The following is a 144,179-nucleotide window of genomic DNA, read 5'->3' as shown; positions in this document are numbered from 1 at the left end:
GGGAGTGGATTTGGGGAGAGCTGGGAGGGGTGAATATGATCAAGAGGCATTGCACTGCATTCTCAAAAATAAAGAAAAATTAAAACCTACATAAAATTAGCATGGGATACATATGTATACATATGGAACATGGTTTTGCATATGTGTTAAGCAAAAAAAAAAAAAAAAAAAAAAAAAAAATACCTAAAAGACAGTTCTAAGGCCTCAAGGCTTCAGGATGTTGCTGGTGAAATAATTTCCAGATTTCCTAAATTGCTGCCTGGAAATGGTTCAGGGGCTCTTTTTTAAATTTATGAAGATCAGACTGTCTGTGGCCTTGCACTTTTGTGCTGTGATTGGGAGAAAAGGAAAAGAGTGTGAGTAACTAGATTATCCAGTTTTAACTCTCTGTGTCTTAGGAAGGAAACTTTTCAGACAAAAACTTAGAAAATAAAAAACATTTTAGAAGAGATATTTTATTATGACAGATAATGTAGGCAAAATAGTGCAGTGTCTGATACTATGTAAATATGTGATAAACGTTACCTGTATAGTAAGATTTCCAAATACTAGTAAGAGTTACTTAAACTCTTTCTGCTTCAGTTCCATCATGTATAAAATGAGAATTTTACAGTATCAACCACAAGTAGGTGTTGTGAAAGTAGGTGGGCTACAGCCTGGTGCAATGCAGGGTCTGTCCGTCTGCAATCCCAGCTGCTCTGGAGAGTAAAAGCAGGAAGATCCCGCAGGCTCAGGGAATTGAAATCAACCAGTGCAACATAGCCAAATCCTGCTGAAAAAATGAAAATGAAAATGAAAAATCTTAGTCACCACTCCGATAGGGACCACACACCAAGATTTTGAGCATTAAATAGACTACATTTACAGCCGTAGTTCCAGAAGGTTGTACTGATTGTAGCACACGGGCTCCTTATTGTGGAGAAATGGGCTTTGTGGTGGTGGCGCTCCCACAATGACAACACATTTCTCACAACGCACGCTTTAGGTTAAAGGACCCCTAACTGCACAATGAGTTTTACTTCTTAGAAGAGCCATGTTCTTTCCCTTCAACCCATTTCTTGGATTTGTTTATGTTAGTATAGAGATATTTCGCCTTCATGTCACCATGTAGCTTTAACATTTCTCTGTGTGGACATACGGTTCTACCTCTATTTGTCCATTCTCCTGTCTGCGGACGAAGTTTCTTTCAGTTTTGTGCACTTAGGAATTTTTGGCTCCATAGCATAGGAGGAGCAAAGTGACTGCGTTAGGTTCAAACCCATCTGACCCTGGTCCATGTCGCTCTCAGGGGTGGGCAGTGTTGTCCCATTATGTAATTTGCGTAATTTCTCTACTGATAACTAAAGCAAGCATCTTTTTTTTTTTTAAAGATTTATTTATTATTTATACAACATCCCGCCTGCACACTAGAAATAGATGGTTGTGAGCCACCATGTGGTTGCTGGGAATTGAACTCAGGACCTTTGGAAGAACAGTGAGTGTTCTTAACCTCTGAGCCATCTCTCCAGCCCAGCAAGCCTCTTTTAAAACTCTTTCTTAGCTATTATGTTCACTTCTCTGTGGCACCTCTTCAGGTCTTCCACACATTAAAAAACAAAAAAAACTTGGAAAAGTCACATGACATCCTTGCTGTTCCTTTCACAAGAATAAAAGACATTAGTCAGTCTGTGACTCATAGTCGGTCCTGAACAATAGTTTACATGATACGGGAATGCTGTGGGCCCTACAGAGTTATTTCCTTAAGTCTTCCTTGAACTGGCAATAACCATAAAGAGGAAATTAAAAGGAGTGTCTTTGTCAGGTTGGTCCTTTGCACATGTCTTTGCACCCGTTTGGTTTGTGGATTTGGGTTTTTTGTTTGTTTGCTTGCTTGCTTGATTTTCTTTTTTTTTAAGAAACATCAAGTAGTTCCCTTGGGATAAGAGAAAACATCTACTGAGTACCAATGTGCTGAAAATCATTCTAAGCACTTTGCAAACATCATCACAGTCTTTAGATTGATATAAATGGGAGAGATAGATACAATATTTCTATATTTTCTAAATGATGAAATGAGAGCCCTAGACAATGGAATGACTTGTTCAAGTTGGAATCACACAAAACGGCAGAGGTAGGTGTCAAATTGAGGGGTCCTAACTCTCCCACCACACTCTCAACCCCATACCATAATCATAGTAATTAGCCCCTTATTCAGGAACAAAGTGACTGGGGGAAGTGATGGAACTTTTGGGTCTGCCATGTAGGAAGAAACCAAAGGCACCTGAAAGAACGGAGAGAAAAATTAAGATCCTAATTTACTAGGAAGTGGAAAGAGCAGGAAAGGCCCTTACCAAGGTACAATGTTCACATTTCATAGAGTTTTAGGGGACAGAATGTTGGGAGTGAGTTGTGTCACATAGGAATGCAGGCAAAGGGCACAGGGACCTAGGTGTTTGAGAAGCTGTGACTCATGGGTCTGGAAGTTTTCTGAGAAAATGGCCTGAAGTTGGTAGCATTTGTGCATCAGGAGCTGAAGTTCTCTAGATGTAGGAGAGTAACCTAGAAGCCAATAGATGTGTGGCTGTGCTTGGAGGGTAGCACAAAATTCAAAACAGGCAGACTGTTTGTTGGTTATGTGGGTGGGTGGCTGGGCAGGAATTGAAAGAAGCAAGGAGAATGCCAGTCTTGCTTCTCAACCTCTCCCTGAACACTGGAACATATCGGGAGCAAGCAGGCTTTGCTTATCAAGCCTCAAGGATCACTGTGGCCATGGAGGAAGGATAGATTTCAAGCAAGGCAAGAGGTGGTCTGCCTCTCTGAGGCAGTTGAGGATGCTGGTGAGAATACTTGCAATGAAACCTAAGTTGGAAAGGTTTGGGGATGAAAAGGAAAGTTTGACCACCAGTGAAAAGGTCCGGCCTGTCAGTAAGCAAGGAGCATGATACTTTAATCCTAGAACTTGGGAGGTAGAGGCAGCTAGATCTCTATGAGTCCAGGGCCAGCCTGGTCTACACAGTGAGTTCCAGGACAGCCAGGAAGCCAGGGCTATACAGAGAGATGACATCTTAAAAAAAAAAAAAAAAAAAAAAAAGCCAATCTACTGCAATCAGCTACAAGTTTATTTTGACAGTAACCAGAAAAAACCATGATGACTTTTTTAGAGGAGATGTTATGGCCTTGGGATTAATAGGAAATAGCTACAAGTATGAAGCTGACAAGAAGGCTGGCAGACAGAGCTCTCTGTCTTCCATGAAGTAAATTATCCTGGCCAAACTGGGTCATCTCCCTGGGTTCCATTTTCTGTTTCTAAATAAGGCTAACACTTTCCTCCTCCTCCTCCTCTTTAAATGGTGATCGAAATCAAATTAACTTCTGATACATGCCCACAAAATTATAAAGTCATGTTAAAACTGTTAGCTAATTCACACTGCACTTGGATTATGCTGAGTAAGCAAAGGATAAGTATAACCTTGTGCCTGATTTTTTAAAAAAGGAATTGTTTGTTGTTGTCGTTGTTTGAGGACTTGCCTCTTTTTTATTTTTCCTTTTTTTTTTTTTTTGTATTAAGGGGAAAAAAAAAGTAGAATTATCTATCTTGTATTCCAGAAAGAATGAAACAAAAGCTGCTTATCAAGGAAGTAGAAGGAATGGGAAACTGTTGGAAGGAAGAAGGTTTTTCGTTGTTTTATCATAAATGATTTACAGAGCATCTACTTAGCAATAGATCAAGACTGTCCTTGAATCTTTACCAAAGCTCAAGCAGCCACAACTTGGGACTTCGGGCCACCTGCCAATATTTCTTCAAGAACATTACAACTGGCCTAATTATCAAAAATGGAAAATTTCTCTTTTCCTACATACAAGTACTCTGTCCTTCCCTTCTGTTGCCCACTCATACCAACAGATGGGAATGTGTGTGTGTGTGTGTGTGTGTGTGTGTATGAATGCATACACACACAGGCTTAAATATTTCTTATGCAGAGAGAAATGTGCTCATGTTTTTCTTTTACCTGGTTTCTTACATTTATAAGCTAGAGCAGGTCTTCGTGTATATGTTCAGGTAATTTCTTTCCAGAACTTGCTAAAAAGGGATGCTGATACCAAGGTCTCACTCTGGCCTCCCCTCAGCTCTTGGTTCTTGTGATCTCCAGCAAAACCATTTAGATAAGGCACACAGAATGACATGGAAAAGATAAAGTTTATTACAGAAGACCATGAGACATTCCTGAGAGGTGAGTGGACAATATCCAGAGAGAATATTATTTCAGTCTATGTATTTAAACAGAATTTATACTATTCTCAAGTTTCTGGAACAGACAGGTCTTCTGAAGGGCATTCTCCTGTCTGGGTAGTTGTTAGGCCCATTTGGATTTACTCTTGGGGAAGAAGACAACAATTTGTCTTTGTTCATAACCAGAAAGCCTCTTAATGGATAGTAGTCTTCCTAGCAGTACAAAAAGTCTTGTCTCCATCAAGAGCCAAGGATACAGTTAAGATGCCACTATTTTAACATCATGCAACATAATACATGTAAAGAATTAAGAAAAGGAACAGTAAAAATTGAAAAGACAATCGTTTCATCAGGAGGAAATATCCCCCCCCCCATAATAAACCTCAAAAAATGGAGGGGCAAAAGGATAAACCTCTACCTTCTTCCTCTCTGTGGGGAGCTATTGTATCATACAGTAGCTTACATTTGAGCTGGGTGGCAGTAGCACATGCTTTAAATCCCAGCACTCCCAGGCAGGTGGGTCTGTACAAGTTTGAGGCCAGCCTGGTCTACACAATGACAGCCAAGGCTACACAGAGAAACCCTGACTGGAAACAAACAAAATCAAAACAGGAGAAATTGGCATGTTTCCTCCCCCATTTGGAGATTTCAAATTCTCAGCAGGTGAAGCAGACAAATCTTACAGTGGCTGAGTTTGAGAGATCAGCTTATGAACGGAACCAACCACAGAAAGACCAAGAACTTCCCCACCCAATCCTGGCCTCTCACAAATAGAGCTTGCATGGAAAAGCTGGCATTGTGCAAATGCCAAAGCAGGTTGCAACCCTTTGGACAGGAAGCCATTGATATTCTACCCTTCCTCCTAGCCCTGGCCTGCTTCCTCTCTTGGAAGTGTGTTTCTTCTTAACAAATTGTTCCTGCTTCTGCTGCTATCCACATGTCTCTCCCCATTCCCCCCCCCTCCCCCAGGACAGAAGCATCTGAAAATTCCCAATTGTGGCTAGTGCTCACCATTCTCTTCTCTAATATCCAGATAATAGAGGTACAATTCTGATACTTCTCTCTTCCTTAAAATTTTGTTTTGGGGGCAGAGAAGAGGTTCTATTATGAAGGAGGGTCTATCCTTGGTGATTTTCAAGCTGGCAAATTTCTAAGTAGCTACATAGTCATGTCTACCGCAAGTGAAATGTTTCAGGGTTAAGACAAACCCATCAACTCTCTACATCCTACTGGAAACAGAGAAGTGCATCAGACACAGACAAAGCAGCTCATCAGTTCACCTCTACTGGAAATGCCAAGGGATTCACCTGAAAATGCCTCAAACCTTCTGACATCAGTATAGACCGCCTCCAACACTTATGGAATGAGTTTATTTTTGAAAACAGAGAATTATTAAATGAAACAAAGCTTATATGGGAACCTGAAGTGAAAATAAATACCTTGTTAAGATGTTTGTCTTATGACAAAAGCAATTCATTTTTATTGATAAAAATGTTATACAAATTAAAAAAAAAGCACACTCTTCTTAATTTTTCTCTTCAGAGCCCACTGAGTAATGTACCTTCGTGCTTCCTTACTTACTGTCAAGATGGTATCTCACTGAGCTTAGGATCTTGGGTCCTATTGAACATGGGCTTTTAACATAGGACAGTAGGTAAGACCACAGGCTTCTCCAAGTGATTTAGGTTTGGGTTAAGGATATGATAACACTAACTTGTCACACTATTCATGGGAACTTTAAACAGGGAGATGATGGGATTGGAGTTGCAAGATTCTGTGGCCCTCAGATAGGACCAAAAGTCTGTGACAAAGACAAAAGATTAACTGTGAAGGACTCTGACACTTAGATGGGAAATACAAAGAAAACATAGAGAGGGCTTAGGGACAAGAAGAAAACCTCTGTAGGTGTATTAAAGACAGAGGGGGGAAAAACATTCCCAATGCTGCCAATAGGTATCAGGCTTGTCTCACTTCTCTGAAAAAGGAACCAAAAATTAATAATTGAATTTGGCTGCAAGGTGTGGATGGAGCAATAGTTTGGAAGTGGAATGGGCTGAGAACGAGATGGAGGAGTTAGAAATTAGAGAGTAGTAGCAGAGATGCACTTTTTTTTTTTCCAAGATTTCTTGTTGGGGGCTATGGCAATAGATGCAGCTGGTGAGGCACTTGTGGTCTAGGGTCAAGTGTTTGGGTTTGGATTCCCAGTACCTATGTAAATCTGCACACAGGAGTAGGTGCCTATAACCTCAATGGTGGTGGGTGCTGACAAGAAGATCCTTGAGATTTGCTGGCCAGCCAGTCCAGCTACAACAGGGAGCTTCAGACTAACTGAGAGACCTTGTGTCAAGAAAAGAAAAAAGGTAGGCAGTGGTAGAGGAAGACATAGAACTTGGGCCTCCACGTGTGCCTATAGTAGTTGGCTTTTGTACCTCACCACATACCAATTTTAAAACAAAACAAAAGAATAACTTCCTGCAAATACAGAAAGTGCTTGGAATAGGAAATAGTGGTATGGAAAGTAAACTCAGGGAGAAAAAAAAAACTTTCCTTTTTCTTTTCTTTTCTTTTTTTTTAAGTGTGAGAGAAGTTACAGGATGTTAGGAAGTGGTGATGATTCAAGTGAGGGAACGAAACTGAAGATGCGGAACACAATGAGGGAATTTCTTAAGTGATATTATCGAGTGGGCAGGAAGGGACAAGACCTGGCGAGCAAATGGGAAATTAGCTTTGATGTGAACACAGGGTGTGTTTGAAAATAGCCAGGAAGCCGAGGGAGTTTGTTCTCTCCTGACTGCTCCAGTTCTCAGTGTCTCTGCTCAGTTTGTCAGTTACAGAGGAAGTTGGAGAGTCCCAGGCTTCCTCCTTTTAAAGTTCTATACTCTCATAACCTTTCACCTCCCATCCTCACTCCTGAGTTCTTCTATGATGTGATCTGGAATGTAACATCCACTGCATCTCTGTACATGACAGTTGTTTGCCTCACCATTCTGAATACAGTTATAAAATGAAATCTCTCCCAGTTTCATGGTGAAAAAATGTCACTTTAGAATTACTTGACATCTAATAAGGTTAAATATATTTCCCATAAATTTGTTGACTATAGTTTTTACTAATTACATTCATGTTAGTTGCTTAGGGTTTCTTTTAATTTGTTTTGTGTGTGTGTGTATTAATTTTATGGTTTTGTTTGTTTGTTTTGGTATTTTGAGACAGTCATGCAATTCAGCACCAGCTGGTCTTGAAGTCATTTTGTAGCCGAGGCTAGTCTTAAATGCACAGTGATCCTCCTGCCTTAGGCTGTCTGCCTCTTCTACCCACTACCCTTTCCTTCATTTACCTTTCATCTCTAGTTCAGGGTAATCTTCAATTCAAAACTCTCCCTGCTTAGCCTGCAGAAACTAGGGAAATCCACATTAACACCATACCTACTTCCTTTGCAAAAAGTTTTACTGCACGTTCTCAATTTGTTTTAATTATTTTCTAAAACACCTTCCTATATCACAATTATTAATATTATTTCTCATGCATGTTGTAAAATATATTTACCCAAATTGTCATTTGTCTTCCAATGCTCTTTTTGGAATTTATAGATCATTTTTTTTAAAAAATGTTACTTTAAATCAGTAGGTAATTTATTTTATGGAACCAATTTTGAGCACTTAGAGAACACTTAGTTTCTTTCTGAGATTAAGATACCCTCAGAAGCTCGTGAGAAACATGTGTTGTTTATGAATATTTATTATTGATTTATCTTTTAGTTAAAAGGGGGTTATTCCTAAACCAGCTGTATACCCAAATCACCACACAGAGACTAGGATTTATTTAATTAACCCAGAGCACAATGCTGGGCAATAGTTACTCCATCCTAAACCTCCATGCCTGCATAGTTTCCTCCCATTCAGATTTCCTACATTAAACTTGCTTTTAGTGATATCTTAAGTCTGGTTCGTCTCCCCTCACGGTTCCAAGTCCATCCTGCGAATATCTTCTCTCCAACAACTTCCACTCCCCTCCGGATCAGGATGCCCCACCCTATTCTCTCCATTGCACAGCACTGGCTGGTAGTTTTGTTGACAATACAGAGAACAAAGGTAGCATGTTTACACCAAACTTGAGACAGGTGATGCTTAGAATAAACATCACAATGCAATGTCTGGACTGTAACCAGATAGTGGGGTAGATAAATCAGCATTTGAATGAACAAGGGTAAATTGTATACATTCCACAAGAACATTTTACCAACAGAAAAGTTTGGATGTCTCTTGGGCTGGGTCCCTCACACTTGGCAGCCACTTTGGTTCTTGGCAGTTTGACAGGGAGCAGCTTTACTTAGAAGACTGGTATTAATTGATATCCAAAGCAATAACAGAGAAAAAAATTCAACATTTGAAGTCCATTGAGAAAGGTGACCCTACAAAATAAAAAGTTCAGTTTAAAATTAAAGCCAGTTGACATCATCAAGAAAATGCCTATTTTCTAACTGTAAAAAATCTACCCATCTATTCATTCAAGCAATTAGTGTTTTGCTTTACCTACTGTGTACCAGATGCTGGGTGGGATGTTACAGTAAAGAAGGCCACATGCCACATGCAGGGCATTTACATTCTAATGGCAGGAGGCCCAAAGAGCTTGTGGAAAGCATCTGTCGCACAGAGGATACGAGCAGCATATAATCATAGAATACCTTAGCAGCATCTGAGCAGATGAACAACAGCATCTAAACACGGGTTGGAAACGAGAGCAGGTATGCAAGAACTTAAAATGTGGCAAAGATGGAGCAAGGAAACTGGAGAGAAAGGTCTCTAAGTTGTGAGGAATGGAAAGCGCCGATAGAAGAGCACAGGTAACAAGTATTCTAGGCAATAGTCACTTCCTCCAGCCACCCAGCATCTGCGTCTCACCTGTATTTATTACTGTAGTTCGCTCTCTGATATGCTTTACATACTGTCTTTTTGGTTTTTTTCTAAAATTATTTTTTTTGCGGGTCTGTTTATGCTTGCTGCTTTCAATTTCTTTATCACCTCCCTTAAAGCAACTGGAATCTGGCTTTGAGAAGGCTCAACCCTAAACCTGCTTTCTATCATCTTTTCCGGTGACCTCTGCTCCATTTCCAGCCCCATCTTACCTTACTGGCACCTTTAATGTAATTGATGAAACCCCCCTGTTTGAAACACTCTGTTTTGCCGGCGCTTTTCTTCCTGTTTCTCACAGTTCACTGCTAGTGATGTGTCACGTCAATGCTGCATTGACATGGCTACATTGACATGGCTACATTGACATGGCTACATTGACAATGCTACATTGACTGTACAATTGTTTTCCTTTAAAGGTTGCCTTTCCAGTGCGGTGACTATGTGCATTCTGAGGAGGTCAGGGTCGGTTACGTGATGGACATGTGGGTACAACTGGGCATGATGAATTTCTGAGACATCTCTTAGTCCACTTTCAGCTGTGAAAACAATGATCTGAGTTTCTCATAAGCAAAAAGATATTATTTAGTTCAAAAGTCTGGAAGATCAAGAGCCCGGCACCAAGAGCTGGCTGTGTGGTGGTACATGCCTATATTCCCAATACCCAGGAGGCTGAGGTAGGAAGGTTGTCATGACTGACATGCATTTGAGACTAGCCTGACTACAGAGTGAGTTCCAGGCCAGCAAGAGCTATATAGCTAGATCAGGAAAAACAAAAAGGGATGGAAGGAAGGAAGGAAGGAAGGAAGGAAGGAAGGAAGGAAGGAAAAAAAGAAGGAAGGAAGGTAGGAAGGTAGGAAGGAAATAGGAGTCCTCTAGGTGTCCAGGTAGGGAAGTAAACCCACAATGAAATAAGAATGAAAACCCAGTTCGGATTTGTCTACCTGGATCAGACAGACATTAGGGAGTCTAGTGCCAGGTAGTTCATTGTCAGCATATTTAAAACAGTACAATTTGGGAAAAGGTTTCCAGGCAACAATCAGTCCAATCCAGGTGCACAAAAAAAGCTTAAGGTGTGACAACATAGAAATTTCTTTACAAAGTACATGTGACGGTGAGGATGGGTTCTACAGCTAAAATGCCTAGCTTCTAGTATGGTCTCTGAATGAGAAAGCATAGAGGTCAGCCAGCCATAAAGTACATGTGACATCTCCCATAAGGTTGAGTCATGGTCCATGGTGGGAAGAGTCTGGAATGATCATTCTAAGGCATCTGGGTGAGGTCTGCCTCCACAGATATCAGAAAGGTCACCAGGTCCTTAACAAAATCCACTCCCAGCCTTCTGGATGGGAAAACAGGTTATTTATTTCCTTCATTGAGAAGAGGACTATCTGTTTAACATTCACGGCTTTTCTAGTGATCTGTGGGTGCAAGGACCTTTGTGTCCCCACCATCCTGTTTGAGAAGATTTTAAAAAATGCAAAAGGGAGAGCATGGCAGGACTGGCAATAGCAGCATCAGCAGCTGCTTAGCTCTGGGGAGGGCCTCGTAGCCGACAGTATCAAAATAATGGGAATATGTGAGAGTGATCCTATGGAGAAGCATGAAGAGAGATTTAGAGGCTAGGCATGTTCTATTTTGTATGAGTGTGTGAATGAATTTATGTATGTATGTGTGTATGTATCTCAAAGTACTCTCTTTGGTACAAACCAGATCCATAAAGAACTACATCACCACCTTCTGAGAGTAATACCTATCCAGTGACCCAACTGTGTATGGTTAGACGACCCCCCCTTAAAGGTTCCACTACTTCTCAACACTGCTTTTCTGCAGATCAATTCTGTCCCATGATTGTGACATATACAAACTATAGCAGGCCATATATAAACTATAGCAGTGCTTAATTATCATCACCTCGTTCACTATGGTTATTTTTTTCCTTTATATAAACACTGTCCTTGTTATGGTTACCCTTGCTGTGGTGAAACACCATGATCACAGTAACTTGGGGAGGAAATGGTTTATTTGGCTTGTGTTTCATCATTTCTGTTCATCATTGAAGGATGTCAGGACAAGAACTCAAACAGGATCCTGGAGGCAGGAGCTGATGCAGGGGCCATGGTGAAATGCTACTTACTGGCTTGCTCCACACGGCTTGTTCAGCCTACTTTCTTATAGAACCTAGGACCACCTCCCTATAGCGGGCTGGGCCTCCCTCACATCAATCTCTAATTAAGAAAATGTGCTACAGGCCTGCCTACAGCCAGAACTTATGGAGGCATTTTCTCAACTGAGGCTCCTCTGTTAGGATAAAGTGGCAAAAAGGTACCTTGGCTGGCTGGAGCCAAGTAATGCCACAAGCAACAGCTGTAGGGGAATAGTTTATTGAGGGAAGGGTGGGGGAGAGTGAAAGCCCATCTTGGAATGTGGACATGAGAGAGCAATAGAGACAGACAGACAGACAGAGAATGAACAGAGGGAAAAAGAGGGAGAAGCAGTGGAAGGTGATATAAGATTCTGCTGCTGAGTCACTGAAAGGCAGGTTGCTGGAGCACCTAATTTACTAGCCAGCACAAAAAGCATTCCTATATATTAATTCTATATTCATATATATATATATACATATATATATATATCAGAAACAGCTGGCCTGCTATGAATATAAATATGAATAAGGCATTTTTTGTTTCAAGCCAGAGTCTCACTATGTAGCTCTGGCTATCTTGGAACTCACTCTGTAGACCAGGCTGGCCTCTAACTCACACAGATCCACCTGCCTCTGCCTTCTAAGTGTTGGAATTAAAGGTATGTATCACTAAGCCTGATGACAAACCTTTCAGTCTAAGACTTACACATTTTAGAACGGCTTACTATAATAAACAGCCTATACACAGCAGCTCAATTGCTACAGTAACATGCCCAGAAGGGAATGCCTGATCTTCCCTGGCCACTACAAATCTGTTAGTTCCACAGAGTTTTCCATCTTGTTGAATGGCAGCCTCAGCCTTCCAGTTACTAGACCAAAAATCATTATCGTAGTCCTTGACTACTCTAGAGTGACTGCTGGTACATATATTAACAGACACAAAAGACAACTTCTCTAGAGACTGCATTCAATAGAGAAGTAATAAGAATAAATATACATCCCAAGTTACATACATAATTTTTTTTTCAGAGTTGAGGATCAAACCCTACCTTCCCATGCCTAAGAGGCAGCCCAAGTACCTGAGTACATACATGCATAAAGACATATGCTAGTACTACTACTGAGAGACCAAAAGATAAATTAGCAGCTATTATTAAGACCTGAAGTAGGTGGGTGAAGTGCAGTAAAGCCCTGAGGGGAAGGACCACCTTACTGCATTCTTTCCCCACCCACTAGAGATAACAGTTGCTAGGAAACTGGCCCATCCCCCTAGGGAGGGACACCAGGTCATTATGGTCTGGGGACCTTCCTATTGCCAATCAATTCAAAATGTAGCATTTTGACCAATAGATGCTTGCCAGGCAGGAATCGCCCCTGCCTTGGGCATGCTGGGAGGGACCAGAATCTTTAAATCACCCAACTAACCTGGGCACAACCGCTCAGCTCCCATCGCTTCGGCGGTGGGTGTGTGGGCCCAAGCTGCAGCTTGTAATTTACAATAAAAAGACCCTCCTGTGTTTTGCAACGGAGTCGATTCCTGGAGATCTTTTGGGGGCTCGCGAACTGGGTGTAACACTACTACACACATACACGCACACACCACATAAAAGGCAGAGTGATGTGAAAGTGTAAGAACAGACATGGGAAACAATACTGTTTAAATTTGGCAAGGTCTAATTTCTCATTCTGGATCCTGCCTCAGACTTTTGAGGATCTATGAAGATACTATAGTGACGGTCCACCCACATGGCTAACTACAAAGGGAATGAAATGTGTCGTGAATACGCATGTACTTTCCCTAAGTGTTTTGGATTACAACATAATTCACTTAAAATCATTACTGAATTTAAAGTCACACCAAGTAATTGTTATTATTAAATCAACAAGTGCCAATGTCACAACTGTTATAATAAATGATTTCAAGTAGAATTTCTGCATCAAAATAGAAGCATGGTCAGTACAGTAGTGGGTGGCATGAGGCAGGAAGTGTAAGACCTGGGGTCTCACAGCTCAGGAGTTCAATCGTGCCCTTCCCAGAAACTCCCCCAGACCAAGACTCGTTGCAAAAGCAAGAGGTTTATTAACCATTGTACAACGGGGTCACCCTTGCTGGTCAGCAAAGAGTGGCACCGGGAGACAAAGGCCTTTAGGTTTTTAAAAGAAAAATTTCGGGAGATTTGAAGTTTAAGTTTAGGATTGGATGAGGAAGCTATAAAGTAAGATAACTGGTTAGGCTTAGGTGGTCAAGCTTGGCCAGTCCTGCCAAGTGTGGATGCAGCTGCAATTTAAGGTGGGGGTGGTTAGCTCATCCTTGAAGATTAGGGCTGCGGGCTCTTGGTTGGAGGTCAAAAGCTACTCAGAAGAAGTCTAGGTTTGTTGCTAAGAAATGCTATCTCACGGACAAGGGTCTGGTCGTTCTTTTGCTGAGTGAAGGTCATTGCTTGCTTGCCCTTTTTTTTTATATCTGTCCTCACAGATAGGGTCACATTCCTTCACTCTCTGGAAAGGTACTAAGAGGCTTTAGCTTAACCTGGACCTAAAACTCAAAACTATAGGCTTTAGAGGACATATAGGTTACAAAGTTAGCCTAACCCTTTCAGAAGATTCCCAGGCTGTACTAACCAAGCGTACCTTGCAAGAATTCATATCAAAACATACCATTGCATTAAAAAATTCTGTTGATTTTAGAATTAGACATTTATTTGAACTTTGTCATCATTTAGGTGAGTGGTAAGAAAAAAGTCTGAATCTGTTTCTTTCTGTAGAGTTGTAATAAAAAAAATAGCAACCCTGGGTGGCTTCACAATTAGAGAAACATACAGCGCATATTTGGTGCTCAGCAAATTGTGAAAAGCTGCGTTCAATCTAACTTAAGAACTGGTACTTTTTCCTTGGGCATGATTGTTTAAAAGGTTGTTTGTTCTCCCCCTAGCCGCCTTTCCTCCTAAATATCAGGAGAAACAAGAGAAAGTTGTTGCAATGAACCAGATGAGACATACGGAAGAGTCGGCAGGTAATTTCTCGAGTATTTGTCTTTTCTTTGTATATGAATGCTTGTGCCAGGAGAGACCCTTTTTTAAACTTACACTGTGCTATTATCAACAAAAAGTAAACAGATGTCAAGTTCAGTTTGGCCGTTTTTAGTTTCAGATCCTAAAATCACTGTGGCTGAACAAGTACACAGAAAACACGGTAAATCCACTTTGCCAGACAAGGCTCTACATATTTTACTCATCCTTTCAAACCCTTACAAAAAAAAAAAATCAAATGTGTACATTTGATTGTTTTTTCTTTTACAATGGAACCGTAATACAGTGTAGGGAAACACAAAGAACGTCCTTCGCACTTTAGATCAAGGTTACCGGCAACTCCCAAGCCGAGTGTTCTGGTCAAGCAGCACGCAGTGCAAAGCATTTGAGTTGGGGGCTGCCGGGCTGCGTACTACGTCATCACCGGCGCGACGCGCGGGGGCGGGGCCAGCCCTGAGGCGTCCGTGCTCGCCCTCGGAAGGCAGCCGGTTCCCAATCGGCGCAAGGTCGCTGGGCTCCCTCACCAGTAGTCTGCCCCTGCGCGTGCGCCAACTTCCAGTCGCTAGAAGGGCCGAGCAGGTTCGGTGAGGTTCTGACGTCGCCTCTCTGCCGCCATGGCTGAGATGCAGGTGGACTTAGATGGAGAGCCGGGTCCCGACTGTGTGTTAGCCGCCAAGGAAGGACCTGAGGTGTCCTCGTCTGGGACCTCGAAGTCCGAGAACTTTGACAGCAACTGCGTGTTCTGTCGCATCGCGGCGGGCCAGGAGCCCAGCACCGAACTCTTACACTGCGAGGTGGGCGGCGACAGGCCTGGGTGGGTGGGGACCGGCCGCCTGTCCCTTCTCGCAGCACCATTGCCATGTGGGGATCAGCAGGACCCAGAGAGTGGCTGACTTCTCTCTGGGACCCAGAGGTGTCCCAGCGGTGCCTTTGCTGCCACTCAGGGAGAGATGGTAGCGGTAGAGCCAGGCACCCTTTGCATGCATCTAAGACACAACAGCACCCTGTGCCCTTGCTTTTATTATAGAGAGCCTCGCTCTTTCCTAGACATTAATTTTAATGTAGAGAGGAGACAACTAGTAGAAAACAGATCCTGGGCGTGGTAAAGAAGTGTGAGTTTGGCTGAAAATAGGCTGGGGTGTGGTTTCAGGACTAGGTCTGAAGTCGAATTGTTACTTAAGAGCTCATGGCTTGTAAGTGACTACACCACTGAAGAAAATGTCCCTCCCGCCTTCCTCAACGTTGAGGGCCTCATGAACCCTGCCTCCCCTCCCCCCCTTTTCATTACAAGATATCGACAGGTTCAGCCCTGTGCAAATCAAGTGCAGGTAATCTTAGCTGCTGAGAGTTCAAGAGTGCAGCAGCCATGCCATGCCTGGAAATCATTCCACAAAACTCTGCCTTTCCTGTGGCTCTCACATTCTTTATATCCCATCCGGCCTCATAAAGACTTAATCCTTTTAGAGGCACTAATCGTCTCGCATTTAAAATTCTCATTACAAATCTATGTGTTCTAAACACCCGAACTAATTGGGCTTATATAAGGTGTGGCATACATATATAGTTAAGGGCAGAGGAAATTATTTGATTTTGAATAATCAGGGCTACCAGCAATCATGAAGAATTTGTCTGGGAAACCTTTCCAATAAAAGACAGAAAATTCTTCAACTCACAGATCTTTGTAAAGTTCTCATATTTTTAGAATTCATTTAAGCAAAGGATATACCACATATTTTAAGCGAGGGCCTTACCAGTTCCAAGGGCAGTGTCTTATTTGTGTTTGAGGCACAGGAACACATAATACGTAAATGCTATGGCTGGTATTCATAGCTCATGGTATTGATAGGAGTTATCTTTAAGAGTCTCTTAGAAAGAGCCCAGTGGTGGTGGTACACTCCACCCTGTGTCCTTGCTTTTATTATAGGGATCCTTTACATTCATTTTAAGAGCTATTCAGTACTTTACTGTGCAGTTTTACCAACACTGTTAGCTATGGACAATTGGCTTCTTTCTTTTTTTTCCCCCCCTCTGGGAAGTCATACTGTGAAGAACAACTGTAGACTGGTGATGCTGGTGCATGCCTTTAATTTCAGCACCCAGGAGACAGAGAAAGTCAGATCTGTGAGTTCAAGGCCAGCCTGGCCTACAGAGAGAGTTTCAGGACACCTGGGATTACATAGAGAAACCCTGTATAGATAGAAAGAGAGAGAAGGAAAACAAAACAAAACTGTGTGCCTGGAGGTATAGCTCAGCAGCAGAACTTGTCAAGTGTGTAAGCATGTGAGGCCTGGTTTGATCACCAGCACTACAAGAAAGAAAAAAAAATGCACATATGTATACACACATATAATTTCAAATTTTTGGCAACATATTCTTGGAATTGGATTTTTAAAAAAATAATGGTTGGTTCGGTAGTACCAATAGAAGACAGTAATACCACAGAACCAGTTTCAAAATTTTAAAACTTAGTAGAAATGCAGTTAATAGCTAACTGAAATACCAAGTTTCTTTGCCTTTAAACTTAGAAACAGTTTATCCTGTGAGTGGGTGGTATATGTGTACATGTGCATATGTGGAGGCAAGAGATGAGTGCCAGCTGTCCTCCCGTTGCTGTTAACCTGATTGCTGAGGCAGGGGCTCTCACTGAACCTGAAGTGTAGATTTGGCTGGACTCAGTGGCTCAGCAGAGCCCTCCAGCACTGCTGCATCTGCACCTGACTTTCCATGTGGTGCGGGGGATCTGAAGAGGGTTCGCAGTGTTTGCAGCTTGCACTTTACCTGCTAAGCCATTTCCCTAGCCCAGGATTTAGTGGTTTTATCTTAGCCTTTTCCAGATCATTCCATCAGTATCAGTGCTTATATCAGTTCCTTAGAAAGGCTGTTTTAAAATGGATCAAAATGTAGTGTTTGTGTTTGTTATCTTAGATAACTAATACTAATAGCGTGGCATGAGGTTCTCATGATACTGAATTCTGATTCCTGGAATAGATAATTAATGGATAACAGTACATTCAGGGGATTTTGCTGAGAAAAAACTATGTTTTTTTGAATTAACTTTTAATTTTGAGTGAAGAAAGCTTAAAGTAGGGATGGGAAAATGTATAATGAAAATTAAAACAGTTTTTTTGTTTTTGTTTTTGTTTTTGTTTTTTTCTGTGAAGGGTTTCCTTGTATAGCCCTGGCTGTCCTGGAACTCACTCTGTAGACCAGGATTGCCTTTGCCTTCCTAATGCTGGGATTAAAGGTGTGCACCACCACTGTCACCATCATCACCCCCACTAAAATTGAGATTCTGATGAGAAAGTTTTAATGAACCTTAGTCATAATTGTTCCTTGAAATTGACTTAATATCATAAATTGCTCATGACAGAAGCTAAAACTTGTTTTTTCAAATTTAAGTAAGGCACAGTTATGAAATTGCTCATTAGGCTTAAATTGTAATTTAAACACCATTTTCCTTCCATAGATCTATAGTGGTTAAGTCATAGCTGAGCATAATAGTTTTGGGGAAGTTTGGTGTTTTAATTTACTAACTAATATGCCTTTCTCTTTAGAATGAAGACCTAGCTTGTTTCAAAGATATCAAACCAGCGGCGCTGCACCATTATCTTGTGGTGCCAAAGAAGCATGTTAAAAACTGCAAGGATCTAAATAGAGATCAAATAGAATTGGGTAAGATATTCACAGTATTCCTTGTGGCTGCATTACTCTGAGTTGTCTTTAAATACAGCACTGACAATTAAAAAGGTCTAGTCAAATAATCAAAGAGAAAGTAAGACTCCTTGAAACATTCTATTTAAATAAACAATTAAAAAATAACACCACGATTTCCTGTTTGTCACACTAAATTAGTAACTCATGGCCATATTTTTTGGTTATATATATATATATATATTAACCAGCCACAGTGAATTTGAAACCAATTTCAGATATGGTAATATTTAATTTTTTAAAATTTCAAGAGATAATGAATGGTGCTTTATACTATCTTATTTTTAAGACAAGCTCTCAGTATCTTGGTTCGAGGTGGCATCAAACCCACAGAGATCGCTTGCCGCTGCCTCGAGAGTTCTGGATTAAAGTTGGGCATATGCTGCCATGCCTGGCTTTGCTTTGTGCTTTTTTAAATGATGGTTTTCCTGACTTTGAGGTTGATTATATGATGAGAAGTTATAAACAAGTTATGATGTATTACGAGCGTATGCTCCCTGATAGTGTCAGATGCAGGTAAGTCAGCACCATAGTTTAGTTTTGGGTTTGAATTTTTTGCTTCTGAAAGGGAGATTTGAATTTTGTTTCATTCAGTTATTCTGTATTTCCTCCTCAATGCTTTCTTTGACTTTTTTCTGATATCTTTTCCTAAAATATTTTGCAGTTTATTTCAAGTCTGTTTTAGCAGCCTTTCTCACCAGGGTCTTGGATTAGTTTGGCCGTACTGTCTGATAGCCTATAACAAAGCTAAATCAGGCCAGACATTCTGGAGATGAATGAGAAAACTCTTAGATGGAAAATCTTGAGGTAGTATTATAGTTCATGAGCTAGTAGGTGACTTGTTTGTGATTGTAGGTGCTTGTAGGTTACCAGTTTGAAACTTGTTTCTAAATACTATGAAATCTTTTAGTTATCTGGAGTTCATGCACTTTAGAACGTATATGATTTATTATTACAGGGTAACATTTACACGTGTAGATATAATATTTAACCTATACCTGATTGATTATGTATTTATTACTAAATTTTTCTAATTCATTCTTTGGCTATTTCTTGGAGACCATATAACCTCTTAGGAAGTTTTATTTTAACTTCAAGGTAAGGTAACTCTATGGAGATTAGAAGCTACTGTAATAACTACTTAATTATAGCTAGTACATATCAGAATTGTAACTTTTGAAGCTGGCTGCATTTGAAGTTTCATTATATTGTCTCCTCTCTACCTTTATTTGAATATTTTCATATCAAAATCTTTAAAGTTGTTGTACTTAACTTTTATGTAATTTATAAAGTGAGAGAAATAATATGTACCTGGAAAATTATAAACAAATTTATAATTGTCACATCCACCTACTGTTACTGAGACTCACAGATTTCAAGAGCACATGTTCACAAAAGTAGACCATATTCTAAGCATCAAAATAAAGTAGCATTTAATGTGTTTGAAATCATACAAAATATATTATCGGAAGGTGATGGAATTAAATTAGATATTTAGCACAGCAACAAATAGTTTTTTGTTAAACAGACTTCCAAATAGTTCTTAAACAAACATGTCAAAGAAGAAGTTTTAAATGAAATAATGTATCTTAAATAATTCCAAAATAAATCAAAGAAGAAAATGTTGAGTTTATACATAAATAAAACCACAACATGTTAAAATTTGTGGACTATGGCTAGTGTACCTGGAGGAAAATTTGAATGCTAATGTTAGAAAATAAGTTTCAAGGCGCTGGAAAGGTAGCTCAGTGGTTAAGAGTGCTTCTTGCTCTTCCAGAGTTTTTTTTTTCTCCTAACATCCACTATTTTTGCTTGCTCACAATTGCCTATAACTTCAGCTCCAGGGGATCTGACACACTTTTGGCCTTTATGGTCATCTTCACTCATGTGTCTGACACACGTGCGTGTGCGCACACACACGCAGAGGCATACACAGATAAATAAATCTTTTAAAACAGAAGAAAGTGACTTTCAAAATCAGTAACTTCAATGTCTGCTTTATGATACCAACAAAAAGGGGGCTGAAGAGCTAGCTCAGAGGTTAAGAACAGAGGAGCAGAGGACCTCTTCCAGAGGACCTGGGTTTAGTTCCCAGCACCCACATGGCTGCTTATAACTGTCTGTAATTCCAGTTCCATGGGATTTGACACCTATTCTGACCTCTGTGGGCTTTTACATAGTACACAGACATACACTTGGACACATACAAACACAAAAAAAAGTAATTAATTTAAGAAAAATACCAGGAAAAGGTAAGTAAAGACAAAATAAGTATCTAAAAAGAAGTAAAATTTTATTGAGTGTACTGTATATCATAGTATAATATAGTTTCTTTCCTGTCTTACAGTTGAGAGCATGGTAGCTGCTGGAAAAGCTATTCTTGAAAGGAATAATTTCACCGACTTCACAGATGTGAGGTATGTATGTTTTGGGTAAAAACTAACATTAATTACTGGTTTTTCTGCACTTTGCTTTTCAGGAGAAGGGAAGCAGCAGTGGCAGAATTTATGCTTCAGGTGTAGTATTCCTAGGAAGGAGGAACTGAGAGGACAAATTCAAGTATTTCATTAAATTTAATACATTTCATCAAATTTAAGTAATATCATCGATAGTATAAATTTTATACTTTTTTCATGCCTTAGCATCTTCTGAAAAGCTTGTAGTTTGAACAGACAAGTATATGTTGCTAAAATGGTTACAACTCTTCCCTTTTTGTAGTTTTGTATGTTAATTCCTATAAAATTAGGTAAAGTGAATTTACTTACACAGACTTACATAGTTTAGAAATACAACGTTGGGAGTAGGAGATCGTTCTGTAAGAGGGCTTGCAATGTAAGCCTGAGGTCCCAAGTTTGTGTGCCTGCAATTCAGCTCAAAAGCCAGGCATGGCTGCATGCTGACCTGTAGTCCTCACAGGGTTGGGAGCAGGGACAGGAGCATCTGGGCTTGCTGGCTGCCGCTCTAGCTCCAGGTTGAGAGAAAAGTCGTGTCTCAAGACAGATGATATAGATCATGACACCCAGCCACACATGTACACATGTACACACTGTCACTAGGCTTCTAGCATAAATCTAATTTGAACTTATTGCTTGCTGAGCTGAACTCTAAAATTTAACAAAGTTTGAACAAAGTCCATAGAATTAAATTGATTTTAAGAGTTTAAATGCTTTTCTATTTAAAAGAATGATCTTATAAATGTTTTGTAAATTAAGAAATAATGGACAAATATCATGTAAATTGTTTTAGTATTTAACAAGAACCTTATCTGATGACAAAAGGTTTTTTTGTTTGTTGTAGTTTGTTTAATGGTTCCTTGGTCTTAATACAGAAATGTTGGAATTTTTTTAAAAGTGAAAGCCTGCCATCTACTGGCTATGCCTTAAAGAAACCCTCCCTGAATGTCTAGTACATTTCCTTTGAGGTTCATTATAGGAGCCTATCTTTGCAGAGTTAAGCTTATTACGCTAAGTACCGAAGTGACTAGTGATAATGTAACTCACACTTTCTAGAGGTTATATGTAGCATTCTTTGATAAATGGTGTGAATTGTCTATGAACTTCAGCATGAGGGACTTTGGGACTACTTGAGCATAAAGAAAACAATAAAATATCTATGAAACAATAAAAGATCTATGAATGGAAATTTGCTCACCTTGGATAATTTTAATTGTATATGATTTAAATGTAATTTCAAGCTAATTGAGAAGTGACTTGTCAATAATCTGTTCTGTTTCAGAATGGGTTTCCATACGCCACCATTCTGTTCCATTTCTCATCTGCACCTTCATGTTATAGCACCAGTCAAAGAGTTTGGCTTCTTATCCAAATTGATGTATAGGCCAAATTCTTACTGGTTTGTCACAGTAAGTAATAGTGTTATGCCAGCAGCATTCCAGCATATTTAAAGTGTTTGTTCCTTTTGTTTTTGTTTTTCTTTTCTTGATAGCACTAGACAGACACAGAGTTATGTTTGGCTTGACCGCTTATTTTAACAAAATGCTCCCAGAAAATGTATACATTTATTTTTTAATTTATTTGTTTTTGCATTGATGAATATTGAACTAGGGTTTTATTATGCCAGCAGGCGGCATTTTTTTCTATTAATATATCTCAACCCCACCCACACCTCTGAATGAGGTCTTGTTTATCATCTGGACGGGCCTTGAAAATGTGAGTCCTCCTACCATAGTCTCCTGAGGGAGCTGGGATTATAGGCTCATGCTACAATTCCAAGTTCCAAATAATATTTCTAATTTGAGAAGTTTTCTGAGCAATCTGATTCTATAGCATGAGAGGTAGACATATATAGAAAAACAGAGCTTTAAGAATTCAGATCTGGGCTGGGTGGTGATGGCACTTTGCCTTTAGTTCCAATATTTAGGAGGCAGAGGCAGGTGGATCTCTGTGAGTTCAAGAGTAGCCTGGTCTACAGAGCTACTTCCAGGACAGCCAGCTACTTCCAGGAAGCCCAGCTCTAAAAGCAAACAAACAAAAATATCAAAGTAAAACAAGAATAAAAAATGAATTCAGATCTGGATCTCAATTCTGGCTTTTCTTACTTGAAAGTTCATATACAGATTTTTTTTTAAAAGCTCATGTTCTTGCTTTGAAGTACTGGGGGATTGAATGCATTTCCTCTGCTTGAACATACAGCCTTTCTCCTTATCATATCTCTGTGTAGTGGTATACGTATTACAATCAAAAACCAACAGTGACCTTAGCTTCAGGATCCACTATTACTGCTCTGGTTTCTGTAGGTCTTGTCAAATATATGATGTGGGGGCTGGAGAGATGGCCCAGAGATTAAGAGCCCTGGTGCTCTTCCAAAGGTCCTGAGTTCAATTCCCAGCAATAATATGGTGGCTCACAACCATCTATAATGAGATCTGGTGCCCTGTTCTGGCATAAATGGAGACAGAACATTGTATACACAATAAATAAATCTTATTATATATATGTGTGTGTGTGTGTATGTATGTATGTATACACCATTGTAGGTTCACACAGAATAGATTCACTTCCCTAAAAATCCTCTATGCTTTGCTGTCTGTTTTAGTCTCCTTTCTATTCTGTAGCTACCACTGATCTTTTTAATGATTCCAAAATTTTCTCCTTCCTTCCTTCCTTCCTTCCTTCCTTCCTTCCTTCCTTCCTTCCTTCCTTCCTTGTTTGTTTGTTTTGACACTTGGTCTCACTGTGAAGCTCTAGCTCTCATGGAACTTAGATCAGGCTAGCCTTAAACTCACAGAGATCTGCATGCCTCCGACTCTGGAGTGCTAGGATTAAGGCATATGCCACTGCACTGGGCCTTCACATTTTTTAATAATTGGAATCCCACAGGCTACAACCTTTTTAGAATGACTTATTTCATTCAGTGATGTGTCCTTTTTTGTTATATATCTAGTTTAAGAAATCATTAATGTCGCATTTATTTTTCTTTTCTAGTGGAAACTTTAGTATTTAATGTCCCTTTCAATCTTCCTGTTTTTATAGAGTACATTTACTATAGTTTATAAAACTATGTCATTTCTTTTTTGTAAGATATTTTTATGAACAAAATATGTACTTCCTTGCACTTTGGTGTCACAAGGACAGTTATCTAACAGACACAATGATACATAGAATGAACCATGTTTATGTTTATTCTTTTCTTTATTACAGGTTGAATGTTTGCTTGAAAAGCTAAAAAAAATGTAAACCATGGACAAGTTCTTTAACCTGCTTCAGGATGAGCTATTGTCTTGCTCTCTTTGAGGGCTAATTGCTGTCTGAAAGTTTGCTGGGTTATACACAACACTACCACTGAGTAGCCTTACATTTTTCTGAATATCTGTTTTCTTACATCTTCCATATAGCTATGTGAGACCTTACTCACTGACTTCTTTGTTTTAATGCTCATTTGTGTAGGGTTTATGCTTAAGGTACTATAGCTAAAAGTCCATTTAATTCAAATCCTGTTAATCAAGATATATCCTGTATTTTTTTTTTAAATTAAGGCTTCTTTTACTAAGGCTCTTAATAATAATTTATGATGAATAAACTTGGATTAAAAATCAGAACTTTTATTACAGTGAAGGAGAAAAAGAAATTAGCCATTTTATTATAGTTCTGCAGTCTTACACATAAATTTTCAAAATAAAGAATTCCATGCCACCACTGTTCTCTGATCTTGATGATAATAACAATTATATATGTTACACACACACACACACACACACACACACACACACACACAGACTTGTTAGTATCCTCTTAGCCATCAGGAAGATATTCTTTGAGTCTCTCAGTGAGTACCTGAAACCCAGGATAATACTAAACCCTATAATGTATCCTGTGCTTTTTTGTCATATGCATACCTTAGATAGATTATAACAGGCACAAGAAGAGATTAGTAACAATCATAATGAAATAGAACAGTGATAGCAGTGTACATTTAAAATACTGCCAATGTTCATGATTGCGCTTTGTTCCCATATTAAGTTGAATACAGCTACTGTGATGCTATGACAGTTAATCGAATAACTGAGGTGGTTACTTTAAGTGGGTAATGTATACAGACAGTGTGGATGATTCTTGTTCCAGGTGGGATAGATAGAGTAGGATGGTGTGAGATTTCATTTTTATGTACAGAATTGCATGTAATTTAAGAAGTATGAATTACTTATTTCTGGCACTTTCATTTAATATTTTGGGTTAACCGTAGGTAACAAAACTATAAAAGTTAGATCACAGAAGGTGAAGCTTTAGATGAGAGGGAACTACTTTGATGTAATTCTAAATGAGAATTTATAGTAACCAGCAACATGGTTATCTTAACAAAATTTATGTGCAGTTTTACCCATTAAGAGACAAGGAAGAAACACAAATTTATATTATATTATTTTAAAACTGAGAGATACTGTTGTCATATGTATGGTTGGTTTTTTTTTTTTAAATGAGAGGAAAACAAAAGTAAATAGTGGCTAGATCCAGTCTTACTATGAAAAAAGACTTGATTTGAATGTAGAAAGAGATGTAGATAAAAACGTTTGTCATGCTAACACAGTGCTAACACTGTCGGCATATCATTTAGTTAGTGTTTATTGGCAGTTGTCCTTTAGAGGTGTCTACACACGGTAGTGACTGAAGGGAGATGAGGTGTTGAAAGCTAATTCTACATGTGCCAATGTCGAATAGTATTATGTATATAAATGTAAAGACTAATACATTAAAGAAACCTGCTGAGATTTTTAGTTTTCATTTCTTGTTTTGGCATGATATTACGCGATTTTAAGTAACAACACTTATTACAGTTCTTGGTTACAATATCTGTAATCAGGTGTTCTCTACTAGGATTAAAATTCATTAATTCAGCAAATAATTTTTAATATTTAATGAGTACCAAACACTGCTGGGAAGTAAAGAATGATAGCTGTCAGTATACATTCAGTTGCCAATGCTATGGGAGTAAGACAATAATGATTTATTTGATTTTAGTATGTTAAGTGTGGTAATGTCTATAAAAAAGGTAATGAAAGGGAGACCACTGATGGGAATAGGTAATAGGTCACAAAAACAGAAATTGAAGACTCAGTGTTATGCAGATGGTGGGAAAGCTGAGGACCTTGAGTTCTGTTTCCACTGTTAATTTATACAAAGGTCTGACAGCTTATTCACTAGAAGATGGATAAAGGGATTTCCATGTAGGGGCTATGTGCTCTCAGAATTAGATTTATAGGCTTTATAGCACTGCCTTGTATAATAGCTTTCTGATCATTTGTACAGCTAACAATCATGTTTTTTTTTCTATACCAATAAAATTATTAGAAACTTTGAGAAAAGTACAACCTTTGAATGTTTTACTCTAAACTTGCATTGATGTAATTGACCTCATTAATGATAGTACATGAAAGGTGGTTAAGGGGCTTTTTCAAATGCCTTTGGGGACCTTTAAAATATTATTAACCGGTTGATTCTGTTTGTATAGGTTTATATCCTTTCAGAGCGGCTCAGTGGGCAGTGGTGCTTACTGGCTGATAATGAAACCCTGAGGACCTGTGTTGGATCTCTGAACTGCAGTGCTTGTTTTTAAAACTCTACTTTCTTTTGGGAGGGGGAACGCTTATGCCTCTACCTCTCCTCCAACCTCCTAACCCTATGTAGGAGAGAGTTTAGTCGGGAGAGGGGATGCAGACCCCTTTACTTCTCCCAGCTGTTTAGGGTCAATGGTTCTTTTTTTCCCTACTTTTTAATTTTAATTTTATTTTTTATTTATTTTTTATTAATTACAATTTATTCATTTTGTATTCTAGCTGTAGCCTCCTACCTCATCCTCTCCCAATCCCACTCTTCTTCCCTCTTCTCCTCGCATGACCCTCCCTCAGTCCACTGATAGAGGAGGTCCTCCTCCCCTTCCATCTGACCCCAGCCCATCAGGTCTCAGCATTGTCCTGCTGAGACCTTTCTGGCATTGTCTTTCTCTGTGGCCTGGTAAGGCAGCTCCACCCTCAGGGTAAGGTGATAAAAGAGCAGGCCAATCAGTTCATGTCAGAGACAGTCCCTGTTCCCATTAATTGGGCACCCACTTGGACACTGAGTTGCCATGGGCTACATCTGTGCAGGGGTTGTAGGTTATCTCCATGCATGGTCCTTGGTTGGAGTCTCAGTCTCAGAAAAGACCACTGTGTTCTGATTTTTATACCCTCCCCAAGTCCTAGACCACACCCCTTTCTGAGAGAGGCACTAAGTAGGCTGTTACCAGCTGCCAAAAGACAAACTGCACATGAAATAACTATCAGCTGTGGGCAAAATAAAACTCAAACTAAAATCCCATACTTTGGATTAAAACAAAAACATAGTTATATAACAACTGAGTTTATAAAGCAATCAAAGCTTCCATTACCCTGAACCTATGTAAAGACGGCAAAAGAAAAGAAAGGACTCTACAAAGTTGTCTTCTGACCTGCATACATGACCCCCTATACATTATAAATGCACACATACACTGATACCAAAATTAAAAAATGAAAGAGCATTTTTAGTGTACACTTTCTTTACTTACAAAGAAGAATAATCAAATTACAGTTAAAATCCACTTAGCCCTTTTTGGTAGTTTTCAGTTACTTTTTGGTAGTTTACAGATCCACGACATCTGCTCAGAGCAAAACTAATTAGCAATGTGTCCTATTCCCTGGTCTATTGCTGTGAAGAGATACCATGACCAAGGCAACCCTTACAAGAGAAAGGGTTTTTGTGCAGTTTCAGAAGTTTAGTTATTGATGTGGTGGCATGCAGGCAGCTCTAGAGCACTTGCTGAGAGCTGCATCCTGATCCATGGGCAGAAAGGAAAACACCGGGCCTGCTGTGAGCTTTTGAAGCCTCAGAGCTCACTCCCAGTGACACGCTTCCTCCAACAAGGCCACACCTAATCTTTCTAATCCTTCTCAAACAGTTCCTTTCCATTGACTATGCATTCAAATATATGAGCATATTGGAGCCATTTTTGTTCAAACCACTACATAATTTGTTTTTTAAATGTTTAAAATAGGGCAGGTGGTAGTGGTGTCCAACTTTAATTCCAGTACACGGGAGGCAGAGGCAGACAGATCTCCATGAGTACTAGGACAACCATGGCTTTTTTTTTGTTTTGAGAAACAAAACAAAACAGAAAATTAAAATACTAGTAATAACATTACTTATGCATGGTGTGATACTAATGTATAATTGTAAAATTATTATGATAAAGTAATGAAGCAAATAAAAATAAGTAGTATGTGAGATTTTGCTTCTCTGGACTCCCTAAATATTAAAATCCAGAACTCAAATCAAAGGTGCTTAATAACTCAAATTGTATAAAATTTTTACTATTGGAGATGGAGACATACCTTTTCTCTCACATAAAGAATCAAAGATCAAGAATGTTCTAAGTTACTGTTCTATTTATAAAGAGACACGAAGGCACCTCTTATAAAGTGTTTAACTGGGGGCTTGCTTACAGTTTAGAGAGTTAGACTGTGATCATCATGACAGGAAAATGCCTATTTTGGCTTAAATCAACCTAATGAAAATGGCTTTGTCCATTTCTGATTAAGGAGAGCCAGTTCCTCACTGTTTGGTTAGCTACTTAAAACATCACAAATAAAAATGGAGCCTCGTTCATTAATCATGCATTGATTAAAGCAATCCCTAAGCTAGATACCGTTCAAGTAGTATCATACTCAGGATGCTTTCTATATTCAATCCATTCTTCTGTTTTCAATATCTTTGGCATTGACAACCCCAGTCTTTCAGTGCTCAAACCAGAAGTGTGGGACTTAATCCTAGACACTATTACACTTCATATCTAACTGATCTCCAAGTCTGATGACAGCATTTTCATAATTTGGCCATTTCCTATCCATACTGTACTGCTGTGATCATGACCCGTTATCATTTCTCACCTCGATTATAGCAGCAGCTTCCTTCTCATCTCCCTGCCTTTATCCTTGTCCTTCAGAACATACTACACAAATAAGTATAAATGTTTGCAGGAATGTCTTTCCCTCAGATTTGTGCAGGTTTTGGCACCATGTACTGTCATGATGGGACCAGAACTTAAAGTTCTTCCTTGCTTTTAGGGCAACATCTGTTTTTGCTGACACTCATCCTTTCTTCTTTTGAACATTCTAGACTCTCATCCCTGGGTTCTACACCTCTGCTTTCTCTCTTTGAGAACTTTCATCAGAGATTTTGCTAAATCAAGTGGCTAAATTACTAAGTTGGCTTTATGGTATAGTTCAGGGGTAGAGTGCCAGGTTTATGTGTGGTCTTCCATTCAACACATATAGAAACACACACTAAATTAATCATGTAATTTTCTTGGCTCTTTCAAAACTTCAGTCTTTAGCCTCAATATTAGTCATCAGTGTTTGTAGCTTCTCTTTCTGAATTTATATGCCATGTACCAGTCATTTTTACTGCTATAACAAAATCACTCCTTTGGAAATCTTTTACCCCTTGAATTCCAAGTCCACACCTAACTTTGTAAGGTCTTCTCTGGTACCTTTCATTTCCACCTGTAACAGTACACTTTCTGCAGCTCCCATACCCAGAATTTAATTTTCTCAGCATAGGCTTTCTATACATTATAGCCAAAATATGGTGGAGGTGCTTCTTGCCATTGGATTTTGATGTCTTTTTACTTCATCTTTCTATATCTGTTACTGTAGTGTTTTATTTATATGTCTGGTGGCAAGTCCACAATCTCCCTCTGTACCTTGTGATGCTGATAGTTACCATAAAAAACTTAGTAATTACCAAGGACCCTAATATCACTTAGTTACTTGTCTATTGCTGTGATAAAACACCATGGGCAAAGTGTTTATTTTGGGCTTACGATTCTAGGGGTTAAGGGTCAGTCACAGTGACTAACCCAATAGTAAGGCAGCAGGCAGGCACAGTGGCTGGAGCAACAAGCTGAGAGTTTATATTTTAAACTTCAGGCAGAAACAGAGCACGAACTTGAAATGGTACACATTTTTTAACTTTTAAAAACTGGTTCCCAGTGACATACTTCCTTCAGCAAGGCCACATCCTAAGCCTTCCCCAAACAGTATCAGCACTGGGGAGCCAAGCATTCAAATGCCCCAGTGACGCCATCACCATCAGGTAACTTTCAATCCAAAATAAATATGATATCTTCCTAGCATTGCTTACTTGGCAGCATTCAGACCTGTAATAACGTAAGTGAAACGTTGAGTTTCTAAATCTAGCCATGATAGTTATTTAAAGAATTTAATAACCAAATTAACAAGGCTATGGGAAAATGTCATCTAGCTTCTGCCACCTTGCTGGCTTTTCTTCCTCTCAACATGCCTTTAGAACAAATTTCTCTTTTCATTAGACTCGTTTTTAATGTTCTTTGAAGCTTTAGTTTTAGCCAACATTCCTGGCCTACATGAAGTCATGCCATTGGACAAGGGGTCCTTCCAGCTTAGCTTAACCAGGCAGACATATTTATTTGTAAATGTGTAGCCCTCCATTGATTATTATATTTGAATCATGGCAGAATTTAAGGATGAATGAGAGAAAAACCTGACTCTTCCACCCATTTTTTTCTTCTTCCGCCTTTCCTCCCTCCCTCTATTTTATTTTATTTTATATTTTATTTTATTTTTTTATATTTTATTTTTTCTTAACACGCAGGACTCTGTTAGCCAGTAGGGAATTGTCTGCGTTAGGGCCTCAGATTAATCCCGCAACCCCTGCCACACATACACACCTTTTTTTGTTTGTTTTTAAGCAGAAATTTTCATTAAGAACAAACAAACCTTTCCTGGTGCTATTTATTGGCCTCATGCAATAGGCTGTAACTGAAGTGTGAATATTATGACACCTACTCCTTGTAACAATCATCTGTAGAAGACAATATTCTAGTTTTTATAAGAAAACAGGCTGTTGCAAAATTTGTTGAGAGCATAGGGATAGAACTGAGGTTTGATTTATGAGGGTTACCACTGTCTATGGGGACGTCTTGATCACTGCCACTAAGCATCAACTTCTGGCACATGGTGCTGGGGGAAGGAAAATATATTATCAAGGAGGACTGCAACCTCCCCCGTAAATACCTGTCTCAACGGGACAAAGGGTTCAGTATTTTTCTAAGTGATGACACGTGTACAATGTATGATGGGTAGTTAATGTATCTTACAAACTGTGGTGGTTTTAGGCCCATCTGAACCATTAGGGCAACTTCCACCAAGTTTCTAATCCACCATTGGCTGTAGATTGACTGTGTGCCTATAACAACATAGCATAGTAATTACTGAGTGCTAGTCCGAGGAATGTTTTTGTTGGTTTCTCTACAGAGCAAGCCACAGTCACAGGTCCTTGGCGGCTCTTGAAGTTTTTGCAAAATCACTCAGTGTTAAAGCCTGGTTCAGGCGAGGCCTAAAATCTTGGATGGTTAGGAGTCTTAGAACGGACAATGAACTTTTGGTCTAATTTTGAGTTGAAGAGCTGAGGGGAGGGGTCGGAAGTACCCTCCAAGTGGAGCCTCATCGGGGAACTGCGCGGGATTACCGCAGTCTGCCCCTTAAAACCATGCACCTCTCACAGGGTGAGACGCGGGGTCAGCCGCAGACTCTGACGAGCAGACTCCTGCTCTGCCCCGCCGCCCTCCTTCCCTGGAGGTGCAGCAGGCCTGTCTCCTGGCCGAGCTTCCGTTTCCGGCCCCGGGCTAACCCTCAGCGGAAACCTGGCTCCTGGGAGGAGAGGGGGCGGGCCCGCGCAGGCCGCGCAGGCGCACGGTGGCAGCCGCCATGGCGCCGCCGGGCTCCGTGAGTCGGTACCTGCTGCTGATGGCACAGGAGCACCTGGAGTTCCGCCTGCCGGTGAGCCGCCCTGGGGTACCCGCCACGGAGGCCCGCACTCCGCACGCGCCGGCCTGGGGTGGGAGTGTGTGTGGGGTCTCTGCGTTCAGCCACGTGCGCTCGCCCTGCTCGGGGCGGGGGGAGGCCGCTGGCGGGACGGAGACGTCCCAAGTAGCCTTCCGCCGGGGCCGTGCTCCACCTTTCAGTCCTCTGCCCGGGCGCCAGCGCCGCACTGCGGCAGGTGAAGCTGACCGAGCCCCCCAGGACTCCGCGTCCAACGGAGGACTGAGACATCCACGGGGATCGCTCAGGGGAGTGTGGGAAGTGTCAGAATAGGCGGGTCAGACTTGGTGGAACGCGTGGGGGTGGTCCTTGATGAAGTTGGGAAAAAGCTTTTTATTTGCCCAAGAAGCATTTTGTAGGGCGCCTGTAATCTCGTGCACCTCACGCCGAGGATGCGCTGACAGCTCTGCCCTCAAAGAGCTTATGCTTACTTAGGCTGAGGGCTAGCAGACAACGTAAGCATAATCATATCGTTGTGAAGTGCATGATGGGGTGCCCCGCTAAGTATGGGAGCCCTTAAGAAGGGAGTCTTACCCACTGAGGGATGGGCGATGTTGGCTTTCAAGGTGCCTTCCGTGATAGGATGACATGAACTGCAGTATCAGTTAGCTGGGCCAAGGAAATAAGTACATTAAAAGTATAAACTGTTTTCCGTTACTGGTCACCAGTATGTGACAGAGAGGGATAAGGAGAGAAGTAGGTTGATGGACCAGAGAAAGCAGACTTGACTATGGCTTGGGAAAGGAATTAAACAGTTTAGAAGTAAAGGGGCAGAATGAGATTGTCTTTAATAGGAAGCAAAATAGAGGATGGAGTTGAGGAATAAGACTGGAGTTGAGATTGTTTAAGAATCTTTTGGAATGTTAAATGACTAAGAAGCTAGTGTGAGCAATAAGAGGATAGGATAAAGTGTCAGTGTACAAGATGAGAACAAATCTAAACTTGTGATAAGTATGATTGTTCAAGTTTCTTCAAGTTTAAGTTCAAAAAGTGAACCAGTGGGACTAAAGAGATGGCTCACTGGCTAAGAGAGCACTCACTGCTCTTCCAGAGGACCTGAATTTGATTCCCAGCACCCCTGTCAGGAAATTGCCTTACAATCATCTGTAACTCCAGCTCCAAGGGGACCCCACACTTCTAGCCTATGTGGATGCCAGGCCTCCCTCTTGTGAGTGTACATATAGGTATAAAAGAAAAATGGTAGGCCAAGTACAGATGCTTGGAAGCATTGACATTAAAGACATTAAAGGAGAACTGGAAGAGGAGACATGAAACATGCCAGACATTCAACTAACCCTCACCCTCAGCCTCAGCCTCAACCTAGCCCTAGCCCTAACCCTGACTCTGACCCTGACCCTGACCCTAAGTCTAACTCTAACCCTAATGCTAGCCCTAACCCTTCCCCTGACCCTAACTCTAACCCTAACCCTAGCCCTGACCCTAACCCTAATTCTAATTCTAACCCTAGCCCTAACCCTAACCCTAACCCTGGCCCTGACTAGCCCTAGCCCTAACCCTGAGTGAAGGTTTAGCGAGCAGAGATGAGTAGTATTGAACACCTATGCTTCATGTTGAAGATGAAGGTTACTCTCCAAGGAGATAAAAATGTGGAAAGGGAAATAAGACTTGTCTTAATTAGAACCTAAGAAGGGAGCATACAAGGTAGTTACCAGTAGGGATTGCGTTGGGAGTAGACCTAAGGAGAGAACTGAACTTCAGTCACCGCCATCCTGGTTTCAATACTGATCTCTGTGTATACGGATATCCTGCCCCATTTGGTAGCTATGTGAAGGAATGGAGAGTCAAAGGGCATGGTAGTATTCCGATCTGAAAATCAAATTGTAATCTTACTCCCACATTTTATAATGTTTTCTATTCAGTTTGTGTTATTTATGTTGTAAAAGAGCCCTTGGGCTATCTTCACAGATTTACTGAGAGTCTATATTAGTTTATAATCCATTTCCATGTTTGGATTGAAGTTACCCATCCCCTAACACCTCTTAAAATATTTTTATATTTTGAAATTTTTATACAGTTTATTTTGGTCATATTTACCTCCAACTCTTAAAACTAATAAGCTTCTAGTACAAAAAACAATTTAATGCATAGCCAGAAGAGAACTGGAAGTAGCATTTGTTGGTGAGATCTCTCATCCTTTGTGATTCGGAACGGGAAACTTGGTGATACTTTACCTCCTGATGGCTATGGGCTTGGTGAAAAGACCTGGAAGGGAGGAAAGGAGGGTGTCAGCCACCAGCTTACTTCTCAGTTACTTCCTCCATACGTCCAGTGTGTAGGAGTAGAATTTACCTGCTATATCTTATTTAAAGAAACAAATTTGTCAGTGTGACAAAGCAAACTATTTGCACAATCATCCCATGTTTATCAGTGCAGAGAGATTGAAGAATGTATGTACACTCTAATCGAATTTCTTTTTTGCATGAACTACGCTTAAAATACTGTGGGCAGGTATGGTGGCACACTCCTATAATCCCGGCATTTGGGAAGTGGAGGTGGGCGAATCAGTATGTCAAGCCAGCCTTGGCTATACAACAGTCTGTCTCAAAAATAAACACGAAAAATTAAAAGACTCACTTTGTTAGTCCTTTCTAGTTTTATTACTATTATGAAAGGTTAACCATGTACTTATATGTACTAAACTCACAGTTATGCTCCCTAGCAAATTCAAACATCTTCAAGTCATGTTTAATAGTTGATTTTATTTTTATTAATTGATTGTTTTATTTACTAATCTGTAGCATCTGTAAATTTTTTTTTTACACCTCCCCAAATCAGCACAGGACAGTTTCTGATCCTTTTGCAGCTCATGTATAAAATTTCTCAGAAATTGCTTAATCATGGTTAGGATCATTAACATCTCAGCCCCCTGCATTGCAGTTGCCTCAAGTAGATATCAGCCTACACTTTTATTTCTGTTATTAGACCTGTGTTTCTTAGCAGACTTGAGTTTAAGTGTTTAAACGCACGCTAATGACTCTTCTTGTTGGCATGACAGTAGCTGACAGAAGAAACGAAATGGAACAACGCTTTATTTTGACTCGGGACTTCAGAAAGCACAGTTAGAGGTGTAGTGGCGTGGTGTAGTCTGAGGCAGAATTCTGAGGAAGCTGCATGTTCACTTGACATACGCCAAGATGGGGGAGCAGTTGCAATAATGTGGGGATAATCCTCAAAGCCAGCCTTGGTGATGGGTGTAGCCAGGCCCTACCCCCTAAATGCTTCACAGCCTTCAAAAGTAGCACTGCAAGCTAAACATTGAGATGAGAAAGATGACCCCTTGGGGGCATTTCTGACTCAAGCCATAACAAATTCTATTTTCTCTATATTTTCAATACAGGAAATCAAGTCTTTACTATCTCTGTTTGGAGGCCAGTTCATTAACAGTCAGGAAACTTATGGAAAGGTAAGGTGATTTTTTTTTTTTTTTCTCCCTAAGGGAATAGGAGGTTGGTTATTTTGGAGCTCATTTTGAATGAGCATGGCTGGGGAACATAGATTTAGGTTACCCCAAATTCCATGTTCCAGTGTGGCACTTTCAAGATTTTACAGAACAAAGGAAGTCATAAATCAAGGTAATGCTGAAATAAGTTGGTCAGGACATTAGAGAGGCAGTCACAGCAAATTGGAGGAAGCTTCTCTGTAGGCCTAAGATGCTATCTGATGACATTCTTAGCTTTTCCACTGTTGGAAGCTAGTAGTCTGTTAAGTGAGCAGATTTCTAAGGGTTTTTACCTTTTAGTCACAGTATGTTAGTTTTGACACAGGGGCAGCAGGGGCTAAAGCTAGCCCAAGGTACTGCAGTTGTAATCATTTGAGTCTCTGCAGACACAGCTTCTTTCTGGAATTCCCATTCATTCTGGTCCCTCACATTTTACACATGTGGGGGCCATATGTTATTTATAAGGTCTTTTGTGGCTAGGCAGGCTCATTCCTGTCGTATAGGTGAGGCTGAGTAGCGGGCAGGGCAGCAGTCTTCAGGAGAGAGGATTAAGACAATTACGAAAGAAACTTGTAGATTATATCAAAACTATAAATCATTGTGGTCTGGGTCTGTAGTGTTTTCTTTTGCTCTTTCTGTATTTATGTGTGATATATAATAGGGTTCCTATATCTAAAATTAAGTTTGGCCTAATGGACAGAAGGTAAACAGATGAAGGAAGATGGAAGATGTATTTAAAATACCTAACATGTACATATTTTCAAATAGATTGACTCTTTCCCTCTGTATTTACCATTATCTGTGCTCAATGAACTGTCTTATAGATATTTCAATGGTTAGAGATGGGACTTTGGAAGGACTCACTGTAACAATGTACCCCTTTTTAATTAGTAAAATACAAATGTTTTTATTTAATTAAAATCTCTGCTAATTGTACCATAGGACATTTTAGATAGTAATGAAATCAAAGCCAGCAGTGTTTGTTGTTATTATAAATTGGGGTCTTTTGTATAATTGGAATAAGAAGAGTTAACCTAAATTTTTGAGTATTTCTAGATAGAGTAAATAGAGTTAAAGACTAATTTAATTACTAGACATTTATCCAAATTATACTGAATTATATACATATATATTATTATTAATAATAATAATATTATTGTAATAATATTATTATTATATTATATTATTAATTATATATATATATACACACACACACACACCTACGCAATGGAAACACTTGAATCTTTTAAATACTACTTTTAAATAAGGTAGGGGGTTACTGTTTATTACCTTAAACAGTCACAACAAAAAGATATGATCAAGTGAAAGGACATGATATCTTCATAAAAACTTATTATCAGAATGATTTTAATTTTGATAAGGGATCTAGCATTTTTACATGGGAAATAGGAATATCTCCTGTTGAATTCTTAATCAAAGCATAGTAGACCTTGTAGCCTGTTAGCAGTAATTTCCATGCTATTTTTTTCTTCCAGTCTCCATTTTGGATTCTGAGCATTCCCTCTGAAGATATTGCAAGAAACTTAATGAAGCGGACCGTGTGCGCCAAGTAAGAGAAACTCATAATGCTTTGGACGTGCGCATACAGGGTCTTATAACCATTCTGCTCTGGTTTTTGCTGTGGAAGTTGGTTGAGGCCAACAGGATGGTACAGGGGAATCAGCTTAGAAGTTACATGGCTTTCCCATTGGGTAGTGATAAGGGGGCAGAGAGAGCTACCTTCTGGAGCTGAGGTAACAAACGCATCCATGCTGAGCCTGAGGATAGTGAGCGATGACACATTCTTACATAGAATGAATGCCACACTTAGTATCACCAAGTTTTACGAAATCTAATTTCTCATTCTTGATTTTTAGTTGAATGATCCGGTTATAAATGGTCAGGTTAGTAGGGTGGCAAAATGTGGGAACCAACATGAAATATATTTGTTAGAGAAATGAATTCTAACAAGTATAGCTTTGAATAAATTGTTCATTGTTTGTTCTTTGTAGATTTTTATCATTATCATTTATTTTATCATTTTATTTTTCCCTTTTCTTTAATTTTTTAATCTACACTTAGTCACTTTTTTCTCTGAATATAATGGCAGATTACTGAAAATGTCTCTTCCTTGGATATTGTTTTTAATAATGGAATTAAAATAAGAAAAAAAATTCTTATTTACCATGGTTAATAATGTTTTGTAATGTTCACCTTCATATTTATCTAACTTTGTCTTATGGAGAAAATATGCTCAATTCTAAATCTAATTCTTTAAGCTGCAGCTTGTTAATGATCTTGTTATTGACTATAAATGACTAAAAACAAAAAAAAATGAAAACCACTTTTTGGTATAATTAGTACTTTACATGTTAAGACGTATGGCTCTTTGACATATTTGAATTTCAGAAGTGAGGGATGTTAAGTTTAAAATACCCATTTATATACTCAGAACTTACGTGTTTAAAGCTCATGTCTTTTGGTGGATATGTCTGATGAGTAGTAAAATTAATAATTATATAATATTGGAAAATATAATGATTTACTTTTGGTTGTTTTTCATTTCTGTGCCTGGGATACTCCTGAAGATGCTGCTAATGAGCCTGACATTACTAGCCAGATGGTGGTGGCTCATACGTTTAATCCCAGCACTCAGAAGGCAGAGGCAAGGCAGGCAGGTCTCTGTGAGTTTGAGGCCAGCCTGGTCTACAGAGAGGGTTCCAGGGCAGCCATGGCCACATAGAGAAACCCTATCTCGAAAAAGCAAACCAAACCAAACCAGAGTAGGTGGGGGCCATCTGGGAGTAGCGTTACTTACTTGCTCTAACTTCAGTATAAGACAAATTCACTTCCAAGGACAGGATGTGCAACCTACAGTTAATTAAAACAGACTTTCAAGAACGTGTGTACTGAAAGTCATTCAGAATTTTCTGAGGTTCAGTTAGGCTTTGAATTACTTTAATAGAGTTTAGTATGGATTTCTAGAAAATTTATTTTTGTATTTTTAGTTTATATGCATATCTGTGTGCCTAAATATCAGCATGTAAACTTGTGTTCAGTTGCCCTCAGAGGCCCTCGTGGAACTGTGGTTGCTGGTGGTTGTAAGCTGCCTGATGTGGGTGCTGGGAACCATTTTGGGTTCTCTAAAAGAGTAGCAAGACCTCTTACCACTGAGCAGTCTCTCCACCTCCTTCAGTATGGAATATTTTATACTTCCTGGGTACTCAAGAGTTAAACACTTTAAGTAACATAGTCAAATTTACCAAATAAATAGTAAGAACAGGGTTTTTGCTTTTTAAACAAAAACTTCCCCCTTAATAAAGGGGAGGTCATTTTACAACTCTACCTTAAAATACCATGAGATTTTATTGCATCGTTTGAGCTAGCATAATATGTAATATAATATATAATAACAAGGGCATGGGGTATAGCTCAGTGGTAGACAGTAGTAGATAGTGGGGTCAGTCCCTGACCCCATCAAATATATGCAGATAGTTTTGTGTTTGTGTATATGTATGAATGATGAAAACTTGCAAATATCCTAATTTAATGTTGAATTTCTCTCCTTTCCTGTAAGTTTCAACTTCTTTGTGTGTTTGAGGATTATACTGTTTTTGTTTCCAGTGCATGTATTTTTCAAAATAGATTAAAAAGCAAAGCCCGTGACAGTTTTATTATGGCAAGCATAAAGAACTAGTAAATAACTATTATGTATTGCTCTGAACTAAGTTCTTTACTGAGGTTAGTACCAATCATTTATTTCCTAGGTCTATATTTGAACTATGGGGTCATGGAAAATCTCCTGAGGAGCTGTATACTTCTCTTAAAAATTACCCTGTGGAAAAGATGGTGCGTAGTGAAACGTGATTCTGCATAGGCTCGTCTGCATATTTGGCATAGTTCATAAGCTTAGAGAACCTATCTGCTTCTATTTTAGGTTCCATTTCTACATTCAGACTCTACGTATAAAATAAAGATTCACACGTTTAATAAAACATTGACTCAAGAAGAAAAAGTCAAACGAATAGATGTAAGTGAAATTAGCTAAACCAAAACCTGTTGGGTCAGTGCACTCTGGCAGTTGATATACATGGATATATGATGCTTGCTTACCACTTTCTATGCTCTTGTGTGTATCTTACTTACCTCTGACACAGACTCACACAGTGGATATACTAGATGAGCACTGTTCTCCAAGTCTTTGTAAACTTCTGTAGTACATTAGAATTACTATTTCTTTTTTTTTTTTTTCTTTTTAAGGCACTTGAATTTCTTCCATTTGAAGGAAAAGTGAACTTAACGACACCACAACATGTATTCTCTGTTTTGGAGGACTATGGTTTGGACCCAAACTGCATCCCCGAGAAGCCACATAATATTTATTTTGGTAGATGGGTGAGCACGTTCTTTCTTCCTCTCTCCTTTTATTTTAAAAAAGCTAAGTGTGGTAATGTAGGTCAGTGGCAGAGCATTCATGAAGCAAAGATCAAACAAAGCAGAGAGCTATACCTTTCTATCAGAGTTTTTATATATAAAAGCAACTAAACAGTTAGAACTGCTGCATGGGTTAAAATTGCCGAAATGTGTGTGAATATGATTTGTTTTCATAGATTCCTGTGAAACGCAAGGAGCTTGTTAGATATGAGACCTAGGAAGAGGGGGCACTTGATAATGGAAAACAAGATTTCCCAGACTGTCAGGAACACTCCTTGAGTGAAGCAGAGGCAGGGCAGAGTGCTGTGCCTGCTCAGCAGGCCCTTGTGGAAATCTTAGATCATTTCCATTCTGAGAGGAAATGAAATCATAGACATGTTCTGCTCACTTCCTTGAGGCTGTAATAGGTGGATGGAAGCTGAGACCCATGATATGGACTATTATTTTAGAGAATGTTATTTTAGAGAATGAGAAAGGGGAGGTGAGAATACTCAAGACTTCTTAGAATAGTTAGATATAAATTTGATTTCTGCTGGGTTTGCAAGCACAGAGTCAGTGGAAAGGCATTAAATAAATAAAAATTTACTGTAATAATCTCAGTCCTGTGGTTTTTAAAGGATTAAGTTTGGAACAGTAATAAGTGGATAGAGGTTCTCAATCTCAAGGTGCTATAATTTTATTGTGAATAATTATCTTGAGTGTTCGGTGTAGCTAGACTAACGTGAAAAATATCTCTGATCTAGATTGCAGATGGGCAAAGAGAGCTAATTGAGTCATATAGTGTCAAAAAGAGACATTTTATTGGAGGTACAAGTATGGATGCTGGTTTATCATTCATCATGGCCAACCATGCCAGAGTGAAAGAAAATGATGTTGTCTTTGATCCATTTGTTGGAACAGGTATTATAAGTCCATTTGTTGCACTAATGCATAGATATTGCTTATTTGTAGCTGTGAAGGTGATACTATGTTTTGGAGGAGAGATTGAATAAACAAGCTAATCTTGTCACTTGATGTGACTAGGATTTTGTGGGTTTTATTCCAAGTAAGCCACTGGGGGGAGCAGTAGTCTTATTTTTTCACAGATGTCTTTGCAATATCTCATACATTGTAGGAATGTTGTAGAATCATAGTATATTTATTTAATTAGGAAAACTCTTATGGGAAAATGAAAAAAATCAAAAGAAAATATTCATGCTTTTAAATAAATAGCCATATATTTGGGTAGAGGGAAAACATACCTTTGATTCTGTGTGTGGGAGTTTTTAAGCAAGCATGAAACCAAAGGTGACTAAATAGCCATAGAATAGAGTCTGCCTGCTGATCATGCTCTTTGTAACTTCCCTAGGATGCTTCCGTAGTTAAGTTTGTGGAAAGCCTGAAATCCCAAATTGATGTCATCTGATTCTGAGGTTTTGCTTGCCTCAGATTTCTTTCTTGCTTGATGTAGGCCTTGGGCAGGCAGTACTCTTATTTAATTTTTGTCTGACTAACCCCATTATTCTATTTCATTAGTAGCCCTGTAGATGTCTGTCTAAGGAGCAGTGAGGATGCAAGGCTAGTAGTATTTGTTGAGTAAATGTGTCAGGTACTATGCTGTGCACTCTAATTCTGATGACAACTAACATGAAGGTATTTTAAAAGTCTTCCTGAAGACGTTGTGGTGCAAGGCAAGGTTAAGTGAGTTTGCCAGGGTTTGTTATACAGCGTCTTATTTCTGCAGTTTCTAGCTGCAGCAGTCTGACACCACTGTTCATGTCTTTATTGCTTCTGCAGGGCTTTCTCTCTCTGCATACTAATACTAATTTTTATCAGCATAGGTAATTTTTATCTGCATAGGTTTTACTGGCCGATACTTGCACTAAGTTAGCTTTAGGGCTGTGACCAAATGTGATAAGGAAGAAATAGTATCTATACCACCAAGCTGGTGGAAGCAGTTTTCTGGAATTTGTTTTGAACTGATTCACCAGTGAGCTTTCTGCTGTGTCTTCATGGATCTCACTCTCAGCAGCATACTAATTTATTCCTTCCTGTCATCATTTACCTAAACACTCTTTGGTTTTGCTATTGGAACTGATATCAAGTTTATTTAAAGGTTCTGACTATCTACATATCAAATCCCAGTGTAAGCACTCGTTTACGTTTGGCTTCCTTTACCATATTGTTTTATTTTATTTGTATTTTTTTTCCTGAATCATTTGAAGGTTACATTTTTTACATTCCTCTCTTAAATATGTCAGTATACATTTTTTTTAAGAATAAGGATTATATAAGTACTTATATATTTGTATTCTGTGGTTAGATGATGTATTTTACTAATAATGCTATTTTGATTCGGAACATAACTAAAGTTTTTAAGTATAGAATATTCTTCATTTGAGTTGCTTGAATCTTTCTCATTACTGAAATGGGTTATACATTCCCAACTGGGCTGTGAAACTTTGGGTGTGTCCTTCTCGAGGGTTACATACCCTGCTTCTCTGCCTCTCAGTGTAGTACTAATTTTTATCAGCGTGGTATTAATATAATTTTCCATTGTGTGATGGTGACTGTTCTATTTTATGTTCTTGCAGTTAATATGAAGCACTTGTGGGGAGGAACATTAAGACTAGTAAAGTGTACTGCTCCTTATATCCAGATGTCTCCTCCTCTGACAAGTCAGGGTTAGCATCCGTTGACAGGATTCTTGTTCAGACCAGTCTTTCCTTTGATGATTTTTCCACTCTAGCACTTCTGTTACTGATCTACATTTATTATTTTATAATCAAGAGCCTTTCCTCACTTCCTGTTGTTAATTTCACTTTATTAACATGAACTCCTAAGCCCCCTGTGTTCTCTGGTGATTTATATATAAGTCCTGTTAGTCCTTAATTGCTTCCTTATTCAGATTAGCCCAATTTAACCAGACCTTTCACATTGAAACTGTCATGGCGACCTTTTTATTTATTTATTATTTTTTACAATTCTTTTCAGAGGACTTTTCAAGTTTCTGGCTTATCTTTTATATGCCAAAGCCCTGGCATCAGTCATTTCTCACAGTAACCCTTGTTTCTTTTAGTGGGGAGAGGGTATCAGAAACCCTGATCCGACTTCAGAGGGTGAGCACACGTGTATACACATACTATGTATGTGAGGCAAATGGAAATACTCATGCATATACGCCTGTGTGTATTAAACACATGTAAACCTACACACAGACTTATTAGAAATCATGGGCTATGCATGTGCCAGCTGTTTCTGTTGACTGTCACAGATCCGTTTCCTCCCTGTTTCATCTTTTTTTACGTACACCTTTCTCTGCACTGAGAACCCTGGTTCTTATGTTCAGCCTGTTTGCTCTTCTGCTCGATTCTATAATTACCTAAATTAATCAAGATTGTTTTGTCCATGCCTTATGGGTGGGGTGTGAGTAGGAATCCTACCATATTAGTTTTCTGTGAGTATGTTCATTGTTTTATGTAGCATAGAACTCTGAAGCCATAGTGTTGATTTCTTCCTATACCTTCTCTCAGGTGAGTCAGTGCTGGTAATAGTCCACAGAGAGATACACTTCTTGGCCTTGTCTGTCTTCAGATGATTTGTAGGTATAAGGAAAATAATACAGCTTCTTTTGAATTTTGTCATTTCAGATTGTAGACATAGGATCCATGTGAGGAAATGAAGTTGGTCCTGGGAGATAAGTGCAGGATGAAAAAGAGGACTGGAAAGTAGATATCAGTAGACCATTAGTGCTTTCGGCTTTTCAGTCTTTCATATTCCTTCGTAGTTCCCTTTTCCAAAGCCTGAAGTTAGTCTAGTTGTGGTGCTGGCCATGTTAGTCTAGCCGCTCGTACTTAGCTGCTAGTTCATTTAGAGCTCCTCTCTCGGGGATAAAACAGATACAGTTAAAAAAAAAAAAAACAGTGGCAGCAGGATCAACAGCTCCTTTTCCTTTTTCTGTCTCAGCAAAACCAAAGCCTGGTCTCACATTGCCTCAGACTTTCAAAGCTTTCCCTTAGCTCTCCAGAGACAAACTTAAATGGTTTTATAGTGTGGAATGAATTCAGCTCATTGTAGTCTTTTTCATATAAGATATTACCCTAACCTTAAAATGGTTACTGTTTATTGTTTATGTGACAAGTTGAAACACTGAGTTGTCAGTCTAACTCACATATGTGGTATTAATATTTTTCCTTTGGATAAAAAAGGGTGAATCACTTTCCTCCATTCTCAGCATCTCACCCTGTTTTTACTGTCCTTTCCACCAAAGAAGACTCCATTTAATGTACAACAAGATACAAAAAACTGCTGTAATTGAAAGAGCAATAGATGATTAACAGGGATCAGAGAAACCAATTTGTTATGATTTTATTTTTAAAAAGTAAAAGACACAAGTTATCAGGCGAGTCTAACAGATTATTCATCTCCTTTCAGCAGTGTTCTGTAAGTTGGGTCTTCTCAAATCCCTAAGCAGTGGATAAGGTTCTGGTTAAGGAAGCACAGGAAAGCTTTTCTGTTCTCCTTGACAACTAGCTCTTCTAGGTGAGTATCTGCCTTGGCTGGCAGAATTGTAGTAATTCCTTGTGATTGGGGTGAAGTGACTGTGTCTCACAAGTCACCACATGCAACGCCTTTCCTAAGTACAGACTATGCCGTGTTAGATGAAGAATTGAGGTCTCCTTCCCACTGCGTCTCACGTGGACAGTGGTTTCTCTGAGAAGACCCAGGTTCTGGTTTCTGCTGTGCTTTGAATCCACCATCCTTCTTCTCCTTCAGGGGATGCCACAGGGAAGTAGTTAGTGCACTTCCATGAGCAAAGTATTTCAATGTCCTCTCCCCTGGCTGTTTTAAATGGCTGTAGGTCTATAATGTATAGGTCTTGGCCCTGTGAAGGCATTGTGCATCTTAACTTTAGAGGTAACATTTTAAAAAGGTAGGAAGAAACCTTAGAATTTGCTCCCTGTCCAAGCCTGTGCTTATGTTGTAGTCTAAGGATGAATTTCTCATTTCTACTTGACTTACATCTTCCTATATTATAATTAGGGGTTGATCACACACACAAAAATGCTTTTAATTTGAATACTTGATAATGTGCAGCTTAATGAGAAATACAGTGTAATATTTTATTGAACTTTGAATTTTGGTTAAAATTTTAAAGAGGTGCTTTTTTTAAAGGTGTTTTCTTTTAATTGTTAGAACTTTCCTTCATTTTTGAGCCGGTCACATCAGTCATATTCCTCAGTCTAATCAGTTTATACTGGGAAATGATTCTTACTTTAGCCACTACACTGTGAGGAAGAACAATGATACCATTAATTAGATAAGTTACTTAGAAAGTCATATTTTTAGTTTATACCAAGAGATAATTACATGACAGTATTCTTAAAAGGCCATGTTTTAACTTGTAAAACTTAGTACTACCCATGTGTAATATGCTCACTTTATTTCTGTGAGATCAAGCCCAGTTACTATCTTATTTTAGATCTTTGTGTTTGTAGACCTGTATGTTCACTTAAAAAAGGAACAAAGTATTTTTTAATAATCTTAGATAACCTGGAAATGTCTAAATATACATTGTTTTGAACTAAAAATAGTGTTGCGTACGTAGTGTTGTGAAGTGGTGATGCTGAGATATGCATTGACTCTGCTTCTCAGCCAACTTAGTGGGTTCAGTTTAGGGTTTATTTGTTCAGTTCTGAGCCTTGCTAAATTTAACTAGGCTTGATGTCATTCCAGGGTACTGTGCCTGCAGCTAGTTCATAAGATTCTGGATCAAATTAAATCAGGAAAAGAACACTAGTCTGGGACTTTCTGGGTAACAGTCATGATTGTGTGATTTTCCAGGTGGTCTCCTGATAGCATCTGCTCACTTTGGTGCATATGTGTGTGGGACAGACATAGACTACAACACAGTTCACGGCTTAGGTGAGTAGAACTTACAGGCAATGTTAAACTCTTTGTTGTTAAGCCAAATGGGCCTTTAAAATAATAAAAGTAGTTTTGTGTGACACTTTATTGTTTAAAACAACATTTTTGCCACAAAACTTGTTTGAGTATCTACATTTGATGATGTGATCACTCGGTGTATGCAGTGTGAACTAGAAGAACATTAAGATTAGAGAGATGGAGTAGCCATCTTGTTGTGTAGTCAACAAGTCCATGTTAAGAAAATGTGTATAAAGGGATGGGGATGGCGAGATGGCTCAGTGACTAAGAGCACTGACTTTTCCCCCAGGACTCAGGTTCAAGTCCCAGCATCCACATGGCAGCTCAAACTTGTCTGTAATTCCAGTGCCAGGGCTGCTGACACACTCTCATAGACATACATGCCAGCAGAACACCATGACCATAAAAATAAATTGAAAAAAAAAAAGAGAGAGAGAAGAAGGAAACATTTGTAGTCTCTATTTAAGATTACTGTCATTGATTTATTCAGCAATCATGCATTGCATTCAGTTTAGATTGGATTAATATTTTTAGTCTTGGAGTAACTTTTTTTGTGACTAGAACAAATTATTTAAAAGTCATATTTATAGTTTATACCAAGAGATAATTACCTGACTGTATTCTTAAAAGGCCATGTTTTAACTTGTAAAAATTAATACTACCCATGTGAAAGATGCTCACTTTATTTCTGTGAGTTCAAGCCCATTATCTATAATAGTATCATTTTTCTACGTCACAGTGTTGTAGCTAAAATAAGAGTCATTTCCCAGTACAAACTGATCAGACTGAGGAATATGACAGATTTGACTGGCTCAAAAATGAAGGAAAGCTCTAACTATTAAAATAAAACACATTAAAAAAATCAGGTCTTTAAAATTTTAACAAAATAATTGAAACACTTGAGGTGTCTACAAATGTGAAAATTCTGCCTTTAAATGGGTATAACTTGAAACATTAATCCACTTTGATATTGTAGCAATTATGGACACTATTTAAAAACTTGAAAGCTTCCCAAATGGTGTGTGATTGAATGGAAAAAAGTGTATTTCTCATAATGGAATGGTATTAAAAATACCAAGTTAAATTCATGCTTTTGAAATTTTTTTGCCTCTATGCTGGTAGTCCTGTATTGTAACTTGGATCAGATCTTAAAAACCCCTTTCTTCACTCAGTATAGATTAATTTAAAGTGAGGCGTAATTGCACTTCTGTTGCTGAGACCATTGTGTGCAGCACTGATATCGTGTCATCCCACCTTGTTCTCTTCTTAAAAAGTTTTTATTGGTGTGTGTGCGTGTGTGCGTGTGTGTGTGTGTGTGTGTGTGTGGAATTTCATGTCATGCACCCCAATCCCTCTTATGTCCTTGTCCCACCATTTCCACATCTACCTTCTGCCCTTGCAACCTCCCCACCAAAAGAAAATAGACAAACAAAAATCTTGCTGTGGAAGCTGCAGTATGTCCTGGTATGCCACACAGTATACTCTTTTCCCCAAAAAGAGTGTTCATTGCAGTGAGTCATTGGTCTGGTTCGGGGTCTAGCTTTTGCTACACTATCTGTCTTGGAGATTCACTGGGGCTCCTCTCAGATAGCCTGCTTTTTCCCTGTGTCTTAAGAGATCCTACAGCTTTGGTTCTGGAGGACCAGCCCCTTCATATGCTCCAGCAGTTCATAAATGCGGTAGGGTTGGGGGGGGGCAAATCAAGTCCCGTGTCTGGGCCTCGGTGAGAGCTGAGTTGATCATCCTGACAGCTCTCCTGAGCTCACCCCATTAGGGCCAACTCTCTCGCATTACTCAGGTAAAGGGTGGGGCCAGCTCTCCCTCCTGCTGAAGAGGGACTGTCATCTGTGTGGCCCAGCGTGCTCTGTGTATTATGTTTATATTAGAGTAAGTAAAGTTCTGAGACTTCACTGTAGTTTATAGAAGCTTCTTCTGGTTAACAGAGGCCACGCATTTGCTGTAAGGAGATTATCCAACAGAGCTTTTAAGAATTTTTATTTATTTTTACTTATTAAAGTTTTGAAAAGTTATTTCATAGCCTTCAGTCTACTGGGTGTAGATTTCTAATTGAGAAAAGTTTTTAAAGTTTATCCAGTTGCTAGTTATACCCCCTGTTCTTTCTTTCTGGTCTCTCAGTTTATACCATAAAATAGTTTCATGTTTTTTTTCCAGTTAGAAAATCAAAAGCCTTTCTGTGAGTCCTGTGGGGTCCCTTAGCTGTATTGTAATTTTCTCTTTCCTTTGCTGAGATGCTGCCTGAAAACCTCCTGTCTGCTTTTGGTCTCACTTTCTCATTGCCTGTGATCTTGTAGCACCGGTGCCTACTGTTCAGCTGGAAACACCCACTGACAGCACAGAGCTGCAGTTCCACAAGTGTTGACCTTTTTACCCGCCTTCTAGGGTAATGTTCTACTGGTGCTGCCTTTACTCTTTTGACAGTTTTATTTCAGTATCTTTAAGGTTCTCTGTTTTCCTCTTATTTCTGTATACATTTGTATATATTATTTTTCTCCTGGCATCCATTTTTTTTTCCCTTTAAATTCTGTTTCTATCACATTGAATGTTTGGGGGTTTTCATTCTTTAGATTTTTTTTTTTTAACCGTATAGTCAGTCATAATGCAAAAGTATATAATTATATAAGAATAATTGCTGGGTGTGGTGGTACAAGGCTGTAATGCCCACACTCAGGAAGTAGAGGCAGGAGCCTCTCTCTATCCAGTCCCTGTCTCAAGAAAAAGAATAACTAGAGCGAGCTGTTATGAAGCTGACATCTAGGTTAACGTTGTGCTCCTTCTGACCAGTTTCACTTGTTTAAATGCTGGTGGTTCCAAGTGTGTGTGTTTAGTCTTTACTACCTACTGATTATCTCTTTCAGTTAGTGTTTGTATGTGTGTATGTGTATAATAGTTTATATATCTCAAAAATTACTAGTGAGCCATGTTTTCTTCTGGTTTCTCTGGTTTTAACACTGACATGATCATCGTCTGCTTGGGTCTCCTCAGTGCTAAGCTTTTGAACTTGGTCCGCTTTCTCCACACACACTGACCAGACACTAGTTATGTTTCTGTTTTATGTACCTTCTCCATGGTCAAAGCTTCAGTGGTTTACAAGTTAGCATTCTTTATTTCTGTTTCATTTATCTGATGTAACAGTCATTCAACATGGAACTCTTTACTGCTCTTGGAAAGGTCCATGTTCTACTCAGTTATGTATATTACTGATGAACACTTCGTGCTTAGAAAATACTGGCCATTTTTACAAGGTACATTTTACTGTTTAGAATAATAAGGTAAAATAATACTTGCCTAATTGTATGCATACAATTAGTATTACAAATGACACACACTTTATGTGGGTAAATAGGGGTTTGCATGAACATAAAAGTGTTTTTGGATAAACTAAAGAAATTAAGAATTCTCTGTTTGCTAGAATAAGTATGATCATTTTTTTTCTCTCTCTTTAGGAAAGGCTACTAGAAAGAACCAGAAATGGCGAGGACCAGATGAAAACATCAGGGCAAATCTTCGTCAGTATGGTTTAGAGAAGTTTTATCTTGATGTCTTGGTTTCAGATGCTTCTAAGCCTTCCTGGAGGAAGGGAACATATTTTGATGCAATCATCACAGATCGTGAGTTTATTTGCATACAAAGTAGGAAGGGGGCTAGTTTTCTGAAGTTGGTACATTTTTAAATACAAAACATATCAGCACATCTCAGAAATGCCCACTTGTTTTAGGTTTTTTTCCCACTCTTTAACTTCCTTACATTAAAAACAACACAAAAAATTACGACTAGACAGCAGGTTGTTAAGTAGCTAAGGGTTTGTGGTTTCATTTTAGCAGATATGTTTATTTCCTGTCTACTTTTAGCCATACAAAATTTGCCATCCATGTTCCCTTCCCTTTAATTTTTTGATGCATGAACTTTTATAGTGCCTGTGATTGGTCATAAGTGTAGCAGCTAGAGCTAAAGAACTATCTGTGGTTTCTGGTTCAGGAGTCTCAGTTTTTCTGTGGGTGAAGGAAAGCCTGTGTAGTGCCTACCTCCACGGGCGTCACCTTTCTAGAGAAATGGGACCACTGGGCTTGTGAATAAAATCAACTTGTTTCGGGACACTACAGGAAAACTTAGGTTCTGCACCTCAGGAATCTTGAATGTTTGAGGCAGCCTGTCTAAACAGATGTGCCTTTTCTGTAGGATTGGCAAATCTGTAAATAGTGGAAAGTTAAGACCTTTGTCTCAGCCAGCTTTTGTTTTTCGATGACTTTGAGGGTTCGAATCTAACAAGAAAGTTCTTAGGGCAGTAAGATGTCATTGTGAATATGCATTATGAAACTTGGGTGATCTTTTATTATTTACTGTTGTTCTCCAACTATGATATCTTCCTCCTGTACTTCAGTGTGTATTTCCTGAGAACAAATATAGTATCTTAGGCACAGTATGCCAATCATAAATTGATATAATTTTAATCTGCAGTTTATTAGCCAATTTCATCAGTTGAACCATTAATACTATGGGCTGTTTGTTCGTTGAGTACAGGATCCACCTCGAATCAGGCTTTGCATTTAGTCATCTGAACCTCCGTTACTTACAATAAGACCACAGCCTCACATAGTTGTCCTTTCCTGAGCATTTTATGTTAAATATTTTTTGGTGGAATACTGCATAGGTGATGTTTTTCCTTCCCTGGTTGGTGTCTTAGGATTCCTATTGCTGTGACAAAACCGCCATGACCCAAAAGCAAGTTGGGGAGGAAAGGGGTTATTTGGCTTACACTTTCAGATCATAGTACATCATTATAGGAAGCCAGGACTGGTACCTGGAGGCAGGAGATGATGCAGAGGCCACGGAGGAGTGCTGCTTACTGGCCTGCTTCACATGGCTTGCTCAGTCTGCTTTCTTATAGAGCCCAGGACCACTAGCCCAGGGATGGCACCACCTACAATGGGCTGCTTCCCCCTCCCCATTGATCGCTAATTGATAAAATAGCTGAATCTCATGGAGGCATTTCCTCAACTGAGTCATTTCTCCTGACTCTGGCTTGTTTCAAGTTGACACACAAAACCAGCCAGTACACCTGGATATCATATTTGATTGCATACCATGTATATCTGCCCCTCATTGGTGACGGTTGACTTGACTATCCCCTTATTTTTTGTTTTTGTTGTTTTGTTTTTCTGCCTAGCTCCATATGGTATCAGAGAATCTACAAGAAGATCAGGTTCACAGAAGAAAATACCAAAGGGAATAGAAAAATGGTAAGTGAAATTTAAATGAAACAAGTTATTACTTTGAAAAACTTGGTTGTTTTTTTTTTTCTAATAATTATTGTGAGCAATCTTAAGCTTTTAAATGATTTTGAAATATTTGTTTTCTGTTAGTCCAGAAAGCCATGTTCCTGTCTCCTTGAATTATCACCTGGGTGACATGTTTTTTGACCTATTAAACTTTGCAGCTGAGACCCTCGTCCTGGGCGGAAGACTGGTCTATTGGTTACCAGTATATACGCCAGAGTATGTACTCTTTGTTTTTAATATCTTTTCCTGCGGTATTTGCATGTTTTAATGATCCTTGTTTCCTCATCTCTAATTTTGCTCATATTTTTATATTTAATATTTATCAGTAGTTTTGGTTTGCTTATATACAAGTAAGAGCTCAGACCAAAATAAAACTCATGCATCTATTTAAAGCTTTGTTTTATGTTGAACAGGATTGGGTTTGTTACTCAGTAACTGTTAACTGCTGAATGGAGCTATGTACAACAATGGTAGAACATAAGGTGTTTGAATAAGTTTTGAAGCATTAAAGGGGTCTAGAGAGAGGTTTAGTGGGTGAAAGTCTTGTGTTATCAAGCCTGATGATTTGAGTTCAGTCATTGGGACCTACATGGTAGAGGGAGAGAATTGACTCCCTAGAGTTTCTCTCTCTCTGTTTCCCTCCACCCTTCCCTCTCTTTCTTAAAAGGATAGGGTCTTAGGTTTGCAAGACAGTTGAAGATTATGGTTTAGTTATTTCTTCAATCTGCCATAGGAATCTTTTTTAAAAATTTAATTATTTGCTGTATATCCTTGTTTAAAAGCATTTGAGGACAGTGGAAACAGTGGTAGGTTAGGTACCTCAGGATGTGGATGCTTTTTGTTTATTTTATAGACATTGTATTTGAAGTGACTTTGGTTGAGCTTTAGTTATACATTTACTTATCGATTGATATGTACTTATATCCATAGTTTGAACACTGGCTTTATGTTTTCTTAGAGGGTTAGAGCATTTGTTACTCTTGCAGAATACTCAGGTTCAAGTTCCAGCACTTCACCTAGGTGGCTTACAGCTGCCCTACCTCTAATTCTAGGGGTTCAGATGATCTCTTTTGGCCTTTGTAACCACTAGGCACGAGCCTGAGTGCACATACACTCGTATGTATAAAACGAAAATAAATAAATAAATAAATAAATAAATGAATGAATAAATGTAAAGGAATTAAATCTTATTTAGTCCCTTTATTTTAGAAAATAAGGAAAATTGTTTTCAAGGAGTATTATACATTATCTAAAATTCAAAACTACCCAGCTAATTGCCCTTCTTATTCCCAATGGTGTGTCCTGCTATCTGGTCTGTGCAGCGATAGGTAGAGATTTATTAATATTTTCAGAGAGGAAGGTAATTGCTTACTTATACGTGAAGTGGTTGTTACTAAGCAGAGTATTCTAAGTTATCCTTATGTGTTTCTCCCTTGGAAAGTGCAAAGCCTTTGCTAGCAGTCTGTTGGGGTGTTCCACCTGCCTTTTTGTTTTCTTTTGCAGTGTGCTGCTTGAAAAGCTAGCATTCACTTGCTATCTCTTAGCTTTTTCTCTTCTACTTGTGATAGAAGGAAGCTACTTTTTGTTTTAATTCAAGTTGCAGACCTAAAAAAGAATTTCTGAAAGACATTTCAAAACTATAGAACATTTAGAGTGTAGCACACACTCCTCCCTCATGCACACTGTCCAAATACTAGCACCGATGGCCTTTCCTCCATATGGTACACACCTATGTCATTCTTCTCTTCATTTTGCTTTGTTTTCAAGACATGGTCTCCTGTAGCCCAGGATGGTCTTGAACTCCTATCCTCCTGTGTCTTCCACCCAAGTGCCAGGATTATAGATGTGTACCCCTAAATCTGGCTATATTTCTCTCTTCTGAACCCATGTGAAAAGCTATGAGTAAAAGCTTTCTACCCCTGCATACACCATTTTGTCTTCCTGTCTGCTACCAGCTATTCAGTAAGTGTGGAAGCCAGCATTGGTACTGCAGTGCTGTCTGCTTCTTCCAGATTTTATCTGCTTCGTTTCTTCCAGGACAATGTGCTTGCTGTCTTATCTTTTAGTTTGTCAAGGTCTAGGATATCTTAGCCTTTGTTTATCTGGTTTCATAGTTTCCATAGCTAATATTTTTGGGGTTTGATTTTTTTTTTTTTGTTGTTGTTGTTGTTGTTGCTGTGAAGAGATATTGTGACCAAGGCAGTTTATAAAAAAAATCATTTGATTTGGGGTTTGTGGTTCTTGAGGGTTAGGATTCATGATTCTCAAGGTTGGGAGCCTGGCAGAAGGCAGTCAAGGAAGGCGTGATGTTGCGCAGTATCTGAGAGCATCCCTCTTCTCCTCAAGCTGTGGGCAGAGACAGACACATAGAGAGACAGAGAACTCTCACTAGGGCTGGTGTGGGCTTTGGAAGCCTCAGTGCCTCCTCCTAGTTACCCACTTCACCCAGCAAGGTCATGTCTTCTCATCCTTTCCATATTATTTCAGTAATTGTGAACCAAGCATTCAAATATATGAGCCTATGGGGACGACTCTCATTCAGGCCACCACAGCCCTCACAGGATGATTTCTCTGTTGTCTCCTTGCTACATTCCGACGTTTGCAGGTTTATTATTCACAACATCCACTGCCTGAAGATGATGCCAAAGCAGAGCATAGATCGGGCTCCTGACTGAGGCCAGTTGTTTGCTCAGGTTCCACAAATTCATAGAGGTTTCTTACCTAACTTCATTTTGTGAGCTAACTTTTAAACTGGCTAGAAATTCTCTTTGTGGAAGATAAAATCCACCCACTGGTGTTGGTGATAAAAATGATGGCGTCATGGCCAGCAAGATAGTTTAGTGGGTTGCTTGTATGAGCAAAGCTTGAGCCCCAGAACCCATGTGGTAGAAGGAGAAAATTCCTGAAAGTTGTTCTCCAAGCTCCACAGGTGTGCTTTGCCACTTGAATGCACACTCACAGAATAAATAAAAATGAAAAAGAATGTGATGACACAAATATTAAGACTTAATATTATGTTCCATAACCATACGTTAAAATTGTCAATTAAAATAAAGTATGGGAGCTGAAGACCTGGCCCAGCAGCTAAGAGTGCTTGCTCTTCCAGAGGACCAGAGCTTAGTTCCCGGAACCTCCACTGGGCTACTCTTCACTGGCTTATACCTTCAGGTCTGGGCCTTCTGTGGCCTCCAAGGAAACCACACATAGGTGTCATACATCTGTACACAGACACATAAAAAAAAAATGACCACCGAGCAGCTTAGTCACCTGTCTTAAATTAAGATTTTGGGAATAAATGTTAATGTAGTCATGAAGTTTATGGTGGTTCATCTCAGTGAAGAGAACATGTTTCGTCTTTATCTAGGAGTCAGGAAAGAATGATTCCTTGAACAGGTCAGTGTTCAGTAAATTCACAGTGAGATTGATAACATTTAGAAAGAAATTAAAGTTTTTAAAACTTAATTTTATTTTTATTAATTACAGTTTATTCACTTTGTATCCCAGCTGTAGCCCCCTCTTCTACCACCTCCCAATCCCACCTTCCTTCCCTCTTTTTCTCCTATGCTCCTCCCCAGAAATTAAAGTTTTACAAGGGAAAGAATGACTATGAAAAGTGATTCATGAAAAAGCGAGGGGCTTATGTATATAACTATTTTTGCTATTTAAAAAAAAAAAAGCTGGGATGTAACTTGTATTCATGCAATCCCCACTCTACACTTTTCTCTCCTGTGGTTTGTAGTATTTACACAAAGTTGTGCAAACATGCCCACCATAAACATAACTGCCCCCACAGTAAACATTTTCATTGTCTCCCAAAGAAATCCCAGTGTGGAACCACCCTCCTTCTATTTTTGGCAACACTGTCCTAAATCTGTGCGATTTTCTTGTTCGGGCTGATTTTAGTTTTCAGTGGGTAACTTAAATTATAGGGAAATAGTATTTAAAAAAGTAGGTATTGTTATTATTGTCTAGGCAAAGTACAGATTTGATGTGAAATAGACTGAGTGTTCACTGAAGCTATTTTTAAGCTGCTGTAATTATTTTTCAGTTTGTTGATTTGGAAGTATGTTTTCCACTGATTTCGTTATTCATATATAGAGTTTGTTTTCCTGTAGTTCCTATATCTGGATTCAGCCAGTCTTCAATGAGAAATGGAGTTTGTGGTATAATAGCTTTATATGTACTGAACTCAGACTTTTTATTCTTGCATTCCCAAAGCAGTGCAGTATAGCAAGTACCATTTATATTTGTGTTATGTATTCTGCATAATCTAGAGATGACTTAAAGAATACAGGATATTATGTATAGGCTATTGTAAATATCTCCTAGTTTGGATGACTCCATGGATTACGGTATGGGGAGGGAGGTGTCCCTACAACCAGTTTATAGATACAGAGGACCCTAAGAGGCTACTGATAAGGTGGTTTTCTCAGTAATGATGGTAGTCCAAATAATATTATTTTATGGTAAAAGCAAACAACAACAAAAACCTAGTATATTTATATGCTGTTAAATCAAATGCTGTGGTTTGTGCCTACAAGGCCCCACTCTAAAAAGAAAACCAGCTACTGACAACTTTGTTTAGGGAATATTAGCATTATTTATGTTATAAATATTACTTAAAATTATTTTTTACAGATGGATTTGATTTATAAATGTGTTTTTTGTTTTATAGTTGCATAAGAGGCTTAAAAATAAGGAATTTTATTTGTGCATATTTAAGTGACATTTTCAAAACATGACTCAATGTTAATAGAAGGTTTTTAAATTTTCTTAAAAAGTTAACATTCCTACATAGAAGGGTTGAGCTATGAGGCCAGTTCAAGCTACAGAGTGAGAAATATGATCCTACTTCAAAAATAAAAGTGTACATTCTCAAGTATGCCACTGTTCTAGACATCCATGGAGTTTGCTGTGTATAAGCTTAAGTTCAAAGTTGTATTTTCTGTTTTTCTATTTTTAAATTTAGTCTCAGTCATGATGTAGACCATATTTATTCATATCATAAGTATTTTGTATGAAGATTCTAAATTTTATATGGACTAGTTTTATAAAAGTACATTATTTCTGGCTGTAGAGCAAGTATAAACAATTTAGATGAGGAAAAAGTGGTCATGAGTTCCCTAGGGAATAGCAAAGAATGACTTCAAGAGAATTCCTTCCCCTGATAGTAGACTCAAGTGCAGCATGAATGTGGCTTGGTGAGTGAGTGGTGAAAAGTTTTGAGCATGTGGTTGAGGCAGTGAGGGGAAGGTTGTTGATGGTCAGAGAGATAAGGAAAGTCCTGAAGAGTGGTGGTAAGGGTGATGTTGACACATTGGTAAAGCTAACCGAGGTTTTTAGCCAGTACAGTTCCCATTTCGAATCCTAGCTTTAAGATTACGCATGTAATATGTGTGAGCAGAGATTGTTCAGAAAGGCATGAAGATTTGCAAAAGAGAAATATAAACTGCTAGCCATTATTCTCAGGTACACATTTAGCAGGGACCCATCACTGCTACTCTTTTCACTCTGCTCAAAGCCACTGGTTTTTTCTTCTAGGTTCTTAGTGTACCCACTGTCCTGCTTTCTAGGCGTCAGTCATCTTGGTTCATGGGCCACATTGCTCTATAGCCAGACTCCCCACCACTCAGAGTTCCAGCTTCAGTGTTCCTTCCTAGTGAGTGTGTCCTGGAGCAAACACGCTTATCGTGTTTATGTGTAGTTAGTTATTTGAGTTATTGTATAAATAACTTTAGACTTGTTTATATATCTGACAGAGGCCTCAAGATGTCATTAACAATTTTTAGGGATGTTTCATTTTGCAGTGTAAAGTATATGCTATTGTAGATGTCATAAAAATCTTCATTTGAATCATCCATCTTGATTGTCAAGGGGTTGCTGAGGGATGTACTTCTGTCTGATCTGTGTTTATGGACCCTTTAGGGTGTAATCATCATCTCGTAGTTTTGTGGTTCGTTTGGTATTCTTCATTAAAGCATATAGGTATATCCTCTCGTTTTTCCTACCATCTCCCCCCATCTGTTTCCCTCTCACTGTCTCCCACTATCTATCTTTTTATTCTTTTCAAGGGGCAAACTACTAAACTACATTTTTTGGTACTGTTACTTATAAAATATTTTTAAAGTACAAGTAGATTGTTTATGGGTTGTGTGGAAACACCCTTGACCTCCACAATGCCTGTGTGGTTGTTCCTAACCATCAGCTCTCTGTCTGCAGGTACAGTGAAGAAATGGTGCCCTGGCACCCTTGCCTCACACTTATCAGCAACTGTGAACAAAAGCTTTCCAGTCACACAGCAAGGCGTTTGATCACCATGGAAAAGGTGAAGGAGTTTGAGGTAAGTTGCCTTTGTGTTCGTAGTATAAATTGTGGAAGAGTCAAAATCAGATCTTTCTAAATAGTTTTCCTTGAGTAGGATGTGGAGATGTTAGTCTTGATTTTGGTAGTGTAGAGTAGTAGGTGAGTTTAGGAAGAAACCGAAGCTCAACTCTGCATTTGTTTGTGGCTGTGGTAGGAGTAGGATAGAGGGTTGATGAGTGGAAGAAGCCCACCCATGCCTTGGGCATCATGTCCTGTTGCAGAAGCTGTGCGTGCGTGCGTGTGTGTGTGTGTGTGTGTGTGTGCACATGTATGTGCTTGCACATACCACAGCTCACCTGGAGGTCACATGATACTCAAGAGACCTGGTTCTCTTCTACCATGTTGATTCTAGGGATTGAACTCTTGGTCACCAGGCTTGGTGGCAAACATCTTTAACCAGCTGATCCACCTCACCACCTGAATGTAGATTTTAATCAAGACTGTGATTCTTTATATAAGAAAGAAAATAAAATTTCCTCATTTATTAGGTATAGTGTCAGTGATCATAGTCATCCATTCTGATATTCTCATTGTCTCTCTCTCCCTCTTTCTCTGTCTTTCTCTCTCTCACACATACATATACACACTATATTTAAGTTTGAGAAAGAAGAGTTTTAATAACATTTGTTACTTTCCAGTTTAGAAGTGATGTGAACAGTATATTTAATGAAGCTTTAGTAACGTGACAGAATACTGTTGGTGCTGTCTTTTTCTGGACTGACAGGCTTTCCCAAATGTCCTGGCTGTTTGGACAAGCCCTATCTTTGAGCAAAATGCAGAACAGGGTACTTGTGTTTGCATCTTTTGTAAGACCCATCTCTACTCTCCATTTGATGGATTATCATCTAATTTATATCTTAGAGGTCTTTCTCAGTAGTAATTTATATCCTGCCTTTTGTGTCTGTCACTTTGTGTCTTTTACCTCTCTCCCATTTGTTATCTATCTTTAGTTTAGAGCCTTATTACAACATAATTGGTTTACACTAACAGATCTGAATCTCTTTCCAGATCTTACTCGTATCTGTTAAATACTCCATTTATGTTACTTTATGCAAAATATTTTAGTTATTTTTATTATTACAAAATGTTTATAGTTTTCACCAGGGTATAAAATATCCTCAATAATCAGGCTCAAACCAAGACTTTTCAGGAAATTAAGCTAGTCATCTAGATACGTAGTTGATGTTTATCCACTAGTTGTCTAGGTATTTATATGCATGGATGTATAGATATATGTGATTTGATGAGAATGCATGGCCACTGCCATGCATTTGGAAGAAAATGCCATGCATGGTTAAAAAGAAAAAAAAAAAAAAACACAAAACCTATTCACAGTCCAGCCTCATCTATCCAAGTTCATAGTCAGATGATAGAATCTGTGGAATGGACATGGTTTTCAGTGTTTTCCTGAAAGTGTATGTATGTACATTTAACAAGGTATATTATTACTAAGTAATTGTATAGTAACAGCTTATCTTTCCTCAAATAATATTACACATTTTAGACAGGATAATTTACCTAATTAGGGTTCTTTGCAGAAATCTAATTCCCATCTCAGTATCATGACTTTTAGAACATTGTCAATTCAGAAATTCCTAAGAGTGGCTTCTGTATCTATTGGCACAATGACAGCCTTCAAAAACGTCAGTTTCTAATCCAGCAGAAGCCCTGTTTCCTCACTGTCCACTGACTAATTGGTCCTGGCCACTCTGACTGAAGCCCACTGTCTGCTGGTGGTGATGTGGTGAATCCTTCCATGTATGAGCTAAACTTTCTGTTTCCCAGGAGTTACTTGCGCTGTTCCTGGGGCTGTTTGTCCTAGGTAGAAATATTATGGTAATTATGTAATGTAGTTACATACTTGTTAGACAAGTGAAACATGAGTGTGATAATAGAGTTAGTATTTCTGTACCAAATAGCTTGAGCACTTTAGAAGACAAGATAAAATGAGTCACCAAGAAAGATTTGGGAACTTACTAGATAGCTCAGTGGTAAGGGCACTGGCCACAAAATTTGTTACCAGAGTGTGATCTCTGGACCCACATGGAAGGAGAGATCCAGTGCTCACAAGTAGCCCTCTGACCTGAGTTACATGTTTCCACTGCCAGTGAAATAATTTAATAAATGCGGGTTACGAGTACACATATGAAGGAAGACTTAGTTGGGCGTGGAAGATGGTTACAGTTCAGGTTTATGGATTCAATTTGCTTTGTAAGACACTAAGTTCTTGATTCTCTTGCTGCAAGACAGACCTGGGGCTCTATACGTTTGATGCCTTAAAGACTGGCAAATTGTTGTATAAAGCAGTACTTATACGCAAATAGGGTATTGTAAATTTCAGAAATTTCTCATATTTTTGGAAGCGGAACATGGAAGGTGGGTTTCTGGTGAGACGGCTCCTCGTGGCTTCTGTGTGTGAGACCTGCTGTGCTGTCTCTTTCTTTTCACTGAGATGCCAGTCACACTGGATTAAGACACCCCCCCCCCCCCCGTCATGGCTTCTTACTTTCTGCTTCAAATGCCCTTTTCCTGTCGCTAACTGTAGATTTTGAAGTGGGGCTGGTTTAACCCTAGTGCTAACCATTATCAACTTAACAGGTCACATGAAGCTGGTTGCTTTGAGCAGCTTTTTCTTCCAGGCAGTATGCTTTTCTTTTGGTATGTTAAGGGAAGTGAGGCATGGTGAATCAATAGTAGTCTACAACTTCTATAAACTAAAGAACTTAACATAATCATTTGAGTTAGTAATGATATTTGTTACGTGCCAGGCACAAGAGGGATACTTATACAAGACAGAACTATTACTTGTAGATGTTATAGTTTTAATTCTTACAAGCCAAAAGCAAAGTAGATGACATTAACTTTCTTTATGACATTGCCTATGTAAATATCATTCCTCCATAAATTGTGTTCCAAAGAATTACCTAGTCATGGAGAAGATTCTCATCCATTTCTGTTTTTACAGAAATTAAAATAAAGAATGCACTAGCATCTTGTGTGCTCCGATTTCATGTGTGCTTTCTCCTGAGTTTAGTTTAAGAAATCTACTATTTTTCTTCAATGTTTCTGTTTCTGTAAGCAAATTTATTTTAAAGTCAAGGGAAAATTGTCTTTTGAGAGATCTTGTTGGATATTAAAATGATGAATAATCTCACCCTCTTTTGATGTTTTCAGCCCTATAAAACAGTGCTAGTTCCAGCCTGGCTTTCTGTTTTCATTTTTCTTTTGTTCTTGCTTGAAACTGGCGTGGGTTCGTGCGTCTGCCCTTGCCTGTGAGTCTGCCTGTGCGTGCATGTGTATTGAGTGAGACAGGGTCTCACTGTATAGCCTTGGCTGTCCTGAAACGCATGTGTTGATGAATCTGGCCTCCAACTCAGAAGTCAGCCTGCCTTTGCTTCCTCGTGCTGCCTCTACTCCACCTGGATGAAAGTGGTGTTCTTTTAATAAGGAAAAGCCTCCTAAGATGTCCTTAATAAGTCTTACCTGGTGTGGGATTTACTGTTGATGTCTCATTAATATGATACTCTGTCGTGTTTGTTTCTAATTCATTGCTTCACTTTTGCCTTCTGTTTCTTGCTGAGGAATGTTTGTGATTACATCAGGATTGCAGCCCTTTATAAAACAGGCAGACACAGAACTGTCAAACAGTTGTCACATGTCTGACAAACTGTTCTCAGATGTGTTCAGTGTTGTTGGTTTTGGCAGTGGAAGAACATTAATTTTACATTTTTGCACTTCATTACTGTGACCTTTGCTTTTGACTTGTCACTTGTTAGGTGTAACTTCAGTTCGAAGTTCAGCTTACTTGACGTGCTGTTTAAGTGTTCTCCCACTGTTTAAAATGTAGAGATAAGTATGTTGTCAATTATTAATATTACTGATTTATCTATTAGTTAAGCAGTGGTTATCCTTAAACCAGCTGTATACTCAAATCACCACACACAGACTAGGATCTATTTAATTAACCTAGAGCATAATGCTGGGCAATGATTACTCCACCCTAAATCTCCAAACCTGCATAGCTTCCTCCCATTCAGATTTGACCCATTATACTTGATTTTAGTCATATCTTAGGTCCGGTTCATCTCTCCTCATGGTTCCAAGTCCTCTCCTGCCAACCTCTTCTCTCCCACTCCTCCCACTCACTTTCTTCTGTTCCCCTCTGGACCAGGATGTCCCACCCTATTCTCTCCATGGCACAGCATTGGCTGGTTGTTTTATTGAAATTACAGAGAACAAATGGAAGCATGTTTGCACAAAGTTTAGACAGGTGATGCTTAGAATAAACATCACAGTACAATGTCTGGATTTAAACCAGATAGAGGGGAAGAGAAATCAGTATTTGAACGAACAAGGATAGACTGTATACATTCCACAAGAACATTATACCAACAAAGTTATAAGGATTGTCTAATGCATATGAATTTTTTTTATCTTTACATTATTAGCTGTTGCTTTAGACTTGTTTTTTTGGTTTTTTTTTTGTTTCGTGTTTTGTTTTTTTGAGTGCGTAGTGAAGGGGTTTTTGATAAACATGAATCTTACAAAGATTCCTGATAGGAAGACTCATCATTTGTTTATTAATATTCTTCGTTGATATATTCTAGACAATAAAGTGCCTTGTTTTTTCAGTGCTTGTTTATAAGTGTTCTTATCCATTTGAGTTTATTTCCCCTTTTAAGAGATGGAGAGCCTTCAGTGCACTGAGGACTAAGTAGTAAACAGCAAAGGTAAAACAGAGCTCATCTTTGTCTTTGAAATTTGACCCTTTTCCTGCATCACACTGTCTTTTACCTGGACAGAGTTCTGCCTTTTGATCATGCTGAAGTAAAAGGTCTCTGTATGCTGTGTAGCAACAGGGTGTGCCTGTCTATCATGTGCAAGAAAGACCTGAGGGGAAATTTCTTCTACCTCAAAATGAATAAGAAGCAAATGTCCCTAAACATTGAATTCTTAGGTTCTTTTTAACATAATCTTTTCTTTCGCCCGTTATTTTTAGCCAGTGTGCTCAGGATGCCATTTCAGACTATAATACATTTTTCTAGGGCTAATTTTTCTCTTCTTATCGATATACAGTTAATGGTGCTATCTATAGTTGAGGTAATGCTATGAAACACATAAAATTCATTAAATGAAATTCTTGCTTTCCAAAAACTAAAAGGATTCTAATCGTTAGACATCATTAGGTCAGAACAGATTTCGTACAATGGTTATGTATCCTGTGCTAGCTACCTAATAGCTGTATACTCTGAATGGCTTCTGCAGAATCCACTGGGACCAGATCGAATACCTATACTGGCTACTCAACAGATTTTTCTTAAAAAGATTAATTTCTATTCAGATATATGTATATGCATGCATTCATACCTCAGTGTGTGCATGTGTGTCTGTCATTGTATGCCATGTATGTGCAGGTGTCCATGGGGCCAGAACAGGCCATCAGATCCCTTCGAGCTGGTGTGACAGGCAGTTCTAAGGCACTCAGTGTAGGTGCTGGGAAGTAAACTCTGATCCTTAGCATGAACTATGAAGCCGCATGTGTGTGGACCCTTGAGGTCTCCTCTACAGTAGAGGCTTGTTTAAATGTAAACACATTATCATTATCACTTAGTACAGCATTATGTACCTCATTGCTTATGGGGTTTGTTTGCTTGTAGGTGATAACTCACAGCTTAATAAGATTGAATAGAATTATACTATATAAGAGCATAGTAATTAAGCACAAACTCAGTCTAGGCCTAATTATTACTGCTGCAGTGTGATATATGAGGGAGAAAAAGATAACCCTTCAAATAATTTGCATGAGAAGTCAGAAATAAATAAATTTCATTTTGGCTTGAAGTGCTTGAAGAATTCTCAAGAAGGCAGATAGGGACACGGAGATACCACATGATACGCTGTTTGGATGCAGTTCCAAAACAATTTGTTTTTTCTTGGGTTGATGTTACTTTTTCTTGGGTTTAAATCTTAGAGCATCGTCTTTTTCTCATTCCTCTTCAAATGAGTGATTTTGTGAGCAGACTAGACCAAGACAGTGCCAGTCAGTTCTCCAGCAGCTGCAGCACTGGTGACACAGGTTAACCGGTGTGGCTCTTACAGTGCCTAAAGTCAGAGCAGACACGGTGCCAGCTCAAATGCTCTTCCTAGAGTAGCTGCAGGAAGTAGCTTTAAAGGTCCCATGGAGTGGGGTCATAGGCCTGGCTCACTTGAAAACTTGATTCGGGTATTCTGGTGCACACGGTTTTGAGGGGCATGGGGCTCTGTGGAGTCCTTAGGAGCTTCATTTCTAGCTCTTGTTTGAGTGATAGCATTTTGACTGCATGGCTTTTTCCTTTATTCTCAGGTGTTTTCAACTTAAAATTACCTTTCTAGGTATTTCTAATTAAAATATGAATTTGTACCTTCTTTCCACTCTATGTCACCTAGAATCCAGTGTTGAAGATTTTATGTGTAGTTTTCTCAACAAGTAAATGTACAGTTTAATCAATACTTATGAAGTACATATCCATGTAGTCACGATGAGGTCAAGGTCACAGAGCAGTGCACACTCCAAATATCTTGCAGCCATTTAAGATAATCTCAGTACTCTTGAGAGGCAGAGGCAGGTAAATCTCTGTGAGTTCGAAGCCAGCCTGTTTTATAAAGCCAGTCTAGGACATTAGAGAAGCCCTGTCTTAAAAAAAAAAAAAAAAGTCATAAGCATGACCTTCCTGCAGGTAAAAATACTATTCTGACCTTTGCAGTAATCAGTTTCTTGCTTTCCTTTGAATTTACCCCTAAGCAAAAACAGTTTTGCCTGGTTTTGGTTTTTATTTATACACATATACATCTTTACTAATTCTTTAAATGGATTGTGGAAATTTGATGAAGCCACCCAGGATCAACATTGTTCAGAATCTAACTGAAGTGTATATTTGGGCACAGGTCACATGGCATATGGCTTTAATCCCAGCAGAGTCAAGCAGATCTCTGTGAATTCAAGGATAGACTACTCTACAAAACGCAGAGTTCTATGGAATTCTATGAGTTCAGGACAGCCAGAGACACCCAGGGGAAACTTAAAAAAAAAAATAATAAGATTTTTGTTAGTTCTAATTAAATATAAGTGCTTAATTAATTGTTGTTAAACTTTTATCTTGTCTGTTGACTGCTTTAATATTTGACACTTACTTTTACATGTATAAAGATGTAAACTTTAATGTATTTATGTGGAAAATACTCATACTTCTGTATCATGCTAAGCAGGAACATCTACAATGCTCATTTAGCACTTAAAAAGACACTATGTTCTGAGTGTTAAACACCCAAGTTTCATTTATTAATGATCAGTCATTTTGAGACTCTAGATAGAGTTTTAATATATTTTCATAGACGTTAGGCAGCTTAATATCTTGAAATTTAATTTTATAAGGAACTGAATAAATGTGACTACATGAGAGGGACAGAGATTTTCACCTTGACTGTGTTCCTATTACGAACAACACGACAGATTTAATGGTATTGGACATCAGACTTTTGACCTGCTTGTCCTTGGTTTGGAAATGGCCGAGTGCTGTTTATAGTTGTATAACTTTAGCACAAGTGGTTTCTATGGCTACTGTTCAGTACCAGATGTAGAACAGTGGGAGGCTTTGATAAGGAGAGCAGGATTTTTAAACAAAAGCCGGACATGGGTAATTACCCTAAGGCTGAACTGAGGCCCATTATATTCAGCACTATCATTCACATTTCATCCCACTCTTTGCTGATTACGAGAAAGGAAACCAACCTGCTGCTTTTCTCTTCCATCTCTTGGCCTTCTCCCTCACACTTGACTAAGGCTGTGTATCCACGCCTCACCCTCTTTCACCAGCCTTGTAGTCTTTACTGACAACATGAGATGAACACTCCTAGTTTGGAGGCATTTACTGTGAGGACACTACTGGTTTTCATTTATCACAGAATAAGTTTACAAGTCGTTTGTATTCACGACTTTGCCATGAAATTGCTGTTTTGTATAAACCCCTGTCACTTTGGTAATGTCAGTAACTTATCATTAGTGAGGTAGAACAAACCATTATATCACTATCAGGAGCTGTCACTTTCTAAGACAACTTAAACCTGACCAACAATTAAAATAGAAGCATTTGGGTTTCTGTTAAATGACTAGAGCCGCATGTGGTTGGGCACGTCCCCCAAACTTATAGAACAAGCAGTTTATAAGTTAATGCTTGTCCTTAGGCATCTAACTCATGATTTGGAGGTTCTGACAAATTAGCTCTTGGCAGTGAGAAATACTGTGAAGCAGAATATTGTCCTAAGTCAGTGTGGGTACTCAATGATGAGAGAGACTTCCGAAGTAAGCAAGCAGGGGCCATGGAGGATAGGGGTCCAGTGTAGGGAGGAAGGAGAGGAAATTTGTACCTGATGACTTGAGTTTTTGCTGAAAGGATGAACATAATGTTAGCTTATGAGCACAGGAGAAGTTCTAGAGTAAGTGCTGTGAGAGAAGAGAAGGCTGTGTCACTGCACATATCTTACATCCATTAGCCGTTCCTATTTTTGTATATTTTTCTTTCCTTAACTTGAACATAGATAGGCTCTCACAGAGAAAGCCATGGCATTCCGCACTCAGCCTGCATTTGTGAGACCATATTTGCCAACTATTGGGCTTAAGTAGAACAGGGTTAGCCTTTGTCTATAGAGAGCTGGTTCATTAGGAGAAACTCACCCAAACTGGTCCTACTTAAGGTGTTGGGGTTTGTATTGACGTGAGAGAGACAGGTACTTCGTGAATACGAGACATCTATCTGAGGAGATGGTGCTTGAGGCAGAGGGGAGCCACTTAGTAGTGTAACTGTCATTTGAAGAAAGATAGAGAGGATGAGAAGGGCCGTGGAGGTGCAGGGATCCCTGGTTACTTCAGCTTCAGTGGAATGCTGGGCGTCGGGGCGGGGAGAAACAATTGGCGACAACCTGGAAAATCAGAGATGCCCATGTGAAAGGTCTGCGTACCAGTTGCAGTTATCCTATCTTATGGCCTCGAAGGATATTTGTAGAGTGGCAGAAGTGTATGTTTTGTGAAGGGTACCTGGGCTTCAGTACATAGGTAGGTTTGAGCTGTGAGATGATAAGCCGTCATGCCCTGAGGAGGCTGCAGACAGTTCTGCAAAGATGAGCCGGGGACCAGAAGTGATAGGATTTGAAACTGCAGAGGATATGAATGAATTAAGAGTCTGGGGATGAGATAGACAGACAGAGGGTGATTGGATAAGTCACCTTATCCAAAGGTGATAGTGGAGTTAAGGGTGACTTCTGGGCAATGTACTTTGTGACACCTGAATAGCTGATTTCCTGGGTATATTTATACCACCCCCTCTTCTTTCTCCTAATAACGTAGACATCGTAAGGTGCCACTCCCTCAATTTTTATAATTCTTCCAGGTACCTTCTCTGCTTCTGCACACTCCCCTTCCATTTTTTCAGAAAGGAATAAATAACGAAAGTCTAGTTTTTTTTTTAAATTGTATTACTGGCCCCATGGAGTTTAGAATAAAATTACAAATTCTTAGAAAATGACGAGACTACCTTGAGCTGTTTCTAGCATCGTCTCTGGTGCAGTTGGTGCCACTTTATCTTTCGTTCTCTAAGCCTCAACCTTCAGTCTCCTTTCAAGTTCCAAAATGAGCTCATTTTCTCTATTTTCAGTTTCTTTACACTGAGTTTTGTCCTTGAATGTTGCCTCCTCTTTGTGTGGTGAAGTTTGCATTAGTCTACAGCTCTGGAGTAAGTGTCCTTTGCATAGGGAAGCCACTCCTGTCCTTCCCTTTATACTCCCATGGTGCCACTTCATCCCACTAAGTAACAGCTAGTTTGTAAATGTGTGCATGCCGCTTTGTGTCTGTCTCCCACCCGGATATGCAAACTCACAGAGCTCTGTTCTTTTCCTCAACATGTACAAGGGTATATGGAAGAAATGTTAACTGTTTAGTGCTTATTTGGATCCCCATCTAAAATAAAGCAGTCATACTGAACAGTATGTACACCATGTTAAAAAGGAATAGGAATAGGTAATTAGAGCTACTTAAAAAATTTACTGTTTGAAACAAACTAAATATTACCCTTACTTTACTCTTAAGTCAGTGGGACACAGCATTTTACTTCTGTAATACCTAGTAGGTTTTACTTCTTGTGTAAAACAAATCAAAAGCAGCTGAAATGGAAAACTTAACACCTTCGCTTTATTTATGGCGGACGTGATGGAAAAGAATGGCAAACTTCTAAGGGAAGGCAGCAGTTAGGAAAGTAGTTTTACCTAAATGTGCTTCTCAGCGGAGAGTCTTTCGTTGTTTTTCAGTCAGTGTGCCCTATTGTTTTAGATGCACTATTAAAACTATATTCTTTTTTGCCTATCTTTAATTAATTAATCAATTTATTTATTCACTTTACATTCCAATCTTACCCCCTCTCTCCTCTCCTACCAATCCTACCCTCAGTCCCTCTTCTCCCATCCCACCTCCCCTATTCCTCCCAAAAGGAGAGCCCCCACCCACCTGCCCACCTATCCCAGATTATCAAGTCACATTAAGACAGAGCTCTTCCTCTTCCCCTCAGGCCTGGTGAGGCAGCCATGCTGGGCGGTGGGAGTGATCAGAAAGCAGGCAACAAAGTCCATGTCAGGGTCAGCCCCCGCTCCCCTTTCTAGGGAACCCACACGAACCCTGAGCTGCCATCTGTTATATCTATGCATGGTCCTTGGTTGGTGTTTCAATCTCCACAAGCTCCTCTGTGCTCTGGTTAGTTGGCTCTCTCTGTCTTCTTGTGGAGCTCCTGTCACTTATCCTTTCCTCCACTCTTCCACAAGACTCCCTGCACTCCACCCAGCGTTTGGCTATGGATCTCTGCATCTGTTTCTATGCACTGTTGGGTGGAGCCTCTTGGAGGACAGCTAGCTAGGCTCCCATCTGTGAGTGTAGCAGAGTATCATTAACAGTGCCAGGGTTGGCTCTTTTCCATGGGGTGGATTTCAGGATGGGCCAGGCATTAGGTGGACATATCCTTAATCTTTGTTCTACCTTTATCCCTGCACATCTTGTAAGCAGGGCAAATTTTATGTTGGAAGTTTCTGTGGGTGGGTTGGTTTTCCCATCCCCCCGCTAGGAGTCTTGTCTCATTAGAGGGTGTTGTCTTTGGTCTCTATGACCCCTTCTACTAGGAGTCTCAGCTAGAGCCATCCCTCCCATCCTCCCAGAAGCCTAACCTGTCATAGATCTCCAGCTTGTCAAAGAGGTGCCCCTGCCCACGGTTTCTCCTCTCTCTGTAGGCCTTCTGTCCTCTCATCTTCACTCTCCCCAGGTCTTGTCTCCACGCTCTCTCTGTGCTCCCTGTCCTGCCTGGTTCTGACAACCCTCTTCTCTTGTCCTGTTTCCCTTCTGAGTGAGATTTAAGTATCCTCCCTTGGGTCCTTCTTATTACATATCTTCTGGGTCTGGTAATCCTGTACTTTTTGGCTAACAACCACTTGCAATTGAGTACATACTATGTTTCTTTTTCCTGGATCTAGGTTACCTCACTCAGGATGATCTTTTCTAGTTTCATTCATTTCCCTGAAAATTTTGTGATTTCCTTGTTTTTGATAGCTGAGTGGTATTCCATTGTGTAAATGTACAACAGTTTCTTTATCCATTCTTCTGTTGAGGACATCTAGGTTGTTTTCCCATTCTGGCTATTACGAATAAAGCTGCTGTGAACATAGTTGAGCAAATGACTTTGTTGTATGGTAGAGCATCTTTTGGGTATATTCTCAGGAGAGGTATGGCTGGATCTTGAGGAAGCACTATTCCCAATTTTCTGAGAAAGTGCCAGCTTGATTTCCAAAGTGCTTGTACAAGTTTGCACTCCCACCAGCAATGGAGGAGAGTTCCAGTTTTCCACATCCTCACCAGCATGTGTTGTCACTTGAGTTTTTGATCTTAGCCATTATGTTGGGTGTAAGATGGAATCTCAGAGTCGTTTTGATTTGCGCTTCTCTGATGACTAAGGGTGTTGAGCATTTCTTTAAGTGCTTCTTGGCCATTTATAATCCAGAATGTCATTAGTTGAAATGGTAATTTCAAGTGTAATTTCAAGGGCATGTAGTTTCTTTTCTTGACAATTCTTTAAATTCAAATACAAAAGTATAAGTGGCTGTAACACTTCTAGTCTCCTTTAAATTGTCATTTTGTAAATCCAATTTTTCTGTAGAGTTAAGTTGTACAGAATTTAGAGTTACCTAGGTGTGATGATTCCTGGCTGTAATCTCTGCATCCTGGAGGCAGAGGTGGAGGCAGGAGGATTGCGAGGATAGCCTGGGCTGTAAAAGAGTGATGCTTTGCCTCAAAACCGGAAACAAGACCACACACATGATTAACTTAAAATGGGCCGTTTTGTTCCTTTCTCATTCTACAGAATGACTTGCAGTTCTAGTTTTCCACAGATGAGTGGTACCACTTTAGAGGCTTTGAAGAGCATGTATATTTTCCGGGTTCTGCATCATTCTTTATGGATGAATCAGTATGCACAAATGAAAATTCTGTCTCACAAGGTCATCCTGGACATACGATGTTCAAGGCTTTCTGGTCGCAGGTGTTTTGAACAGTCAAGACTTGCAAACAGCAAATGAAGCAGAGCCCTCCTGACAGTACTGTCTTTGCAGCCTTTCAGTCTATCAGGAAATGCTAGAAGCAGGACTATCTGAGCTAGCCAGCAGAGGGCAGTGTACACATAAAAGTGAACCACTAACTTGGGAGGCTCTTTTGGCGAGCATGGTAGAGTTGCTAGGTGGCTCATGTTTAGAATTAGCAGGACTGATAGGACAGTGGTTCAGGGTTCTGTCTAAAAGTTGAGATCTGAAATGTGTGCTACCATAATGCTGCTGTTTCAGGAGGAATGTCCTCTAAATGTCAAACTCCATTTTGAAGGACCCACTAACCTACCATGTGGGAAATTGACTCAGTCATCTATGTGTTCATATAACTTCCAGTTCTTAAAAAGGACAGAAGTATAATGAAAAAAGCATGAGCTTTTGATGTCTGACTCAGGCAGCAGCCTGGCAGTGCTGTGTTCCAGCTGTATGGCTTGTGGCAGATTGCTAAAGCTCTTTCAATCTCTGTTACTCTAGCTCCAAAATGTAGATGAAAAGACTGCAGAAAATTAGATAATTACCGTAGACAAGACCCAGTTGATAACAAATACATAGTAGTTCTTTTTTGGGCGAACTTGTCTATTTCTTGTAACATTTACAATAGCTCATTATGTTTGAATGGCAGAGGTCTGAGAGTTTCTGTGCTTTCCTGCTGAAATTTTGTTACTCGTTAAATGACAGGAGGCAGTAGTGCAGTCAGATGAAAGTTTTATTTAAGGAGGAGGTAATAGCAAGAGAGACCCCAAGCTTCCCAGGGAAGGCAGTTGATAATTTCTGATTCCTCCTCTTGCTAATAGTACCACTGCTACTAACCTGGGCAAAGGTGTCCTTTAATCTCCACCACAACCGTTTTCACTTTTGGTGTTATATATATATATATATATATATATTTTTACTTCATATGCATGCAGTATTTCAGGTTTATTAAAAATTTACAGAATTGAGGTTCTGTGGTATGTAAATGATATCATTATTGATTGTTGTAATGGGTGTGGAACTGTTAGAAAAACCAAAAGTGAAACACCAGGCAAGCTTGAGTGTGTGAAGAAGATCAAAGACTGTTGGCATGAAAATACCCTTCCCCTTTTAAAGAAACACACTTGCCTTCAAGATACCGAGTTTAACAACAAAACAACAAAACAGAAACCTACACTACATGTATTACTGATGGAGATGGGCTGGCAATGTGAGTAGAAAAGACTGTGATACAAACTAAGAGTTGACTGTCCTTCTCAAGTGTTAACCCTGGCAAAAGGAACTAAAGATGGATGGATGAGGAGAGGAAAAAGAGAAAAAAAAATTGAATTTGCTATTTTGTTTTGAATTGTGGTGATGTCAATCTGTGTGGCATTTCTATGTGATGATAGATGTTCTGTGAGGAACATTTTTTAATTAGGACATTCCCACAAAGGTGGAAATTTTAGCAGCAGTCCTTGAACTGCTTGGCTTACCTCGAAACAAGACTTATTGTTGCCAGATTCCTGGCTGCTCAGGGAATTTGAAGCTTTGGGGTTCCAGAAGTTTCTTTTTCACAGTTGGGAGTAGTTCATCTTGAAAGCCGACATTTGTGTACAGGACTCACACATTTATCCAACACAGACTTAATTCTCTCTGCTTCCTGAGATAAGAAGAGAATGATGCTTTTCCTTGGACAAAGTTTCTATGTTTCAGTTGCTAATGATCTGTTATCAGCAAGTTTGTGCCATCCTGTCTCCATGGCACTGAGGGAAATACACCTTGCCCTTTGAGAATTTGTCTTGCCCTTACTGCTTAGAGTCCTTATGAGTCTATTTTGATTGTTCAAAATACTGCTGTGACATTTTTTTGTCCATGCCTATACTCACTTAGGTCACCTTCTTCAATCTGTAAAACCAGTTTGCCAAACTCTGGTTCAATGAAAAACTATTTGCCAAACTTATCTCTTTGGTCCGTGAAGGAAGCCTGTTTTCCACAGTACTTGGCTTTTCTCTTCTCCCCCCAATGGTGAATTCATATTAGAAGCTTAGATCAGAGAAGAATCCTATCTGGTGCTCTGCCATTCTATTCTACCTACTTCTGTTTACTGTTGGCTATTCATGAAATTAACCATGGTATGTTTTGAGAGGTCATATGTGGCTATATATAGGAGCCATAAGGAGGTTAGTGGGTAGAAGGACAGAGCTGGGAGGGGCTTGTCACCAGTGTTTGATTCTTGTTTCAAAGCAGGAAGCAAGGTGTCATTCAGTGAAGTGATAAGTATATTGAAACAAACTCTCAAAAGTTTATGGGTAATTAAATATGAGTTTAAAGAAATACGTAGAAGTGGAAATTTATTTCTGCTTAGGTTTGCTGCACAACTTGAAATGGGAAACTGATGTTTCGTGGTTTCTCTTAGTCCTCCCTCATCAAAGCCAGAGTGCTGTATTTTCTAATCCAAGTTAACTTTCCAATGCCCAGTGAGTATCCAAGTACCAACCCTGAATTGTCTTGAAGTCTAAAAGTATGGAACTCCCTGTTGACCCTATATCTGCATCTCCTTTGAGGGAATCTTTTGTTGCACTAATGGAATGTGGGTATAGTTTGAAGTTTGTGTGATTTTATGACATCACACAGACTGCCACAGTTCCTTGGTATATACCTTTTTTCTGGACTAGAAGCTTCTTTGGTATAATGCATAGCCAGATGATTTCGGTGTGTATTAAACCTGGAATGATGAGGTAGTCTGACCATGTTTTCTGGAATTTTCTCTTTGCCTAGTGGGGTGAAATGACATCACGTAGAATTCCCAGAGTAGTGCAGATGTAGAATGCATATTCAGACAGCAATGCCAAGCAAGTGTACCTTGAAATGTGACTCTACTTAGGGTGAATGACTGCCATGGTTACAAGCTAACTAAAGAAACAACTTACATGTCTTTATATTTTGTATTTTCCATTCTACCAGAACCGGGACCAGCATTCACACCTGCTGCGTGATCGTTTTCTGCCATTCCAAGGTCTTAATTCCTTCCGCGAGAAATATTTTAGTGGTATAACAAAAAGAAATGCCAAGGAAGAAAAATCTGGCCAAGAGTGAGAACTATGCTTTTGACACTCAAGAAAAAATAAGAATTTTATAGAAAAGGTCATTGGGTGTGAATTTGTGTATGATCTATAAAACCTATTCTGTTTTAAATTTTTTATATAAATAACTGCTATTATTCAGAATTGAATAATTTCAAAATAGTCTTTCTTTTAAGAGACTATTTTAATGTTATGTGTCTCTGAACCTGGCTAAATGCCAGGGACTGATACATATAGACAGACTCAGTGTTTATATTTTATACAAAGAAAATACTGTTAACTTTTAATCAGTATCTACCAGATGTATGGTAGGTAATTAATAGTGATTTAGAATTGACTAGTTTTGTAAATTTGCTTGGTTTGGTTTTGTTGTAACTGTTTTTCATTGCCACCAATAAACTGTACTGGAAATTTCTAAAAATTGTGTGTTTCTGAGCTCATGTCACGGAGAACTTTGAGGAAAATGAATCTTTAATATAAATTTCATACTGGTCATAACAGCGGTGGCCAGGCTGATACAAGGAAGGCTAAAGCCCAAGAACCACAGAGATTCCATGCCTAAGACTTCCATGGGCCCATGTATATCCAAAGGTATCTGCACCTTGGGTTTACTCGTGTATTTCTAAAATTTGACTGTTGGTCAAGTTAACTACCTACCCTCAGGTTTTTGTTCAGACAGAAACTGACAGTTAAAGCAGGAACAGCAGCTCAAGCCCCTGATGACTCTGTATCGGTCTGCAGTCTAATCAGTGCTCTGTGTTGAGACAGAAGCTGTACTTTACTTGAAGAGGAAACTTTGCTGAGTCTACATTTTGTCCACCATGGAAATATCTTCTTTAAAAACCACTGTGCACATTAATTCTAGATGCTAGTAGCTGTTTTCTGTGGTCAAATGTACCTCAGGGGGTGGCAGTAAATGGATACTTTCTCTCTAACCAGTGCTTATTTTTATTTGTGTTGTTATTACTATTATTTATTTATTTTGCTGTGACCACTGAGCTTTGTGAACTCAATAGATACACTTTCGTGGCTTAGGAGCTGCAAAAGACCAGTGCTACAGAGGTGAGGCATTCTTGGTTCTGCCTGTCTTGTCCTGCAGCACTTGATTTCAGCACGTCTAAACCTTTCCTACTTTGACTGGGTTTCTGGATGTTATTTGTGGTACGCTAGGGGAAATCTAAAGTATTCATGGGTGATTTATTTGCAGTATTCCTGTTATAAACCATCTTATTTTAAAGTTTTTGAGGTTACATAGGGAATGGGTATGAAACTGTGTAGCTGACTCAACTGGAATATGAGACTTTCTAATTTAATTCCTTTGTGTATTGTCTCAAAATTTAATCCAAATAAGTTCTAAAAATTTACAACATTAATTTTAGTTTGTCCTTAAAAATGAATTCACAGTGAAACAATCAAATTATTTCTGTTATTGTTAATTGAAATCTTCTGAACATCAGTTCTTCCAACTGTGAGGTTTATTTTCGTATTTATTATTAAGTTCAGCCTTCCACTTCCTAAGTGGCACTCAGAGTTTAAGTTATAGTTGCTTTAAAGTTAAAACTTGTAAGTGGTCAAGATACTTGGTGACTTCCAATCAGTTTTTAAGATACAAGCATTTTTTAAATTTTTATTTTAAGTTAGGCGGTGGTGGTGCACACCTTTAATCTCAGCACTCAGGAATCAAAGGCAGGAGGACCTCTGAGTTTGAGGCTAGCCTGGTCTACAGAGAGAGTTCCAGGATTGCCAGGGCTACATGGAGAAAGCCTCTCTCTAAAAAACAAAAAACAAACAAAAATATGTTGATGATTGTGTGTGTGTGCGTGCATGTGAGCGTGCGCCCCCCACTCCCCAACTCTCCGAGCCATCTTGCTGGCTTTCCAGCTTTTTTCCTCTGACAACAAAGTCTCTATTTTCTGTATAAGGTACAGATCATTTTGCTGGGCAGATGAGCCCTTCCTCATTCATTTACCAGTAGGAATAGCTCCTAACATCTTGCCTGTGTTCATGAAGACCTGTAGTTTGAGTCTGCAGTATATTCTGGAAGGGAACAGTAGGTGGTCTGTGGACTACTGACCTACTTAATGTTTATAATATGACAAAGTATATAATTTTATTTCTGGCATATATTAAATAGCTGTAAAATCCAGATGGCTACCTTGGTGGTGTCTCACCAGAAGCACCTCCTTCCTGCCCATTTTTGTTGAGTAATTTTTTTTTTTTTCCTGTGATAGCTGCACAGAAATAGTGGAGTAGGTGGTCTTGGGTTTGTTTAGCCAAAGTGGCTAGGGCTAGAAGATTTTTTCTTTTTAAGTTTGAACTCTGGTAAAATTTTCTCGACCTCTTCCTGCCCAGCATGAGCCTGTTTTGAGCCAGTTTGCCACCAGTTTCCTTGTGACTAACTCTTTAAGTACTTGGACTGAGCAATAAAAAAGTTTGAGATTCTCAGCTCTGGGAGGTACCTTGGGGTTGCCATTTCTTCCCTTTTGAGAAAACTCCCTCAGATATTGGGATCACCTCCATATGTAAGGAAAATAGTGATTCTGACTAATAACTATGTTATATTTGAGGCAGAGAAGGAGAATGAATTAATGTCACTGACTTGTACTGGATGTGATATTTGGAGTGAAAATTTGAGTTTTGGAACATAGAAATATCTTTTAAATTTTTATACTCAATGTTCATTAAAAGTAGGGCGGGGGTAGGCTTTCTTTTAACACTTGAAAATTGGATGTTAACGTAGTATAACCTAGATGCCAATATAAGCAAAATGTCATTTGAATAAGATGCCTTTGATGTTAAGTTAACTTCTAGCATGTTGTGCTGGAAATATCAAGTACTTTTTATCCAAAGAGATATGAAACAAATCATGTTTTTTTTTTAAATTACAGATGACTGTTTGAGAAAGTACCTTTCTATGACATTTTATTAAATTTCTTTTGAAAAAGCACATAAACCCAACATTAGTTGTTCTTTTGTTACATTATGTATGTGTGTATGATATGTATATATGTGTGTGTATGGTGTGTGCACATGTGTGTTATGTGTGGGATATATGGAGTTCAAAGGAGTGTTGGTCCTTCCAGTTTGCTTGAGACAGAGTCTCCTCATATATGTGTATATATGCCAACGTGGCTTGCCTCAGAGCTTCTCTGGAGTGTTCTGTCTCCTCCCATCTCACCTTAGGAGAATTAACTACAGCTGTCTGTGAGTCCTGTGTATTTGAACCCTGGTCCTTAGACTTTCATTGTAAGCACTTTATTCACAAAGGCATCTCTTCAAACTTCTAGCTGTTAATACAGTTAGGAAAAAAACCTTTGTAGATAAAGCCAAGCATAATAAAATTAATTGCAGTGTAAGGAATGGAGGTGGGTGTTACCAAGGAAACTGTTGACCTTATTGCTGACCTTTCTGACCAAAAGAGAATAAATTAAACCAAAATGAAAACCTTGGCACTTTTTTTTGCAAGAATATGGTTTTGCTCCATTACAAAGATACTTAGAAAACTAAACATTTGCAAGAAGCATCCCCCCCCACCCTTAGGATTGTAATCATAGAATAAGTGAAGTTCACATTCATTTCCAACTCACCCACTCCCATTTTTCTCAGATATTTATCAAGTAATGTGGTTTGTAATCCAAACAAAAAAAGTGCCTTAATCCAGACATACACACGGACTCAATAACACTAGACGGATGGTGTTTGTGCTCTACTAAAACATTGAGATCTTCTCTAAAGCAGAGCAGTTTGCACACATGAAGTCTAGAGTGTAAAGAATTATGAAGGAATGATAAACATATCTGTGATTCTATCTAGCCCTAGAATCAGAGAAACAGCACATTCCTGTCTGTCCTTTGGGGTGAACGAACTTACAGAGAACCTTACTTTTCCCTTAAAAGAGGTCTGCCTCGGGACGTGCATATGTTTCCTTGTGTGGGAAAAGCACATTGACATTTACACATAATTGAAGCCAACCTGGAATCTGGCTCCGATCCCTTCCTTCATGAGCCATTATAGACAGGCTCTTAGGAGCATGGAGTTGAGTCCTTATGGCAGTCTCTCAAGAAGCCTGAGTCATGGAACAAAATGGAGCATTAACATTCATTAATATATGAATGTTAGAAGACATCACCTTCCTTTATGTAACTGCCACCCCAGTTTCTCTGGGGTGTGTTTAATATGTTTTTGTTGTAGAATTTGAATGTTCTTCCTAAGTTAATCATGTTGTAGTTATGCTGAAATGAATTGTCTGGAAGGGAGCTGTGATGACATTATAATCTATAACTTCAGACTGTCTCCTTTAAACAAGCCTCCTCAAATTTGGGTTTATCAGAAGAACATTGGGTTCTTTAACACTTCGGGTATTAGCCATGAAGATTAGCTGGGTCTGTGTGTGAAGTTAGGCAAATTAAAAGGAAAAAAGAGAGAAAAGTGGAAAGGTCAGTCAGCGGTCCTCATGATATTGGAGTTGTGCTTTGATGTCCATTCAAGATGTAAATTATTTGAAATGGATCAAAATGGTTGGAAGTGGACTGATGGAAGGCAAAAACAAAACAACAACAAAACACCTGTGAGCCCTTTAATGTTTGTGTACAACTCATGGAACCAACGTAGCTACACATACCTGTAATACTAGTGTTGTAGAGCCTGAGCCAGAATGATCATGTGTTTGAGGCCAGCTTGGGGTCAGAGTGAAATATGGTTTCAGAAATGAAACAACAGTCATTCCTTCAATCCTGGACCGAATGTTTTGCCACAAATCGGAGTGCATTTAGGACAACTGCAAGTAGGCATGAGCAGGACTGCTTTTGCTGTTATTTGCATTTTTCCGTCACACAGTTATTGAGAAGCAATTCTCCATAGGGCTCTTGCATTTTCTGTGTCAGAAATTTCTAAGTGAGGCACTGGGTAGCTGAGCCATAGTGAGCTGAGGATGTAAAAGAGAGGGTTTTTTAAAAAAAAAAAAAATTTTTTTTTTCAAGCTACTCCTACACCCCACAAAACAAAAGTCTTAGAAAATAGTGTCTTCTCCCCAGAGTGAAAGCCTGCTTACCACCCTTGATTTAAAAACAAACAAACAAACAAACAAAAAAAACTATTCTAAGTTCACATATTTTCTTTTGTACTAAAACCCATAGCATGTACAATACTCTTTGGACCTATTGAGCCCACCACCTTAACCTTATAGTAATTGCCATGCTACTTGCTGGACGTGCATGATAAAAGTATTTGTATGTGACTAAGGAGGAGGCTCATATCTTCTGCCAGTGTCCATGAAATTGGTTGTTAACTTAGTGGGCTATAAAAACCAAACCTGTTAGATAGTTCTTGAGTTGGATAATGAGGATTGGAAAGGCTACAGGGCCGGCCTGGTCACACAGTCGTCTTCTTTATTGCCTGTTGAGTGTGGTAGTTTGAGTCAGAATGGCCCCCATAGGCTTATAGAATTTAAATACTTGGCCACCAGGGAGTGGCACTATTAGGTAGGAGGTATGGTCTCTTTGGAGGAAGTGTGTCACTGGGGGTGCTGTTTGAGGTTTCTAAAGCTCGAGCCAGACCCAGTGTCTTTCTCTTTCTACAGCCTGCCAATCTAGTTGTAGAGCTCTTGGCTCCTTCTCCAGCTTCAGGTCTTCTTACACACCACCATGCTTCCTGCGGTGACAATAGTGGACTAAACCTCCGAAACTGGAAGCCAGCCCCAAATAAATGTTTTCCTTTGTACGAGGTACCATGGTCGTGGCATTTCTTCAGAGCAATAGAACCCCTAACTAGGACAAGAAGTGAGGTAGTAATTACATGTCAAATATCCAAAAGTAGGCTCAGAACCCCAAGACCCAAGTGGTTCCCATTTCTTTGCAGTTCATTTTCTCTGATTAGGGCTGGTCTGACGTGGGTTTGGTAGTTTGCTCAGGTTAGCTCCAGGTCCATTCCACCGAGACAAGATACAATCTGAGTAGGCTAAAAGCCCACCTTTAGATCAGTTCCTCATAAACACAATAAGCACAGAAAGGCAAAGGTTCTGATCTGGCAGGCAGAAGCTCGCTGAATTGTTAGTACTCTGCCTGTCTTCTGTGGGAACTAAAGTAGCAGGGTGTGCGTGACTTTCTAAGGATGTATGGCCACAGCTGGGCTCTGTGTGACTCAGCCTCTTTTGGCTGTCTTTCATGCTACCCAAAGAAATAACCAGAGATGTAAATAAAATTCTTTTGTTTTTCTTCCCATTATGTCCTTGTCATCAGGACAAGGCCTCTCAGGAATATACCCGTGAAACAAAGTCCAAGGAGAAGAAATAGGTGAGACACTTGTTCTGTTAGTAGGCATCTCAGTTAGCTGTTTGTTCCGCACTTGAGACCTAACAGTCACTACTGTTCTTCACAGAGTTTAGAGTGCTGAGGAAGGGGAGATAGCAGAAAATGAGAAGCTGAGCCAAAGAATAAGTTCTCATAGCCCCACCACCCTACAAAACTGTTCTACCTTTTCTGCTACAAACAGGGAAGAGCTCAGTGGACTCTACCCTCCTCAATGGAGGAAAAGCTGCTGATTAAGGTGAACCCCTAAAAACAAAGGGTTCATAGCACCATAATGGATATCATCATATGCTTTTGCCTTTGGCAGAATAAAGTTGTTGAAATTGCCTCCCTTCCTTTTCCTCCTTTCTTCTCCCTGCCTCCTCTTTGAGATGGAAACGGCTATCATTATTTAAAACATACTGGCTTGGAAGCCTGTACTTTGTGTCTCCTCTTTTCTGTCGACGTGGGTTTCTTTAAGGAAGTCATTAGGGGTGGGACTAACATTTTCTTATGGGTAGGGAGGCCATATATATCAGAGGCCATATGTACTCAAATGGGGGACCCTGGAAAGAAAAGAGAAGCCTCTTCAGTAGACAGAACTCAAGGTCGCACTCCCAGCCCTGACCAGTGTCCTCCTCAATAATCTTACTCGTGTCTCACTTAGTGTCTGGATGTTGCTGCAGGGTATGAGTTGATTTGCCATTCAGAAAGCTATTCTATCAGATTAATGACGTGCTTGTGGCTTCCAACAATAGGATCAAACTAGGATGCTAGTAGAACTATCTAGGTCATTCTACAAGGATCTATTCCCTGATGTGGCTTACTAAAGTCAATCTGAGGATTTGGCCATCACCACCCAGAAGTATCTACCCCATTACCAAGACTCTGGACCAGACGTGGCAACACACCCGCAGTTACAGATAGGACACAAAGTCAAGTGTGTGTTTCTGATGTAACTGTTACCATTTGATAGCAGACCTGGGAGGCCGGCTTGCCTTGTGGTGAGGGGCACCATGCTGCATGGGGAGTGTTTCCCTCCTGCTCCTGGAAGATTGAGTACTTCTAAACTTTGTTTCCTCCTCAGAGCTATTGGTCTGTGTCATTGCTACTGACACCTTCTCAGATTACGGTGGCGGTGGGCCAGTCAGATCAGCCATACCACCTTGGCTCTTGAAATTAATTAATTTCATATGTTTGGCCTCTGGACCATTTGGTATGACAATGGTATACGTTTTATTGCAAAAGCCACTCAACCATGGGCAGATAGTCAAGGCATTTGATCGACTTCTCATGTTCTCTGCTGTCCACAGGCGTCTGGAATTTTTGAGCTTTGTGAGTTTGCTCTGTTTGTTCTTGTGTTTTCCCTGGCACACTCCTTTCCCACACCTTCTCCTCAAGGCTCAGCCCGCTGCCCCAAAGTCAGCTCAGAATAATGTAGTGTTTTGTCTTTTGTCAGACACTTGTCTTTCAATGGATGCTTGGTTTCTAGCTTGAATTTAAAGGAGGAAGCTTCCCCCCAAACCATGGCGCAGATGGTATAGTGACAACCTGGTGGAAGAGAATTGCTTTCTCTGGCATGCTTCATTATTGCTGTTGAAGCAAGAAAATCAAAGTTGCTCCACCTTTAAAAACGATTCTTTTTTAATTTAATTTAATTTAATTTTTTTATTATTAGTTACATTTTATTAACCGTTTCCCAACTGTATTCCCGCTCCCTCATTCCCTCACAATCCCACCCTCCCTCCCTCATCTCCTCCCTGCCCCTTTCCAAGTCCACTGATTGGGGAGGACCTCCTCCCCTTTCATCTGACTCTGGAAAAACGATTCTTTTAACTTACCTCAATGGGGTCATTTTTTTGCCCCATCACATCCATCACTTGTATGTCTTACTCTAGTGCTTTTGTTTGTTCTTTTTTTTTTCTTCTTTTCTTTTAAAGACAGGGTTTCACTTTGTACCTCAGTGTGGCCTTGATTTAACTTTGTAGCTCATGATGCCCTCCTGCCCCAGCTTCCCAAGTGCTAGAGCTACTGCCGTGTGCCAGTCCAGCTGGCCCCCGCTTTGCTTTGATACCTCTGCTAAGCTGGGCATGTTGGTGATGAGTCTGCCTCTTGGAGTTGCATATGTGGGTTCGCATTGTTGCCGATGAATATGCAGTCCCCTTGAGAGATGAAATTTATGCATAAACACTAAGCCGGTGAGGCTTCAGCTGATTACCACTCTGGATTAGGAAGACAGAAGACAGGATTAGATGTGGGAATGCTGAGGCTAGGAGAGTAGCCCTATTGTAGGAGATCCCGGCTATTCATTTCCAGCATCGCATAGGAAGGAGAAGTAGGACAAGGATTAGGTAGAGGAGGAAGCAGTAGGGAGAGTGAGGGGAAGAATCCTAGTGTAAAGGATGATGAAGTTCTGGGTTATGAGCCATCTGAGTGCAGAAGCACTCAGAAGGGCTTGGGTGAAGATGCTTAGAAGGGACTAAATTATCCTGGGACTAGGGCATGGTGGTGCATGATGGCAGGCAGTGTATGGCCTGTCATTTGACAGGGGCCCAAAAGGAGGCAGAGAAAGGGGCAGGGTACCAATATCTCTTCCAAGGGTATGCCCAGCAGCCTAACTTCCTCCAGTTAGTGTTCCCTGTAGCTTACATATTCAAGCTCCTCCCCAGAGTGTCACATACTGGTGATAAAATCTATAGCACATGTCCTTTAGAGGGACATTCCTATCAAAGCAAAGAGCAGAGTCACGTGGTGATAGCTAGTGTGGGGAGTGAAAACATCTTGAATGGATGTGTCTCTGTAACCCGTAAGATTCATTCTGTGGCATTTTTTTTTTCCCTACATGATATGTGTGTTTGGCAAAGGGACTTGACATGACTCAATACTCATGAGACCGGATCAGGAGATTCCAAGTTTGTTACAAGAAATTTATGCTCAAATTACCACTGAGATGAAACTTCGCTGCAGCAGTTAAAGTTGCCGAGAAGGCTAGATTTGGGGGAATGCTGTTCTGCCTGAAATGGATGGTGGACATACTCCATTTGTTATGTATGTGATTGTATTGTATCATGGAGTCATACTTAAAATGTAAAGTTCTTGCTGTGTCTAAGAAAAATATGCTACTGAAATATACCAACAACCACTGTTTGGACTCAGGATATGGGGGAAAGCTTTCTTATTCCTTTAAAAATTAAAAATATAACACCTTTCCTTCTTCTACTTAAAGTACTATATCATAGGTTCTGGGCAGCAACATAAAAAGTACAGTCAGTCAGAATATGGGACCATTTTTAATTCTGAGGTTTCTTTTATTTATTAAAAGTGTTGGGCCCAAAACAATCTTAATTCTTCCTTATTTGTATATCCCTGTGCATTTGGCAGAGTTCATGGCAACGTCTTTCCAGCCGTGGACTAGCCCAAATCCTTTTCTGAACCCCCTACTAACTTGGATTAAAACTGACTAGTTAAAAGCTGCACACGGAACCACTGCCAGAAATGTCACAAGGTCCCTTGACATTTAATTCTGCAGGCTTATCTTTGGGAGAAAAATAAACGAGTTAAAATGTTTTTGATCTAGTATTTGTTAGCTTGTTTTCTTGCTTAGCTTTTGAGAAATAGATCAAGAACTTTAAAACAGCTCAATCTTGTTTTTTCGCCTGAAATCTGGCTTTCGGAACTAAAAGAAAAGACCCATCCTGGTGATGAGTGAGTCCCTGGGGGAAGAAGGAGGGAGCGCCTGAGGTTGTGCAGTGTTGGGGAGAAGGCATGACCCCGTTCCACTGGGCTTATGTGGTCCTGGAGATTCCATCTTATAGCAAGGAATGTCACCTAACATGGTGGGTCCTACAGTTAGGCCTGGAAACCTATCAAGTTTATCTCAGCAGTGAATAAGGCAGGACAGTCTCTGTCCTCAGAGAGGTTGTGACCTGAAAACTAGTAGGGAACAAAATGAAACAGTGTGGTGACTCCCTCCATCAGGCAAATCCCTGGTGATCTAAAGTCACTGCTAACTACATTCAACTGTGGTAGAGTACAGGAACCATGTTTTTCTTACATTTGACATCCAGGTCTTTGCTAACCTTAGAGCTTAGAGGTATGACTCCTCCTGAGGCTAGGAAATTCCTGGAGATTAGATTTACCTCTTTGCTGTGTCTTTCATATGTACTCTGCAACATTCTGCCTCCTTTAACACTCTGGACCACTATTTCCCTGACTTTGTCACTCTGTGGCCAAACACAAGGCAACTAGGGAAAGTGTCTACATCTCAGAACCTGCTAAAATTCTTTTCAGTGTGCCCATGTGTGCATGTGCCTTTGGCTGTGCATGTATGTATGTGTTTTCCCATGTGTGTAGACGCCTGTATACATGGTTGAGCATGTCCTGAAGTATTTTCCTTGATCACCTTTTACTTTATTTGTTAAGGCAAGTCTCTCCCTGAAAATAAGGGCTCACCAATTCTAGCTTGTCTAATTAGCCAGTCTGCAACAAGGATCACCTGCCTCTGCCTCCAGAATGCTAGGATTATAGGTGGTTGCCATACCTGCCAGGGTTTTACATGTGTCCTGGGTATGTAAACTCTAGTCCTTACACTTGTGTGTTAAGTGCTTTAGCCACTGAGCCATCTAGCCAATTCCCAAATTCTAAAATCTAGTTAAAATTTTCAAACCAGCTAATTCTATGCCTGTTTATGCTGCTTTGCCTGTGCTTTTCTATGGAAACCATAATAGATTCTTTCTTTATGGTTTCTTTCTTTCCTTCTTTCTTTCTTTCTTTCTTTCTTTCTTTCTTTCTTTCTTTCTTTCTTTCTTTCTCTCTCTCCTTCCTTCCTTCCTTCCTTCCTCCCTCCCTCCCTCCCTCCCTCCCTCCCTCCCTCCCTCCCTCCCTTCCTTCCTTCCTTGCTTCCTCCCTCTCTCCCTTCCTTTCTGCTTGCTTCCTTCCTTCCTTCCTTTCTATTTTCCTTCCAGGCTGCTTGCTTCTATGTATGTCCACACAAGGTAACATGACTCATCTCTCAAGAGCTGCCATTGTCTTTCCAATGGCAATCTCTTTTTGTTTGATTGGCTAGGCCACACTTTCTGAAGAATAAAGCCTTTTAAAAAATGGTGGGGGAGATTAGGTCAAAAGAAGGTAGCATCTACCCTCCCAAAGAGGAAGTGAAATTGCCAGATGATATGAGACAATGAAGCCAAGAAGGAGGCGGTTCTAGCTGTAAGAAGCAAACTGTGTCTAGAAAAGTACATTTAATTAATGGTTAAGTTGTTGTGCTTTGAAATGAGACGTGTTGATGAAGAGAAGAAATGTATCGGGAGAAGTCATGCTGGCTGGATCGTAATAGATTTATACATATGCTGTATGATGGTTAGTGGTGTTGACTAGACAGAATCTAAAATCACCTGGGAGACTAGCCTGAGACTAGCTTGTATAGGGTTGTCATTAATGGTTGAGGTAATAATACCCGTCTACCGTGGGCAGCGACATCCCCTGGCAGGGATCTCAGACTGTAACTGAAGAAGAGAGTTGACCATCAGCATTGATTTGTCTGCCTCTTGACTGTGGGTGCAGTAGACCCAGCCCCTTCAAGCTCCTGCTGCTTTGCTTTCCCCACCATCAGGGACTGTACACTGGAACTGAGAACTAAAGCAAACCCTTTCTGTCTTAGGTGACTTTTTTAAGGATACTTTTTGTCACAGAAACAGAAGAGTAACTAAGAGATCCTCTTACAAAAATTTGTTCATAATCATGTTCTCCACAGCCTGTGGTATTGCCTCAGCTCTTAGAGAAACTTTAACTCTTTCAAAATGGTGTCCTCGGCTGAAGCGTTGACTTCTACACTGAAGGCCTCTGCAGAGCAGTCAGAAGCTTTGCCACCACTCTGAGGTTTGTTTCACCTTCCGTTTTGGGTGTCACTTCATGACCCCTTTTACATTGCGTGTGCCACATACTTCAAGCTGCATGAAGCGAAGCATAGTTACCGCGGGCTTCCTTGTCTCATCTGTAAAGTTCTCCTAGATTCCCACTTAGAATGTGTAAGAGATTTCCCAAGGAATTGCAACAGAAACCTCCCTGACCCCTGACTGACAGATACTTGCTCCAGTGCCAAGAAACAGGCTGGAGTTGGCCTCCTGCAAGGAAGAGGATGGTTTTTATTCGTTTTGCTCTTCACACAGAGCTGACAGTGCAGGCCTGCAGAAGAGCAAGCTGATGAAAACAAAGATGGTGGCTCGCCAGCTCGTGTTTGTCTTTCTCTCCAAGGAAGAACACAAATACTGTCTCAGGGAGCTGCCTCTCCACTCCAAGACAAACGAGCTGTTGAAGGGTCATGATTTTGAAAGCCTGCTGATATACATAAAGGGTATTTTACTGATCAACCTCCAGTGATTTGTCATAAATGAAAAATAGTTTGTGTTGCCCATTTTAGAACTTGGCTGTGGGGCCCATTGTGTTAACTTCAGAGACATAAGAGTCTTTCCTGAAAGAAAGAAAAAAATGCCCTGCGAATTCCAGGCTTTCTTTTCCCTGGGTTTGCCACAGAGCCTAGCAAGAAAAGCCAGCCTGTTTCCTGTCACCATATTTGGGAAACCTCAACACCTTTACTGATGAGGACGAGAGGGGCACAGCAGAATCCTCTAGTCCTTGTTTGTCCTGCTGTGTCTCTTTTACCTTTTCCTCCTTTTGTTTTCCTTGCTGTTCTCACCATTACTGCATTTTGCTACCACATGCCAACTCCCAAACCTTGGGCCTAAAAGTGAATGAGGCAGTGTTTTTCTCAGACTGTAAAGGTGCACACAGTCCTTGACTAAACTGTTTCCTCTTTTGAAAAATATAGTTTATCCTGCATCCCATTAGTGGCACTTTTAAAAACGAGCAAGAAGCTTGGAGAGATGGCTCAGCGGTTATGAGTACTCACTGTTTGCACAGAGGACCTAGGTTCGGTTCCCAGAACCCACATCAGACAGTTCACAGCTTATTGTAACTCTAGTTCCAGATGGTCCCACGCCCTCTGCCCTCTCAAGGAACTCATATGCATGTGGTGCACACAAAGTCACAAAAGCACACAATATGCAAATATATAATAATAAATCTTTTAAAAAAGAAGAAAAAAAAGTTTCTGAGTGGCACACTGGGTGGGTGTGGGAATGGTAAGGGAAGTTTAATATAAAATTTTCTTCTTTTGTGTGTTACTTCTCTTTATGCCTAAATTATTTTCTTTTGCCTGTAAAGTTCCACTACCATCTCTTTATGCTCCTCCAGTATTCCAGAAAATTTTATAGTCTCTTTGGAAATTTTAACTTAAATTTTTTTCAATAGGCAATAAATTTACACAGCTTAAAAACTCAAAACAGTTCAAAAGTGGGCCTAGTATATTAAAAAAAAAAAATCTGCCTCTTTCCACCTCCCTGACCTAGTGGGCTGGCCACCAAGTTTCTCTGTCTGAAGAGAACACTGTCATACATGACTTAGCTCCATGCCAAATAATATCTAGTCCAGGAGTGAAGTGTAGAGCAAGGGCAAGAACAAAGACAAGGCCCAAGCTGATGCATCCAAACCCTGGCAGGACATTTCGAACCCATCTACGGTCTTATTTCTGGTAGTCAACATAACAACACTGTATCCTTTGCTATATTCTTTGGAATAAAAATCTGTAGAAAGCCCGGTCTGGTGTATGCCTGGGGGGCAGAGAGGCAGGAGGATCTCTGTGAGTTCGAGGCCAGCATGGTTTACAAAGCAAGTTATAGAATAGCCAGTGCTACACACACAAACCCTGTCTTAAAAAAAAAAAAAAGGTATGATGTGGATGAATGCGTTCTGAAAAGTCATTGCAAAAAGGTTATAAAGATCATGGATGGGAAAACCCAAGTCCTGACGTTAACCCCACCAGGCAAAGAATCATGGTGAGGAGGTGAATTTTTCAAGATGTTTCCTGAGAAGCCATTTGATTTCAGTGCTCCCACTGCTGGAAGAGGCTGTTGGTTCCAATAAGGAAAGAGAAAAGCTTGGTTCGTTTTCCGTAAGTTTTCAGATCTTTTCTGGGCTATCCTGCCACCGTCCTTGAAGTGGATGCTAGGTGCGTGTCTAAGCAAGGAATGGGACCTCCTTTGCCTCCTCTGTCACCTTTGGGGTCAGCAGACGTTTACTTCCATCCACAGAGGCTGCCTGGTGCCTCTGTGGCTTCCCATCCACTAAAGATAGGGTCAAGGCGTTTGAGTTGGGAGAAGATACAGACCATTATGGGGCTCCAGGCCTGATGTCCCAGCGTCCTTGGGCAGAGCTGGTCATTGACATGAGAGGATGTCGCACTTGGGGAAGGAATGCAGAGCCTGTCATGCTGTTAAATGTGCACGTGTGATGCAAACTGGCCTGATAGCCAGGGCTGGAGCCGTGTTTATCCACATGAGATAGGAAGTGAGGGGTGAAGATAACAGAGACTCTGGAGTCTGCAGGCCTGCACCTGGCCTCAGAACAACCGCAAGGGAAGTGGAGGTCTGCATTTTCACATTTTATCTTGCATGATACAGTAATTATGGAGGGAACCAGTGCTCTTTTAATCAATGAATTCTCATGCAATTTTATCAAAGGAACCTTGAGCTTACGACAATTATAGTGTTCATCTTTTTGAAAGTGACAGTTGTCATTATCATTGTTAAGAATCAATAAATAAACTTACTTTGTGCACTGTTTTCCCTTTGCAAAGCAGCCGTAAGTAGAGCACAGGATTGCTGGGAGAGGTTCCCAGGGTTGCAAGCCTGTGCTCTCTCTTCTCTCCTTTCCTTTCCCCCAGTCACAGGGGCAAGGGGGACATAGCAGTTGACAAGTAACTCTTGAACAGTTTCTGGGGTCCTTTTGACTTTCTGATGATGGACACTGAGGAGTCTTGGATAATCCTGAACTCACCTGTGTTCAGTGTTACGGAATCAGATGTTCTCTGGAGAGCCGTTGAGGTGAATTGCATATCTGCCTGGGGACACTGATTCTGTTAGCTGCTCTGTTTAGGAATCTCAGGAGATGCTTAGATTACTCCATTGATAAAATGGGGTACAGGCATTTTTGGGCAAATGTTGAATTAAGTCAGTATTCTTTGGACACTGGAATTCTGAAAGTAACATGTGACCAAAGAACCAAGCAGGCTTGTTGGGTGTTTGATTTATGTAGCATCACTATCTGTCTCATCTTTGGGTCCTCAACAGGGAGACGAGATGAAGACAGCAAGAGGGCAAGGAGCCCCTTCACCCTTCAATTTATTCTCTAGGAGCGTGTAAGAGTAATCTCCAGGCGGCTGGAGAGATGGTCCAGTCAGTAAAATGGCTGCCGCACAAGCATGGGGTTTTAATCCCGAGACAGATTTTCCAGAAAGAAAAGGCCAGTCACAGAGTCTCCCCACCATCCTGAGCATCCACAACAGAGTACAGACCAAACAAACTCCTGGCCTCCACAGAGGTGGGGTAGCCCCGCTCACAGGATGTGGCTAGTCATCACTGGAAGTGACAAGAAAGTCAGGCTCCCGCTGGAAGGCACACAATCAATGAGTCAAGTTTTTGCCCTTTTCTTTGGATTGAGCAATGACTGCCCTAGATCAACTCTGATGGCAAACAGTGCCCTCCGTGTTTTCCCCCACAGGCCTGGGGGAAAGTTGGTTTATTCAAATTCCTAATCTAGCCCCTCTTTGAGAGGGAAACACTGGCCTCCTGCCTGCTTTCAGATCAGAAGACCAAGGCATGGTGTATGAAGTGTCTGTGTTCGGAGGCTCACCAACACTCAGATAAATGAAATGCACACTGTGCGTCGTACTGAGTGATTTCAACCTCCTTGCCCATCAAGTGTTTCTAAAAGCTGCCAGGAGGCTAGTGGCCTCTTCTTAGTGGAAATTTTGATGAGCAGTATAGTTGTAATGAAGGATGGATTCATGTAAGCCAAGAATCACAGATTGGTACAGTGATGTGTGTGTGTGCGTGCGTGTGTGTGTGTGTGTGTGTGTGTGTGTGTGGTGGGGCTAAGTCCATTGGTACTTTGCTATTCCCAGGGTCCTCTGTGTTCTAGCATCAGAAACCACCCTTAGTTTGTAGAAATGGGCAGCCTTGGGCCCCTTGCCAGGCAAGCCAAATCAGAACCCTGGTTTTAACATAATCCCCAGATCAGATTTATGTGGACATTAAAATCTGAGAAGCAAGGTTCTAAACTCAAGTTAATCATGTGTTACTTATCTGCTAGCAGAGGGAAAGTTGACTAAGGTCATCAGCAGGGTTCTTAAAGTTGTTATCAGGGTTAATCATTTGTTTGTCTTAGCTAACATGGCCTACTTCCTCCAGTCACTGACTGTGCTCCTCAGTAGGCCCTTGCCTCTAATTCATGCACTTGCTTGTTGCAGACTATCTCAACAGTTCTCCGAATGAACTCAGCTCCAGTCCGCCTGCTCTTTCAGATGTTGCTTTTTCTTCCCTTTGGAAATAACACTGTCCTCAGAAGCCTAGGGGCCATAGGGCTGTCAGCCAAGGTCTGATAACCTCCAGTGGCTGGAGTGGTCATTATCAGTGAAGTGTTGTTTTCTGACTGAGACAAAGCTCACTTATTCTATCAAAATAGCTGAAAGGACCAGTGGCTGCGGGGACCCAGACCTGGCTTGTCACTGGCAAGTCCCAAACTCCAAAGGGCAGTGCATGGAAGCCCTTGCTCTCGGCCACTGTCTTTCTAAAGAGTTCTGTTACCATATCCTAGTCCATGTTCATACCATACAGTTCTTTTATTTATTTATTTTTTATTTGCCTACAGAAGTCAGGATCCCTCCTGATGAGTTTAAGCCAAAGAACCTCAGTAAGCCAGACCTCTGGAGGCACACGTCTGTCATCCCAGGACTTGGAAGTCTGAGGCAGGAGTATCGTGAGTTCTAGGTCAATCTTGTCTAACACAGTCGAGACCCTGTCTCAAACAAGCAAAACCAAAACCAACAAAGAACCTCAGATGAGCAAAGGAGTGTAATGCGTAAATAAACGTGACTCCTGTTAACTCCTCGTTTGGTTATCAGTGAGGAGGAACCCCTGTGGGTCCCGTCAGCTTTGCATGTTGCCTCAGTTTGGATTATGCTCCACATTCAGTTATTAGCAGTGGGGACATTGCTTCGGTTTGCTTCTGAGCAATCCCTAGTCCTGAGGTAACTTACACTTAACCTCATCAAGTTTGGGTTCTAATTTTAGCTTTCAAACTTGTTACTGGACTTCTTTAAGTACTTGCTGTACATTCTAAGAGAGGTAAAAGTTCGTTCCAGGACCAGAACGACATGCTTTTAGCATGTCTACCATGCTAAAAGCAGCGATGTTTGCATAGGCCAGCCCATTAGTGGCCACCAAAGGAGATTACTTAATTGACAAGTTCTACTTTATTCATTTCCCACAAATGCATGTCTTTATAAATAACGGATTCAATTGAGTCCCCTAACTAACAAATACATTTCTCCCATCATGTATATAAAATGCCATGGAGAGGGTGGGGGAGGGAGAAATGGATCCTGGTGACATATTGGCTAACCAAATACCCTAAATAATGGATGTTAGTGATTCATAAAATACATTGTGGGCTAATTTGCTTTGTTCATGCATTTACTATGGACAAATAAAGTAGAGTACGTATCCTGTGTGTGCTAGTGACTCTCCTCCTTGTTCTGAGAAAAGACTTGACGGAAGCAGCTGCAGGACGGGAGGCCTCATTCGGGCTTGTTGTCTGAGGGTTGGTCCACCAAGGTGGTGAAGGGTGGGTTGAGAGCCTCTCCAGCTGTGGCAGCAAAAGTGAGGCAGTCAATCCCGTTGCACCCACAGTCAGGAAACAGAGATCAAAGATGCTCTATTCACTTTCTTCTTTTCGTTTAGCCTGAGATCCCATCCCAGTTGATGGTAACATCCTCATTCAGGGTATCTTCTTAGTTCCATTAACCCTTATGGGAAACTCTCTCACACAGATAGATTCCCTCAAGGGTTTGCTTTCTAGCCTATTTCAAATTCTATCAGGTTATATAAGCAGGGTTGCCATTATACTGCACAAGTATAAATTATATTCTACAAGGTTAAAAAAAACCCACACAGTTGTTTTCTGTTTGTGTAGCACACCCATGCCACAGCTCTGATGTGGAGGTCAGAGGTCAAATTAGCAGAGTTAGTTATTTCCTGCCTTTATGAGGATCTGTGCCTTTCCTATAAAAAGATGGTTTGCAGGCTCGAGTGCCTGCCTAGCACGAGCAAGGCCTGGGGTTCAGTTTTCAGTACGACAAAACAGACAAACAAACAGCAGAACACCTTGTTAGGGCAAGAGAGACCTTGGCACTTCAGAATGCTTCTGGTTCTTCAGAGGACAGCGCCCACAGCAGGTGGCCTACAATGTCCTGTGATTAGAGTGCCAGAGGATTAGACGGTGTCTTTTGGTCTCTATAGGCACCTGCACACACACAGCTCATGCACACACATGGCTCATGCACACACGCACATACACACACATACACACACACACACACACACACACACACACTTTTAAATCTTAAAAGTGAAAAAATAGAACAGCTTTTTGAATATTGTGTTTTAGCAGTCAATGCTCAGAACTCTGAGCCAGGAGTATGGTCATGAGTTTGAGGCTAGACTGTGCTGCATAGTGAGTTTCACGCTAGATTGTGGTACAGAGTAATAATACCCTATCTAAAAGCACTAAACTTTTATGACATAAAATAGGGACATGTTATTTGAAATGTCATTCAGCTTTATATATTGATTAAGATGTAAGGTATACAAGGTACTCAGACAAAACCTCATCCCAAACAGAGATGGTAGAAAACTAAGTGTCCTTATGAGAGGAGTGTTCTTTGCTTTCATTTTTAATTAATTGAATTCAGAAGAGTGTATTAAACATATTTCTGAACCAGTTCTTTTTGGTTTTAGAGTTGGCGTTTGAAAAGGATACATTCAGATGTTTCTAGACTGGATTCTCTTCTCTCAAATTGAATGTGCAGGTGAACGCCCCCAGGAGTCTTCTGAGGGAGTAGATTGGTCTGTGTAGACTCTGAGGTCCTCTGTCTATGAGATGTATGAGATGGAGCCAGATGCTATTTATCTGAGTGGCAATGGTCTGTGGGACAGGCCTTGTCAGTCAATGATGTTGGCAATCACTCTGAGGTTAAAAAAAAAATCAAACAAAAAAAATGACAACAAAAAACAATAATTGAGCTAAAGCTTTTACAGCCCTGAGCAGAAATCTGGGAGGACATAAGCCTTCTGGACACAGATTTAAATGTTTCATTACAGTAGAATTGATGTCAGAGACCTAGGAGTAGAAGCGAGGGATGGAAGTTGGACCAAACTGTGTGGGTCAGCTAATGGGAGACCCCTGGATAGTAAGATGAAGACACTAACAGGCTATGCCTGTTGATCGAGGTTCATACCATATTCCTAAAGGTACAATTGCAGATCTCTGTCCCTCAGGAGATTAAAGAGCTAGAAGTAGGCAGCTATTATAGAAGGAAAGTTGGCTTTCTGAATGAGGATTGAGCATCCTACCCAGGGTCCTCCTTCTTGATTAGCTTCTTTAGGCTTACAGATTTTAGTATGATTATACTATATTATATGGCTAATACCCACTTATAAGTGAGTATATACCATGTGTGTCTTTCTGCGTCTGGGATACCTCACTCAGGATGATCTTTGCTAGTTCCCACCATTTGCCTGCAAATTTCATGATTTCCCTGTTTTTAATTGCTGAGTAGTATTCCATTGTGTAAATGTACCACAATTTCTGTATCCATTCCTCAACTGAGAGACATCTGGGTTGTTTCTAGCTTCTGGCTATTACAAATAAAGCTGCTATGAACACGGTTGAGCAAGTGTCCTTGTTGTATACTTGAGCATCTTTTGGATATATGTCTAGGAGTAGTATAGCTAAATCTTGAGGTAGCACTATTCCTGATTGTCTGAGAAAGCACCAGATTGATTTTCAAATGGTTGTACAAGTTTACATTCTGACCAGCAATGGAGGAGGGGGAGAAAACAGGGAACAAGACAGGAGCCTACCACAAAAGGCCTCCAAAAGACTCTACTCATCAGGGTATTGAAACAGATGCTGAGACTCAGCCAAACTTTGGGCAGAGTGCAGGGAATCTTATGAAAGTAGGGGGGGATAGAAAGACCTGGAGGGGACAGAAGCTCCACAAGGAGAGCAATAGAACCAAAAATTCTGGGCCCAGGGGTCTTTTCTGAGACTGATACTCCAACCAAGGACCATTCATGGAGATAATCTAGAACCCCTGCACAGATGTAGCCCTTGGCAGCTTAGTGTCCAAGTGGGTTCTGTAGGGAGTAAAGGGAACAGGGACTGTCTCTGACATGAACTCATTGGCTGGCTCTTTGATCACCCTCCCCTGAGGGGGGTTGCGGAGCAGCCTTAGCAGGCTATGAAGGAAGACAATGCAGCCAGTCCTGATGAGACCTGATAGGCTAGGCTCAGAGGGAAGGGGAGGAGGACCTCTGCTATCAGTGGACCAGGGTATGGGGCTACGGCTGGAATAAAAAGTGAATAAATTGTAATAAATTTTTTAAAAAAGCTTGTTAATTTATAAAAAAGAAGGAAAGTTGAGAGTGAGCTGGTGGGAATGGATGAAAAAGGAAATGTGACGCCTGATACTGGTGGTGGTTCAGGGAGGTCGGTGTGGGTTGGAGGGAGAAAGGCCATGTGTTTATCTGTGACTCTGGACTAGCTGTGCCCCTGAGAGCAGCCAGGATTGTCTCTGAGAAGTTCCCCGTCTGTCTGTTGATATCTCAGTGAGACCAGAGCTCGTGGGCACCCTTTGAGAACGTATAAAGAGTTCCAGAATGGTCAGTGCACTTTTTATTCTTCAGTCTTTTAAATTTTAGTTAGTCTTACGGGGGAGGGATGCATGCTGTGGAACGCATGCGTGGAGGTCAGAGGCCGGCTGTGGAGTCAGTGCTCTCTTTCCACCTCTGTACGAATTTCAGAGATCGGACTCAGGTTTGCAGTGCAAACACCCTTTCCCACTGAGCCACCTCACTTGTCCCTCACCGTCTTTAACAAAAAGCTGAACACAGAACTGTAATAGAGCCTAGGGCTGTGGAGAACCGCAGGTGGGTTGCAAAGGGACTGAGATGAGGGCTGCTAGGTCACACTTCCACATTGACTTGAATTTCCAAGGTGGAGACGCAGGCTCATAGGCAAGAAATGAATTTGCCTACGAGATACAACAAAAGCCACGGTGCAAGATTAGATAGAGAAAATCTTTTGACAGGTAAGTGGTGGCAATTGATGACAAAATGACGGCCCTCAATGACGTATGCAGCAAATTATACTTCGAAAGCAAATGTTAGGAAAATGTAAGGAACAAACAAACAAACCAGTAAAAGTTAGACCCAATAATGCAGGAAAGGGTGTGTGTGGCTTGTGCACCGAGATCCCTTCAAATTTATGGTTATTCTTTTCTAAAGTTGATCGGCGGACTCTTCCTCCTCTGAGTAATTTTAATCTTCAGTTTCAACTCTTCATATTTCACTTGGCAGGCTCTCTCTTTAAAAAAATAAATAAATTCGTTTGTCTAATGCACTGGTGTAGAGCAGGGTTGGTTTTAAGAAGATAACTCACTGTAAGGACCTGATACTACACGCTGCTTTCACTTTAGAAGTAATAAGAGAGCTGCTACCCCTGGTTTGAGTCAGTGTGCATTCCAGTTCGTTGCTCGGGCCTGGGGAGTGGCTCAGTACTACAGTATGTGTCTAGCGGTCTAGCATGCTGGCTTCCTGAGGTTTCATCTTCAGTCTATTGGACTTGGGCACCTGATCTTACTTCAAGGCTCCTGCCGTAATACAGGAGGGCAGGAGCAGCAGCTGGGTCCTCAGCCTGAGCAGTACCACATGGAGGCCAGCTATGAGACAAAGCCTCAGTTTATGTTTCATCTGCCGAGACTGACATCCTGAGACATCTGAAGATTCCAAATTTATAACCCCAGATAACTCACCCTTTCATTTTTGGCCCAAGTTTGGGTTTTAAGAAAACCCTTTCCTTCAATCCTGAATTCTCACTATGACACCTTTAGCAAAGTACTGACATCTTAGTGACTCAGTTTTCTCAATGATGAAATGAGACTGATAAAAGTATCCATTATATAGGTTGTTGGAAGATTTAGTAGATGAATGCACTCACATTAAGCACTTAACACACAGCAAGCACTCAATGGGTTACATGTAATAGAAATTAGCTCAATATTATCCCTTAGCTGTGTGGTTTTGGGCAAGTTCCTTTGGTTCTCTGGGCTGCTCTTTATTCAGGAACTTGGAATAGTAGTACCTATTTCGTGATGTAAAAGGACAGGTGCCCAGACTCCACAGAGCTTGGATGTTGACCTGCAAAGCTGGGAAGATCCTGAGTTCCTCCACATCCCATTACATTTACCTGGAAATGGGCTTCTTACCACATTAACCTTGTTCTGGCTAGTTTTTTATCATCCGGACACGAGCTAGGATAATCTAGGGCAAGGAATCTTAATGGAGAAAATGAGTCAAACCATGGGGAGCAAGCCAATAAGCAGCCTTCCTCCACTGCCTCAGCTTCAGCTTCAGGCTCCTGCCTTGACTTCCAGCCCCGACTTCCTGTCACAATGAACTACAACGGAAATAAGCCCTTTCTTCCACTAGCTGCCAAGGGTCGTGATTTTATCTTGGCAGTAGAAGTCAGTCTAAACCGGGCCTCTTCTTTTGATTGGTGGCTAGAAGGATTTACCTGTAAACAGGTTTGGTAGACACATGAACTAGAACCCTGAACTAGTTTCTTGATTGGCGGCTGGAGCGACCTGTAATGAAGGCTAATCTATGAAAGCAGGTAAGCAAGGAAGCTCGCTAGAAGAGACTCATGCAAGGACTAACTTGGCAAATGACTCAGTATTTGGGATTCTCAGACAGGTGAAAGGGTGACCCTAATAAATGATGCTGGCTACCCTGGGAGTGAGGAATGATTGTAATAGGGGTTAGTGAAATGTAATTTTGCCTAAAAGAAATATGGATTTCTATGAGACTCCAAGAATGCCAAGTCAAAGGACATGTCAAGTAAAGATTTTGTTCCCTCCCTTCCTTCTGGCCTTCCATTGGTTTGCACTAACTGGCTCTAAGGAAATCTGTGACGCAGCTCATTGAGGGCATTAACATAAGGTATCAAGGTAAAGCAGCCTCTGTTTTTGAAGTATTAGCCAGTGGGGTAAGGTATGGCTATTTCCAGCTGATCCATTGGCAAGGAGTTGGAAAGTTAAAGGGAAATGCAAAACCGGAATCATCCGAATAGAAACCAAACCAAACCAAACACACCGATGACACATGACACAGTGGCCATGGGCTGCTTTAACTCTTCTGACTTCTCTGGATAGAGGGTAAATACAGGAAAGAGAGATTAATGTCTGGGGACAGTGATCCAGATGTGCTTCCCCTTAAAGAGCCAAGGACCCACCCCTTTTCTGCTTTCTCTCCAGGATTTCCACAGCAGGATCAAGGTTCAAATTGGTTTCCAGCTTGCTGGGAGCGGTCAGAGCTTGGAGGACGCTGGAGGGCAGCCACACTGTCTGCTGCACAGACACGCTCCACTCTGCCGTCCTTTCTGCCCACTCCCCTGTACCTAAACCACTTACACATTTTCTTTCTCCAAATCTGAATAAAAATGACTTTGAGGCATTCCAGTATTCCCGAGGCAGAAGTTTTTGAAAAATTCAAATTGGCTCTTAAGACCAGAAACCTGAAGTAAAGGATGAAGTTCCCTAGAAAATTTTGAATGTTTTTTTATCCTTTCATATTTCCCTTCTTCATTTTGTTTTCTGTATATTAAATAAAATATTCCTCATTCTCAAGGGAATTGCGCTCTGGCTGGTGACATCATCATACATGAACCCAACTTGAAAATTAATGACATGGTTGTACAACAACACCATTTTATAGGCATCTATTTAAACACGAGATTTTTTTTATTGTTTATTCTTATTAGTTACATTTTATTAACTCTGTATCCCAGCTGTATCCCGCTCCCTTATTCCCTCACAATCCCACCCTCCCTCCCTCAGCTTCTCCCTGCCCCTTTCCAAGTCCACTGATGGGGGGACCTCCTCCCCTTTCGTCTGGCCCTGTTTTATCAGGTATCTTCAGGACTGGCTTCAAAGTCCTCCTCTCTGGCCTAGCAGGACTGCTCCTCCCTTGGGGGGTGGAGAGGTGAAAGAGCCTGCCATTGAGTTCCTGTCAGAGATAGTCCCTGTTCCCCTTACTATGGGAAAACAATTGGTTATTGAGCTACCATGAGCTTTGTCTGAGCAAAGATTCTAGGTTATATCCTAAACATGAGATTTTTTAAATGCGTGTTATCTCATATAATTCTTAAAATAAAACAATATGTTATTAGTACTCTTTTCATTCTTAGGAATGAGAAAACTGAGGTTTAGAGAGATCAGTCTGCTCAGCACTCCACAAAAGACTCAGACTTGTTTGACAACAATCATGCTTCCCCCATCACCTTTGCAGGCCTCAGAGACTGCCCTGTTGACTGTGTTAACCCTTACTGAAGAGGAGTGGGAAGCTGATCAGAGCTGAACTTGGAGCTGAGGGCTGACAAAGGGAGATGAATATCATTTGTGGTCTTATTCTGTCCTCAGCCTGATAACTCCTCTTTCAAGACACTAGTCCTTCTTCCTACATGAGCAGTTAAGAGTGTGGTAGTTTTCCACACTGTGTGGAAACTGGTTATCATTAATCACTGCGTGCAGCCCTGCTTCCTCCAGGGGACTCCTTTTGGATGCTGATAAATCTTTCTAATTAGCTGTAAAACTCATGAAAAAGAGACGTCATGTTTTAATCATAAGGCACTTGGGCCACTGGCATTTTGTGTCCTAGTTAAATTCTTATTTTTGTTTACCAAATTCGCTTGAGCTTATAACATTTTTAGTAGATCTTATAAGTCCTTGGACTTTTGGATTACTAAGGCTATGGATTATCTTCAGAAACATAATCACACAAATGCAGAAAAGGAGCAGGGCGGGCATTGACACGTCATGAGTGCTTGATTTTCCCATGTGTTGGTGGAACAGTAAAAGATGTCTGAGATCCTTTCAGATAATTCAATGCAGACCCAATGCTAACAACAAAAACCAGCATCCTGAACAGTGAGGGGAAAAATGAGGTTGTGTTCTGTTTTGTTCTTGGGTGTTAGAGTGAAGCCTCACACAAGTTGCAGAGAAATTGGGCTTAGAAAGAAGTCCCCCTGCAGAATGGTGGCTAATGCAGAAACTTGCACCTGATCCAAGCACAAAGAATGAATGTCTATGGAGCGCTCTGCCAAAAAGAAGACATTTCTAGCACACCCCATCTCTCCATGGCTCAGGAACCACACAGGAGAGAGGAAATATTGTGAGGAAGCCAGGGAGCAGCAGAGAAAACAGTGTCTTCTGGATGTGACAGGAACACAACACTAAAGAACTCCTAATTAACAGCTCCTGAATGCACAAGACCTCCACAGACCAAGCTAGTCAACATCCAACACAGAGCTCATAAGCTCTTACCCCTGCTGGCAAGCTGCTGGCAGTTAATGGTTTCTGAAGAGTGTGGCCCCTGGTTGGTCCACCACATTCTCCCTGATGGCCCCACACCAATTGGACCCAAGGCGTTATAAAAATAAAGAGAGAACACGAAGTTGGGAGGGGTTGAGGTAGCTTGGGGAGGAGCGGGGGTGAACATGATCAAAATACACCGTATCTGTGTATGAAATTCTCAAAGCAAGTAATATGAGTATTATACTAAAGTGCATAAATAAGATGTAAAAAATTGTAGCAACAAGAGCAAAAAGAAGTCACTGAATTTGGTTTTCAGATGGTCAGAAGCTCATGTCTCAGCTAAAATGTTCTCCATATTGCGATATCAGCTGTCTCTAACCTTTAGCATATCCCAGAATTGTCTGGAAACTGTAGCATAGCACAGATTTCCAGAACCCCCTCCTGCAGTCCTTGACATGGAAAGTCTTGAATAGAGCCGGGGATTTTTATGTTCGATGACTTCCTAGATGATGCTGGTGTTGTTGCCACCAGAATTTGAGAGTCTTCCTTCATCTCAGTTCAGCACTAACTACCCACATGATCTGAGCATGTCTTCCTGTCTTCCATTTTATAAAAGCATGTACTGTGATCTGGTTGATAAGAATATTCGATTCATTTTCTCTTCCACTCTGAGTCAGCTCTACTTAGTTGAAGCGGTGATGGGAACTTTTGTTCTGAGGCACCAAGGACATGAGCTAAGACTGTCCTGGGCATGACTCTTGTGCATTTAGGACTTCATACAGTGAACCATGGACTGATACTTTTTCCCCTTGCCTTCTATCCCTTCCCTTCTTTATAGTTTCTTTCAGCATTGGAATTTAAAAACAAACCACTATTGCGTCTGTGCAGTATATGTCTGTGCACATGCACATGTGAGAAATTCAAGATTGAGGTCCTGGCAGACCTGGTGTCTGGTAAGGACCAGCTCCCTGTTTTGCAAAAAAGGCTATCTTCTCACTGTGCCCTGTCATCTCAGAGAGCAGAACTGCAGACTTCAGCTCCTCTCTCTCCATCTCCTGCTCCATCTCTCACGTTCTGTATATATGTAGCCCAGGCTCACCTTGAATTCACAATCTTCCTGTGTCTGCAGAGCACCGAGATTACAGTCTTGTGCCACCAAGTACAGCTTGCATGTGTCCTTCTGGGGATAAATTTAAGGAGAACACAGACATTCAGGCCTCAGAAATGGGACCTATAATTTCAAAAGAGTTGGAGAGCAAACAATACTGCCTTGTTCCATCTTCATGAAAAATGGATATAGTGATAGAGCCTTTTGGGCTAAAGTCTTTGGAAACATTCCACATAAGATGGTGTTGATAAATGGGACCTCGTGAAATGGAAAAGCTTCTATAAAGCAAAGGACACAGTTGTCAGAACAAAACAACAGCCTACTGATTGGGAAGGGATCTTTACCAACCCTAAATCTGACGGAGGACTAATATCCAGAATATATAAAGAATTTAAGAAGTTAAACACCAACAAATCAAGTAATCCAATTAGAAATGAGGTACAGAGCTAACAGAATTCTCTGTAGAGGAATATAGAATGGCAGAGAAACACTTAAAGAAATGCTCAATGTCCTTAGTCATCAGGGAAATGCAAATCAAAATGATCCTGAGATTTCACCTTATACCCATCAGGATGGCTAAGATCAAAAACTCAAGTGACAATACACACTGGAGAGGATGTGGAGAAAGGAGAACCCTCTTCCATTGCTGGTGGGTATGTAAACTTGCACAACCACTTTGGAAATCAATTTGGCACTTTCTCAGACAATTAGGAATAGTACTACCTTAAGATCCAGCTATACCACTCCTAGGCATAGATCCAAAAGATGCTCAAGTATACAACAAAGACATTTGCTCAACCATGTTCATAGCAGCTTTATTTGTAATAGCCAGAAGCTGGAAATAACTCAGATGTCCCTTATTTGAGGAATGGATACAGAAATTGTGGTACATTTACACAATGGAATACTACTCAGCAATTAAAAACAGGGAAATCATGAAATTTGCAGACAAATGGTGGGAACTAGCAAAGATCATCCTGAGTGAGGTATCCCAAAAGCAGAAAGACACACATGGTATATACTCACTTATAAGTGGATATTAGGCATATAATATAGGGTAATCATACTAAAATCTGTACACCTAAAGAATCTAATCAAGAAGGAGGACCCTGGGTAAGATGCTCAATCCTCATTCAGAAAGGCAAACGAGATGGACATCAGAAAGGAGAAAACAGGAAACAGGCCAGGAACCTACCACAAAAGGCCTCTGAAAGACTCTACCCTGCAGGATATCAAAACAGATGCTGAGAATCATAGCCAAACTTTGGGCAGAGTGCAGGGAATCTTATGAAAGAAGGGGGAGACAGTAAGACCTGGAGAAGACAGAAGCTCCACAAGGAGAGCAACAGTAGCAAAAAAATCTGGGCTCAGGGGTCTTTTCTGAGACTGATACTCCAACCAAGGACCATTCATGGAGATAACCTAGAACTCCTGGACAGATGTAGCCCTTGGCAGCTCAGTGTCCAAGTGGGTTCCCTAGTAATGGGAACAGGGACTGTCTCTGACATAAACTCATTGGCTGGCTCTTTGATCAACTCCCCTTGAGGGGGGTTGCGGAGCAGCCTTAGCAGGCCATGAAGGAAGACAATGCAGCCAGTCCTGATGAGACCTGATAGACTAGGGTCAGAGAGAAGGGGAAGAGGACCTCCCTTATCAGTGGACTGGGGGTGGGGGGTAGAAAGAGGAGAGGGAGGGAGGGTGGGATAGGGAGGGGACTACATCTGGGATACAAAGTGAATAAAGTGAACTTAATAAAACAATTAATTAATTAAAAGGAAAAGATTGTGTCGTGTTTCCCTTACTAGGATTTCTGGGAGCAACTTTCTAGCTGTGCGTCTGAGGGAGGCATTTTCCTGGCAGTCCTGGATAGCTAGGTCCCAGAGCTTTCTGATGAGGTAGCTTTCTGTAATTGCAGGCATCCTGGGAGGCCCTCCGAAGGGACTTCACCCACTGTAAGGTCAGTAGAATGTGGTTCTTTCTCTCCCCTCGGGAAAGCAAATCTCTGGGCATGCATTTTTTTTTTTGTTAGTTTCAGTTTGTGTTAGTGAACTCTGCAGACTAACTCTATCTTGATGTTTCTCTCTTTTGTTCTTTGATTTCAAGATAGGATCTTGCTCTGTGGCTCAAGCTGGGGCCTGGAACTTAATTGTACTTCTACTTCCCTCATACTGGGATTATGCACAGCCACCAACATTCTTAGTGATAATACCGTTTTTAATTGCTTTTTAGAACTTTTAGGTAATAAGTGAAATCCTTTCAGTAGGAAATCGTGACTTGCCCTCGTTTGTTCACTCGCAGATGGGAACATGAATCACAAAGTCACAAACATAAAACCAGGTTGGAAATAATTACTGACCTACTTTGATTATGTGATTGCATCATTTGTGTGATATGAATAGAAAACGCAGTTCTCCCTTGGTGCCTGTGAGGTGGGGGAGGATTGGTTCTATCATCACCCACCTCCTTGGATGCCAAACTCCACAGCTGTTCGTCTCTTATTTAAAAAGTAATGGCATAGCATTTGCACGTAATCTATATGCATCTTTGTGTGTACATTAAGTAATTCCTAGGTCACTTAAGATGCCCAGTACAATATAATGTTGTACAAATAGTTGCTATATTGCATTGTTTAGGGACTAACGTCAAGGACAGGAAAACAATAGATATTGTGCCAAGTCGCAGCTGTTTGTTTTATAAAAATAATTTCGATCTGTTGAAGTCTGTACATGTAGAACCAAAGACACAAAAGGCCAAACACAGCTCCTATCTTATTCTTCAGTTTAGAGCCGCTGAGCATCAAAAGGACGGTTGGTGAATATGTCAAGGTAACTTTCAAATGCCTCTAAGCATATTACTACATTATTTTGTAGTGTCTTAAGGAGGACTTTGGGAGGAGTTTAAAAAAATTATTAACATCAGGAAAATCCACATTTTTCCTGACCTTTTTTTATTTTTTCTTTTGGTACTATAGGGTCTCATATAGCCCAGGTTGACTTTGAACTTGCTTTGTTGCCAATGATTATCGGACCTTCAGATGCTCCCATCTCCTCCACTGGAATATGTGGATCACTGTGTCTTGTTTTTTGGGGTGCTTGGAATGAACCCAGGCTTTTTTGGTGCATGGCGTTTTATCAGTTGAGCTACAACTTCAGCCCCAAATATTTTTTTAAAATCTTAATATCAACTTTGTAATCAGTGAAGTTTCTCTTTTTATGTAGCTGTAAGGTAGGGTTGGGCATTGTCTGTGACTCTTCTGTCCACAGTGTATTTGACTGGGGCTGAGGGTATCGGTATAGGTGTAGGCGTAAGGTGTAAAGGTAGAGCATTAGGCTTAAATTCACAATAAGTAAACAAAAAACAAGGTCAATGAAGTAGTTTGTTGTGGTTCTCTATGCTCAATGTTAGTAATTTCAGCACTTGGGAGACTGAGGCAGGAAGGGGGAAGACAAGCGTAGAAATAGTTTATCAACCTGGGGGACTCCAGCTGGCTTGAGCTACAGACAGACAAGCACGCACAAGCACACACACACACACACTTTTCCCAACAAAATGTTGAACAACTTAGGACCCCCATCCTCACTGAGCTATACATCTCCCAACAAAGCAACCAATCACTCTGCCTTACTAACCCTAAGGAAGCCCTTAGCAGCCCTTGGTGAGATGAATTGCTGGGTGAATGAACACTCAGGGAGAACCCCTATCTTACTACTATGCATGATGGGGCACACAGATATTTAAAATCAGGTGCATCATGGGAGAAGATATGCACAAAAGGCATATATCACTGAAGCCTGTCAATAAATACAGGGAACCACCTGTAGCCCATCTCAAGCAACTAGCTCTTTCTCTTTCTGCACCCACAAAAGGAAGTTGTGAGAGGTAATCCGAGGCTCCTGAGCAATCTTCTTGGGGTGGGGGCGGGGAGGCCTGCTCCCTTGTAACTTACCTACTCTCTTACTTTGCCTTTGGATATAATCCTTTTTGGCTTTGCCATTTGTGTATGCTTCTTCAATTCTTTGACCAAGATACCAAAAACTTGTAAGTATGATCCAGACAACAGCCACTGGTAACAGAAGGATGGAGAATTGGAGAATAATGTTTTTGACAACAGCTTGGAAACATACAGCTATGCCTGTTTATAAAAAAAGAAAACTAAACAAACAAAAAAAAACCCCAAAAAAGCATGCCTAGTAAGGTATATGGTTTTGAGCTTTTGCATTTGTGTATGAATATTTCTTTCTCAGATGTTTTGTAAAACAAATTTTATAATTGTAAAATATTTGTATTTGTCTTGGAATATTTGGAAAATGTAGATAAGTGAACCAATCAACTCAGAATATTTTACTTTATTTTTTTACTATGCATATACATGCCTTTATACATTTTTATTTGAATACATAAACAAGTATCTGATAGTAATGTATATATTTTTCTTTAAAAAGGATGTGTCTCAAAAAAAAAAAAGGATGTGTCTCTTATTACCTGCTATCCCTCTCTATGTCATATATCTCTGTCAACTACCCAGAACCCCCTTAGAACAGGGAAGAATACATGGTGTGAATAATCAGCTTTTTTTTTTTAAGCCAGTGCCAGGGCTTGGACAGGTAGATCAGTGGTTAAGACCTGTGTTGGACCTGAGCATCTGAGTTTCCAAGTGCTTCTGCTTGAAACCCCAGCTCCAGAGGATTTAATGCCTTCTTCTGGCCTCAGAGGGCACCTGCACTCATAGGTACAGATCATCTGCCTCTCACATCAGACAACACTTGCACATAAAACAAACAAACAAACTTGTATGTGGTGGCTTGAAGTAGATTGTTAAGATCTGAGAGAGATCAAATGAAAGGTAAAGAATACAATGAATTTTCCTGTAGTTTTTCTTAAGTGTCCATCTTTGTGTTAGAGATTGAATGAATTATGTGCCCTTCTAGGATATGCTGCTCTTCATATAAAGTGTGCTATGAACCTACTCTTAAGCAACTGTCACCTTTTGATGAAGGCAGCAGATGTGGCCCCACGTTAGCTGCGCATAGGACGACACAGCTGAGTAAAGGGTCCTTTTGTAGTCTAGGAACTGATGGCCGCCCATCAGACCTTGTCAATGTTGGACCCATCTCCTGCTAGATAACTGAGTCAACCAGTTCAACCTGAAGGTCACTGTTTGCCTCTGGCTACCTTGCTTGGGATTCCTGGCCATTCTTGCAGGGGTAATAATATGGACAATCTGTGTCTCACGTCCTTGGATGAATTTGTGGCCCTGTAGAAGTCTCAAAACAGAGTCTCCTGTGATACCTCAATGAGTTATCCTTCTGAAAGAGAACACACAACTTTCTTTATTACAAATCTTTTTCCTCAGAGGAGGTTTTATAAGCCAGTTGCTATTCCAAACAAATAAATAAATATATTTAAATTACTAAATATATATTCAATAATCTTGACTATGTAGGAAATTAAATTATTACTGTAGCAAAATCTTTGAACAGTATATATATATATATATATATATATATATATATATATATATGCTCCTCCAAAGAGGTCCTACATTAAATAACATCTCAGTGTTAGGTTTCATGAGTTTTGGTTCAAACATCCACCCGTTTCTAAATGTCTGAATAGTGTTCTGCTAATGTTACTCAAGAGTGAGAGGAAGGGAAAAAACATACATAGTGGTCTATCACACCCATTGGAGGCAGAGTCCACATCTTCTTTTGAGAACTGTCTGTCCTCTAATGTATTTTCATAGAGCGAGGGCTTTATTCCCACCATTCATTCCAGGGCTGGGCATATGCCCTATATTTTGACCAGTCAAACCCACTTAACTATAGGATAGAGAATCTCTTCCTTCAGCTTTAAGGCCTAGGCATGCATATCATGATGTAGCTGTGGCAATGCAGTGTCCCCAGCACGTGCATGTTATTGAAAATGAAGTGAAAATGAAGTGTTATTGAAAATGACAGACAAGACAGGGGTGACAGAATCTGAATGCAGAGACAGATCTCAACATCAAACAGCACCTGTTCCCATCTTGACCTCCTTAGCTACAGCAGCCAGGCATTTTCTTAGTAAGGTTTAGTTGAGTTTGTCACTGGCAGCTTAAAAAAAAAAGCTGCTACTTCTGCCTATATCTTTGTTAAGTAAACAAAACAAAACAAAGCAACAACAAAAACAAGTAGCAATTGCCTTACAAGGTACTGATGATCATAATCCATTGCATGATTTTTGCTTTGTATGTATACATGCATGGGGATGTGGATGTACGTGTGTTTGTCTGGGAATCTAACTCAGGTTTCTATGCCTGCTTTATGGACTGAGGTATTTCCCCAGTTCATAATTATTGCTTTATATGATATAGGTGCCATATTCATTGGGAGTAAGTAAGTATCCTATATATGTCACTTCTAATCCGAGGTCCACCAACAGTAGAATCTTCACAATTATAGTTAGTAGTTGGCTGATTATTATCTTAATCAAATGAATTCAATTTTAACAGTTAATTATTTCTAAGTGGAGGAGCAAAATATTAAAAACTGGGCTCTAAAAACATCAAGGGAGAAACTGCCTTTCCTTCCTACTACCTCAGCTAAAATCAAGCCCATTTGTCAACAGGAAGTTTTGCAAATTTCTAACACAAACTTGGGTAATGTTTTCTCTGGACATGGCACAAGAGAAATTTGCATCCTACGGCCAGGACTCTGTGGAGTGTTTCAGAGGATTGGGTCAAGTTGCTCTGTTTAATCCAACAGTTTCAAGAAGGAAGGCTGAAAGAAGATACTCAATAACTAACTGGAGACTCAAACTTTGGAAAGCTTCATCTCCAATCACAAGCAGTTTCCTCTCTTTCCCATAGCCCGATCAATTATTTGTCTCTATTTAGTGTTCTCAATCAGAAGCCAGAAGAAATTGGAGCATCTGGGGCTCATTTTAAAATTTCAAACTAACAGAACAATTTAGCTGTCTGATGTTGAGCTGAAGAGTGATTTTCCTTTAATGTTGTCATCGCCACGATGCGCAACCTGTTCTGTTTCAGATATGCGACATCTGGGCGCTGAGATGTATGGGTAGGAAATCACACCAGCTATATGGGCACCCAAAATGAGATGAGAAGCTTAGACAGGTCACATTTCTTTCCTGTATTCTTTCTTTCATCCTCCTCTGTCAATATGTTCTGGAAACCTTTGTCTGGAAAGCCAAGTATGTCCTCCCTCCCAAGCCAGGCAACAAATGTAATGTTTGGGTTAGAGAAGCCCAAGGTTTAAGTTTTAGGTTAGGGCATTTCCGGGGTAGAAAGAGGTCATCGTTTGACTACTAGCTATTTTTCCTTATTAACATTTTTCTTCTTATATGAGTAACACGTTCCATCTTCCCTAAAGAATACCCCCTGAGATAATATAAGCTAGTTAGTTGTCTCAGTTGACGGTTAGCATAGATCCCTTGCTCAAACACAACCTTGTCAACCAACCACCAACTAGCTAATGAGGATATTCTTCAATCAAGTGTGTCCAATGTGGCTGTTGGGCTAGATGCATGGCAAGATTGCTGTGAATGCAATGTGATGCATTTGTAGATGACACCTCTGTGTTACAATGTCAGAAGTTGGAAACCCCTCGTCTGCATGCCCACAGGGTGTGGAGTGAATGGTGGCTACAGACCAGCTCCATCCGTAGGCTAGATCATCTTAGCACTGACTAAGCAATGGTTTTGGGGAACAGGCTGTACAGCCTTATGGCTGCATTGTGAGGTTTTAAGTTTAGTCGTAGACTAGCACCATGGGAGGAACTCAGAAAAGAGGCTACAGTCATGCCACATGACTATGAGAGAGAGTGTTATGAGACTTAGTGAAGAAGTGTTTGTGTCTGTGGAGTATGTGTGTACAGGTCCACATGCCCTCAAAGTGATTGTGTGGAGGCCAGGCGAGGAAATCGGACTTCCTTCTGTATTGTTCTCTGCCTTATCCTCTGACTTATTCCCTTCTCTCACTGACCCTGGAGCTCACCAATTTTTTTTGTTTTGTTCTGTTTGTTTTTGGATAGTCTCATGGTTAGCAAGTCCCAAAGATCTTTCTGGCTTTGCTTTTCTGTCCAATACTGGGATAACTGATGCATGTGACCATGTAACCTTGTTTTTTATGTGAGTGCTGAGGTCAAACTCAGGTCCTTACGCATGCACAGCAAGGGCTCTTGGCTGCTGAGCCAACCTCCCAGTAAAAAAGAAAACGTTTTATCAAAGGCATCTCATCCCTACATGTGCCTGAAAATATGTATGTTTTGTCACAATGGACGATGCATTTGGGTATATGGATACCTCTGTGCTAATGTGTCATTTGCATTGAGGAAACTGTTTATATTCCACCTGTTTTGGCTTTATCAGAGAAGGACTTTGCTCACTGGAGATGGCATTTATCCATAATCTAGACCATCCTTCTTTATTCTTTCAAAAGGGTTTCTGAAAAGTCATAACGTCACCTTCCTGAACATAATGCAAAGATTACAGTGGAGTGGGCACAGTGAGATCAGGCGAATTGTCTGTGAAATCAAATTTAGGTATAAAGATAGCCCAGCAGCCGTATGTAAATGGTTCCCTTATGTAGAAACAATTGTTTGCACTGGGTAATTCAATAGAAAACATTACCCATTTATCATCCTTAATTATCAGTCATCTCTAACTGCATCTGGTTTGCATTTTTTATTAGAAAGCTTTTTTTTTTTTTTAAAGTTGGACCAGGACATTTTTTTTTCTTCCATTCCTGATTTCATTTTGTTATTCTTTTTAAAATTCCATCACTAATTCCCATGATGCGAGGAGGTTTGTATTTCATAAGACACAATAAATCAAGCCACTGTAACATCGTCCTCACTGTGTATTTATCACAGGCTTCGCATTGCTGAGTTTACTCTAGGTTAGAGAGTCAAGCTGCTCTGAGGACAAACTCAGGCAGCACTGTGCGTATGCACGTAGCCCAGCCAAGGAGAGGAAGGTATAAAACCTCTGTCGGCTTGAGTGGGTGCAGCTGCTTCTGCAGAGTCAAGTGGCAAACACTGACCCCAGGACATTGTGGAGTTTGAGAGCTAGATGCATGTGTTAGGCTTTTGCATTAAGAACTGATGGCATGTAATGCCATTCTCTTGTGAGGTAGTAGCAACTAATACTTAGTAAGCATTTCCTGGCCCTGGAGAGACGGCTCAGTGTTTAAGAGTACATACTGCTTTTGCAGTGGACCCAAGCTTGCTTCCCAGCATCTATGTTGGGTGGCTGTAACTCCAGCTCTTCGGGATCAAACACCCTCTTCTGACCTCCCGAGGCACACACACGCACACATGCACATAAACAAGCACACAGTAGAAGTTCCCGTGTGCTTTGCATTGTGTGATGTGCTTTTTTGTGCATTGTTATGTTGAATTCTTAGAACAATTCTTTGAGTGAGGTAAACATTATCTGTCTTTTTTGTGCCCTAAAGATAATGTTGCATGTTGATTTTTCATCTAATATGCTTCTGCATGTAAATATAAAATAGTAAGTAAAAAAAAACCCAAATCTGCATGATACAGACCTTTGCTACATCTCTAAAGAGAATCATTTTTAACAGTTTAAATCCCAAGAGAACACAGGAGAAAAGCAATGTTTTGTCTCGCTGTACTTTGAGGTTTCCTTTTCACACAGGCTTGAAGGTTCTTTGTGTGTTTAATTTTTCAGTAATGGTTTGCTTAACAATTGGTTCAAAATTTTCTGAGAAAAACAAAAAAACAAAAACAACAACAACAACAAAAACAACCCTGCTTTTTTGAGCATGTGCCAGGAGCTGTGTGTATCTCAAGCTGATGTAGCACAGCTTCCAGAAACAAGGAGCAAATTCAGCGGCTGAGGAAAATAGTTGTGGGGGAATAGAATTGCCACCTATAAGCATCACCCCTATTCCCAACTGAATCTGAATACTCTAGAAAACTCTAGAACACTGCCTTCACTGTGATTCAGAGCAAAATGCTATTGAGGGGAGCATTTGTGTTTTTGCAACACTCTGTAGCTTCAGCTGTTTGTAGGCCAGGTACGTGTGAGGCAGGGGGCTCAACTTCAAGGCAGATGGCACAGGCAAAGCAGCAGCACCCGTCCACCAAGGACACAGTTCATGCTTTGTGAAGGGCAAGGGAGATAAACTGTAGACCAAAATGCATTAGGTTTCTGGGTTCCATCGTGGTTTCTAATGTACCACTGCATCTCCAGCAGAGAAAAGAGATAGGCAGTCTATTAGATTATTAACTTACCTAAATAAGAAAGAGACTTCAAGTTATGGTATCCCAAACTGCAACCCAAGTGGACTTAATGGAGAGCTGAGGCCACTCCCCAAGTGCTCATATCTAACCCAGTTTATTGCCACTGAGACCTGGCTGGAGAACAAGGTAGGTCTCTTTGAAGAAAGATCCTGTCACCATTACAAGAGTCATATGTTTGTCTTCCAGAAGGATAGAGGCTATTTTTGCACTGTGGAAAAATGTAACAGCTTGGACTATGGCAGCTAAGTGGTAGAGCATTCTTGTATGGGGCCCTTGGTTAGAGCCATAGCACCCCAAAGAAAAGAAGAAAAAGGAAAGAAAAAGAAGAAAAGGAAACCCAGAATTCCAGATTCTGCAGGAACTACTAAACACTTACTCTGAATTACATTAATTACCATGGTCAAGTGGCTCACAGTACCTTACCAGATAGTTAAAATGAGAGTTTTCAGTGGTTGAGAACACAGGCATCTTGACCCAGGTGTAAGCTACTGTAGACTCACTGATGTAACTCCAGTGTGTAATTAAAATAGATATTCCTGATTACTACCAGAGCCCTCATATACACTCTTTGACCTGTAGAATGAGGTCATGATAGTTGGATGGCCATGCTGGAAACCAAGGGAATTTCTCGTTCTCATGAGAAGGTACTAAACAGAAAATAATCTCTTGTGGGGGCTTACACAGATTAATGGCACTGCCAAATATTTGGCGTGTGCAGAGTAGTGCCTCATTTAATCCGGTCACATGGTCTGTGAAGACTTTTAATGTATCTTGGAGAATAACTATGAATGACTCATTTATAATGGTGGCAATCCCATTTTTACCTGCTGTCCCATACAAGGTACTTTTATTAGAACGAGGTACTTTTATTGGTACCTGGTATACAGGTATTGACCTGAAAAAAAAAATATGCCTCTTACTATTTATAGATTTGAAAGATTGTCCAAAAGTCTGGAGCTTACAATGGGCACAGGCAGAATTCAGCTCTAAGCTCTCGGGACAGGGATGTACCAGTGTTGCTCTGCATCCCAACTGTGTGCTTCTATAATTAGCAATATTGTATCAATCAGATATGATACGCATAAAGAAGCGCATTATATACCATGGAAATATAGAAACGAAGAGGAAGGACAAAATCATAGATATTTAGAAATCTTCCACTTTGGTGAAATTTATAGGGATTCAGGTCACTTAGAAACAAAGATGGGACATCAGTTCATTAACCTAGTAAGAGCCCAGAAAAAAAAAAAAAAATGGAGCTAAAAGTATATCTAAAAACAGGAAATGATTAAAATGGAGTGAAGTGTGGCTTCTGTCTTACAGTGGGGCTGATGTGAGCCTTCTTCCTTCTTCTCTGCTCCCCCTCGCTTCCTTCTGTCTTGTGTTTCAGTTCAGGTCTTGTCATGCACACACACACACACACACACACACACACACACACTCATGCTCATGGGGGCCTGCAGGCCAGATGAGGATACTGAATGCTCTGTTGTATCTTCATGTTATTCTTTTGAGATGGCCTTTATCTGAGCCTGAGGCTATGCTAGGAGCCATAAATCCCCACAGTCCTGTATCCACCCTCTGCAGTTTTGGGCTCACAGGCGCACGAGGCACACTCGGCCTTTTTTGCTGCTGCTGATTATTTGACTTTAAATGCTCATGCCTGCACAGGAAGTGCTTTTACCCAATGAGCCATCTCTAGACATGTGTCTTCTTTATGATTTACATCTCCTGGCATCTTTTCATATACTTATTGACTATTTTTTTTTCAGTTTTAATCAGTTTTAATTACAATAGTTTTCTTAAATAATGATACAAATAATTTATCTCATTTCTATAAAGAGAACCACAGGAAAACAAGGAATGCAAGAAGAAGAAAATAGTATTTCCAAGGAGCAGCACATCAGTTGGTTATCCAAAACCAAATGGCCATCACTAAAAACTTATAAACAAATAACAATATGTAAATTTAGCAGATTATACTTAGAAATATATATGCACATACTTATATAAGGGTGCATATAAAAGAGGCCATATATTTCTTTTTTTTTTTTTTTCAATGCAGTTTATTCAGGAACATTGAACAATCCTCGGACCCCGGGGAAAGCCAGCCCACAGCTTAAATAGCCTCTGGGTAGCCAACCCAGGCATGCCACGGGGGCAATGCAGATAGGTCCACATACATGGAAGCAAGCCAGATCCTCAGCCTTAGCCAAATGTGGAATTGTTCATGACAGAGAGCACTCACCATCGGGAAGGTGGAAGGCGGAAACCAGCTCCATCTTTAAGGCATAGCATTCCGCAGCTCTCTACAGTTCCCCCTTTTTGTTTTAGACGCATCAGGCAAGAGTAGAGGTCTGATCTCTGATATTAGAAATAAATTGGGACTTTGTACCGATGTTCATTTAGGTGTCCTCCACCCAAAGAGCATCAGACCCGTCCGATACCTTTTTCTCAGAGGCGGGACCTGGGGCATCAACCCGCATGCAATCAGACATGCTCTTCTCTGGGTCCAAAGCGGCTGACCCTGAGTGCAGTGCTTAGCCTCGCATCCTGAGCATATCATTTTAGCTTTTTATGGTATCCAACCATGCTTGGGGAGAATGTCCTGCTTCAATGGCTGTAAAGGCCTGAATGATCATGGCTGCATCACACTGTTGTGAGACTCTAATCTTGCATATATACCACAGGCAAACCAAGGAGACCAACACCAGAAGGCCTGCTAACACTCCCATGCCCGTCCATTCCTTCAGATGATTCATGGCTGCAGCAATCCATGTTGATAATCCTGTGGCTAGTCCTGCGTCCACTCCGGTAGAATTTACTGTGACAATGGCCACTCTCAGCTGCTCCATCGTAGTATCGAATTCTCCAGTCCAATTACCAATTGTGGTAATGATACTTGCTTTTTTGCCCAATGCTGGAATGCTAGTAAATTTAGGTATGCCCTGGTTACTCGCATGCCTCACTGGGTGCCTGTGCCCGTTGATGCCCCTCACGCTATGACTCTCTTCAGACAGAAAAGGGATCTTGGAACTACAGCCACCATTGTTACTGCCATCTCATTGGCGGCTGTTGGAGCTACCACCAGGGCATTAGCCATGAGTCATACTGGGCAGACTGCTCAGACCCTGAATAATCATTTAGCCAATGTAGCTCATGCCTTAGTTGTACATAAAGGAATTAATGCTCAACTAAAAGGAAGCTTGATGGTGTTCAATCAGAGGATTGACCTCGTGCAGGAGCAAATTGATACCCTATGGCAAATCGCTCAACCTGGCTGTCAATGAAAGTATGCTGGACTTTGTGTCACTAGCATACAACATGAGAATTTTTCCTGTGCTGCAAATCTGTCTTATTGACTATTTTTATGTATTTTTTGAGATATATATATATTCAAGTTATCTGCCTAGTTTTCAATCAAGTTTTGTCTTTCTGCTATTGAGTTTTATATAGTTTTTGGATATGAACCTCTTATTTAACAAAAACTTTGCAAGTATCTTCCCCAGTTCAGAAGCTGTTGTTGCATTTTATTTCCTTTGCTATGCGGGGGTGGTGTAGGGCTATGTATTGCTGTTTTTGTGACCAGAGCATTTGGTGTAAGATCAAAAACTCATTGCAGAAATCAGTGTCTGCTGCAGCTTCCCCCTGTGTTTAAGAATCCATTCTGAGTTGAGTTTTGTTTCTTAGGCTTCATTGTTACCTGAAGTGTTGTCAGGACCAAATATACTCTACAGGAAACCATTTAAGGAAATAAGGAGTTATTTTGGCTCACAGTTTGAGGGGACACAGGCTGTCATGGTGAGAACTGCACAGCAAGCAGCGTCTTCAGTCAGGAGGCAGAGATGTATGAACTCTGCTGCTCTGCAGGCTTTCTCCTTTCCCCTGTTTTTCAAGGTGTCATCCATGTTCAGGGTGGGTCTTCCTGGAAAGAGTGCTCCCTGGAAAGGCCTTCCTGGCAGACCAGTTAGACTCTTCTTCTAGACAGACTGGGAATCCAGTCATACTGACAATGAAGATTAACTATCACATGACCTGCGATAAGGATAATTGTGTTTTTTTTTCTTTTTAATCATAAAAAAGAGGTAAAACTGCAATCAGTCAGTCTCCACGAAAGAACACAGAGGGAAACATATTGGATGAAACAAACCAAAAAAGAAGACAATGCTGAATGATCTCACCCATATATGAAATGCAAAAAAGGTCACCGTCATAGGGGCAAAGGTACGGGACACAGACAGTGTGCTCAGAACAAACAAACATTTATTCTAATGCGAATGAGTTCTGGACACCTAGCATATAGCCTGGGAACTGCAGTTAATAATAACAGGTTAGAGACTAAAAACTGTATTTGAGGTTATCTCTTAAGTGTCCTAAGTACCCCCATAGGCACTGCAGAAGGCATGCTTGTGGCTATGATAACCATTTACAGTGTCTGTGCATATCTGAGATAGCACTTTATAAAGCTTTTATCAAGCATATTTCAATAAACTGAAAAATTATCTTCATAAGAAACGTCTATTTTCACTATCCTACACATCCCCAAGGACAGGGGTCTGCGGTTCCTGATACACAGTGTCAGTTAACACGTAGTTGGCATTGCGCTGGGCCATTTGATACTTATGGAACGATAAACTTTCCTTCGGCCTCTTGCTATTTCAAAGTTCTTCACGTTTTAAACGTAACAAGCATTTGAAACTGATTGATAAGTACGACAGCACGACATGTTTTAAAACAGGAAGGCTGACCCCTTTATCCTGAATGCACATTAATGTTTTCTAAGAACACAGGAGTGTCAATAAGCCACACCGGACCAGTCTTTTACACAGTGGGATTCTGCAGAATGGAAGGTGACACCTGCCTGTTGTCTCTTTTCTACATTCAGGTGTTAAAATAAGTGAGTAACTTAGAGCAGTAAATATATTTTATAAGATGCTATAATGATGGACAAATGCCAGTATATGTCTTCACACAAACGTAGAATGTAGAGTGTGACAGAGCCTTAAAATAATGTGGACTTTGGGTAGTTTTTGGGTTGGTTTGTTAAGAAGCAATAGATTAAAACGAAGAAGTACTCAATCTGGATATCATACAAATGTAAGCGTAAATGAAATTTTGTACATCGAATGAAGGTACACGGATGGGCTGCTTAAATTTCCATTTCAGTCCCTACTTCTGTCAGCTCCTCTTTCTAGTCTTTCAAGTCCCATATCTGAATCTGGACTACTCTGCTTATGGCCTCATTACTCTCCAGCAGACCGTTGCTTCTTCTTCTGGCTCCCAAGTCCTCCCTCTGCTTTCCAAATCACTGTGACACTAAGCCAGCTAATGTATCTCTTTGAATGGGTTTGTGCTGTCTATACTGCTGACGTCACACTTTCTGGCTCCCAGACAAGATGTTTCATTCTGGAGTCAGGTTTATGCTCACCTCTTACTTTTGGATCATTTTCTCCAGTATCTTGAAGCTTTGTGATACTTCCCGACTTTGGTCCTCGGTAGCACACTTTCCTCTGAAGACCTGAGATGACATTTTCTCTTTCTTTTATTGAGCTCAAGCTTTGGCACTGACTATATTGGAGGGCTCTCTCTGAGATGGTGACCTCCTTCTGACCTTCTCATAGCTTCTTGAGAGTTTATCTTTCTTTTCATTTTATATTCTCACTCCTCATTTTTTCCTCTCCCCTTATCCCCCCAAAGAACTATAAACTATTTGGTTCAGAAGCTTAACCTTCTTTACGCCTTGAGTTTGGAACAGATACGGAGTTTCAGTAAACACTTTGTTGAATGAAACATTAATAGATAAAAAAGAATAAACATGCAAAGTTTCCTACTCCCTTTATTGGTTCACAAGCCTAGTGAAGTTAATCTTTACCAATTACAAAGTATCACAAGTTCTGTGGAGGAACTCACTTTTGTTCTAACCAAAGACAGGACTCTTCAAAGACACAAATGACATTAAATGTTTTGTAAATGAACCCGCTGGAGTGCAAGAAGGAATATTATATTGGAAAACATTAAACAACCTGAAACAAAAGCAGATCATTTCCCAACCACAAATTGTAAATTAAAGAAACAAAATTTTCAGCCAATATTAAGCAAATGCTGCTAACATGTCAAAGGCAGGAGACAGCCAAATCAAAGGGAACAAGACTGGAGTGAAGACAAATGGTAAAAGAAAGCCCATTAGCCAAGAGGCTACAGTGCCAGGGAGCCCATGCAGACAATGGGAGAAAATAAAACAAATTCAACAGTTGTACAAACGTCTGATTTCTATAGGATTGCTCTATTAGTTTTGCTTGTTTTTCTTCCGAAGCTGATCTTAGAGACTTTTCATTTCCAGGGAGAGGTCCTGGCTGTCATTTTATCATGGTATGTGTTTGTTCACATGCCACACAGGCAATGAATTATGAAGGAAGGAGATCCTTGTAGGAGGCAAGAGCAGGCTGGGCATACTTTAAAGAACAAGTGAGGGCCAGCTAGAAAAAGGACTTGAAAGCTAGATGCTTTGCAATGTACACTCCAAAAGAGATGCTGAAATTCCTTCCTCTTGTTTGTTATGTTCCTTCAAATCTTACCACTTCAAAACCTGTCTCAGTTTCCCCAGAGTCTGGCTATTCTGGCCATTTCTCTTGGCCTCCCTGAGCTCTTTAGAATCAGTTGATTTAATTGTCCATATTATTGTGTTATAGTTATCTATCATTATGTTTTTGTGTGTAAACATTGTCTCTATAATTTCATTATTTCCTCAACCAAGATCAGTTACTGACTTTTAAAGACTATTCCTAACAGTTATTAGAACAATCTGCAACATATACAGTAAGAATTCACAAATGTTAAAAATCAATTGGATTAAGTTAAACCAATGACATTTTATGAGAAAGATTATTTTCCTATTTCAAAATTATTAATACAAACAAAATCACTATATGACCATCTTTACTCTTTCTTTATATAGCAAATACTGCTTACCTCTCTTCTTTTGAAGAATATGTCTGTATTCTACCACACCAATATTCCTCAACCATGGATAGACATATGAATTGCCTGAGAATTAAAAGAAAAATGAATGCCAATCTTCTTCTTAGTCCAAACTTAACTAGAATGTAGAATGCTTTAAAAAAAATCAAAATCCCAGAGTTTGAAAAATGGATCAATGGGTAAAAGCACTTGCTAAACAAACATGAGAAACAGGGTGTAGACCCACAGAATTAACATAACAGCCGTATTTGTAGTTCACATACCTGCAATCCTAGCATGCCTGTCATCCAATAGGAGGCAGAGACAGAAGAATCCCTGAAACCGTTCAGGCTAATCTGGTGTATATGGCTAATCTGGTGTATATGGCAGAAAAACAGCAAATGGATTCTATCTTAAATAAGGTGGAAGGCAAAGATTCACACCTGAAATTGTCCTCTGACCTCCACACGGACTGTGGCATGCAAGTATGCATGCACACATTCATTCACAAACATGAATGCGCATGCTCACACATGCGTGTACACACACAGCACACAAATATCTAAGTGATTCTGTGCTGTAGATTTCATGGAAAAGCACCGTGCCGTATCATCATTGATGACTTAGTCAACCGACAGCATTCACTGAAGACCAGACCTAAAGTATTCAAGTTTGCTATGCTAACTGCTCCCGTGGGCTTTCATTCGGTGCTTACCTGAAATGTACCAAGTCACATATGAGTGTTCAGGCTTTTCAAATATCCAGGTGCCCGCTTCTTTAGTTTGTTAGTACATTTCTTCAGAAGTGCAGGAAGTGGCATAAATATTTTAAAGATTATTCATTTATTTTAAATTATGTGTATGCATGTGTTTGTGGGGGAGTGTGTATACCTAGGGGCAGTCGCCATGGAGGTCAGAGGAGGGTGCTGGATTTCTAGCCGGAGTTTCAGGTTAAACTGTCCTAGATGGGTCCGGAGAACCAAACTTCGGTCCTCATTAAGAGTTGTATGTGTTATCAACCACTGACCCATCTCTCCAGCCCCAAGTATAAATATTTTTGAAGTATAGAGTAAAATGGAATGACACAAGTCTAAGAAGTGAAGAGAATTTAGTGAGAACACTTTTGATTGGTTCTATAGTTAAGGAGCAAGGGATGGAAGAGAACCAATTCACTATAGCAAGAAAAAAAAATCTAATCCATGTTCATCTGAAACCACCTCCGCTTTAATATCTAGACTATATACTTATTGACCAGGTGAAGTGTTTTTCAATTATTTGTCAATATTGTTGGGTTCTTTTTATTTTACAGATTGACATTGAGAGAACCAGGGCTGACCCCATACCCCAAAAGTCACCAGTCCCAGGAACTAGGTCATAGGTCACCAATTCCAGGAAGAAAACAATACAATCTCCTACCCAAGGAATAGCCCGGAGGTAACCTTGAGAATGGGAAGGTATCTTATCTCTGCATGGGGCGTCTGTGCTCAGCAGCCCACCAACCTGCTAGTTGCCCTTTCATGGCACAGAAATACCTAACATTCCTGAGGTCTATAGATAGCTTGCTCAAAGGTAGTTAGCCACAATCATCTGGTAACAAGCTTGCCCTTGCTGGATATCACCAAATTGTGTAACTGCTAAGCTGTAATTTCCCAAACCTTGCTGTAAGCCAATAAAAACCCTCCTCCCCCTGAGCTCGGGGCTCTACACTTTATCTACACTGCTGCGTTGGTGACAAGTGTGGGCCTGGAGTTCAAGCTCGTAATAAAAGACCCTACTGCTTTTGCATCAGAATTGGCTCTTTGGTGGCCTTTGGAGTCCATAAGACTTGGTCATAACAACATATCACCTTCTCGTTTTGTTCTTATTTTAAGTTATCCACTGAGGTCTCACTTCATATTGGGCTCATAAAAAGCTCTTTACTCATAATCTTATTGATTTAACAGGCCATCTGAGCCACACAGTGCTGTAGCTTTTGATTTTTAGACAAGGAAACTCAGGTAGAAATGACAAAAACCTTGCCAGGGTCAAATGGTTTCTGGGAAACAAGGGCAGGAATGAAACCTGAGTCTGTCTAGCTCAGGAGCTCTTTGACTCTGCATTGTGCTCCAGAGGGTAACTTCCTCCACTTGGTGTTGCTGAAGAAACAAAACAAAACAAAACAAAAAATGAACAAAAATAAAACGGACAAAATGCTTAACCCAAAAATCAAGGGTGATGGAAAAGAAATAAATTGTGGAGGTTTTCCTTTTCATTTAAATTCAACTGTAAGTCATTTATGAATTTATGTCTACAGTAATGTGTTTGTAACTTTCCACTAGAATGTGTTTTTGTATGATCTTGTAAAATTTCAAAGAAAATTCACAGGGTTCTCCCCCCATGTTACTTAAGGAAGCTGAACAGAGGTATGGATGTAATGCCTGGCTTATTTATATGAAAGTGACAGAATGTATTAATGAAACTGTTTCATGTTTCAATCCATGACAGCTCAACTACTGTTTCTTGAACATCTGGTGCTATTACATACGTGATATTGGCTCCAGCCAGCCATGTGCTTTCCTCAGCTTAGCCAGCTCACCTTGTGTTTTCCAGGCACTTCTCCAAGATGCTCAAGTATCTTTTCCCTTGGTGAGCTCTTCTATTTCCCTCCCTGTGGTCCTAAACACATTTTCCTCAGTAGCCCTTCTCCATCTCTTCCTTATTAACTGTTTTTATAGCTCTCATCGAAGTACTTTCACATGTATCTTACTGATGAAGTAGGATGGCCGAGGATTACATAAAGGTCCATCCAAGGCTCAAGAAAGGTTCTCAGCCTGTGTCGCTACTTGGAGGTGTTAGAAGTTTTAAGAGGTAAAGGACAATGGGCAGAAATTGATTGTCAGGGGTATGTCCTTGAAAGAGATATTGACATCTCAGCTGCTTTGTTACCTGGTTTCAGCCATCAGGATGAGAGAGCTTCCTTTGTCCCATGCTTCCACCATGAAACCCAACAGCTGTGGCCAACAGGATGTGGACTGAAACCTCTGAGGCCATGAACCAAAATAAACTTCTCATCTTTTCAAACTGCTTTCTGCAAGTATTTGTTAATCAGAAGCCGGTTCATGACTCTTGTTTTCCTAGCACATAGTATTTGCTTGAAAAAAGACTGTTAAAATGTTGAATGGATTATGATTCAGAGAGATTAGAATTACCTGAGATTGTGTTGTGGAGGTTGAACAGAGCATTGATCCTGATAGGGTTAGATTTCTCCATTTCTAAACCTTCTACATAGAAACAAATTTTAAAGTGGAGTGAGTATGTAGGTATCAGTTGTTGATATTAATTTATTAATAAATATGAGTATTGCTTTATAACAGTAAAGCCTTCTTCAAAAGCAATTATTTATGTCTGTGTGACTGTGTGAATGTAAACTTTGTATCACATAGTTTATCATTTGAAAAACTTGATTTCTAGAATATTAAGTTGAACTATGTTGAGTCATCCTTGTTGCACAGTCTGCCCTAAAATGTCCTGATATTCCTTGTCCTGATATTCATCTGTGAAGTTTCCGTGACTAAATTAAGTGCTTTGGGAAGAAATCCTTACATGTGTGGTATGGTGTTAGTTTGTTATGTGGGGAATGGCATCTGAATCCAGTCTTGTTCTTCAAAGCTGTTCTTTGAAACAGATGTGTTCTCTCCTACTGAGGAAAAAGATTTGGGCAACGCCTTTTGGTGGCCCTGGCTTGGCATCCCCCATCTGCCATCTTCAACATCGTTCAGCACAACCATATATGTGGCAGCATTGTTGTTTTCAAGGAAGCCTCAAGAGTGCTAGCTGCATTCTTTTGCTTTGAAATAATAAAGCTCGAAACAGTTGTCAGCCTAGGGGTACAGCTCAGTGGCAAAAGTCTTGTTTGGTGAGATATAAGCTGTGTTTTAAGGCCCATCTCTAAAAACAAAACAGGGAATAGTTATCTCTTGGTCTAAAGAATACCATTTACCTCGAAGCCACACAGATCACTTTATCTTCCTATTTCTCAGTCTAAAAACCACCACACAGAAGTTATTTTTATAGCCTAAAACCTTTGCATTTTGGGGAAGTTCTGGTTCTTTAATTTGTTAATCTATGTCCCATGCATTTAAATTGTCCAGATGGAGGTGTTAGCCATAATCCATCAGCCCTATGAAAAGCCCAGCATATATGACTTTACACTTTAGGAAGCTAAGCAAGGAAGTATGAAAATGCCCAGTTCTGACAGTTAATCAGATGATTCAGAATAAAAGTAGCCTTATAAAACTTTATTTGGTATGATTAGTCATGATTACTTACTCATGGTGGTTGAGTTCTCTCTGTAGGTTTAGCTTCAGTTTTAATTCAGGGACCACACCTGGTTTTTCTAACTCTGTTTGGAGGAAGTGGAGAACACAGTGACTCCTATCCAACCTTTCCGTTCTTTCCAATGATGGGACTTTTGTTTACTTCTTTATTTTGTTATGATATGTAGAGTCCATGGCAACTACAAACTGCATTTATCCTGGGAATTTCTAGAAATGTCAGAATGTTTGCCAGTCCAGGGATACTCTTTACAAAGATTGTTTGCTGGATGATCAATAGGTACTGGAATTAGAGATTCTCACAAATGAGTGGAAAATGATACTCTCTCTACTTGTAATCTGGAAAGTGTGTGAGCTCTGCCAGTCTTGGAGATAAACGACACAATCCTCATCTGTGAAGATGCCCAAGTTTACCTGGACCTCATGCTCCATATCCTTAAGTTTCTGTGTGGAAAAGAAGTTTTCATTTTAACCTGCCCCATGGACTGCTGATTATTTCTGAAACATTTTCCACATTGCTTATTTAATGGAGGCTCGAAAGAGGGAACTATTTTTTCTGAGAAGTTATTATGTTATTTCCTTCCAAGTCTAAATGTGATTTTGAGAGTTTTATGGGTTATCTCTACATCTGGCCTATCATAAATCCGAGTTATCTGTGTAAAATTAAAATGTAAAATTAATATTTTTTCTGAGCGTATTATCTTCATTACATTGCTTCGTTTGAACCACAGACATCAGCAAAGCAGAAATAAGAAAGTCAGCTTTTCCTGCAGACTTCCAGATTTCTTTCTGTTTCCATATTCTCTACTCTGCAACATATATGGAACTCTATGATATGCAGATGATAAAGAAACATAATTCATTGCAATTTGTATGTGGGATGAGGAGTTTGGAGACCAGTAACTTGAACTTGAAACTGTTTTCTTTACTATTATGATTGGGTTTTTGTTGTTGTTGTTTGTTTGTTTGTTTTGTTTTTGTCTCAACCACAATAACAAAGAAACTAGTATCTCAATAACAACAAAACAACAACAACAATAATAAACTTGGAGTGATGCTTTATGCTTTTTTTTTTTTTTTTTTAAACCATGAACAAGTCTTAAGTCCACTCACTGTCTGGTTGTTTGAGGCTGGGATTCACTCAAGAACTTAAACTTAGAGAATAATGTTAACTCTTAGAGATGAATCACAAAATTTAACATAATAGGTGGAAGAGAACCGTTAATCAAGTACTCGAGTAGTTTGAGGACTCATACATTTGTATCCCCTAAGCCTAATATGCTGATTTAGCAAGTTCTCAGGACATAGAAGGTCAATGAATAAAGGCCATTTTTCTAGAAATTAGAAATCAACAACAGAACTTCTTTTCCAACTGTTGACATAAATGGAACATTTCCCTCAGCTCAGAAGTCTCCCTTCCAAGTGTAATAGAAAGGGCAGAGGAGGATGCTGCTGAGCCTGCATATTTTAGCCTGTTCCTTTCTGTTTCCTCTCCTCCCTCCTCTCAGCTCTTCTCTTTTGATTCCCCCCCCCCACACACACACCTCCAGACAGGATGTTTTCCTGTAGCTCAGGATTGCCTTCTACTTGGAATTCTTCTGCCTCAGCCGAATACTGGAATTGTAGGCCTGTACCAGTCTACTCAGCATGTCTGTGTGTCCTTAAGCTGTTGGCCCATGGTGCAATGCATGGTTGAGTGAAATGGTGGTTTTATTTAGAGTCATTCTCTAAGATAATAGAACTATTTTTATTGATCTTGGATGTGACTATTTGATTTGGAGAAATATGTCCAGGGGTGGTGTACTCAGTATTAAAAATTATTCAAAATTATTGAATTTGTGTTTCCCAGAGAGAAAAATAGAATACCATGTGTCTTTGTGAGCATTGTGGTATCATTGAATCCTGTGTGGTCTTAGGAATGGCAAAAGACACACATATATCTAGAGGGAAAGGAAGGCTTTTTTAAAATTTTATTTTGTAGAAGGGAATTTCCTCTACAACTACTATTACAATGTTAAATGGAACAATTATAAATGCATGATCCAATGGCAAATTTATGTATGAGTGCTGATGCGGTCTCAAAAAGCTTTTGAAATCCCTGGTCACATGGTTTTAATGCTCCTGGTCTTGTCAAGGGAAGCAGGAAACCTCTAGGTTATTGTGTCTTCCAGGCTTTCTGCCCTACTCTGTGCCACAGTGGACACGTGGACACGTTTTCACATTTCTTTCAGTGTCTCAAAGGAAGTATTTTCCCTTGGCTGATAAATGGAGCTCACCTAGGTCTGTCCTGCTTCTGAATATAGAAAGAACCTGAGACAATTGGTTCTTTTTGTATTTCTTGTTAATGATGTGTGAGTATGAATGTTCTTGAACATTCACAGGACAAACGTTGCAGGTCACATTAACCATGTCCTGTCCTCTACTGAATTAACACAAGTACATCGTGTAGACTTTTCAAAGAGTTTCTGTATATGTTACCTGACAGCACATACTGACTTATTGTACCTTCTCCATGACTTTGGAGGACAGATACATACCTGTGTTTTGAAGTAAAAAGGGGATCCTAGGCTGAGAGTTAGTCCTACCAGTGACAACCTTATGGCTTCAATTTTATCTTCAAGCAAAAGTGCTTCTAAGATTTATTGTTTTCATTTCATACACAGATCAACTGATGAGACACTGGGATTACTTCTTTGAGGGTGTACTTTCCCACATAGTCAGGTTCTTAATACTACTTAATACTCAAAGTTCTTAATACTCAAAGTTCTTAATACTACACCCTTCCAATGTTTAGGCACGCCATCCTTGAAAGGCTGAGTACCAATGACGTGTGAAAGCAGACGTTAGCAGTGGTCGGCACATGACGAGAAAATACTCCTACATGGTTGTATAAGCATCAAGTTATCCCTGAGGAGTGTAGTCATGGAAAGTAATTTCTTCAGTGTATTGCCTACTGATGAATGAGAAGGAGCTGGGTTATTTGTAGGACTCTGTTTGGGTTGTACATAGTCTAAGAGAGAGAGAGATAGAGCTGTGGCTATCCTGATCCATGTGGAATAAATGGAGTAGATTATACAATGCTGGAATTACTGGCTGACCTGCTCACTGGGAATAATTAATGCATTTGCTCTTCTTGTTGCTCATCTTCTGGCCCAGCTTTCTTTTTAGTGAAGGTTCATTTGGTTGTCAGCAAAGTTTTTATTTTTTATCTTTTATTTTTGGTGTGTATGTGTTTGCCAAGAGCTAGGCCTAGTTATGGAGTGGCATCTTCGGAATGGAAAAAAGAAGTATAAGATTCATGAAGTATACAACTCATCAGCCACAGGAAGTCCCTGACACAAATTTCACAAGACCCCTCTCTCCCAAGTTTACATAAACAATGAGAACTGCTGAGGTGACAGGGGACTCCCCATCCTGTCAGGCTACCTATGTGTTGTACCAAGAGCTCCGGCATCAAAACATGGATGAGTCATCACTCATGCAGGAGCAGGCTTTTCCGTGATACAGCTTCCATTGAGTGTTCCTGTAACTAATCCCACACCCAGACTTCTGAAAGTAACCTCAATGAACCCATTGCTTTGCCAAACTGGAGTTTGGTAGAATACTTTCTTGGCCTTTTACCAGTTTCCTGGCTAGCATGAGTAGACAATTGTTCACATTCTCTGAAAAAGTCACATAAGAAGCCTATATGTCCAGAGTTGAGAAAACATGTGTTAGGGTTCAAGAATCACTGAAGGGAAACCCCAGGCTCAAGTAGTATGCAAAAGCAAACAGCATTTATTCTGCAGAAGTTACCAGCATGCTGGGATCACCACTTTTTTCAAAATGACAACCCAGAAGTGAATACACAGGCTTTTTTATAAACAGTTAGGGGCTTTGTGTAATAACTCTTAAACTAATTGGTCAGAAATTACATACGAGCACGAAGGGATTGAGGATTGGCTGATTGTTTAGGGATTTTTTCCTAGTTACTGAGACCTTTGTTGACTCATTGATGTTTGGCTTTTACTAATGTGTTGACCTTTAATTTGATTGGTTAGGAACAGTTGCACTTTACTTTGGGAACAGCAAGGCCATAAAGTGTTCATAGCATAAAGTATTCATAAACATAGCTTTTGGTCAACTTGACATGTAAGCTGATTGGTTGTCCTCAGATTGTGGCTTTTCCAGGAATTTTTTTTCTTTGAACTCTGAGAAACAGGCCTAGTCAGACAAAGTGGAGAAAAGAAGCCTGCCATGGTATCAGATTAGCCAAACAGATAGACACAAAATCTGCTCCAGATTATTTACATATTATCCAGGTCCAATCAGAATAGATGAGGGCAGTCTGGCATGGTATGCAGGTAGACTCCAGACCTCATAGCTGTGGAGCCTCGATTGGGATTGACTAGAGTCCATGGAAGCTACATGACTCTGATTAGAATTTGCTGGCTCCTCTGAATTAAGTCCTCTCATTTTCACCCCTAATATAATTCTATTTCAAATCTTTGAGATGGGTCCAAGGGCTGGTCTTGAGACTTTAACATCATGAGTTGGACCGTGAAACCTGATCTTAAATCATGAGTAGGAAAAAGAGAACTAGGGGCCCATTTTTTTAGTATGTCAATTGGTATTATAGGAACCCTTTTGTCCCTTATGACAGGAAGCCCCTTTTGATATAGCATTTCACAGGGGATAATGGATGGCATTTTGTCTTCTGTAATTTCTTATAGCTGACATTAGGGCATTGCTATCAGGGGCCCAGGAAGGCTGAAAGGCTAGACAAAGGGTGGGCAATGGGGCAGTTATCAGAAGCATTTAATTAGTTGATCCAGCTGAGAGACAGGAAGTAATCATATCATCTCGACTGGTTTACAACAGTTTTCAGGAAGTGCAGAGCTCAGCAGTTTGTAGTCCACAGGTGATCCCAGGATGGAGTCTGTCAGCAGAGTGAAAATCTCTGAGATAAATATAGACTAGGGACAGAATTAATATTTCCTAGTAATTGGAGAAGGGGAGGAATCCCAAGATCAGGGGAAAATTACCATTTTCAGGACCAGGTAGGTGTACTTATCTGGAGTCCATTTGACTTGTGACAGGTAGATCCAAGTCATTTTCTGAAGTTTATATGAGATTTACAAAAGGAAGTATGTTAGAATTATCATTACATTAAGGTGCAGAGAAATCTGAAACATAAAATCTAATTTTATATGCCTTAAATTATTTTTATAGCTCCATAATTTGTATTTATCAATGTAAAAACATCTTTTAGATATTTTAACATCTAGAACTTATATTTACCTACCTTAAAATAGCTTTTTAGACCTTTAAATATTTTCTTAGTTCCTCAGAATTTACATAAACCTTACATTTTTCTGAGAAGGCAGTTGAAGCCTTGGTTTTTGTTGTTAAATTGATCTTCAAACTCATCAGAGACCTGAGAAGGATAAATATCTTCTGAACAAACAGGAAGTACAGTGCAAGCAGCTTCTAAAACTAGACATGAACCTGCATAGTCACCCAAGATGTCTCTGTAACGTTGGAGCATCATCTTCAGCGTTCCAGCTCATAGTATCTGACAGACTTCTGTGAAACAGGTAATACAAAGAACTTGCCTACATTGTTCTTGCAAAGCTTGGTAGGCGATTTTCATGCATCCAGTTTGTCAGTATTTTGTCTACAGCAAGAGTAATGGCATTTTATTGCCCAGCTGCTTGCCATATATGAAGCTATTGCCTAAGGGAGAAATTTTTTTGATGCTCATCATCTTCTCTGAAGTCAAAAGAGGGGCTGCCAGGAGATGACATGTCTCATTGTCAAAAGATTTTTACAGTAATAAAACATCTTTAAATGCTATATTCCATAGATATCTGAGGTTTTTGAAAACCATCTATTTATCTCTAGTATATCTGAATTGCTTGTTTCTTGTAATAGAAAACACCCATAATCAGCTCAGTTAGAACCTAGAACCATAAATTTGATTGACTATTATTTTGCAGATGTTTAATTATCCTATACAGTATGTGATCGTAGCTTTCAAAAGGACTAGAACTGCACATAGCATTTTTAAGAATTACGTAGGTACAATTCCTTGAAAAGAGTTGATACATAGTATGTTGTGACCAAAATATAACCTTAATTTTGTATTAATATACTAACATCTATAAGAGTAGATTCAATAATCTACCTTTTTTTGTTTATGTGAGTTTTATGGTCTATTTGGCTTAGCACATATCTATATATGAATGTATTCTATCTAGTCAAATCTATATTCTATATATATTCAATATATATATATTCATATATGTGAGTTATACCAAATATATAGTGTATATATATATGCTGTATAGACATACATACCATATATATGTTATATGTCAAACACACACATACATATATATATATATATCTGTAGGCTGTAGCATACAGGGTGCTAAGGCAAAACAATTATGATTCTGAGACCAGCCTGGGCTGCATATTGGCATATTGTCTCAAAAGAAAAGAAATTCAGTAATTATTTTAGAGTGAGATATTCTATTGTAAAGAGGTCTAGGAAGACTTTGATGGAACAACTAAGTATACATCACTCAACTCAAGAAAGAATCAGAAAATTCTTCAGGAGGTGATGATCTGTCTCATAGAGTGTGAACAGAGGGGTCAGAGTGGAAAGGAGAAACATGAAGTTTCCTTACGGAACTTCATAAGAAAGCATGCCTTGTTGAGAAAATAATGCCAGGTTTTGGGTGATGGGGGTAAATTTTGGAAGTGTGCATGGGCAGGAATGGAGGCAAAAAAAAATAAATAAAAGAAAGAGAGAGAGAGAGAAAGTGAGTCAAGTTAGTTTCGGAAACAGAGTCGTTTATTTCCAAACCAAAGGTTTTGAGTTTCTGCAGATGATTAGCCTGTGCTTTCATGCGGAAAACCAGGCAGGTTCCTTCAGAAATTAGTTACTGGATGAAGAGCATTTTGATTTTAAGTGGTAGTTTTTTGTTTTGTTTTTATCTCCAGCCAGTGGATGCATAGATTTCCTGGTTTACTATATGGCAACTGTGAAACCTGGACTTAATAGTCAGTTCGATGAGATGTAGAATCAATATTGGAGACACCTCTGCAGCGTGCATCTATCTCTGTGTGTGTGCACCGGCGCGCGTGGTCCAGGAGGACTACTTATAGAGAAGCCCCTCCCTAATGTGGGCAGTGTCTTTCCGCAGGTAGCCCGGATGCGAAGAGGACTAATGAGAAATCCCTGCTGCCTTCCTGCCTACACTTTGTCTTGAGAAAGCGGATCGATCCTTGTTGATGCCAGCCTCCGCTGGACATCCAGTGCTGGACTCCAGCTTCTTTACCCTTCTAACATGGACTGAATAACCATGACTCTCCAAGGACCTTTTAGATATTCAGACCTAGATTGGGACCACTGAGACAGCCAACACCATGGACTAAGCAGCTATCAAGTTCTGTGTCTCTCCGGGTGCAGATGGACACTGTTACACTACCCTCTCACATAAGGAAGTTGAGAAATTCTCCTTTATAATTTATATGTTAAAAAAAAAAACCATTGGTTCTATTCCTCTAAAGAACTCTGTATCTAAACAGAAATTAACTCACTTTATTGTTGTAACTTGGGCGTATTCTAGTTCGCTATTAATCAGTTGTATATTTTGTCAGTTTTCCACCCTCACCCCTATTTGATACAGTACGGTTATCTCCAGAGAGCTTGGTTTTCTGTGTGCAATAGAGGACCCTTCTTGGGGGGCTCCTAGGACAACTTCTGCCATCTGTCTTGCTTCCTAAAGCACCGTGACTGCACCTTTCAGTCAGGAAGTACTGAGGCTTGGCTCCTCACCATCTGTCCTAGCGCAACACTAGGTCCTGCCTCCCTAAACTAAAAAGCGCAAATCCATTACCGCTTAGTCTCCTTCTCAGGGAAATAAGATGCCATGGTGCTTGTGGTTGTGAGGGAATTGTGGCTAATGGAGCCTCATCTGCGTAGCTATATGACCTCTGTAATGGGAGTGTGATTTCTGAACATGTGACCGCATTATGTAGAGGACAATCCTGTGGGCACACTGGATCACTGTAGCTCACCGAAGAAATGTGTTTGCAAACATCTGACATAACTGGCATAAATCGATCTCAATGGATTCAGCTTTGTTGGAGAAAATGGAGATTTGTATCAGGAAAAGGAAATCTTGGAAGCGGAAAAGAGAAGGCCAGGGCCAGGCATGAGTCAGTGCTGCAGACACAAGCAGGGATTTATAACCACGGTCAATGGCTGCAATCATTTGTAATTGTAGGAGAGGCTGGTTGCACCAGACTGTTCCAGATTGCCAGGTTTTCCTCCCAAATACCATTTGATATTGGTGTATCAAATTTTGACGTTATTGTATCGAATTAAGGATGACTAGATCAAGGAGTGGGTATGCACCGTCCCAATATGTCATGTAAGGCTGGAATCTATGAAATAGAAGAATATTCTGGTGTTATTGCCAGGTGAGAAGGGAGTTCTCTTCAGTTTTCTAATAGAATGCTTTGAATAGAAAATGTCGAGGCTGCTCCGCTGGGTAAAAACACTTGTTGGCAACCTGAGTTTGATCCTTGGAACCTACATAAAGCTGAAAGGAGAGAACAGACACCACAGAAATGTCCGCTGATTTCCTGTATTAGTCAGGGTTCTCTGCCGGACCAGAACTGCTAAAACAAATCTCTCTATGTATAAAGGAGCTGTGGCCCAGCTAGTAGAACAAGGGCTGTCCGCTGAAGGAAAGTCTTAGAATGGAGAAGTAGCTCAGCCCATGAGGCTGGATATCACAGCTGGTCTTCGGCATAGGCTTGAATCCCCAAGAAGTAGGCTCTAATGCCGGGGAAGGAACGCAGTTGCTATGGAGAGTGCTGGCAAGTAGGCAAAGAACGCAAGCTTCCTTCTTCCTTGTCCTTTCTATAGACTGCCACCAGAAGGTGTGGCGCAGACTTTCCTACCTCAAATGATTCAGTTAACAACAACCATAAAATTTCTCAGACATGCCAAGTGTCTGGGGTTCTCGCTTAATTCCAGAGGCTGCTGAGTTTACAAGTTCACAACCAAGAACCCCTATAGGAATGTCATTTCATGTTCACACATACACACATACACAGGCGCACACACATGTATACATGCACTCACTAATAATTTTAGAAAAGAAAGAGAATGTAATCTTTCTGCTGCAGTCTCTCTCATTATTAGCATTGCTCTTTTTTATGGCTGCTAAAAAAATAATAGTAAGAAATGCTTCTGCCACAGACCTACATTCTGTATCTAAATGGCTGTATCCTGATAAATTGTAATCATTTTAAATAATCACCAAGCGTACTCCAGAGAATACGTTTTCAAGGCGTCAAGGTGCATTTTACATTGTTTTAGGTTTCCTGTGATAGCTGTGTGAGAAAGGTGCTCTGAGTTCTATCTCACTACCGGTATGGCAAGCATGAAGAGATCTTAATGATTTCTGGACCACGAAGCTATTATTACTGTTGTTGTTGTTATTGAGGCAGGGTCTCACTGTCATAGGCTGTCCTGGAACTCATTGTGTAGTCCAGGTTAGCCTCAAACTCATTGTCAATCTCTTTCCTCAGTCTCCCAATCGCTGTCATTATATGCATGTGCCACAGTGCCTGAAAGAATACATTTTTTTTTCAATCCTTGGTTTTTTTCAATCTTCAAGTTTATTAATCAAATGAAGTAAAATCTGATCTTGAACCAAGATTTTATCCTTATTTGCCTTACAGGTCAAGTTGGTTTATAAAGCTTTAAGTTCTTTATTTCTGAACTCCTGTGTGTTCTTGGGTCAAGGGCAGGGGAGTGGTCATAAGCAGAGGAAGAGGAGAACTGCACTTTAAAATGCCTCTTAGCCTTTTGAAGGAACATCTCCAAATGCCCACTGTTTATTCTTCTGGTAAGCGGTTTTATAAAGTGCTGGGTAGGACAATTTCCCTAAAATTTCCTGTGGACTTTAATGACTACAAGAATTATTCAAAATCTCTTCCAGAACGCTGACTGGAAGGGTGTGTGGTCTGGTCTGGAGTTCCCCAGTGTTTTTCTGGACAGGTCAGTCTCCAGACTCAGCAGGCCACCCTGGCTGAGATGTTCTTTGAACAGCCAGCTTTCTTCCTCGATACCTCCCTGCCCACCACGTCCAGGCCTGCAGTGTGCCTCTGTGCTTGCTACCCACTGGTGCTCTGTTCCTGCTGTCCTCGGCCAGATGCAGGGGTTCCCGTGGACAGGTGTCAGTCCTGCCGTCCACACCACAGATTCTCATTACAATTTGCCTTTGTGTTTTTAGTGCTGCCCTGTGCTTTCCCTGTAAAGTCACATAACCTCCGATACTTTGTTTTAAAGAAAGATTTTTATTAATTATAAATCATGTGTGTGTGTGTGTGTGTGTGCGCGCGCGTGTGCACACACATGGGCACACGTGTATGGAGAAGCCAGAGGCTTCAGATCCTGTTTCTAGAGTTAGAGGTGGTTGTGAGCTGCCCAGGGTAGGGCTGGCAATGGAACTTGGGTCCTCTGCAAGAACAACACAGACTTGACTGATAAGCAAACCGCCTAACTCCAACATTCTCGTCTTTTAGCTAAGGGGGTGTTTTGATCACAGTATTATAATGCAAATAAATGAATGACCATCATTTCTGGTTTTGTACATGTTTGCATTTTTAATACATTTTTAAGTTTTTGGTGTTTTTTTTTTTTTTTTTTTGTTGTTGTTTTGTTTTGTTTTTGGCCACCAAATTTCTCTGTGTAAATTTGGCTGTCCTGGACTTGCTTTGTAAACCAGGCTGGCCTCAAATTCAGAGCAATCTGCCTGCCTCTGCCCCCCTGAATGTTGGGATTAAAGGCTAGTAGATATTTGACATGTGTACCATATTGTTTTAAATTATGACTTTAAAATTTTTACGTCAGCCTACAAAGTACTGGGTTTCATTATGACTTTTAAAATTTTCTTTTTTTAAATTAAATTTTCAAATTTTCTGAAATTAAAATTTAATTACATCATTTCTCCTTTTCCTTTCTTCCCTCCAACACCTTCCATGTACCCTTAGCTCGTTTCTTTTTATTGTCTTTCTCTTTCCTTTTCCTACTACCTCCAAACTCTCCTGTATCACTGTCCTCCTTTCACATTCATGGCCATGTTTTCTTTGTTGTTACACACACACATGCATGCACATGCACAAATATTTAGTTATCTATATATCCACATACATACATATATGTGTACATATATGTATATATGTGTATATATACACATATACATGCATGTATACATATATATGTATACATATATATATATATATATACACACACACACATAACCTTCTCAGTCTGTATAATGTTACTTGTATGTATGTTTTCAGGACTAACCATTTGGTATTGGATAACCAGTTGGTCTACTCTTCCTTGGGGAAGACTATTTTTCCCCTTTTCAGCATTCCTTAGTTTCTTGTAGTTTTTTGTACAGGGTTGATATAGCACAAGCTTTCTGCCTTCCCCATTGGCATGTCTACTGGTGTCCTTGTTCAGGTCATATTTAGGCATCTATGTTGGTGAGACTTTATGGGTGTAACTTCTGACTTCACCAGGAGACAGAGTCTCTCAGAAACTTCCTGATCCTCTGGTTCTTACAGTCTTTCTGGTCCCTTCTTCTGCAGCAATCCCTGAACCTTAGGTGCAGGAACTGTGCTGTAGATGTGGTGGTTGGGACTGGGCTCCACAGCTCTGCACTGTCTGTTGCAAAGAGCAGTTGCCTTGATGAGGGGTGAGAACTATAATCCTTTGTGGAAATAAGGACACACAGTTAGAATGTAGTTAGGAATTATGCTGGGTTAGTAAGGTGGTGGTTGTGGCTTCTCCTGTAAAATCCATGACTTCATTAGCCATGGGTAGTTTGGCAGTACCAGGCCTGTTTTCCCTCCTATTGAGTGGGCTCATTATGGGATTTTTTGTAATACTTTGTTCTTATCCATCTTCTTTTCCTCTGCCCTTGCCCATCACCCCTGCTTCCTTCTTCATAGTCTCATTGCTCCCCTCAAATGTCCCCCCCTTTGCTTTTATGTCGCGTATATGCCGTAGCTTTTTCTTCCCTGCTTACGATATTGGCTCTCTCCTCCTTCTCTTGTGATTCCCACACATCGAAGTCTCTTTCACATGGAGAGAAAACATGGTTGCTGTGGTTTGAATGTGAAATGATCCACATGTTTGTAGGAGCACATCTGGCGGTGCTATTTAGTTATATTGTGAAACCTTTAGGAGTTGGAACTTTGCTGGAGGAAGTGGGTCACAGGGGGTGTATTTTGAGGTTTTATGTGCTGTCCTTGTTTCCTGTGTCTTGCCTCCTGACTCTGGACATAATGTGACCGCTGCCTCATGCTCCTGCTTTTGTACTTTCTCCACCATAACGAGTTGCATCTCCTCAAACTGTAAGCCCAAATCAATATTTCATTGTCTTAAAATAGTGCTTCTCAGGTACTTACTCATAGCGACCAGAAAAGGAACCCATATAGGCAGTACCGTGTGTCACTTTACAGACCGGCACAAGAGGTATATGCTGCTACGTGGCAATCTAGTGGTTTAAAAGTGTGCCTTCCGTCAGTCCACACAAGGTGCAACTGCGAGTCTGCTCCCATCCGCTCTCCTTTCCGCTACCAACCTTGTTTTTCTCTTCTAGTATGATGGCAAGGACTTCGTTTCTTTGTCTTCCTGGTGAGGGGGTTTGTGAAGTGAAATGGAAAGAAGACAGTAAGCTGTGATAACTTGGCAAGCTGTGTAATTAACAAGAGAGTGCTAAAGAATATTGATATTTACATTCCAGTCTCCCTGTAGTGACCCCATCCCACTGGAGTCTCTGTCTCTCACACCAGCTTAAACAAGCAAATGATGACACTATTTTGTTCTTTTTTAATTTTAATGGTTTGAGAAATTTCTGAAAGAAATTAAAAACAAAAAAGAGATAGGTAAGCAACCATGGGTTCACTCTACAAACCTAATCATGCAAAACCACACTGACTACTGGATGCATGCCATCCACCGTTAATAGATACATACACAATCCATTCACCTCCTCTTCTAGGAGTAAATCTACCCATGAGCACCTTTCCACCCCCTTCTTTTGGAGTGGATTTCACTAATGTGAACCTGGTGATATATTTACTTACTTAGTTTCTTATGACTTAGCCTTCACTCAGGAATGTAGTGTATGCTTATAGGACTGGGTGCTGCTTTGAATGTGTTGTGTTCTGAATTCAGGAGGGAAAAATGTACCCGGACTTCAGTTTTTTTTTTCTTTTATTTGCCAGATCTCAAAAGCTCTAGGTTTAGTAGTCCTGCTCTTCACATTCCTGTCAAAGTGAAAATGAACTTTACGGCTAGCTTAAAATCCGACCATGTACCCTTGAACAGATAAAAGAACCAATGGACCACAAACACTCTACTTTCTGTTTAGTAGTGACTTAGTATTGTGCTCTTCTGGATGATTCTACCCGGTTCTTGAACGGCATGGTATTCAGTAATGGTGGCTGTTAGCACGGATAACCATCATTAGGCCTGGGCTCTGTGTGTAACTCTTACGTAGTCCCATGCCAATTCTGCAAGGATGGCTTTATTTGTTTTCTTTTTATGCATTTGAGGAAGTGCATGCTTTGGGAGAATAATTTATCAGATATGTTTGAGAGTGCTAAAACATTCGATTCTTTCTTAGCATTTGAAACAAATGTACAGTAAAATAATATTTTCCCAGAATACATTTTAAAGAGGAAAAAAAAACCCCTCAAAGAACTCTAAAAGTTGTGACATTTATTATATGTCTTTGAAAAACTGAATGTAAAAACCAGAAAGAAACATTATCAAAAATTTACACTATTAAACATCTACTAAGCTTTTTTTTAAAAAAGCACTTTATGTGCTTGAGCATGAAGTAAAACAAATACTAGGCTATGTTCCATTGTTGAGAGGGTGAGTAAAACAGTTTTTGTGATTACTTTTAATGCAAAACTACAAGAGCTTTTAATTTTTTTAATTTTAAAGACTCGGCTATTTCTGTTGACTTTTTAAAGACTATCAAATATAATTTTGTCCATGTTACTTTGCTGTTCAAACTAAAACAACTGAGAAAAAATGCCTTACAGTCTGGGAGATTTCTATAAGGACTTTGATAGATGTGATTTCTCTTTTTTTTTATTTTGAGAGAATGTTTTATGACAACCCCAGGACTTTCAGTTGTGACATATGCCCGTAGGGAGCACAGAATATAAGGAGTCTTGAAACGTCTTGCAGGTACCAAGGATCCTGTAACACCTGTATGGGCCAAACTCTCATCTTAAACTTCTCTTTTGTAATGGTGTTATCACTAACAGTTCCCTGGATAAGAACAGTATGTATAGTAAGTAAACAGAGAGAAAAATATATCGTTAAATGGGTGACAGAGATGTCGTCGTTCCCATTTGGCTTTGAAATACGCAGGGTATGGACAGTGTTCTTCATGTGAGTATGTTCTCCACTCTCTATCTTATGAACTCGGTTCTCACCCAGTGCCACCCCTGAGAATGATTCCCCCTGAGATAGGATCTGGGAGGTAGCTAAAGGAATGCCAGTGTCTGTTGGCCTCTTTTCTTTGGTTAAAATGTCTTCTCTTTATATCCTGTGAACACGTTAAGAGGAGATGAAGTCCTTGCCACATCACTACGGAGGGTGTATGTTTGGGGAGTGTGCTGATGGAGATGACTGTCACTAAAGAAAGCTAAAGTACCCTCCTAGTTTTCAAGAGTCTGCAGTCTAGAATCAGAGTAGAACTGATGTCTGTGATGAGAGGGGCTTCCATGACTAACATTTCTGAAAGGGGAAGGGAGGTCAGTCAGGCTTAAAACTTAAGGTGGAGGTGATTCTCAGTGGTAAATCAGGTGAGTTTACTGAAAGAGATGAAGTTAAAATGTTCCCTGCTCGCTCTAGAATCAAGGAAAGAAACTGAAGAAATTGTTATCATTTTTTTTTCTTTTGGTTGCAGAGACTGAAAAGGAAAACAAGAAGGCTCTGGAAGTTGTCTTTGGTGTTGGAGAAAGAGAGGTCGTTGTGGGTCTGGAAGAGATGGGCACCTGCAGCTGCCTGGGAGGCAGTGGCGACTGCGGTGCGGAGTGGCTGAGTGTGCCTGGCAAGTTGACTAGCCCCGCAAAGCAGGGTGCCAAGGGAGTAGTCCTACTGGCATCTTCCCCTTTCCAGAGATCTTGCCAACAGAGAATACTCTGTATGCTTTTCATTAAAAGGTAAGTGGCTCCCCTCTCGGGGTCACTTAAGCCTTTTGGGGTTCTGAAGTGCAGCACTAGGCTGGTGTGAAATTCCTGAAATTGGTTTCAGTTAAAATCAATGAAATAATAAACAGGAACATTTCTGCCTCCCGAGTACTCTGAGCATTTCAATCCAATTCTTGTTTATACACGATGTTAACCATTATGGCTTGTGCTTTTCTTGATGGTGTGTGGTCGCACCAATGCTGGGACTTTCAACAGCTCTGCACAGCTGTCTCTTAGGCAGTCTTACCTCCTTTCTGTTATTTTCTTCTTTCTCAGTATTCTCTGTTTCATCTCATTTTATCATTAACTTTAAAAGTTTGTGTCGCAGGTGAGAGAAACTCATCCTGAAGAAAATCGTTCTCTTTGTTGTGATTTCTATTTTCAGCCTGAATCCATTTAATGCTGAACCTAAACTCAGTTTTCAGGTGGGAACTAATTGTCCTTGAGGGCATCCCATCCCATTGTTGTTTCAATTTTTATTATCGTGACTAAAAATTGTCAAATTGATTAAAAAGACAAAAGGGAAAAAATTTCTGCGTGTAATTTTTGCTTTATCTGGATCTGTTGGTGTTATTTATGCTGAGGACAGAAATGTGTCCTAGCCTTAGGAAAGCTGTCTTCATGATCCAGCTCAGGGTAGAATCATGCTAGACCAAATGCTGAACACTGGTCTGGGAAAGGGAAGTGAAAATATTTTGTGGACCATTTCTAGGTCTATCTTTGGGCAAACAAAAAATGTCTATGGCAGCTAATAGCAAAGATCTCAAAATTGAGAATGATGTCACAATATTTCCAAAAGAGCTCAGTGAAGCTAATAAAATGAGGCTGATGGGATGACACAGGCTATGCTTCTCATTCATTATCATAATTGCTGAAAGCATAAAGCCTCAACTGTGTCTGTTCCCATTTTATAGATGAGAATAGGCGCAGAGGTTCTACAATTTGCCCAAGGATACACAGCTGCTAACGTACAGAGATGAAACATGAGGCTTTTCTACCACATCCTCCTCCCAGAGGCTTCGAGTCTCAAAACAAATCAACTTTGCTGCTCAGGTCTTTTTCGTTTATTTTAAGGAAACAACATTCTGGTTTAATTTGAAGTAACAGTACCCTGAAGGCACACAGAATTTTCAGAGTCAGACAACTGATCATCTGATGGAGTTGTAGCATTTCCCCTTTGGTTGGAAGAAAGACTGTTCTCCATGCTCCTCCTTTGATTTCTTACTGGCATCTTTTCCCCTCCATACTTCTAGACATTCAAGCCAGATGCCAGTTGTCTGTGTGAAAAGACACTGAATCTAAAATGCGTAAGGATGCCAAGCGCATGTGTAATATTGGACCATATGTGCATGTTCCAGTAAGTCCCGGGGACTTACGTTCCACTGTCAGCACTGCATAACAGGAAGACTGTAAATTCCACCAGCTAACCAGAAGACTCACATGTGCTCATATTTATAAATAAATACCCCAAAGATACAATGCATGCTAGCGTTGCCTTCTGGGTGTCGCGGAGGTAGGTGCGCCTCTGTATGGAAGGCAGTGGCAGCATGCACAAAATTGTGAATCAGTGAGGATTACTGCCCTTACTGTTGCTATTGCTGATTGTTGCAATTGGTTATTGTGGACAAATGTATGATCAAGGAACATTTCTTACAGAAACAAACAAAAGAATGTGTGATGGCCAATAGACGAATGAACGGTCACGTTGAACTAGAAAAACTGGGCTGGGAAAGTTCTGCATCTGGACAGGGAGGGATTAAATTCTGGAACTGCAAACAAATACTGCAATGGGCATGAGATGTAGGCTGGAAGAATCTTAAATGTTCTCTTTACTCATAACCAAATCTTGGGCAGAGTGCAGGGAATCATATGAAAGAAGGGGGAGTTAGTAAGACCTGGAGAGGACAGGAGCTCCACAAGGACCAAATATATCTGGGCACAGGAGTCTTTTCTGAGATTGATTCTCCAACCAAGAACTATGCACGGATATAACCTAGAACCCCTGCTTAGACATAATTCATGGCAGCTCAGTATCCAAGTGGGTATCCTAGTAAGGGGAACAGGGACTGTCTCTGAGATGAACTCAATGGCTGGCTCTTTGACACCCCCTCCCCCTAGGGAGGAGCAGCCTTGCTAAACCACAGAGGAGAACATTGCAGCCAGTCCAGATTAGACCTGATAAGCTAGGGTCAGATAAAAGGAGAGGAGGACCTCCCTTATCAGTGGACTTAGAAAGGGGCAGGGAGGAGATGAGGGAAGGAAGGTGGGATTGGGAGGAAATGAGGGAGGGTGCTGCAACTGGAATACAAAGTAAATAAACTGTAATTAATATAAAAAAATTTAATTAAAAATGTTATCTTTATCTTTCCCTTTCCTCTAGCCTCTTGGGATGCAGGTCTAATTATCATTAAATAAAAGCAGAAATCAAAATCAATTCAAGAGGATTTACTGCTTGCCTAGCTTTTCTCTGGGCTTGGTGGGTGTTGAGATGAGGAGGTGAAGATGGCCTATGTCCATGAAGTGCTCACGGTTTTAGAACAGGCACCAGGCACCATCCTGAAAGTGCCAAGGGTGCAAAGCAAGGAGCTGGGACTGTGGGAAACCCAGGATGGCTTGCTAGGTATTTGACACTCAGTCAAACCTCTGTCTTAGGACTGACTGAGGAGTAGTCCTCTTCCTGACATGTGCTCTTCTAGAAAGCACTGGAGGCTCTTCTGGAAATAACCACGGTGGCTATTTGCCAGGTTCTTATACACGCTGTTCACTTTAACTCTTTTTTTTTTTGTCATTTGCCTTTCTGAATAGCTGAGACACCTTGATGGTTCCTGTAACATAGCTAAGGAAACTGAGGTTTAGATAGAAAAAATATGGCTTGCTCAAAGTCATGTGTTTTTGAGGCTGTGTGATTTTTTTTTTTTTATTCCATGGATATATATGTATATATAATTTACAAAGATCAGGGTGTAGTTGCACAATGTGGTTCATTCCTATAATCTGTTACATGGGAGTTAAGGCCAGCCTGAGGTACAATGCAAGACCTTATCTCATGAAGAAAAAAACAAACAAACAAATAACTCCAACAAAACAAAACCAAAAAACCAAACAACTATACCAAAAAAACAAAGAGAAGCTGTGGTGTGATAAAGGATATGCCCGCCCTATCTCACTGTATTACTCTTCATCTCTGCCAGATCAACCCACATACCACCTCCTCCTCCTATTTTGGGACTCTCTCTGCTCTATTGTGTTAGTTAGGGTTTCTATTGCTTCGACAAAACACCATGACCAAAAGGCGAGTCCGGGAGGAAAGGGTTCATTTGGCTTACACTTCCACATTTCCATTCATCAGTGAAGTAAAATAGAACAGGAACTCGGGCAGCGCTGGAACCTGGAGGCAGGAGCTGATGAGAGGCTATGGAGGGGTGCTGCTTACCGACTTACTCTTCATGGCTTGCTCAGCCCGCTTTCTTATAGAACCCAGGACCCCCCCTCGGGATGGCACCACCCTCCATGGGCTAGGACCTCCACCATTGATCAATAATTGAGATAGTGTCTTACAGCTGGATCTCCTGGAGGCATTTCCTTAACGGAGAGGCTCCTTCCTCTCTGATGACTCTAACTTGTGTCAAGTTGATACACAAAACCAGCCAGTATATCTACCATAAGATATTTCTAGTACCTTGGCACTTCATTCTAGACAGTGCACTTAGAAATTGAGGCTAATTTCACTTACTTAGCGATTCATCATAAACTGTCACTGTCATATACTAACCCCCATCATCATCATCATCATCATGTTGCTTACTTCTGTGCAATGTTTTTATCCATATGGTACATTGCTGTATGTTGGTGACTTGATCTTAGGGAGTAAAAATAAGTCTTTTTATATCTTTTGCACTGTACAGGAAAATTAGTTTTCTTTACATTGATTTGAACAGAAGTTTTATTGTCTAGGCATTGCTGCTTAATGAAGTACCACAAATGTAGTAACATATTTAGACAGCGCATACAACCTAACTGGACCTCTGCAGTGTTGCTGAATTCTGTTCTTACCTAGCGGCTTACGCAGCAACAGATCTGTGTCCCTGATAACTCTTACAATTACATCTACTGTTTTGGCTAAAGTAACTGCCTTGTGGTTGTGTAACTGAAAACTTGGTGTACCCCAGTTCGGTGGTATATGTATCTCTCGTTGCCTCTTTTTTAAAAATCATGCTTTCTTTCTTGGAATCCAGATCCTGAGAGAAGCCTCCAGCTATTTACCAGTAAGACAGTTTTATACAGTGTTGTGCAGTTTTGGAGATGGCATGCGCCTCTTGATGTACCCTAATGGTTCTAGGAAAATGACAGGACTCAACCCGTTCTCAAAGGAATGGGAATGCACAGGGTGTGGTTTGTAAGAGCTGGGGACCATGGCAAGATCACCCTAAAATTCTCCAGTAAAAAGCAATACTAGGGAATGCACACATGCTTGAGACTTGAATGTAAGTAGAAAATCAATCATAGTGAGTGAAGTAAGATTAAAAACAGGATATCGACCGCTTTGCTCCAGAGACTAAATCATCCCTATGGAAATTCAGGTGCTTTTGTTTAAATATCAGGTTCTAACTTACAAAGATGAAGTGCAAGAATGTATCTACTGGGGTGTGTGTGCAGGGGTGCATGTGTGTATGTGTGTGTGTGTGTGTGTCTGTGTGTATGTGTGTGTGCATGCATCCATGTGGGCCTGTGTGTGATACCCTGCTATGAATGGTTATAAGCCAAAGTGATGTGCTCAGCTTAAGCTCTCCTCTGGCTGGATCTAAGATACAAGGTCAGATATTCAGGAGTGTGAATCAGCAAACTGGGTCTATTAGAACTGGGGCACATTCATTCTCTCAGGGAGTGACACTGGGAAGGTTCAAGAGGTTCATCAGGACCTCCTCCTGGAAGGACAGGGACAGAACCTACAGAGAGAGCAAGCTGCTAGCAGGAAGCTGAGGCTGAGTCGAGGCTGAGAAGAGTGGGCAATGTGCAGGTTGGGTGAGGTTGTTTGTGACTCAGTGGGCCTGCCCTCACTCTTAGGGCCAATATTGGTTGTATCTATGGACAGAAGGGAGTTTTCTTACTGAAGAAAGGAATTAAGAATTATCTCACAAGACCTAAGATCTGATTTTACATCAGCTAAATCTGCAAGAAGCAATTTAGCTAATGTAAAAAATATTTATATTTTCTCTGAATATGAGGTGCATTACTTTTTAATGATTTTCTTTCTTTTTATTTCTTTCTGTTTCCCATTGTTTAATTAAAACTCTTAGATTTACATCCAGTTTTTCATTGAAAGCCAGTGATAAAGATATAATCCTATCAATTGAACAAATTGGATGGGATGTGCTTCTCGACATATTTTTTATTTATTTTACAACTTCATGCCTTTTTAACTAACACACGTTTTATGGGTCTTTCTCTTGTGCCTCATTTTTGGAGGTGATCCGAGAAGGAGTTATTCTCCAGACATGGCACCATTGACCCTCATTTTGAACTACATTTTTTAGCTTATTTTTAAAAAGATATTTCATTCACAGAATCCCCACTGAGCTTTTTATTGTGGAAAATTAGGGCCAGTAAATCATCCCCCTCAGAAAACCATAAATTTTATACAATTGAAACATTCCATGGACTGAGCTTGGCACTTTGATGAAATCACTCCTGGCTTCTCATAATTTATGAGCTTCCCCCATTTTCCTCCCTCTTCCTCCTTCATCTTCTTGCCCTCCCAGCATGAGTGGGTGTGGGTCCGGTACTTTAAATTGCTCATGGGGGTTTATTGAGTATAATATGTGAGTGAATTTATACGAACCCGTGATATTGCAACTTATCCAAAATTATGAACAATAAAAATTTTCATTTTCTCCTGGCTGGTAGGCAGAAGGACATGGGTTGGTCATGCTGAAAGTATCCCTGTGTGGCATGGGGGAAAAAACAGTATTCCTGGAAGCCGGGTAACAGGTGTTAGAGCCATGGGTCTTCCAATCTTTTCTCATAAGCCAGCCATCAGTTTCCTTGCCTGGATACTGAGAGCAAGAGTACAAAGGTCCTCTTCAGCCCTCACACAATCTGATCCTGCAGGTTAAATGGTCCTTTGCTGCGTCTTAAAGGTTGATAGTCAAAGCCAATATCTCAAAGATTTAATTTTAGATGCAGAGGGTTAACTATCATGGGGGGGGTGTTTGCTTTGGTTATGGTTTGCTCTATATCCCAGGCTGACCTTGAAAAAACTTGCTCCTCCTGCCTCATCTTCCTGAGTTTTATGTTTATGTTGTGTGCAGTCTTACATAGAAATCCTTGCTCTTTAGGAGAGAGGTAAGAGTGGGAGATGAACAACAAAGAGCAAATCACTTCTGATTTGAGTTTACCAGGCTGCTGCTGGATTCCGAGGTCTCATGGAACCTCAAGCTTGAATGGGAACACAGAAAATCAATCCATGGACTTAAGTGCCTAGAACTGTGCCATAAGCACAGTGGGTATTGGATATATATTTGTTGGAATTTCTAACAAACGCCATCATTGAGCTTCTAGAGATACACTGTTTGTCCCTTCCTAGTCCGTGTGACATCTCTACTGTCTAGACTAGAACACTAGACAGATCTTCTAAGGAAAGATCTTACACCTGCAATTCCAGCAACTGAGTCAGGGTGATTGTGAGTTCAAGGTCAGCCTGGGCTACATAGTAAACACACTGTGAAACAAACAAACAAGCAAATAAATAAATGGGTTTTTTTGGGGGGGGTCCTTTCTGTTGTTTACAGTCAGTGAGAATTTTACTGTTTGGGGTACAGGCTAGAATTAGAAGGCACAGGTGGCACAGCTGAGGGTTTGAGCTTGAGCTCCAGAGTGAGATGACATTAAACAGGACTTTCTACAGGCACTAGAGCTTTGGGCAGATTATTTTCTCCCATTGAGCCCCATTCTCTTCTGTGCTGTGGAGAACCATAGTGGTGCTTATCTCCTTGGGCAGAAGTGAGGATTTGAAGTGTTTATCCATGGTCAAGCACTCGTAAGGTCTTCAGCAACTATTCGTTAAACACTAGTTGCCACTAGACCTAATTGCTATGAATGCCATTGGCCTATAAACCAACTAGTACTTCAGTTTTTACTTTTGCGTTAAAACTCAGATTCTGCCGTGGCAACGTGACCATTGTCCATGTAAGATTTTCTGTAGTTTCAGCTTAATTTTTCAGGGTTTATTTTGGTATCTTCATGTTAAGGGGGTGTGTTGAATATTAGAAGAATCATACTACTCAAGAGGGCTGCTTGAGTTTCTAATTCCGTCTAAGTGTGATGTTTGAAATTTCGGACGAAGAGCAAAGAATGAGAACGATGCTATGTAAAGCAGCAAGCGTAACATTTATTATTTTCTGTAAGATGGAAAATTCCATCCCCGGAGTTGTCAGTTAGGGCCGTTCTACATGTAGCTATAATGAAACACACTATTGGCTCAAGAAGAACATTGCTAGAGAAAGGACACAACACAGTCTGAGATTCTTGAAACTCACAGCGAAGCTTTCTCCTTTGTCTTCCGTTTGGTCGTGGGGCATTTAGGCAAAGCGCAGGCCGGAATATAGGTCTTGGAACTATTTATTCCTTACATACTAAAAATGTAAATGAGTGATGCGGTTCAGGAGACAGAGTACTAAAGCAATGGCCACCCAGCTCTTGCAAATAAAATACGACTCACTTAATGACATCGCAGCCCTAAATCACTGCACTGCAGGCGAGTTGTGGCTGAGGGGGTTGCACAAAAGCATTTGGTCAGGACCACTGAGAGAGGCTGAGTAAGCAAAGAACGGTGCGTGAC

At 40.2% G+C, this 144,179-nt stretch overlaps 2 protein-coding genes across 6 annotated transcripts; both read left to right on the top strand.

Annotated features, from left to right (window-relative positions):
• The first annotated feature begins 14,736 nt into the window (after positions 1-14,736).
• On the top strand, positions 14,737-25,831 carry Hint3 (histidine triad nucleotide binding protein 3). The gene is made up of 5 exons (XM_021648929.2): positions 14,737-15,089; positions 17,850-17,967; positions 20,354-20,423; positions 21,742-21,868; positions 23,667-25,831. The coding sequence occupies exons 1-5, from the start codon at positions 14,910-14,912 to the stop codon at positions 23,700-23,702; spliced, it is 531 nt and encodes a 176-aa protein (XP_021504604.1). The 5' UTR covers positions 14,737-14,909; the 3' UTR covers positions 23,703-25,831.
• Positions 25,832-31,245: 5,414 nt separating this feature from the next.
• Trmt11 (tRNA methyltransferase 11 homolog) lies at positions 31,246-136,745 on the top strand. 5 transcript variants are annotated; one of them, XM_060373686.1, is made up of 13 exons: positions 31,246-31,354; positions 34,755-34,820; positions 36,353-36,426; positions 38,624-38,705; positions 38,794-38,886; positions 39,117-39,251; positions 40,034-40,190; positions 45,114-45,194; positions 48,680-48,844; positions 50,401-50,473; positions 50,597-50,728; positions 56,732-56,852; positions 136,060-136,745. In XM_060373686.1, the coding sequence occupies exons 1-13, from the start codon at positions 31,283-31,285 to the stop codon at positions 136,192-136,194; spliced, it is 1,386 nt and encodes a 461-aa protein (XP_060229669.1). In that variant the 5' UTR covers positions 31,246-31,282; the 3' UTR covers positions 136,195-136,745. The 5 variants fall into 5 exon arrangements, with proteins under 5 accessions (XP_060229669.1, XP_060229668.1, XP_060229670.1 ...); XM_060373685.1 differs by lacking the exon at positions 136,060-136,745 and adding an exon at positions 96,349-96,553; XM_060373687.1 differs by lacking the exon at positions 136,060-136,745 and adding an exon at positions 89,625-90,642.
• The last annotated feature ends 7,434 nt before the right edge of the window (positions 136,746-144,179 follow it).

The sequence above is a fragment of the Meriones unguiculatus genome, chromosome 20 (genome assembly GCF_030254825.1).
Source record: "Meriones unguiculatus strain TT.TT164.6M chromosome 20, Bangor_MerUng_6.1, whole genome shotgun sequence".
NCBI lineage: Eukaryota > Metazoa > Chordata > Mammalia > Rodentia > Muridae > Meriones > Meriones unguiculatus.
Note: the sequence above shows the minus strand (reverse complement) of the source record. Positions and strands in the feature narration are given on the sequence as shown.

What these genes read in the sequence shown, in the direction of transcription:
- Hint3 (XM_021648929.2), top strand. Translation starts at nt 14,910, where the DNA reads ATGGCTGAGATGCAGGTGGACTTAGATGGAGAGCCGGGTCCCGACTGT. An exon ending in ACCGACTTCACAGATGTGAG is followed by an intron (nt 20,424 to 21,741) that starts GTATGTATGTTT and finishes GTTCTGTTTCAG; the next exon opens with AATGGGTTTCCATACGCCAC. An exon ending in ATTCTTACTGGTTTGTCACA is followed by an intron (nt 21,869 to 23,666) that starts GTAAGTAATAGT and finishes TCTTTATTACAG; the next exon opens with GTTGAATGTTTGCTTGAAAA.
- Trmt11 (XM_060373685.1), top strand. Translation starts at nt 31,283, where the DNA reads ATGGCGCCGCCGGGCTCCGTGAGTCGGTACCTGCTGCTGATGGCACAG. An exon ending in AAAAAGTCAAACGAATAGAT is followed by an intron (nt 38,887 to 39,116) that starts GTAAGTGAAATT and finishes TTTCTTTTTAAG; the next exon opens with GCACTTGAATTTCTTCCATT. An exon ending in ATATTTATTTTGGTAGATGG is followed by an intron (nt 39,252 to 40,033) that starts GTGAGCACGTTC and finishes TCTCTGATCTAG; the next exon opens with ATTGCAGATGGGCAAAGAGA.